Raw genomic sequence first — 125,291 nt, 5'->3', positions numbered from 1 at the left:
CTTTGTCACGGAGGATTTGGTCCCGTCCAAAGGGGACAAGGGAGAAACCAGCAACGGCGCATAGGAAATGGACTCAAGTCGGGGGACCAAGTGCAGCCAAACTTGCCCCAAGGGAACTCCCTACGGGTATCAGACCAGGGGATAAAAGAGGAAAAGCAGAGTTGTATCGCCACTCCTTTTAAAAAAATATATAACAGCCTCATGGACATTAATTCCCATACCATACAATTCTCCCATTTAAAGTACACCATTCAATGATTTCTAGTATATTCACACAGCTGTACAGAATGAATTTTAGAACATTTCATCACCCCAAAAAGAAACTCTTTCTCATTAGCAGTCATTCCCCATCCCCTGCCCTCCACTCCCACCTCTGCCAGCTCTTGGCAACCACCAATCTACTTTGTCTCCCACGATTTGCCTATTCTGGACATTTCACATAAATGGAATCATACACTATTTGACTTTTGTGACTGGCTTCTTTCACTTGCCGTAATGCTTTCAAGGTTCACTTCATTGCTTTTTATTGCTGAATAATATTCCATTGTAAGAATATACAACAATTTGTTTTTCCATTCATCCATTGATGGACCTTTGGATTGTTTCCACTTTTTTGCTGTTACAAATAATGCTGCTATGGACATTCTCCGCTCCCTTTTATCCACAAATTCACAATCTCATAGCAGGGAAATAAGAAGGAAGCAAAGCAGGTGAGAGAAGTAGCTCTTGAAGGACATCTCTCTAGCCAGAAGAGAGAATAGCACAACAGTAGCTGCGCATGATATTCGCACAAATTTTCACAACACGTAAAGCACTGTCATACATTCCCTCTCGTGTAATCCTCCCCTCAAGCCTAGGGATGAGGGAGGTATCCTTTTTATTGCCATTTTAAAGATAAGATCATAAAGAATAAGGAAGTTTGGGTAACTTGCCAAAAGTCACCCAGCCAAGAACTGAGCCAGAATTAAGTTCTACCTTCTTTGTACTGCAGATCTTCACACACAAAACGGGCTTTATTCTTCTCTTACATACTCAGACTTGGCTTCCAGGAAGCGTAGTCCAAGGGAAAAAAAATGAGGAAGAAGAAAGAAAGAAAAAGAGATTTGGCATTATTTATGGAGAAAGCAGCAATTAGGCCAACAAATAGTTGTTACTGTCTGCATTTTAAAAATTTGTACTTAAGGCTCAGAAAGATTAAATATCTTATAAGGCACAGAGCTAGTGAGCCAGCCATTGCCCAGTTAAAGGCAGCTAGGTGATTCCCAAACACAGGCTAGGTCACCTTGCTTTCCTCCTAACATCTAACCAAGAGCAGTAACATGGCTCTTCAGATGGAAGGAAGGGTAACTTTGGAGGGGGCACTGCAGGTGAGGGTGGGCCTGGGTGAAGAAGATGCCGTCCACAGCATGGGGTGTGGAAGGGGATAAGAGAACGTGCGAGTCTGAAGATGCAGAGACAGCTACGAAGAGAAGACCAGGAGGAAAAAAACAGAGGACGTGGGGAGAGTCCAGCTGAAAGGCTGGCCAAGTTCCCAGCTTGTCCCGTGGCCAGGAATGTTTCATCCAAACCCTTGCGGTCACTTGACAAACAATGTGAACAGATGTTCTGAGTGGGATGGTGTGGGAAAGATATCAACCAGGGACAGAGCTAGAGAATCCATCCAGCTTCTTATCACCTGTCCGGCCCCAACCAAAGAGCACAGTCCTGCACCACGGGAAAGGGATCCTCCCAGGAGCCGGAGGGCAAAGATCTCCATGGGGGGAGACGAGGCCAAGCAGGCCAGGTGAGCACAGGAGACGGGCACGGACACAGCTCGCCTCCCAGGTGGAGATTCCAGGGCAAAGTCCTTCTTACCTGGGAGTAGGGATCACAGCGTGAACAGCAGGGGTGCGGGCATGCCGGAGGTCTGGAACCAGCCGGGTGTCTCATGGCTCTGGATCTTGATTCATTGCTCCAAGACCTTGCCAACTTTATCTGGTTTCCTTGGGCCCGTGACTTGTAGAATTCAGCACACAGCAGGCAAAACACTGTCAGAAAAATTCAGTTAGAAAATCTCTCTAAGGTTAGGAAGCAGACCCAAGCTAGTCCCAGGCTCCTCAAAAGTCTGAGCCATCTATAAGATCCACTTCTGGAAAATGAAAGGCTATCTTTAGATCTCCTCCTGCATCAGAGCACCAGGGATTACTGGGCACCAGGATACAGAACGAGGCAAGCACTTATCAGTACGTTCATCTCAGTGGAAAAAAATACAATATTTATTGGCGCCTACCAGATAGGTGGCCAGGTCCCAGATAGATGCTTTCCCTGTCACATTTTCTCTTCACAAAAACCTGTAGGATAGGAATACTTATATCCATTTCACAGGATGAAAGAGTAGAGCTCAGAGAGGTTAACCAGCTCGCTTGAGGTCACACAGTTAATATGTGGCAGAGCAGGAACGTGAGGCTAAGATCATCTGACTCCAAAGCCCATGACCTTTCTGTTATTTCATGTTACCACTTTTTTCTTAGATTCATTTTTTCTGTTTCTGACAAGCTGCCACTTATTCCCATTCTTCCTTCAGTGATTTTTCTAGCACTCCCAAAATCATTTGTGTGTATGTGTGCATATATAACATGTATGCATCTAGGTTCGTGCTCATACATATTTGTGAGAATACATATCTGTTTACATATATTCACATGTATGCCTCCTTGCTTTTAGGTATGTGTGTTCTGTTGCCTTCAGAGAAGGGTACAAGTGCCGATACTTTTAACTTCCTTGAGGCTGTGTAAAAGTCTGTCCTGAGATGGTTGATGGCACCTATTGTGTGTCAGCTACTGAGCAGAGAATTTGGCTCCTGTGACCAGGGTTATTTCCCCACTGCAGGCATCTTCTGAGGACCTGGTCCTGGGATGGGGCTTTCCTAAGTGTCCCTGAACTGGACGCTCAGGCTTAAGATTCTCAAAAACAGAATTTTCAACAAGTAAGAGGAGATCAGAGAATTCTGGCCCAAACCTAGAACCAGCAAAAGGCAAATGCTGGTCCACTTTGGAATGGTTCTACCTGCTTTCCAAAGTCCTCTCATATTTATTTTCATCGTGACAAACCTTTCAGAGCCAGCAATCGTCAACTCCATTTCACATAAAGGGATTAAAACTCCAGCAATCTTGCTTGGATATGACGCTCCTGACTTCTGCACCACCATTAGCTGTGTGGTCTTGGGCAGGTCCCTTAAGCACTCCACCCTTCTACTCATCTTTATTTGTTTATTTATTTTTGGCCTGCATGGTGCGGCTTGCGAAATCTTAGTTTCCCAACCAGGGATCGAACCTGGGCCCACAGCAGTGAAAGTGCAGAGTCCTTACCCCTGGACCACCAGAGAATTCCCCTATCTCCTCGTCGTTAAAACAGAAGTGCTCCATAGGGTTGCTCTAAACATTGGCTGTGTTAAGATATGTAAACTCTTAGAACAGAGCGCGGCACGTGCCAAGCTCACGATAAATGTTGGCAATATACCCTCTCAGTCCCAGTGTCCACTGGAGGCGCCCAACAACTCTGCAGCCCACAGAGCTTCAAGCCCTGGCTCCCCGCTTCTCAAGACAATCCATCTACTAGTAGTCGGTCCAGGCGGCTCCTTCTGAAGGCTTTTTGTTCACACAAGCGAGTGTGCACTATGATCTTAGCCGCGTCTCATTTCAACAGTTGATCGTTGAATATTCAAGGCAATCCTGCCTTGAATATGAACTTTCAATGCCTCCTCAGTGTGTCTGTGTACTGGGATTAGGTCCCTGAAACCACAGACTCTGGAGCCAGATGGCGTGTCTTCAAATCGCAGCTCTGCCACTTATAGGCTATGTGACCATGGTCACATCACTCTACCTTTTTGTGCCTTAGCTCTCTCATCTGTAAAATAAGGATAATAATGGTGCTCATAGGGTCATTGTGAGGATCAAATGAGTTAACTTACGTAAAGTTCTAAAAACAGCTCTTGGATGGGACTTCCCTGATGGTCCAGTGAGTAAGACTCCATGCTCCCAGTGCAGGAGGCCTGGGTTCCATCCCTGGTCTGGGAACTAGATCCCGCATGCATGCCGCGACTAAGGAGTCTGCATGCCACAACCAAGATCCCGAGTGCGGCAACTAAGACCCAATAAAACCAAAAAAAAAAAAAAAACTCCAAAAACAAAAAACCAGCTCCTGGTGTATTAAAGTCTATATTAGTATTATCATCATGACTCATTTTAACTACAGATTTTTTAAAATTTTAATTACGGTAAAATACATATAGCATAACATTTATCATTATTACTATTTAAAAAAATTTTATTGAAATATAGTTGATGCACAATATTACATAAGTTATAGGTATACCATATATAATTCACAATTTATAGTTATTATAAAATATTGGCTATATTCCCTGCATTGTACAATATATCCTTATAGCTTATTTTAAACATAATAGTTTGTACCTCTTAATCCCCTACCCTTATATTGCCCCTCCCCCTTTCCCTTCATCATCATCATTTTTTTGTTTATTTGTTTTTTGGGGGTTTTTTTGTTGTTGTTTGTTTTTTTACATCTTTGTTGGAGTATAATCGATTTACAATATTGTGTTAGTTTCTGCTGTATAACAAAGTGAATCAGCTATATGTATACATATATCCCCATATCCCCTCCCTCTTGCATCTCCCTCCCACCCCCCCCATCCCACCCCTCTAGGTGGTCACAAAGCATAGAGCTGATCTCCCTGTGCTATGCGGCTGCTTCCCACTAGCTATCTATTCTACGTTTGGTAGTGTATATATGTCCATGCCACTCTCTCACTTCGTCCCAGCTTACCCTTGCCCCTCCCTGTGTCAAGTCCATTCTCTACATCTGCATCTTTATTCCTGTCCTGCCCCTAGGTTCTTCAGAACCTTTTTTTTTTTTTTTAGATTCCATATATATGTGTTAGCATACAGTATTTTTCTCTTTCTGACTTACTTCACTCTGTATGACAGATTCTAGGTCCATCCACCTCACTACAAATAACTCAATTTCATTCCTTTTTTATGGCTGAGTAATATTCCATTGTATATATGTACCACATCTTCTTTATCCATGCATCTGTCAATGGACATTTAGGTTGCTTCCATGTCCTGACTATTGTAAATAGAGCTGCAATGAACATTGTGGTGCACGACTCTTTTTGAATTTTGGTTTTCTCAGGGTATATGCCCAGTAGTGGGATTGCTGGGTCCTATAGTAATTCTATTTTTAGTGTTTTAAGGAACCTCCATAGTGGTCTCCATAGTTGCTGTATCAATTTACATTCCCACCAACAGTGCAGGAGGGTTCCCTTTTCTCCACACCCTCTCCAGCATTTATCATCATCATCATTTTTAAGTGTACAGTTCGGTGGCATTAAGTACAAACATCACCACCATCCCTCCACGGAACATCTTCCATCTTGAAAAATTCAAACTTGGTACCCATTAAACAACAGCTCATTTCCCCTCCTCCCAGGCCCTAGAAACCATTGTGCTACTTTCTGTCTCTGTGAGTTTGACTACTCTAGGTACCTCATGTAAGTGGAATCATACAGTATTTGTTCTTTTGTAACTGGCTTATTTCCCTTAGCATTAATGTCTTCAAGGTGCATTCATGTTGTAGCCTGTGTCAGAATTTCCTTCCTTTTTTAAGCTGTACAATATTGTATGTATATACCACATTGTGTTTATACATTCACCCATCCATGGACACTTGGATTGCTTCCATCTTTTGGCTGTTGTGAATAATGCTGCTATGAACATGGGTGTACAATATCTCACTGAGTCCCTGCTTTCAATTCTTCTGGGTATATACCCAGAAGTGGAATTGCTGGATCATGTCATAATTCTGTGTTTAATTTTTTGAGGAACTGCCATACTGTTTTCCGTAGCAGCTGTACCATTTTACATTCCCACTAACAGCGTTCAAGGGTTCCAATTTCTCTACGTTCTCCCAAACACTTGTTATTTTCTGGAATTTTTTGTTTGTCTGTTTTGTTTTGTTTTCATAGTAGCCATCCTGATGGGTGAGAGACGGTATCTCACTGTGGTTTTGATTTGCATTGTCCTAATGATTAGCGATGCTGGGCATCTTTTCATGTGCTTATTGGCCATTTGTACATCTTCTTTGCAGAAATGTCTATTCAAGCCCTTTGCCCATTTTAAAATCAGGTTGTTTGTTTTCTTGTTGTTGAGTTTTCATCATGATTCCTAAGCACTGACCCCTGTAATTTATATTATTTGGAGCTTGGTATCATTCAGAAAATAAAAATTGCTCATTTTCCAAATGGCTTACAAGGAAAAAACCAACTGAAAATTGCTGACAGAAAATAAAAGGAAAGGCCGAGCTATTGAATTCAGTGCCTTTTCTTCTTTGTACTTGTATAAACCCTGAGACACAAGGGCATTAGCATGAAATAGTGTTTGCTACCAGAATAAAAACACTTCCTGCTGCTGAATAATTGTCTGGGGAATTTTATATGAATGGCCAGTACTCCGAGGGAATTAATACAGATCTTGAGACATAAAGACCATTAGTAATAATATGAACTGATAAGACTGACAAAATTCAACTCAAAAGGTCAGTAATTGGAAATTATAAAAGCTACCGCATCACCAAGTCAAAAGTGTATAAAAAAAGATGCAAGACCTGTGTGTGTGCAAGACAGATTTTATATGTTTGTGTGATGTTACGTGTATTGTGTAAGAAAGAAAGAATATATGTGTAAGTGTTAAAAAATTCAGGTAATGTAATTTAATTCTATTCAAAAGAAGAATAATTGGGCAATTCAAGAATTGGGATTCTGTTTGGTCCTTTGTTACCTAGACTAATTATTTAAGCATTTCTCCCTTGATATAGATCCTGAACATATGAAAATGTCACTGCATTTCATGGCAGAAAACCAAATTCACTAAATATCATCTCCCGTGCAAAGTGTCCTCTGAAAGCAGAGCTAACACACACAACTAATATGTTTCTTAGTTTTTCTAATTAGACTGGAAAGTCTGGGGTCAGAAATCATGCTTTGGGGTTCTTTTATTTTCCTCCACATTGCCTAGCAATGATCATACACATTATATATAATATGAGCATGACTGTGGTTAGCTACTAGACTAAGCACTCTGTATAAAACTCTAACAGCCCTGCAGGATAGATATCATTATGCCCATTTGACAGATAAGAAAATTGAGGTTCAGTAAATTTAAATGTGTGATACTAGTATTGTGGATATGTTTTAAAAGAAGAACAGCATCCTTATTCTTCAGAGATATATACTAAAATATTCACCAGTGAAATTATATGACGTTGCGGATTTGCTCCAAAATAATACAAGATGGTAGAGCTAGATGAGGCTAAAGGTGAAACAATATTTGCTGTGAGTTGATAATTGTTGAAGCTGGTTGATGTGTGTGTTCATGGTCTATTATATGATTTGTTATTCTATTTTTTCATGTTTTTTCTATTTTTTTTTTTTTATGATGAATGGAAAGAAAAGACTTCCTACTACCACATCGTGCTCTACAGAGCTTAACAGGTATATGGTAATGAAGCGAATGCCTTTGCCATTGTTGTGCCTCACCATGGATATTAGCAGGACTTCCGTCGTTAGGAGTCCCCCGCAAAGTCACACATACTTCTACAGGTTTGTTTTTTTGAAATGACTCATCAGACTACAAGGCCCTTCAATATTGTAAGCTTGTTGATGACCCACATAATTACTGTTCCTGGCATGGAACCTCGTGGTTAGTAGGTACTTGGTGAATGTCGAATGGATGGAGGCATCACATGGGCATGGGGAAGGCTGAAATGATGCAGAACACCTGGCACACACGCCTATCATATTGCCTAATGGGAGCATCCCAAGCTCTCCTCCAGGGATCCCTCTTTGAACCGCCAGCACACATCGCTCCCCACAACTTCAAACTGCTCCATCACTCTCCTGTTATTATTATCTTTGCCATTATTTAACACACATTCCCTCACTCAGGTGTGCATGTTTGGTCTTCCCAGCTAGATCATGAGCTCCCTGGGGGATGGGAACAATGTTCCTCCGACCTCTGTAGCCTCCAGGCCGATCATGGAACCTGACACAGGGTGTGCAGGCAAACATTGCACGTCGTGGCAGCGACAGAGGTGCACAGCTCACCTTCACCTTCAAGAGAACCTGCTGCAGGAGCATGGTTGACTGACAGCCTCTAGGTGCGCCCCTTTGGACCACTGCACATTCCCACCAAGGCCACACCTCCCCCAGGCTGCTGCCGGCTAGCGGCTGGACACAACGGGGGCCCTAGAGCCAGTCCTTTCCTGCCCCCTGGGGCATTCCTCCCTCAGTCCAGCAGAGATGTTCCAGAGCTGCACTGTGGTCTGAGGCTCTTCCTAATGCTCCCTTCCCTCTCTCCTTTCACAGGATCCAGATCCGCATCCTGGTCAAAGGCCTGCCTACTTCTGCTCACTCCCCCTTTATCCTTCGGAAGCATTACCCCCGATAAATCTCGTCCACATCTACTCCTTTAACACCTGTTCCTCCGAGGACCCCAACAATTAAAGTGCCCGAGCTCCACTAACACCCAGGGACTTCCATACTTCCTTACACATGAAAAAGATGCTACTGACCTCCCAGTTTACATTGGAAGCAATGTAAATACATTAAATAAATTCTGCACCGCACTAAGCTGTTCTCTTCTATGCTGAAGCCACAAGTTGCAGTAGAGTCAATCAGCGCCACCTATTCAGTTACATATGACCATTGTGACCTTGAGCAAAGCGCTTTCCTTCATGGTGCCTCATTTTCTTTATTCTTTAAATGAGGCTAAAAAGATCTTCCTTATGTTGAAATAAATTTCTAGGCCCAAGATGGAGACACTCCTGTCTGGGGTGTCATGGTCAGCAAACTGAATCTTAGATAATCTTCATTTCCCTGTAAATGCTCTGCTTGTATAACCACTCACCCAATCCCCAAGCACCAAGCCACCTCTGGGCTCTATACTTATTTCCTTTTCCCTTATTAAGGAAGGTCATCAATGGGCAGAGGATGGGAGGGGAAGGAAAAGGGATTTGCAGAGCACAGGAATTAGAACCCAGAGGCTGAAGGGGAGTGGGGAGCCGTTTCCCACTGGAAATATAAAAGGAGGCTTGGAAGAGATGTGGAGAAGGATCACCAGGCCTGGCATAAAAAAGCCACGTTGCACCCTGAACCCGTATGACCTTGGGCACGCCACTCTCCCTCCCTTGAGCGTTTCCATAAAAGGCAGTAGGTAGCCTCAATGACCTCCAAATCCCTTTATGTGCAGATATCCATGAGCCTTTCTAACCCAGCCAGCATCTTCTTCCTTTACTTCTTGTGGACCCTCTCCTGATGCCTCTATAAAAAATGACTTAACGGTGTTTCCATAAATGTGGTCTCTGCATAAAGGAGAGTCCGTTAAACACGAACTTTTACTTCTTAAGGACAATTAGTTTGGGGGATGAAGGAGCATAACAGAATTTATGTTCTGTTCTGTTCTCTGTTCTGTTCTTTCCAACTAAGCCCTGAGGCCTCTCTCCTGCTTTACCCTCCCCCTGGCACCTCGCCTTCCTGGATCCCAGCCATTGGCTGTCCTTGTTCTTCTCTTGCTCAATTGATTCACCTAATGGGCTGTGAGGCCAAAGCCCCTTCGTCTCCTACAGTCACCAAGTGGCCTTGGCTTTTAGCCCTCTGGCTTCCCACCAGGGAGAAGCCAACAAGACTAACCTCTCCAGTGATTTCTTCCTTGTGCTGGTCCCCATGGCAGAAGAAGATGGATTGAGCCAGGCAAACAAGACATGAACTGAAGATACTCATTGAACAGTTGGCTCTCATCCTGCTGCTGCAAGTGGACAGGCAAAGGTCAAAGTTCCCACCCCCACCCCCAATCATTGCCCAATGACACACCAAGGACAGCTACATGGTGACTTTTGGAACCACAAACAGTTCGGATCAATTTGTTCTGAAGACTTATTGGGCAACCACACTACCCTCTTCCCTCTTTGTCTGCCTTGCCGTGAGGCTCCCTGCTGACCCACCGCCTGCTCAGACAGGCAAGAACACCAGACCCTCAATTACAAGAGACCATATGACCAAGCATAGCTCAACTAATTGACCACCGCCCATTTGTTATCAGGAGAAGACATGAGCAGTGCCATAGCTGCTTCACTACTCATTTCCAGATCTTTTCAAACAAAACCTTTCTTTCAAAAGGTTAATCTTACCACTGGACTGAGATATATTGCTGGTGACAATAATTAAATGATGGATGATGGGCAGCTGGAAATATTCCTTAAACAAAAGAGTACAGTAAGGTCATTTTAACCACTCTGCTTAGCATTTTAAAAAACAAACATCGTTTTGTGTTCGTGCATTCTGTAAAGACATCTAAATCAATAGTCTCAGCAATTCTTACACATTCTGTAACCAAGAAATCAGAGAATTAAAATCAGACAATCAAACCACCCATTTATTGAGTGCCTACCTTTCACAAAGCACTGTGCTATGGGTTGGTACACAGAAATATACAGCTCAGCTCTTGACTTGGGATGGTAAGTTGGTCACTGAAGGGAGTTTGAAGACAGAAAAATTACAAACCTACATAAAAATAATTGAGTGAAGATAGCCAGATGTTATGAACTCCCACTGAAATGAACATCTGAAATAGGTACCTTCCTGGATTAAGCATATTATTGTGAACATGGCCCCACCAAGTTCGAATATGAGAGTTGGTAATTTTGCATGGAGCATGGAGAGATAAAGGGCAGACTTGTATAATGCTGGATTTTATACACATCTCAAATCAGTTAGGAGAGCAATCACAGATAGTAAGAGTAAAACCCACAAATAGTGGTTTAAACAAGTATGGAGCATATTTTTCTCACTCCAGTTCAGAGCTAGAGAAGTTATCATGAAAATCATCAACAGTTTCTACTATTTTCCTGCTATACTGTCCTTTGCTTGTGGATTTTGTCCTCATATTTTCAAAATGGCTGCTGCATTCTAGGCATCACATCCACATTCCAAGACGGAAAAAGAAATGGTAGTGTAAAAAAAAAAAAAAAGAAATGGTAGTGTAAATGGCAAAAAGTCTTCTCTTTTTAAGTTATTGTCTTTTTATTTGGGAAGAGAAGGCTTTCTCAGGTAACTGCCTTTGTCCTATTGATCAGAATAAATAACATGACTACCCTCAGCAACAAGGGAAGCTGAGTATTTTTCACTTTTCAGGCTCCATAGTAGAGAAAAGCAAGGGAGAAGGTGATTTAAATGTTTCACTGGAGCTACTGCCATATTCCATCACATAATAATCATGTTATATATGAAATGTACTTGATTTTAAATGGTCATATTATGAGAGACTATTTCCCTGGCCTCACTGAATGTACAACATGGCTCAATTTTTATCCTTTTAAGAATAGCTTTTAGATATAATTATGTTTTATATATATTAGGAATATGTTTTTAAAGAATAGTTAGGTACATATTATATAGTGATTATCTCTGAATTGTGAAATTATAGATTTTTAAAATTTCTCTGTGCTATCTGGGTTTTTTTGTTCATTTCATTTTATTTTTTTAGTTCTCTATAACAAAAGTGTATTATTTTGTAATAAGAAAACAAAAACAATTTCCCTTAAATAAGAATGTTCATGATGGTTTATGACATATTGTCAAATGAGAAAGCAGTATATATGACATGTTCCCAAATTTCATAAGCATATATGAGAGAAGCAAAAACCTGGAGATTTGCCTCTGAGTGCTGGGAATATAGATTGTTTTAATTTCCTTAAAATTCTGCTTTTTGGTATTTTCCAAACTTATCACAGTAAAAAATATTAGAAACAAACAGCTATCTCAGGTTAAGAAGTTCTCTGCCTGGTCCTGGAGGAAAGGCAGCCTTTGAGCATCACTGAACAGGCTTTGAGAATAAACTGCAGAAAAAAAAACAAAGCATTCACCAGAGGAACAGGCCTGGTTTGTTAAGACCAAAAAGGATACAGGAAAATGCTTCCCTCCCTCCCTGTTTCCTTTCTCCAAAAGCACTTTCTGCTGGGAAATATTAAACTCCCTTAACATCTTCAGGGGATTCTCAAGTCCAAGGCTCAGAGCCCGTCAGAGGGGTATTTGTTCCTTTCTGGTGCGTCAGCTGTGAAATGTGGCTTATTGTTTTTCAGCAAATATGGCCTCTGGAAGGGGCACTTTCCCAGCCTCCTTTCTTTCCAGGAGTGGGAGAAGCTGAGGATCAGAACAGTGGCTGATGGCTCCTTTGTCTTTCAGGTGGCCCAGTGCACATTCAAATCCAGCAACCATTTCCTTCTCTCTCTCTCTCTCCTTCTCTCTCTTTCTCTCCTTCTCTCTCTTTCTCTTTTCTTTCTTTCCACTGCTTTCTCCCAGAAAGCAAGAGGCCATCTACAATTCTGCTGAATGTGCAGAGCCAGATGCTGTAATTCCAAAGGCCTGGGAAATTAACAGTCTGGTAAAAGATGCCCCCCTACTGGATCAGTCTCAATGACAGACAGCCCATTCCTCAGGCATTCGCTCATACATTCATTCATTCATTCACTCACTCATCCATCCATTCAGCCACAGTGCCTGGTCTGGCGATACAGTGAGAACAAGACAGACAAAATATGGGAGTCTATATTTGGGGGGCATGGGGGTGGGGGAGCCAGACAATAAGAAAAAAGGAAACACAGCAAAAGAAGACACATGGTCTAAAGAACGTAAAGCAGGGTAACTTTCTAGAGAGTCATAAAGGAGCGGGATAGTCAGGAAAGGGTCTTCCAGGAGGTGACATTTGAAATGAACTTGAACAGTGGGAAGTGGGGGAACCATGAGAAGCTCAAGCATGACATAGACAGGCTACAGCAGGAGATGAGATCAGAGCCCTGGGAGCACGGGGTCTTAGAGCCTGTAGGGAAGAGGACACGTGACCATCGACAGGGTACTGGGGAGCCAGAGCGAAGGGCTGCAAGCAGCCATCCAGCTCTCAGCAACTATTTTCCAGCCCTGCTGGATGGGGAACAGAGAAGACTCCATTAGAAGTTTCTTATTTCCTAGGAGCATCCAGCCTCAGGAGACAGAAATGATGCCTAACGCAATCATGGAAGAATTCAGGGCTAGCTCTGTGGCTTGGATTCTACACAAAGGCATTTGGAGAAGGTGAGATCAGGGTGAGCAGATGCAGTCAGAGGATTTCACGGGGCGGCGGGGGTGGGGGTGGGGGGTTGGAGCTAGACATAGGCAAGGGGAAGGGTCATATCAGGTGGTGAAGGCTTAACTGCACACACACACCCCTCCTTCCATTGCAAACGCCTTCAACCATTCACAGCTCTCTTTCTCACTCGCCTTGGTCTCCAAAACCTTCTCAGACTAGCATTCCAGGCAGATGCCTCCAGTTAATCAGTTAGCACAGGAGGAGAAATCTCAGCCTAAGCCAGAGAGAGTAGATCAGGGAAACTGGGGGGAGAAAGTGCCTCCCAAATCGAGAGGCCTAAGGATCAAGTGGGAGTTCTCCAAGTGAAGATGGGAAAGATGCTGGTTCCAAACAGAAGCACAGCACATGTGAGGGATAGATGTGGGAAAGGGGGCAAGTGATTCCATGTGGCCAGGGTTATAAAGTGCAGGGGGCAGAAGGGCTGCAGAGATGAACACAGAAGGCAGTGAGAGTTATAGGAAGAATTGGGACTTTATAGGAGAGCGGTGGAGAGGCTTTGAAGAGCTTAAGCAGCTGGAGCGGGAGAGGGGGGCGGTGACCCTAGTCTAGCTCCAACCATCACTCGAGCTGCTCTGCAAACCAGGGAGGACACAGGATAGGGGGCTATTGCAGGAACTGGGAGCGCGGTGGGGTGAGGAGTTGGGTTAGGGCGGTGTCCAGGAGAATGGAGACAAGTGGGTGGCTTGGAGGCAATTTAGGACAGGGAATTGCTCAAAACTGGTGATTAGACGTGTGTAGAGAAGAAGGTCAAGGATGGAGTCTGGTTTCCTCACAAAAGTCCTCTGATCCTCCCACTGATGAGGGAGAAATGGAAACTGACAAGTCCAACTGAGCTGGGCATTCAGATGTAAAATACCCACAGGAAGCCATCGGTGCCTGAAGCTTTGCAAAAGATGTTCACATCTCTACTGAGAACTTGACACACCACATATTCAGCTGTTTCTCACTTCTGCTTTAGGTCTCAGGCAAATTGTACACAAAGGCTTTTACATCTCAGGCATCTCCTTGTAAAGGCACTGAGCAGTAGCCCAGCCTTTGAAAACCTCTTGATACTGTAATTTGCCGGTGGATGATCTTTGCAGAGGATCAGCCTAAGGCTCAGAGAGGCTGGGAATGTCATTCAAGGTCACACAGCAAGTTGGAGGTGAGTAGAGAGTTAGAACAAACCAGTCCCAATTTATTAGACCACTTGCTGCTCAGGCCCCAAACAAACCCAACATCTTAAGTTATGCTGTTGCCTGCCTTAGCACATTTAAGCAACCGTGTCAAGTGTAGAAGAAAATGACAAAGCCCTCGTCCTCTATGTGTTGTGTCAACACCTCTACTGGACCCCCTCGCACGTTATAAACAACCCTCAGGGTTTGCCCTGTAGAGATAGATGGGTGGGCAGGGATCTACAACATCTATGCATATACCAATTCCTCCAGATTCTACTTCTCCCTTCCTTGATGAGCTTTTAAAACCTAAAAGAAGGTGGAGTGGAGTATATTCAGATTCCAAAACATGACATTTGAATGGTACCTCACTCCCAGGATGGAGCTGTGAGCTGAGGTGACACCTCTGAATCTCAGCTCTCCTAGTGGCTCTTCTCAGCAGGCATCTGAGCACCTACCGCGCACGGGACTGCCATCCGTGCTGCACACTTGTTACCCGTCGCACTGCTGTTTGGGCAGGCCTCTGCACTTCATGCAGACGGGAAGAAAAAAAAATAAAGTTTTTTTAAAGTTTGCCTTTTCCGGAACTCTAGGCCCTTTGTGGCTGACCTCCTCGTGTGGGGCGTGCAAATTCAAAGGAGCTGATGAGACATCTGAAGATCTGGGGGTGGGAAGATGCAGGGGAGGAGGAAACTGGCTTCTCAGAGGCTGGGAAATCCCCACCGGGGTTGAGCCCAGAAAGCAGACAGTGACTATGACAGGCCAGACAATATAGACTTTCCCCATTCCCCACATCATTTACTCATTCATTCATTGATTCATTCATTGATTCAACAAATATTTTCACAACATCTTGCAAAGCATTCTGGGTGCTGGGGCTACACTAGCAAACTCAGCAGATCAAAATCTGTTCTCATGTAGCTGATATTATGGTGGGGAAGACACATGATGAAGAAGGACGTTAGATGTTAGGTAGTGATACAAGCTGGGGGCAAACCTAGGTCAGGGAAGGAGACAGACTGGGAGGGTGGTATGTGAGGGGGAAGAGGAGTGGTGTTGAGGCAGGCCAGGAAGTCTTCCTGCAAGAGGTGAGTTTTCATCAGAAACTAAGGGAAATGAGGGAGCTAGCCCTGCCGGTGTCTAGGAGAAGAGCATTCCAGGCAGAGAAACAGAAAATGCAAAGATCCTGGAATGGGAACGTGCTTGGAGCATTAGAGAAATGCCGAGCCGACCGTGAAGGCTGGAGTAGAGCGAGTGGGGGTGAGGATAGGAGTAGGCAGGGTGGTGATCATCCAAAGTACGAAACTGCTTCGTTTGTATGTTGAGGTCAGAACAGCCTCAACACATAGGGACAAGAGGGCCAGTAGACTTTGAGGGGACATAGGCATTATACTTGTTCACCCCCATAACACTACCAGTACGGAAAGTGAGGCTCAGGAGAGGGAAAGGAATTGTCCAAGGTCATACAGCTAGGTTGATAGAACCTGAATTTGAACCTGTGGCTATTGGATCAAGCCTCTGCTCTTCCCACTACAGTTAGCTAAAAAAGCGGGCAGTCGGGGGATGAGAACGAGAGTCAAGAACTGGGGACAATCCAACTGTCCTGTGTCAGTCTGCAGCACCTGGGTAGGTTGCAGGACTCCAGAGGAGGCGCCACCAGCTGTGTGTCCAGGCAGAGAGGATCTCAGGCAGCCTCACAGCTATCCCTCAGCCTTGCCTGGCAGGGACCCCTGCACACTGGAGGGCAGGGAAGTTTCAAGGAGAATCCCTGCTGGAAAAGGAGGTAACCCAGCTGCATCCTGCCTGATGGACTCCTATATCTGCAATCTTGGGGAATGAGGCTGTCTCAGAAGACGCCAGTGTGGGTAGGGGATGATCCTGGAGACAGATGTATTCTCAGGCTAGGAGACCCTGAATTGCGCAGATGGTTCTCAAAATAGGAATTTAACTTAGTTATAGAAAAATAAAGAAACGTACACCTCTTTCACAGCTTAGTTTTTGGATTAAGTTTCATTCCTACTGTGAGATCTCTCACCAATTACTCATTCATATGTCTCATATATATTTATCCAACAGTTTTTGTGGCAGGCACTGTTCTAGGTGTTAGGAGTACTACAGTGAACAAAAGAGACAATCAAAAAGTAGTAGATACATGGTACATCCATACAATAAAATGTTATTTGGTAATAAAAAGAAATCAAATACTGATACATGCTACAACTTAGATGAACCTTGAAAATATTATACAGAGTAAAAGAAGCCAAACACAAAAGACCACAAATGATTCTGTTTCTATGAATTGTCCAGAAAAGGCAAATCCGTGGAGATAGAAAATAGATTAGTGGTTGTCAGGGGTTGGGGGGCGGGGATGTTTGGGAGAAGGAAGTAAGGACTGCTAATGGATAAGGGATTTTTTTGTGTGATGATGAAAATCTTCTAAAACTGATTGTGGTGATGGCTGAACAGCTCTGTAAATTTACTAAAAACCATCGATTTGTACACTTCAAATGGGTGAATTGTATGGTATGTGAATTACATCTTAAGAAAGCTGTTAAAAAAGAAATTAAAATTTAAATATTACATTTAAATTTCTAATAAAATTAATATTAATAGAAGTTGAAATAGAACATTGAAAATTAATAGAACAAGTTGCTCACTAAATGACAACTGTCATTATTTTCATGTGTTTGTTATGATGCAATTAATTAATACTTCTCCCTGTGAATCCTCCAGAATGCAAAAGAATGTGAGGCATGAACCAACCTAGCCCGAGCTCAAACTCAAACTGAGAAGGCTGCCAAAAATAAACATAGAGTGAGGATTCTCTGGGTTTTCCTTGTCCTTTTGAGTTTTCATTAGTCCAGGGAAGTGAGAGCCAGCCAGCAGGTTGGATGGAATTTCCTTAACTGGGAACTGTTGAGAAAAGTTACCTGAGCCTATTTAGGTGCTGCCCTGACTTCAAATGGTTCCCTGGAAGTAAAGCCTGAAAGAAGCACTTGGGAGCAGGTAATTTCTTGGGAAAAGATCCCAGGAAGCAGGATGAGGGACCTAGGAAAGTGAGACCAGGAGGGAGAAAGTCAGTTAAGGGTACATTATTGAGCTGGTTACCGCCTTGGGAAACGGAGTCCAGTCCCCCCAGGGACGGTATAGGATGTGAGTCTGAAGGACTGGAGACTGAGGCATTTATCTGTCAGCCACTCTCCTCTTGGTCGAGGGTTTCTCCAGCGACACTAAGGGCCTCCGGCTCCAGGCTATACCTACACGTGGGCTGAGCAGGCTTCCTCAGCTTCAGAGAAAGCCCTGACACTGGCAATGGGCAAAGAACTCTCCACCACCACCGCCTGAAGCTGGGGGGCCGGGCAAGGAGTTGTGACGTGGGGCACAAAAAGAGGTTGCTTCATGGTGCAAGGGACCCTGGGTGCTCAGTCTAGAAAGGATACAGGTGTGAGGAAGTGGGGGGCGGGGGCCTGCCGTAGCTAGGTGGGCATCCTCTGAACATGACCAAGCCACTGTGGAAAGGGAGAGGGCCTTGTTCTAGACTCTCCCCAGGCATTGACTCATTCTTTGCCTGCAGCTGATCGGAGAGATGCTGTTACGTTTCAGGAGAGGAGACGGCTGGGAGAAATTAAATAAGTTGCCCAAACTGACCCTGGGAAGGTAAAGCAAGGCTGGAATTCAAACCTAGGACTCCACCTGATCACAAAAGCTCATCTAATGTTTCTCTAACTTCTTTGATGATAACACATTATGAAATATATTTTACGTAAGGACTCAGGTCACGCTCAACACACACATATACTGTATAACTGAAAGTTTCACAGCCTCTCTTCCTATGGACAATGCCTCTGATGTCTGATCCTATTCCATTTTATTTTTAAAATGCCAGTTGCAGCCACCAAATTGATTTCACAATTCACTGCTGTGCCACAGCCCATGGTTTGGAAAGAACATTGGATTACTTATTTATCTGATTACTTATCAGACACTTACACTGAATCCCACCCAAGCCACTCCCTCATTCCTAATAATTATCATATTATTTTGGGGTATCCCTCTCCCTCAATCTTGGCCAGTTCCTGGTTCAATGTTCTTAAAACTGGGTAAGTTTTCTTCAGAGCACCAACCTCAGTTTGTACTTAACCACATCCATTTGTGTGGTTATTGGATTCATGTCTGTCTTCCATGGACTGCAAGGTCCACTCTTGACCGAGTCTACTTGGGCTCACATGTCTTCTAGCACAACAGAGTGTCTAATATACAGCAGGTGCTTGGTATTTGTTTAATGACTTTATTGTCGTAAGAACCATCTGTTTGGGGCCACTACTCCCCGGTGTATTCTAGAACTCCTTTCCTCTTCACAGTAACCCCGTGAGTGGACAGGCCTGGGAGTCAGCTGCTTGGGTTCAAGCCCTGCCTCCAAATACTTCAAGTTGTGTGATCTTCAGCAAGTTTCCTATCTGCAAAAGAGAGATGATAATGGCCCACCTCAAGGAATTAGTGTGAGGATTAATTGATAAAATCTTAATGAATGACAGCAAAAAAAGCTAGTTTACCGTAAAAAGCCCTCACAGGAAATATAATCAAATGAGGCTGGTGTTATGGGTTGAAGTGTGTTGTCCCCACCCCCCGGCAACGATATGTTGAAGTTCTAACAATTTCTGGTACATTAAGATGAGACCTTATTAGGAAATAGGGGTGTTGCAGATGTAATTAGTTAAGATGAGGTCCTACTCGAGTAGGGTGGGCTATTAATCCAATATGACTGGTGTCCTATTGCAAGACAGCCACGTGAAGACAGAGACACAGGGAGAACACCATGTGACAACAAAGGCAGAGATCTGAGTGGGGCAACTGCAAGCCAGGGAATGCCAAGGACCTCTGGCAAACCACCAGAAGCCAGGAAGAAGCGAACTCGTATTCCCCTACAGGTGTCACAGGGAGCGTGGCTCTGCTGACATCTTGATTATGGAATTCTAGCCTCCAGAACTGGAAGACAATAAAGTTCTGTTGTTTAAAGCCAAAAAAGAAAAAGAAAAAGAAAAGGAAAGGAGAGAAAAAAAAAAAAAGAAAATTCAAAGAACAATAGTCATTATTATCATCTTTCTGCAGATGAGGGCAAAGCAGCATCCTTCAGGCCCAAGTGAATTAACTAATATTTATCCTAAGAACAGGGCTGCCTCCTGCGCTAGACCTTTTGCATATTTCAGTAAAGCCTTTGTCCCTGACCCTGACCCGGAACAAGAACGATTTCCCCTAGTGATTTTCTCCTCTCGGTGCTTAGCCTTACACAATCTCGTATTGCAGCTATTTCTTTACTTTTCTTATCGCTTCAGCTTCATGGTGAGCGCTTCAGAGTTGTGCTGTATTTACCTTGAATGTTAAAAGCACACATCACATATTTGTTAACTAAAACTGCATTGGGTGATATGTTTAAAATACAGTCAGTATCAGACCATCTCTCCCACCCCAGCTGCTGTCACTCTGGTCCAGCCCTAAGTCCCTGCCATGCTCTGGCCCCTGGTACCAACCACTCTGACCTCATGTCCTATGACTTCTCGCTAACTCACTGATCCAGCCACACTGGCCTCTGTGCTAGTCCTCCGTCTCCCAGGAAGGCTCCTGTCTCTAGAACTTTGTGCTTCCTCTTCCCTCTGGCCAAAACAACTCCTCCCCAAGTCACAGCTGTGGCTCATTCTCCGGCCTCCTGCAAGTCTTTGTTCAAATGTCCCTTTCTCAGTGAGGCCTACTCTGAAATCCCCATCTCCAGAACTTCCTGTCACCTTCTCCTTATCACTATTATATATTTTACTTAGTCATTTATGATCCTCTCCCTCCATTAGGAAGGTCTACAGAAGAGCTTAGCAAGAGTAAGTGTAGGTGCTCCATAAACATGTGCTGAAGGAATAATCAGTGTGTCTCGTCCACAGCTCACTGTATCTATACTGCATTTTACTGCTCTGACTATCAGTTCCAAGTTTCACTCAAGGTCTGAGACCAGACAGCATCTTTCAAAACTAATAATGTTCAAGCAGCAAAGTGTAGTTGTAGTAAAGCATTCTTAGCTCATGTGAATGCCAAGGGTCCCAGAGCCAACCTGACCTGCTTACACAAGACCCAGAAAGACAAGTTATGGACATAAAAGCAACCTGTCAAGTGTTACCGACAATCATCTCAGCAATGCTGAAACGTCTAATATGTTTTCAGTGAATCCCTGAGCTTCTCACTTGAGTGATGCTCTCAAAAGAGATTTTTCTCTCCAGGCTTTTCCTTTCCTAGTCAGACACACAGGCACACACAGAAGTATGGAATAATGGGCCAATGGAGCAAGGCTGGATTCAGGGCCCAGAGGGTTAAATTCTAGTCCAGCCCCCTCTGCTCTGCAGCCATGAGTTTGGGCAAGTCCCCTACAGGCTCTGAACCTCAACTTACAAAAGAGAATCTAACCTAGATCATCTCCATATGCTCCTTTCTAGCTCTGAAACGTTAGTGTTCTGTGAAATGCTAAGTCTTTGTAAAGAGGATGCCAGAAAGATCCAGGATTGCATCTTCTCTCCTCTTGCACTTGACCTGTCTTTGATCTCCATTTTTTCCCTCTGAACAAACCATCTTCTGTTACACTCAAGGGCAATCCTGATTACAAGTTTCTTGAAAGGGTCTCCTGAGCTTCAGTTGGATCATCTCCGAAATGCAATAAGCATGCTGACCTCGGGATGAAATAAGCTCATGTACACAGAGCACCTCCCTCAGTGCCTGGCATAGAGCAGGCTCTGGGCAAACATGCATTCTCTCCCTTTCAAGGCCCCTCGTGTTTCTGTTTTGATGAGCCCAAGGAAAGAGAATACACCAAATCATTAGCCCCAGGCTCCATCTGATCTCTTTTTCCACCTTCTCTTCAGAGACGACAAACCAGGTGACCTTGCCTTGGTCCCTACTCTTCCTCCCGGGCTCAATGAGATCATCATGGTGTCAACAGGCATTTTTGTGGATCACTCACAATGGCTTGATTTTTTGCAACATGTAATCTCTCACTTAATCTTCACAACAGCTCTGTGAGACACATATCATATCCCCATTTTACAGATGAGGAAACTGAGGAACAGGCGTTAAGTAGCTACTCACAAGCTGGTGAGTGAGGGGACTGGGACTGAACTTCCAGTTTCCAGATGCCCTGCTCCTTCCTCTTTCTCAAAGCTGTCCGGTGAAATGGGTTGGAAGGAATGAGTGGCTGCCTGGGAAGCTGGGCAGACATGACAACTTGGGGGAGTTGACAAGGGGCCACGTCAGAAGAGCTAACATCACCCTGGCCCCTGACTTACTAGGGGGTGAAAACTAACACACCTTAACCTGTTAGGCAGCCAATATATACTGTATTATGTCTTATTTCTAATTTTTTCAGTAACCTTATGAGGAAATGGGGGCTCAGAGAAATTAAGGAACTGGCCTGAGGACACCCAGGCAGTGACTGGTAGAGTCAGGATTCCTACCCAGGTCCCCCGGCTCCGTGATCCCCACCCCCACTCTGCAGTTATTTCCAGTAATATTGGATGTTGGGCCCTAGGGGTGACATTTAACAGCCACGTTATCTGAGTACTTACCCTGCATGGAACCCTGCTCTGAGTCTCCATCGCAGGAACTGCAGAGATTTGGCCTCAGCAGAGATCTGGCCTCAGCTTCCCCTCCTCTCACCTGAGCCCACCAGGCACGCTCCCCGCTCATCAGCTGTCCCACTCACCAGACCTTGAAATGGCTATGTTTCGGTATCCCTGTCCGTACTTCCTAGGAGACAAAGGACTCCTCGGGGGCAGAGACTGTGTGGGGTATGTCTTTGTGCCCCCATGGTACTTGGCATGAAGCCTTTCTCTTAAAGCTTGAAAATGAATGGCTTTCCTCTTGGTGCCATGGGAATTGTAATGAGAAACATATTTTACTTCATTACCAGATCGTGCCTGTCAATCCTGAAATGAAGTGGGCTGAGAAATTCATGGTTAAACGGTAACTACCCAGGTTATGAGTGACTCGAGAACAGAAACTGTCTGATTCAAGGTTGAGCCCTTAGATCAAGGGCTCTTCACCTGGGGTCTATGACCTCAATGCGCAGACTTCAGCAGGTCCAATAACCCTCTAAAAATGTCTGTAAATATTTTTGAGGATGTTCATTTGTCTGCCACAAGGACAGCTTTCATCAGATTCCTAAAGTGGGTGAAGACCCCCTCCCTAAGTACACAGTAGATGTTCAGTCATACGTCTAAAAATTATTTAATGAGCACTTCCTCAATAACCATTTGCTACGTGGATTAATGGCTTAAGGAAGAAACATGTGCAAAGTGCAGACCTTTAAGGTTGGGTCTGTTTATTTCACTGGTCTTAGGTAAAGCCTTTGGGGTTCTCTGAGGTGGCCAAATTCTTCTTCTCAGTTAAAGTATCTCGTAAGACAACACTCACAGGCCAAATCTTAAAAGTGGCAATGTTAAACAAGTTTTGGGCTAGAAAATGGGAAACCTGAATTCTGATTAAAGTTGTTACTAATCAGTCAGAGTAGTCGCAGGTAAGTCCCCCAGAGCAAGGTGGTTTGTGACAGTTCTTAACCTGTATTCTGCCACAACCAAATGACAGATGACTTTCCCATTGGAAAACAGGTGTGTGTTTTTTTTAATGCATAGGAAAGTAAAATATGACAATAATTCTTAAACACCCTGCATGTATTAACAGCATGTTCCAGAACATTCTTCATGACACCACACACCTGCAACCCTCCATGCCCCTATATTCCTCACCCACTTCTGTCCTTCCTTTCATTTCTACCCAAGAAAGCATATGAGCAGGTGAGTGACAGAACTTCCTCCCAATTTAATTTAAAAGTTAACTGTTTCCAGACATGGGCACTCTGATAAATGTGTTACAAACTCCTATGACATACCTCCAGGAAGATGGTGAGCATGGAGCTAAAGAACCACAACATGGGTGGAGAGATACCCGGCTTTCCAGTCAAGTCAGTTGGAGAGAAAACCTCAGCTCTGCTTATGGGCTACGTGACTTTAGGAAGTTCAATGACTTCTCTGAGCCTCCATTTTTTCATCTGAAAAGTGGAGATGGTACCCCTTCCTCACAGGGTTGTGAAGATTAACAAGGCGTGGTGTGGAAAGGACTATGTAGTCCTGTGCTCAGCCCCTGGTAATGAATTTTAGTGCCTGTCTCCTCCTAATTTCCCTCTCTGGACCTCAGCTTCGTGGTCATCAGGATGAGAAGTTTAAATTAGGTCTATGTCAGAAGGACCTATTTTGGCCTCCCTCACTTCCTGCCTCTAGCATGGCTCCCGACTACTTTGGGAGGGAATCCTTACTAAAATGGAGAAAAGAGACAGAAATCCTATCAGCAAAATAATGCATCAAAGATTTGCTATATAAAAATTGTCCAATATTGTTAAGTGAAACTTCTTTGCGGGTATTTCTCTCTGAAGGATAGGAAAGGTCTGTCTTCATCTCTCTAACAATCGCAAAGGGAACACTGAAGCGAGTGGCCTGTCCAGGCCTTCTACACCCTACAGGTAGAATTTAGTAGCTCCAAACCCTTGTTTCTCATATTGAGGGACCAGTATCCTTGCAGGAATATGGCAGGAGCTAGGGACACCCAAAGGCACAGGGCAAGCAACTCATCCTTCCCAAGACACCAGTTTTATTCTCATTTATTTTTTTAACTTTAATTTTTATTTTCCCTGCTAAGTTTTTAAAGCGGCAACATAAAACCTTATTTTTGCTTTTATTAAAACACACACAGACATATTACAGCGTCACAAAATTTTTACGGATGTTTAAGACCAGGAAGGAGGCATAATCCATTTACATACGCTACTGTAAGGGAGAAAATTTGAGAAACACAGGACAGAATGATCTCCCTAAAATCTCAGGTGGTCGTGTATCTGTGTCAGCTCCAAGCCTGCCTCAGACTGTCAGAGCTTACCAAAAACAAATAAATTCATTAAAATATAAAGCTGGTGGCAGGGGTGGGGAGTGGGAGTGAGGGTAGGGGCCGATTCAAGTTTACCTTGAAAAGAATTAGCTCCAAAAGCAAGCAAGGCAGGGACAGCTGACAAACTAAGTGCTCCCTGGCACCGGGTTGCAGGGCTGCAGGATCCTGTGAGAACATTTCCATTTTGTGTCCAGGATGATAGGCTTTCATGGACATCCCACGGACTGAGGCGGGTGCCCTTATAATGTTGAAGGCAGATAGGGAATATGTCCATCACTCTTACGGTGTGTGAAGGGAAACTCAGAACCTATAAATACTCCCATGGAAAGAAAGCTCACAAATCAACTAAGCCTCAAGGGTGACAAAATTCTTAACATTTCTGGGCACTGCTTACATTTTGAGAGCAATTCATTTCATTGTATAAAATTGGGGAAGTACAGGAAAGCACAAACCAGAAGTAAACATCACCCATAATCCCTGTTTTAGTCAGTTTGGGCTGCTATAACACAATACCAGAGACTGGGTAGGTTTTAAATGACAGAAACTTATTTCTAACAGTTGGGGAGTCTGGGAAGTCGAAGATCAAGGCACTAGCAGATTCGATATCAGGTGATGGGCGACTTCCTGGTTCATAGAAGGCCGTCTTGCTGTGTCCTCCCATGGTGGAAGGGGGAGAGGTCTCTGGGCACTAATCCCATTCATGAGGGCTAAACCCCCATGACCCAATCACCTCCCAAAGGGCCCATCTCCTAATACCATCACATTGGTGGGGTTAGGATTTCAACATATGAATTTTAGGAGGACACAAACATTCAGTCCATAACAGTTTCTTCTCCCAGAGATAATAACTGTTAGCACATACACATACACACACATGCACATACACATACACACACATGCACACACACATACACCTATATGTTTATGTATTAATATAATCTAAATTTGGGATTAGCATATACACATACACACACACATGCACACACACATACACCTATATGTTTATGTATTAATATAGTCTAAATTTGGGATCATACTATACCTAATGTTTTGTAACCTATTTTTTCACTAAACATTAAATTATGAGCATTTTTCCATGTAATTATTCCGCCTTCTCAAAGGTCTCCAGAAATATCCAGCCATAGTCTGCTTTCAGAAAAAAAGGTTTGTTTTTATTTCTAACTAGTAAGAGAAAGAGACTCTTCTCTCAGATATTTTCAAACCCCTGAAATTTACCATCCCAGGGAGGGCACCACCTTCCTTGAGGCCCCAGGGCTTTACCAAGATGGTGCCTCAGGGAAGTGACATTCGTAAGAGATGAGAAGGCGGCACGCTCAACATCCAGTGGAGCTTTCCCGGAGGACAGACAGCACCCCAGTTGCTGAACCAACTCAGCATTCCCCTGCATCTTTCAACCACTCGCAACCTTCCTGAAAATGTGGAAGCAGCCAGCGTAGAGGAGGCTCTGAAACCAGCCAAGAGGAAATGCTCACCCTGTCCCATCAGCCCTGCGTCCATGCCACCTCCACCCTCTACTGCTTTTACAAATCTGATAAAAATCGCATTTTCCTTCCTTCCAGTTGCTCATGTTTTCTTCTAACACAGGAGGCTGTTTCAGAAGTTGGAAAATGGCCACTCTTACCCCGAAGCTACCCTGCCCTCCCACCCATCCCTGAAAAGAGCTCTTCTGTTTGAAGCCAATGCAGACCTTTCTCTATTTTGGCCTTGAGACAGAGGGGAGGGGGGTGGCCAAAGTGGGACAAGGGAACAGGCCAAGCCTGTGAGCTTTTCCCTCAGGACCCTCCCTTTAACCCACCACTTTTGAAGGTTAAAAGGGGGCTTTTTGAAAGGCAGAAGAAAGCGACAAAAAGCCTCTTGGAACAATGCTTTGACTGTTACCAGATCCCTCTAATAGTAGTGGGACAGGAGCCAGGTGATGCCAGAATGGAATGTTCCATATGTTCTCACACATTCCCCCACCCCAAAGTGTATCCATTTGCAAGAAAAAAAGAAAAACACCCAAAAGTATTATTGTTCACCACACTTCCTGGTCCTCAGCCCCCCAAACCTAGGCAGATAGGATAGGCTTGCAGAAAACCAGATTGTTTCTCACGCAAAACACTGCAGGGGGAATAAAGACGCAGATGTAGAGAATGGACTTGAGGACACGGGGAGGCGGAAGGGTAAGCTGGGACGAAGTGAGAGAGTGGCATGGACATATATACACTACCAAATGTAAAATAGATAGCTAGTGGGAAGCAGCCGCATAGCACAGGGAGATCAGCTTGGTGCTTTGTGACCACCTAGAGGGGTGGGATAGGGAGAGTGGGAGGGAGGGAGACGTAAGAGGGAGGAGATATGGGGATATATGTATATGTATAGCTGATTCACTTTGTTATACAGCAGAGACTAACACACCAGTGTAAAGCAATTATACTCCAATAAAGATGTTAAAAAAAAAAAACAACACTGCAGGGCTTTGTTGTTGTTGTTTATGCTTGCTTTACCACAGACTACTCAATAGGTAGACTTTTTTTTTAACATCTTTACACAAGCAACCTTGCCCATAGCTCTGGGTTCCCAACTCCTGTGTCAGCCCTGCCCCCAGCACCAGCAGGGGCCTTCCCCTTTTGACTCTCAGGCCAAGAGTTGTCAAAAAAGGGTTAGTTCTCTTTAGTTCCTTTCAGCACAGCCAAAACACATGGCATTTTCACTTAAAAAGAAAACGAATAAAAACCTTTGGGGGACTTCCCTGGTGGTCCAGTGGGTAAGTCTCCACGCTCCCAATGCAGGGGGCCCGGGTTCAATCCCCAGTCGGGGAACTAGATACCACATGCATGCCACAACTAAGAGTCCGTGTGCTGCAACTAAAGATCCCACATGCCACAACGAAGATCCTGCATGCTGCAACTAAGACCCAGAGCAGCCAAAATAAATAAATATATTTTTAATGTTTTTTAAAAAAAAAAAACTTTGGAATCCTAAGGAAAAACAAAAAAGAAAGAATTACAAAAAATGCAGAGTAACTGTCATCACATTCTATAGTAAAATGTTCTGTCTCCATAGAGGTCATGAAATGCTTTGCTGACAACAAAATACACTCACTCACCCAAGGATACAAATGTGTGTCATGCATTTCGCTACTTCCAATTCAATGCTCTTAGTAGACATCGCTAATCAATAACAACATTTTATCCAAATGTTGAGCCCACTAATCTGAGAATCTTTGTCAACACAGCTTTCTAGACAGCCAGTACCAATCAGTCTGTACCAATCAATCAATCAATCTTTATGCACAGGCATAAAGATAAAGCTTATCTGCCATCTCTGCTTTTGCCAAGAGGGCTGAAAAGAACAAGGAAACACCTTGTCCAGTTTCTTCCCTTTTAGTTCCATTTGTCTTTTGACCAAGAAAAGCCTCCAGTCATCATCTTGATTTCTTGTTGCCCAGGACATGGTATAACAGTCACTTTCAATGAATGTCCAGTGCCTCTCTCACTGAAGTACAACCTTTTCCATTGTTACAACAGACCATGGAACCTGGGGCCCTTCATTAGGTCTCTTTCTAGGCTGGACAAATCTTGTCCACACCGGGCACCACCCTGGAGTCCTCTCTGTTTCCACATTCCCCATCTCATCCCTCACGGTCTGCCCACATAAGTGCTGATGGGCCTCAACCAGAATGGGGAGATTTAGGCTTTCACCAGATCACAACCCAGACATCCCCTCCAACTCTGCAACGTCATGTTCTAGGCAGCACGTTCATGTGTTGAGTAGTGCTTTAGAAGACTTCCTGAGTGTGTCTTAATTATTTTTAAATTATTATTGTTTCATTTAAAGCAGGAATTGCAAACACAAATGCCTACAGAGTCCAGACATGGAATATGAATGCGAGAAGCAGAGGCAAGTGGAAGCACAGGTACAGACTCTCAGTGAGTGGCAGGGACTGTGACAGCTGGAGAGTCTGTGACCTGTCAACAGGGGCCAGGAGCTTCTCTGCAACCACAGCTACCACCGTGCACAAACGTGGGCACGGTATTGCAAGCGTATCATTCTTCAAGTTAAGTTAAAAGGTAGGTTGTTATGTAAAATCTCCTCGTTTTAAAAATGTTGGCTCAGGGCTTCCCTGGTGGCGCAGTGGTTGAGAATCTGCCTGCCAATGCAGGGAACATGGGTTCGAGCCCTGGTCTGGGAAGATCCCACATGCCGCGGAGCAACTGGGCCCGTGAGCCACAATTACTGAGCCTGCGCGTCTGGAGCCTGTGCTCTGCAACAAGAGAGGCCGCGATAGTGAGAGGCCCGTGCACCACAATGAAGAGTGGCCCCCGCTCGCCACAACTAGAGAAAGCCCTCGCACAGAAACGAAGACCCAACACAGCCATAAATAAATAAATAAATAAATAAAAGTTACTTAAAAAAAAAAAAATAGAGGATACCTAGTAAAATTTGAAAAAAAAAAAAAATGTTGGCTCAAATTCATAATGCCCTGTGAGAGCCAAACAAGTCATGTCACCTGCTGGTTGAATCAGCCAACGGCCTGCCTGTTCATAACCTCTGATCTAAGGGAATGCTCTTTTGTTAACAGTTACAGATTAGGTAAACAGTGGGAAGTGACCCTGAAAAGAAAATAGGGAAGCCACTAGCAGCAGAGTGGAAGCACTTGAACAAGAGTTGGGAGGTGTTAGTCAAGGGCACACAGTGGTGAGACTGTGATTAATCTACTAAGAGGGATGGAGGAAAAGGAAATAAAACCAGAAGCATAAATTAAGGGCAGTCATGGAGGGATCCAAATATTGATATCTGGGGACTTGATGTGATCCTGGAGATTAACAAGGAGCCATGTTTGAGCAAGAGAGTGACTGACACTTTCCTGCAGAAAGATTTTAGAAAATCTGGCCATCCCTAGAATCTCTTTTTCTGAAGGATGAAACTGCCTCCCTCCCTTCAATTAAACCAGTAGACTGTAATCAGAGGAAAGCAATGGAGGCCACAGTCCTTTCTGTGATACAGGGACACCTGAAACTCAAGCCCAAACTTGCTGGCTTGACTTTGCTCTTTTTCCCTAAAGCCACTTTCTTGTCATTCTCTCACTTGCAATGTGTAAGCCGCCTCTACAGGGCCACCTAGGAGTTACTTAATATGGGCTCCAAAAGGCCTGAGACAATGGGAGATGACGCTATCTGCTCCCTCGAAACCACAAATGTAGAAAAACAGGGATCGCCCAGGAGGATAATGGTTTCAATGTGTTCAGAAAAGGAGGCCCTGGCGTGAAGTCATGAGCTTGAGTGATGGGAGGAGAGAATTCTGATTCCACGCAGGATAAGCTCAAGAGCACAGGGGGGAGGTCACCATTTGCATTTTGCCAGTGACCGTTTGACAAGGAACCTCGACTGGGCCCTGATGAGAGATTCCAGCGTGTAGTTTACAGTCACGGTGCTGTTATCCCCACCTCAACCCCTTTCACCAGCTGGAAAATAATGACTTGTGCTGTGGGTTCCCCCTCCCTGGATGGCAATGAGGCTAAGTGAGGTGATTCTTCGAGGCTCCAATTCTCCCAACTCCGTCTGGGAGAAGATGAGAAACAGAATCTTGAACTGCCCCTCCTACTCAATGGCGTGGGGATCAGGGCACCCTTGACAGTCACAGTGGAATATCTGAGGTTGAAACTGTTCACAAGTGATCCTGAAAGTCCAAGACATGGAGTCATTTGTTCTTTCTGGTCACGTGAATTGGAGTTTCAAGTCGTGGGGGACTAGGTTATGGGATCTGATTCCATAGTTAGTGGTGGAGGCCCGTCAACAGGCCACAGTACAATGCAGTTGCTGTCACGTGTGTACTAGTTCATGCAAAGCAGTAGAAAGTAACCCTGAACAGATAGTCAACTGCTGCTGAAATAGAGAGAGAAGTTTTATTGGGGAAATCGTACTCTACACAAGTATTACCAAAATAGGGATTCAAGAAGGTCCTGAGATCCATCCCTAAAGATCATCAAGGTTCTACTATGGTAGAGTCAGAAATAAGGATGAGCGGGATACCAAAATTTCATAAACAGTAGGCTCTCAATGATGTTTTTAAAATGCATGGTTTAAAAACAGTAACAACAACAACAAAAGGAAGAAAATAGCGAATAGTCTAGGGGTTGCCTCAAGGGGATGGAATTATGCATTTTTCTCTGTTTCTTTAATATTTTATGAACTTTCTAGATATTCTGCAAAGAGCAAGTATTACTTCTGTAGAAAGAACAAATAAAAAAAGAAACCAAAGGGGAGGGAGAATGAGGGTAAGAAACATGAAAGAAGAGGATGGTAGAGGATGGTAAGAGCCATGTCTTAACCTAAACTAATCTAACCTTAACCTTAACTTAACCGAGGCGTGCAAGCTCCAGCTCAGAGTCACCGCTCAAGCCTTATCTCCACTAGCATATTCAGTAAATCGTAGTCAGCACAACAGTCTAGGCTTTCCTCAAGATAAAAACACCACCAGACACAAGGCCAACTTCACTGTTAGAAGTGGTGATCTCAGGACTTTCCTGGTGTCACAGTGGTTAAGAATCCACCTGCCAATGCAGGGGACACAGGTTCGAGCCCTGGTCCAGGAAGATCCCACATGCCGCGGAGCAACTAAGCCTGTGCGCCACAACTGCTGAGCCTGTGCTCTAGAGCCTGCGAGCCACAACTACTGAAGCCCATGTACCACAACTACTGAAGCCCGTGTGCCTAGAGCCCGTGCTCCGCAACAAGAGAAGCCATCGCAATAAGAAACCCGCGCACCGCAGCCAGCGAAGAGTAGCCCCCCCTCAACGCAATTAGAGATAACCCACATGCAGCAACAAAGACCCAACGCAGCCATAAATAAATAAATAAATAAATAAAAAAGGAGTGGTGATCTCTGCAGTGTCTTGCACTTGTGTGTGATCTTATAGTTTTGAAAATGCTTTTACAACCTCCACTTACCTGTCTGTCTCTCTGCTTAGTAGCAAGAGATGTTTTATATATATATATATTTTTTTTTACATAATCTTTATATGTAATTATATAATTTGATATACAAATTCTAACTTTTCTAAATATTTTTGAATGCCTCTCCTCTGTCCCTCATCACAACCTTGTAAGGAGCTTGGTGGAAATGAACGACCAGAGAAATGGAGCCATTTACCCAAGGTTGCACAGTGAGTTCAGGGCAGAACCAAACTGACAGCGGGGAGGGGGTTGGAGAAATCTAAGGCTTCCCAAGCCCAAGGGCAGACCACGTTGTGCTGTGGTTATCTCGGAGTGTGCACAGAGCCGCAAATGGATTTCCTATCAATTTTAACCATCTTTTAAGCCCACTGGGAGAATAGATTTCCACAGCTTTTTAATCCAACTGTAAGAGAACAGAGTTGGTTTCAAACCCAAAACTAAAGCTGTGTAAATAGTCTGAGGTAACTAGTGAAGGTCACAGTGCGCAAAGGTCAGGGCCGGAAACCACAGAACTATTCAGCATTTGCAATACTTGAAAAAAATTGCAGGCCTGACCATGCAACTGTCCAGATTGCTCAAATTCAACTTACTGGGCTACTCTTTTGTTTTGCATTGTTTTCAAAAGAAAAAAATATATATCATTGCACTACATTCTCCCATAAAATATCTCACAGTTGGGGAAATATTCAGTGACCACAAAGATCACTAAATCAGTTGGCTCTGTAAAGACAGCTGATGATGATAAAAGCAAGTGGGAAGGAAACCAGAAAGACAGCTCACAGGGGTCCCAGTCCTGCAGATGAAAGTTTGTAGGGGGTTGGCCTAAATTTCTCCTGTAAGTTCTAAGCCTGCCTGTTCTTCTGCTTTGACCCGATTTCCCAGCCAATAAGGAGATGTGGGGCTGACAAGACAGAAGTGGTGGATAAATGGTCCCCTAGGATGAGATTTAAAAGCAAACTTAGTGTCAGAAAGACTGGGCTGGGGGCCAGAAGTACCTTGAGACTTGAAGCTCCCAGACTGTTGAGGGCAATGGTGTGGGCAGTGTGAAAAAAGGGGCCCTCAGCTCCACATACATGGGGAGTGTCTGAGTCTATCCAGCAGAAGCCCCAAGGGCTTGGAAGAAAGATGTCCTTTAAATGAAGGGAACAGAACTCCATAAAAGAATGTGCCAGAGAAAATTGCCCTCCTACAGGGACTTGGAGAAATGGTGATAAGATGATAGCAATACTGCCATTTATTGAACACTTACTGGGTGCCCAGTGCTTTATCTGCCTTCTCTCATTTCGTCCTTACAACACTCCTTGGAGGCAGGTGTTGGGATTACCGCCTTTTTCCAAATGAGGGAAGCGGGGGAAAGAGAGGTTAAGAAACTGATCTGCAGACACATAGCTGGTCTCTCTCATTTTTGTGCCCTGGCTCTAACCACCACACACACCTTCCTACCACCATGCCCCCTCCCCATCACTACTGAAACAGTGACATCACGCTCAGGTACCAAGGCTGGGATGCTTTCTCCCAGTCCAGATGAGACTCAGACAGCAATCATTGCATTTTATGTCATCATCTAACAAAAAGTCAATTAGCTGAATTCTGGACACCAGACAGTGGAAATTCAGCGACAGATAATCCAGAGACGGGTCCCTGCCCTCCCAGCACTTCCAGTGTAGTGGGAGACACAAGCATTCAACAAGAAATAATGATGGGATTGTGAAAGCAAATAGCTGATAGTTTCAAAGTGCTTAGGAAATGATGATGCAAGGGATTTTTTTTTTTCCCAAGCCCTTTCGAATTCCCAAGACCCTTTCTGGGAGTCAGTGAGTGAAAACCATTTTTGTAACAATACTAAGGCATTAAGTGCCTTTTTCACTGAGCTGGCATTTGCACTAATAGTGCAAAAACAATGGTGGGTAAAACTGCTGGTGTCTCAGCAAAAATCAAGGCAGGGGCTTCCCTGGTGGCGCGGTGGTTGAGAATCTGCCTGCTAATTCAGGGGACACGGGTTCGAGCCCTGGTCTGGGAAGATCCCACATGCCGCGGAGCAACTAGGCCTGTGAGCCACAACTACTGAGCCTGCGCGTCTGGAGCCTGTGCCCCGCAACAAGAGAGGCCGTGATAGTGAGAGGCCCGTGCACTGCGATGAAGAGTGGCCCCCCACTTGCCACAACTAGAGAAAGCCCTCGCACAGAAATGAAGACCCAACACAGTCAAAAATATATATATATAAATAAATAAATAAATAAAAGATTACTATTAGGAAAAAAAAAAGAATCAAGGCAGTAGCACTGAAAGTCTTTGTAATTGTCAATGCAGTACACTCCCAGCTTTGAAAAAAGCCATTTTCACTAAAGAATATCCTTGATGAAGCAGTAAAAATTATTAATTTATGTAAATCCCAACCCTTGAGTACATAACTTTTCAATATTAAATTAATATTGCACATAACAGAACGGGAAGCATGCATAAAACACTTCTGCTACATACCAAAGTGTAATGATTGTCTTGAGAAAAAGCACTCAGAAGGTTGTTTAAACTAAGCGATAAACTAGCCACTTTTTCAGGGAAGAGCACTTTTACTTGAATGAACAATTAGCAGACAAACTGTGGTTATTCAGACTTGGATCTTTGGCAGCCATTTTGTCTAAAACAAACTAAGTGAGCTTGTCACTACAAGAAAATAACTGATGGTATTTGTTGCCAATGATAAAAGCTGAACTTCTGCTAGAAAAGTAGAATTTCCAAAATCTGCTATCCACCACCATGATCTTAACAGCTTCTCAATACTCACTGAATTTTCGGAAGAGATGTTGGTGATCTTAATAAATGTGATATTTTAAATACTTATAATGAACATGTCAACCTTTGGAAAATCTGCAAAACTCAATGAACTAGTATTTTCTAAAAGACGAATGCAAAATGTTATAAATCATGCAAAGGTAAAAGATTTATTAAAGTGTAAGATAGACCAATGAATTTAGTGTTGCAGAGTACAAAAGTTTCATTGATAGGTTTCAGATTCCGTGTCGCTACTAACTTGTAAGAAATGACCATTTGTTGAGTTTTGGTGTTATATCAGAAAAGAATTTCCATAATTATCTAAAGAGTCTATTAAAACACTCTTCTCTTTTCTAACTATAAATCTGTATGAAGTCAGATTTTCTTCTTATACATGAACCAAAACAACATATCACAAAAGATTGAATGCAAAAGTAGATATGAGAATGCAGCTTTCTTCTATGAAGCTAGATATTAAAGAGATTTGTGACAATCTGAAACAGCACTGCTATGAAATTGTTTTCTTTTGGAAACTATAGTTATTTTTCATTTAAAAATACGCTATTTAGGCTAACATTTAATGTTTGTATTATTATGTTTAAATAAATTTTTAAATATTTTTAAAATTTCTCAGCTTTAATTTCTAATATGTTTAAATACTAATGGACAAAACCCACAAAACCAAAGCTCTTCAACAGTTTTTAAGAGCATAAAGGAATCCTGACTGAAAGTTTTGAGAACTGATGACTTCGATCTCTGTGCTCAATAATAAGATTATTAAAGAGACGAATAACCACTTGAATACTTAGGTATTGCCATTCCAAGGCTTCTGTGTGTTTTGTTCATTTTTCCTATTTTATTCATATAATAAATATTTATTAGCCACCAGATATGATCATTATTAGCTAGTACTTCTGTTAATAAGACCTACAGAACTTTTTTTTGAGTTTCTTTTTATTTTATTTATACAGCAGGTTCTTATTAGTTATCTGTTTTATACAAATTAGTGTATATATGTCAATCCCAATCTCCCAGTTCATCCCACCCTGCCCCCCCAGCTTTCCCCACTTGGTGTCCGTCCATACGTTTGTTCTCTACATCTGTAAGACCTACAGAACTTTTTACTTTCCTTTTCATTTTATAAATTGAATTGAATTAATAAGCACTTGAGTTAATGCAGACCCCAGAGCCCCACAGCATGGGGTCATAGCTAGGCTTTCATTATTAGCTGTGAGATGCAGGCAATATTCTTAACCTCTCTGTGTCTCAATAGCCTCACTTGTACGTTGGAGATAACCGTGCATACCCACCTCACAGGGCTGTTGCAAAGAATAAATTTGTCAACACATGAAAAGTGTTTATAATAGTGCTAACATCGTAAATGTGGCATAACTATCAGCTGGAATCATATTACATGTAGCTTACTGACTATCATTGTCATTCAACTTTGAAAAATCCCTTTCAACAACATGTTTACTTTGAAGATAAGGAAGCTAATCATTAAAGGGCCTGTTTGAACGTTCTGGACATAACAATCTGAACCATTTATAAACCTCTTCCGAAGGAAAGGGAAGCCAAAATTCTCTTATGCCTGATCACCGTACTTTAACCAATTTGAACTTGACTGTCTAATCTCAGCTGATTGGACCAGGGATCGGTCGCTCTCTAGGCTGGTTTGCAACCACTGAGATAGCTGGCTTGGCAAAAGAGCTCCACCAGTAAGGTACTAGCTGACCAATCATATCTTCTCCTGGGATTGACCAGGAATCTACAGAGGGGCTCAGCAAGCGGTGGAGTCGGTGGGCAGATTGTGTGTCCTGGGTACCAGAAAGAGATGCAGTAGCATTGTGCTAAGATTGACTGTGCTGGCCAGTTAGTCACCAGAACCCTTTCCAGGTCTGATAGCCACTGAAACATCCAGCCCAGGTCCCCAAGTTCTTCTGTCCCCACAAGGCCAGAGCTCACCACCCTGCACTCTGAGGCCTGAGGCTTGCCTGCTTTGGGTCAGAAGGCCTGGCCGCTCTGAAATGTGTAAAGTCTTTCTACTGAATCCTGTTCCCATTATCTCTGCAGGGTCTGCTCTTTAGATTTCAGCAGTGGAGGATCGAAAAGGGAGAATAAACCCTTTTCTGTTTGTCTGTTTGATGTTTTTTCCCACACGGTCCTCTGCCATCAAAGAAACCATCACACTGTCTGCAGTTCTTCTGCTGGGCCAGAGCCCAGGAGGTGGCAGCCAGTGGGCACTTCTAATGCAACTGGGATTGACAGGCATAACCTTACAATGTTGCCAAAGGAAGCAGAGGTGGGAGGAGGGGATGCAGGAGGGGCAGAGAATCTCAGCATTGCATCTATTTCCTGGACAGTAGTACAGAAAAATAGAGAGGATTGGGGGACCTCAGCGTATTTATAATCCACATCAACCGTTTCAATCTTCAATATGAACAACTGAGATTTTTCAGTCTTATGTAAGATATCCTTAATCACTGAAACATCCCATTTATCAACTACGTTGTTGCCTTAAATCCTTTCCTTATAGAAAATCTGCTGCCACCGTTGTGCATCAACTAGTTCTTCCAGATACATCACTGGGTTCATTAAGCAGAGCCCCTACACAGGCTCAGGAACCTTCTGTGACTCTTTCCCTGCACACAACCAGTGTAAAGGCTGGTATTCATAGAGTATGTACAGAGGAATGGATTCAAGAACGGTGTGTCGTGTCCAAAGGTGATTTCTTCTCTTGCTCTCTCTCTGCCAAAGACAGAGGCTTAAGTGGCTAAACCTGAAGGTTTTCGGGGAGTAAGATACCCAACCCTTCCTAGAATGAGATCAGGAAAGAACTTACTCTTTAACAACCCAGAATCAATGTTTCTGAAAACAGCCTTCTCTAAGGCTTACCCCTAGAGTGTTAGGACAGTCTAAGACCCAGTGCACACTCTCAGATTGCTTCCAGATAATTCTCTAATCGGGGGCCTTGAACCCAGTCCAAGGCCTTTGCTTTGTATTAGGGAGTCAGTTAACAAATATTTACTGAGCATTTATTAAAGATTTCAGGTCATGAATTGATAAGGTTGGAGATGTCTTTTAAGGAGATTGATCTGTCAGTAATTTGCCTGATTGACTGACATCAAGCTGAACACAGCTGACGCTATTCTAGCAGTTAAGTTAGGATGTTGTGAGGCATGAATAAGAATGGTGACAGGGGAAATAGAGAACAATGTAATAGTAGAATAAATCAGGTTAATAAGCAAATATAGTGTGGTAGCTGTCAAACCAGACAATGGTGGGTCACATTCAAGCACCTGCACTTACCCCAGCAAGTGACTTAATCTTCCCAGGTTTCAGTTTTCTTATCTGTAAAATGAGAATAATAAAATCCACTTAGATCAATAGATTGATAGATGATAGAAAAATAGATTGATCGATCGATAGATAGATAGATAGATAGATAAATAGATAGATAGATAGTCAGGCAGACAGGTATACACAAGCACACACACTCTTCCCAAAGGTAGCTCTATATATTTGACTGCTATCTGTTCACCAAAACCCATTTTCTCTTCTCCCTGGGCAGACAGCTGGAGTTAAATGTTGCCACATGACTGAGTTCTAGTCAATGAACTGTAAGTAGGAATGATGTGTACTCTTTCCAGGCCTGGCCTTTTCAGCTTCCCCACTGGAGATCCTCCATACTCATTCTCCATCTGTTGGCTCAATACAGAGACGTCTGAGGACCCAGAGAACAGAGCCATGAGGCACAAGAAGCCCAGTTCCGTGGATAATCATGGGAAGACTGCCGACCAGCTGGGATGACTGTTGGAAACGTCACATGAGTGAGAAGTGAATTTCTATCATATTAAACCACTAAGATTTGGGGCTTTATATCTATCTTTCTATTCTTGCACAGAACCTGACATCATAATCCTTTAATAAATGATCATTATGACTTTATTTTGTTGTTTTAATACAAAGACCTACAAGTTCTCATTTTTTTTTTTTTATTAATTAATTTATTTATTTTTGGCTGTGTTGGGCCTTCGTTTCTGCGCGAGGGCTTTCTCCAGTTGCGGCAAGTGGGGGCCACTCTTCATCGCGGTGCGCGGGCCTCTCACTATCGCGGTCTCTCTTGTTGCGGAGCACAGGCTCCAGACGCGCAGGCTCAGTAGTTGTGGCTCACGGGCCTAGTTGCTCCGCGGCATGTGGGACCCTCCCGGACTAGGGCTCGAACCCGTGTCCTCTGCATTGGCAGGCAGATTCCCAACCACTGCGCCACCAGGGAAGCCCAACAAGTTCTCATTTTAAGAAGACAAGACAAATACAGCAGCACACGCTAGAAGCCATATACGTGATGCAGAGAACAGAAGTTCAAACAGTTCAAAGTCCCCAGGAGTTAGGAAATCTGAGACAGCCTCACGCAGCAGGTAGCGTTGAGTTTGTCTTTGAAGACTGGGTATGAATTGTCTGGATAATGGAGACTGCATTCATTCACCAACATTTTTTAAAAAATCAACAAAAAATTCCCCATAATCCAATATCTACCCCCGTAGTCCATAAACACTTCAGCTCTTACCCAATATTTCTCTATTGCTCATGTCTGCTGCCAATGTTGTCCAGTGTGGTCTGGCCCTGGTTACCGTGTCAGCCATCTGCAACCTTCTGAAATCACCTAACTTCCACTTTCCATCCCCAAAGCTCTGACCCAAGAAAGGAAGGACATGCAGCTTCAGAATTTTTGATACCCTTCCCCTTGGGTCCATAAGAGCCTTGAGTTTGTGGCTTTAAGAAAATCACTTGTCAATGAAACTATAAGTATGTGTGTACCTTGCTCCAGCCTTTTGCTTTGCTCCCTGCAGCTATTGATCAATAAATCCATTTTCATGACCATTTCCCTCTGGCTGTACAAGCAAAAAGCTTCATTTCAGAAATCAAAAAACTGATCAATCCAACGAAAGGGTTTTGTTTTAATCAAAAGATCAATCAATCCAATGAAAGGTTTTCTTTTTTAATCATTACCATACACAGAAAGTTTGCAACATAAACTTATTGCTCTAATTTCCCTCTACAAATATGAATTATAGATGATATGATGGGGATTCTGCCATGATTTATAAGTTGCTTTCATCAAAACTATTGCCCTTTAGCCTTTTTCTTTTTTTTTTTTTGGCCGCACTGCCCGGCTGGCAAGATCTTTGTCCCCCAGCTGGGAATCGAACCCGTGCCCTCTGCAATGGAAGTGCAGAGTCCTAACCACCAGACCACCAGGGAATTCCCCTGCCCTTTAGTCTTTAAAACTAGTTGGAGTGCCTATTTTATATGAATAGTAGAAACTACCTTTGTAATTTCCCAAGTTACTTCAACTTTCCCCAAATGTTTAACACAGACATTTTAATTCTCTAGGTTCAGAAATGCACAATGTATTCACTGAGATGTGAATTAGACTTAAAAGTGTCACACGTCATTCTGCCAGTTTATTGAACAAATGGGACCCACAGGTGCAGTGTCAGAGAAAACAGAAAAAAATGGGACTACTCAGCACTTAGTACATGAGATCATTTAAAATTCATGTAATCTCACTGTCAAGCATGCATTTTGCAGGAGGGTGCTAATGGAGCTGCAGGGTTTTGAAACACTTCCTCCCCCATCTCAGGATGCTGTTTTTTCTTAGAGGAAAGGGAAAACATGGGCAGGCACATGCACTACTGTTATACAGAAACCCCTCTGATGCAGCATGGAAATGGCCTTCTCTTCAGAAACACTTAAACAATGGTGCCTGCAGGTGCTGCTGTAATCAGAACAGGTACTGAGAACTAGTACTGACTGTAAAGAGCTGGCTGAAGGAAAATCAGAGATGCACATTTTCAGGGCTTCAGGAGGAGTTTGATCAGGTCTCTATATGCTAACTAGCCATAATCTAATTGACTTCACGTAGAAATCCAGGATAATACCCTTCAGCAGAGGCTAGTGTTTGAGGGCAGTTGCTTTGCAGTTTGAAAAGTCCTTTGGCTTCTTCCAAAGGACAACTTTGTGTCATTCTTTCATTCAGTAAATGCTTTCTAAATCAACTATGCGCTAGGTACTGTGCTGGGAGCTAGGAATTTAATGCTAAGCAAACACCCAGTTGTAACCCTTGCCTTGATGCAGCTTTCATTCTAGTAAAGGAGGTTTCATTCAAAAAAGTGAAGTCACACTATGATAAATGCTGTGTAGGAGAAGTATATCAGCTCTGAGGGTATAATTCTGTCCTAGAAGCAATGCAGTTGCTTATACCACAGATAACAAATGGGTTTCAACTCATATGCTAATTCCAATTGATTAATAGTGTCTCTTTGAAGTATGGTGTTGAGAATGCTTCTGAGGTCTTGTCTGGCATGCATGCAGAAGGGGGAAGTGGTAGTACATGTGCCATGTACCTGATGTACCTGGTATCCATCTAGAGCATGTAGGCATTTGAGAACAAAGTGACATGTGGTTACAGTTGCACAGTCATCTAGCAATAGTGCACAAGATCATTATATAGGTTCTTTTCTTCTGCTGCTTCTTCCTTCTACCCATCTCTGGCTATCTGAGAACTGGACTGGGCCAGTATCTCTACACTAAACCATCACAGACGTAAAGGAAAATGAAACTCACTCCACCTCTGTCACAATTACAAAGGTATCAGGCTTGGTTAGACTTTGGCTGGGAATGAGGAAGAAGCTCACTGGGTAAGAGAATGGCTCCCCTTGAAGTTCCTGGAAAGAAAAATCAGTCCACCGAAACAGACATGGGTCCCAGAGAGTAAATCTGTGAATTAGTTTTAGTTTCTACAGATCTATGGGACAATTACTCTAATCTGAATTAAAAATCTATAACCAAAGTGACACTAATTTGCCAAACAGGAAAAGAAAACCCAGAATGGCATTATCCACCAAGGATGGAAATGCTCATAATATGAAAGGCCAAGCAAGAGGAAATGTGCTTCGAGTCAAACAGGAAAACTTGCTTGGGTGTCTGGGAAAAGAACTTTAAAATAAAAAGTATGTGATGATTGGTGAATGTATCATCTCCACCTTATATCAGAGCCTCCTTAAGTGCCATACCCCCTTCCTAGAATATTCTGTCCCTACACACACACACAAGCGTGCATATACAGATGCACACATCCCTTCAGCACCCAGCCCAACTCCTCATCCTTCAGGTCCCATCTTAAGTCTCTTCAAAGAGATTTCCTTGACCAGGCTGTCTAAATTAGATGCCTCTTCTCTGTCCCATTATTCTTTATTTTTAAAGCCTATTTGTGTTCTTCCTCAATATCCTTACACTTACCCCAAGTAGGAGATGATAGATTAGACAGATAGATAGATAGATAGATAGATAGATAGATAGATAGAGATATGTATATTTTCATATATGTGTATTTGATTACTACCTGGTACCTTACAGACACTCATTACATATTTGGTGAATGAATGGATGAGTAAATGAATGAAAGAATAAGTGGACAATACTCTGGGAAGTTTTAAGAACAGAACAAATTATTCACCTTCAATGTTTTATACCAGCAGTGAGATTCCTAATCTTGATCTGAGGATGAGCTATTTTTAATTCTTCAGTCCTATGATTGGAGGAGGAGAGGAGGGTGGGGAGAAGACAGGAAAGGGAGGGGCTGATGGGTCCTACTCTTCAGAAAAAGAGGGCAAGTCTTTATCCCCTGCTCAGAGATTAGCCAGATAAGCCTGGAAAGGCCAGTGTGTATGCCTGGGGCACTCTGGGAACTCGTGGCCTCAGGGTCTGTGGAGGGATGGAGGAGGTGGAGCTTCTTGCTCTGAATTGCAAATGCACTCTCAGAAGAGGGTCTTTTCTCACTTCTCAGTTCTCCTTTATGAAGTGCATTTTCCATGAGGGGAACACCACTTTCTCTGGAGAACTGGGAGGAGTCGGCCATTGAATCCTGCAAGGGAACACCCACTCATCTGCAAACTGGCAAACAGGGTCTCCCACAAAGTAGAAGAAGGCTTGATTCAGAGCTTAAAGGAAACAATGGAGTTCATTTAACAAAGCCAATGTTTAATGAACTCGAAACAGTGCGCTTTAAAAAATAATTTAATAAAGCAGCCTTTTAAATTTTAATGCATGCTTACTAGCTTGATTTTCAGACTACCATCTGTTACCTCAGGAAGAGTTTACTGGTTTGTCTATCATCATGATTCATCACCTATATGATTCCTGAGCTATGAATGACAACGTTGATTGGAATTCTGCAAATGGCAACCCTTTTGCATCTGGGCCAGCTTTCACAAACCGTGCAAGACCTTCGAATAGAACTGGTACCTTCTATTGCCTGGCAATTCACAAAAGAAAGATACAAGGAGAGACAAACTCATTTTTCAGATGAGTTTGCCATAAAACCCTATTTATCGGCCTCTTTCAAGATCCTGTTATTTTAAAAATCTTCCCATCAGTTTTATTTGTGTTTTACGGAGATGTAGCCATGGGCCTCAGTTGGAGACATCGCTTTTGGGTCGTTTCCCAGAGGCACCCCTCCTACCCTACCATCTCAGGAAGGGAGAGGAGTGGTGAAAAGCAGAAAGGGGATGGGGTGGGGCAGTGAAATCGTGGGTAATTACCAAGAAAAAAATAGAAGCCTCCTACTTTTTATCAGAGCTAGTATCAAATACTGTTTGGCCCAAGTACATTTTGTCCCATTCTGTTTCTTATGCAAATTACACATCTAGAGACTAGCCTGCCACAAAAGTTGACTCGCTTCCCCAGCTTTATTCAACTTGCCTTTGAAAGGAGTATCATGTACCTGATTGTTAGCTGGGTAACAATCAGAGAAATTGTAGGCAAGATCTTATCATTATCGGGCTTCTTTAGAAATCAAAAGCACCTGCTCTTTGTGAAGATGGGCTTCTAAAGAGAGAAATATTCCCATTAGAAAATGCCCCGAGTTCAAATAGGAACACGATTAACATGTCCTCCCAGCCTGAGGGTACCAACCTTAGACCAATAAACTAGGGAACATTTATTGAGCACTTACTGTGTGCAAGGTCCTTGCAACAGCCATAGGAGATGGGAAGTCTGATTATACAGATTTGGAAACTGAAGGCTTGGAAAGGTCAAGTGACTTGCCCAAGATCCCACAATTGGAAATGTGACAGAGCCACAACCTCTAATTCCAGAACCTGTGCTCTTAATTACCTATGATGTAATTCAGCACTGATGACATTAATGTATACTATCTAGTGACAACCCCCTCCTAATAGGCTCCCCTCTTTGGATTTTCCAAGCAGAACTGAGCATAAAACAAGTCTTCCCTGAGGTTCTGCTCCTATAGAAGAAAATAAGCTACTCTATGCAAACCAATTTACACTTCATTTAATACTCCTAGTAACATTATATCATAGATATGATCACATCCTTTCAGGAAAGGAGGAAATTAAGGCTCACAGAAGCTAAGTAACTTGCCCAAGAGTACACAGCTAGTAAGGGGTAGAGGTGGGCTTTTGATTCCCAGGCCAACTTCAGTATCTATCTGCCTGGCACCTTGTAGGCATCCATCAGACATTTCCACTGGGAGAGAGGGAAGGCCTTTAGCTCCCCTGCAACCCTTTTCATGAGTGAACTCTGCCCTTCCAGGTCAGAGTCAAGATGATCCTACTGACCCCCCTGGGCCAAGGTTGGCTGAAAAGAAGGACGTATTTGAAGATGGGTGAAAAGAATCTTCTTGAAATAGAAACAAGTATCCTCATATACATGGAAGACCAATGCTGAATTATCAGTGATGCATAACATTTGTGTCAAATCAGAGAGGCCATCCTTATGAAATTAGGCTGTATGAGGCCTCTGTGACTCGACTTACCTGTTTCTTCCTCTGTCAAGCATGTCGACTCTCCCTTTTCCCTCCTCCCCATCCTACGTTCCCGGTACAGATTTCTATGACTCCGTGCATCCCGCACCCACCCACCCAGTTCCTAGTTCTGCTGATTTGCCTGTGTCTTCCCAGGGCCTTGTCCCCAGTATACTGTAGGGACTTAATATATATTTAAAAAAATGGACGGAGGAAGAAGCTCAGAGTTCGTGCTAAGCCCTAGGAAAGAGAAACTCAGACGTCATGCATGCTTGTGAGATTCAAGCGCCATTTTTGCTCAGGAAGTAATGCCTCTAATGAGTTGTGGAGACCAGTATAAACGTGCTGACATTTCCAGGTCACACTAAACTTGATCCTAGCATTAAAAAAATTAATGTGTTTCCTCTTCTTCCCCTCTCCAGCCCATTTGGTCTTTATCTATAAAATATATTCATGTGTGTTATACAATATAGATATGTCTCATGTAGCGTGAATCTACAATGGGCACTTCATGGTACTTCCGAGGAAAAGAAAAACAACTCAGGGACACATACATGTTGCCAGAAATTGTTAGTTGTCTCTTCGTGCGAGCTGTTTCTTTACCTAGCACTTTACAGTTTACAAGAGCCTTCACATCATTGCTCTCCCACCCCGTGAGGTGAGTTCAGGGCTGTGGCTTCCATTTACAGAGAAAGAAACTGAGTCACAGAAATCTTTTGTGGCTTGCCATATGGCTATTTCCTTAGTTCTTAGGTATCATCATTGTAAGGCATGCCATTGATTTAACAATAGGTTTTGAGGATATAAGGAAACTCTACCATACTGTGTATACATATTGCTTATAAGACGCATCCCAGCGTCTCTGAGACATTAAATTATATGCACTTGGAGGGAGAGACGTGTATCTTAAAACTAAGAAAATGTGGTCAGTAGTGGCACAATGACTTAACATGGCATTCTAACTCTGAGTCACTGTGTACAATTTACCTTCTCAGATACATTATAAACTCCCTCAAGCAGGGCATTTTTCTACACTTTTTACATGTCTCTCAAAAAGCTTAATGTAGTGGCTTCTGTACAAAATGCTCTCAGTTGGTTGATAAAAGAGTCCGTTTCCTCTAAAAACAAAACCTAAAAGGAACCCTTATTTTTCATTCTTAAATTTCTGGGTACTAAAAATTCCCAGGGAATATATTTGGAAACTTCCCAGGAGCCGCATTTTATCTGTTGTTTTTGGTGGGATCTTGTTTGGTGACTAAGAATTGAATCATAAGATTGCCTCTCTGAGAAAGACAAATACCATATGATACCACTTATATGTGGAATCCAAAATATGATACAAATTATTTACAAAACAGAAACAGACTCACAGACATAGAAAATAAACTTGTGCTTCCTGAAGGGAAAAGGGGGTGTAGGGGGGATAAATTAGGAGTTTGGGATTAACAGATACACACTACTACATATAAAATAGGTAAACAACAAGATCCTACTGTCTGGCACAGGGAACTATATTCAATAATAAACCATAATGGAAAATAATATGAAAAAGAATACATATATATATGTACATATATATATATATATACATAAAACTGAATCATTTTGCTGTACACCAGAAACTAACACAACATTGTAAATCAACTATACTTCCATAACAAACAAAAATTTTTTTAAAGAAAGATTGCCTTTCTAAGTTCCTTCTCCCAATATCACCGCTCTGGGAGACTAACAAAACTTTAGAAACCTAGGGGGTCTACAATCAAAAGTTGTATTTCCATATGAAGTTTTGATGAACTTCAAGATGAAACTCTAGAAGTTCGGAGTTTATTAGAAGATATTAGAGAAAAAAATCTTTAACATGTTTGCATGAACATAAACAGCCTATTTTTTTTGTTTAATATCCAGTGTACCACTGCTGAACTTAAGTCTTCCTAAATTCAGTTTAGATAGCCTGCATATAAAAATAAGAAAGCAAGAAATAAACCAAAGAAAGCAAGATGTAAAAGAAGAAAATTGTCACCTGTAACCATGCAACCATGCAAATTGTAACCTGTAACCTCCAATCAGAGTTATTTTTGTATGAGGAGGAAAAAATTCAACTTTTTATTCCACCCCTGGTTTAAAAAGTAGTTTTAAAAAAAAAAGGTTCTCCAACTCTGTGAAGTAAAAGAAATTAGCCTCAAGTGGCCGTAACTGAGCTTCCCATCGGATTCTTGTGCAAGGTTGCCTTTTATTCCCCCCCCACGGTGGATAATGCATGTTCATTGTGATTTATCTGGAGCCGGTTTCTTTTACACCCTCGGCGTATATAAAGTCCAGCTAGGACTGGGAACAGAGATTTGGGGAGCATCTGAGAGGCAGTCTGCAGTCGGAGAGAATGAAACAGTCGGGAACACGAGCAGCCGCGTGTGAAATTGACACTCTCTGTGGTATGAGCCCCATGTTTGCCTCGCAATGCAGACGAAGAGCCCTTAGAAACGGGACGCATGATCCGTCTCCTCTGTATGTGCTGCCTTGTGCTCACCCTTGATTTTAATTTCTCGCTCGTGTTTCTGACCTAGAATGATCGAGGCTCGGGCCCTGACAGGACCGTGAACGTTCGGCCAGCTTGATTTGGCCACCTGGCAAGAGCAATGGTGATGAGGGCCTTCGTCCTGTTGGCTGTCTTTGCAGAAGCCTCTGCGAGATCTTGCACTCCAAATAAAGCAGGTATGCTCTGGTGCTAGCCCATTTTCCTGGAAAGGAACTTTTCCTGACACTTCCCTTCGCAGAGTTCATAGCCCTGGGCTTCTATTGTTAGGAAAATGCGATACTGTAGCCAAGTAGAAGCACTTAAGCACCCCAACGCCCATCCGGTTTTTCCCACAGAAAGTACAAATCTATTGGGTAAAGTTACACTTTTTAAAAATTAGAGGCTGCTAAATAGATGAACAAATAGAGATAAAATCTTCACATTTTCTTCCCATTTTCTGTTTGACTACTACTTTTCTGTCCTGTGTCATAAATTACTGTTTCATAGCATTGTGCATAAATGGACATTTTAAATTTTATATGCTCATTTCATGGGATTTTCATATACATATGAAACCAGATTGAATGGATTGGAAATATATATATATTTTTTGGAAATATAAATATATATATGAAAATACATTTAATCTGGTTTCAAAAATACATTCCTTAATATAGGTTAAAGCTTAAAAGTGGACCAATTTTGAATACGTATTAAGAATAATGCAGATATTACACAGAGGTTTCAAAAACTGTAAAAGTGGAACTTCAGTGACTGAAGTTGGGGGAAAACTTTCATCACAGCTCATGAAGAATAGTGGGGAAAGTATTTTTAACTAACTGCTTTGCATGCTCAGCTGTAACAGGAGCCCACCATATGTAGATATTACCAGATCTGATTTCAGACCATGTCTTTCCTCTTTCCAGATGTCATTCTTGTGTTTTGTTATCCAAAAACAATCATCACCAAAATCCCAGAGTGTCCCTATGGATGGGAAGTGCACCAGCTGGCGCTTGGTGGGCTGTGTTACAATGGGGTCCACGAAGGAGGTTACTATCAATTTGTAATCCCAGATTTGTCACCTAAAAACAAGTCCTATTGTGGAACCCAGTCCGAGGTAAGACCAGGCCACACGTGGAGGAGTTGCTAAGAGGAGGCAACTGGGCCCAAGAATGAGACATCTTCTGTCCACCCTTAAAAAGATTCAGAATTCACCACTTTCTTTTGAAGAGTCAGTCCCAACTCCCAAATTTCCTGAGATATTAGTGTTATTTAAATTCTTTTCTTCTGTCTAGTTTAGGTGACTCTTTGGATTTAAATTTTGTTCTCCTAATTCACTGCCTGAGCAGCTAAGCCACCTTCCGTGAGTAGAACAAAGTACATTTCCCACCTCCACCTCACTTGGAGCTCTGAACACATGCTCATGGCTGCCATCCTTCCTGAGTTGGATGGGTGAGCCATCCTCTGCCCGAGACTTGGAAGTGGTGACAAAGGGGTGCATGTGGAAGGCATCTTAGGGACTTCCCTGGTGGTCCAGTGGTTAAGACTCTGTGCTTCCACTGCAGGGGGCACGGGTTCAATCCCTGGTCGGGGAACTAAGATCCCACATGCCACGCGCCATGGCCAAAAAAATAAAAAGATAATGGAAGCCATCTTAAAGGAGTGACCAAAGTATAACACAACCCATAATTGGGTCTTGTGAAGTACCCAGGACAGGTAATCAGAATTAAAAGGAACCACAGACATCCTCTTGCCAAGTATCCTTATGGGATGGAGGAGAAATCTGAGACCTCCCAGCAAAGCCACTAGTTCGGGGCCACAGAACCAGTAGTGATATAGTCATGAAGGGATCCTAGGTCTTCTGACACTCTGGCTGACATCTAGAACTCCTACGGCCTTGACTGAAGGAGATGGCACATCTATCGGGTCTCAGCTCCTGGGGCTACCTCCTCTTCCTAAAGGTCCCACAAGGATTCAGGGATTTAGGGAGAAGAGTCATGGGCATGATTAATAAAAACATCATGTCTTTGAATATCCTGGTAAAATGAACTAGAAATCATCTGTGCAGTCTTAGGCAGATCACTTCTCAAGTGAATGTTCAAGATCCCTTTTAACTCTAATATGCGGTGATTTTAAAGTCCAACAAGTCAGAGGAAAGAATCTCAGAAATAGTGCTCATGATTGGAAGAAGGAAAGAGCAAAGAACCAGGCAGTTATGTTCTAGAGATGGGAGGTGGGTGAAGGTGTCACATAAGATTACTTGGACAGGGGAAAGTAAATTAAAAGTTGATGTTGGGAGATAGAGGTTCCTGAGCCAGTCCATTTCGGTCAGAAGCCCAATGGGTATATGGATTTTTTTTAAGTGTACAACATTCAACTTAGATTATTATAAACAATCTTGGACTTCCCTGGTGGCACAGTGGTTAAGAATCCGCCTGCCAATGCAGGGGACGGGTTCGAGCCCTGGTCTGGGAAGATCCCACATGCCGCGGAGCAACTAAGCCCATGCGCCACAACTACTGAGCCCGCGCGCCTAGAGCCCTTGCTCCACAACAAGAGAAACCACCACAATGAGAAGCCTGCTCCCACTCGCCGCAACTAGAGAAAGCCCGCATGCAGCAACGAAGACCCAACACAGACAAAAATAAATACATAAAATAAATAAATTTATAAAAAAAAAAAAAAAACAATCTTGAACAGACTTAAGATCTCTTTACAAAAATTATCAGCTCACCGACAAACAAGAGTGGGTGCTATATCAATGGCAGACATTCATGCCTCCCCATTAGGCTTTTTTCTGAACCATCTTCAATCATTTATCCAAGAGGCCTCATTCACGTCATGGGGGTACAGGGCCACCCTAACCGCCTTCTTTCTTTCTACAGTACAAGCCCCCCATCTACCACTTCTACAGCCACATTGTTTCCAACGACAGCACCGTGATCGTAAAGAACCAGCCTGTGAACTACTCTTTTTCCTGCACTTACCACTCCACCTACTTGGTGAACCAGGCTGCCTTTGACCAGAGGTAAGCTGCTCCGCGAGCGGAGGGCTGGCTGCCTTGCGTGTGTTCTGCAGCCCCTGTCAACCAGGCATGTTTCAGTCCTTATGCAAAATTCTCTCCCCTTTTCAGAGTGGCCACTGTTCATGTGAAGAACGGGAGCATGGGCACATTTGAAAGCCAGTTGTCTCTCAACTTCTACACTGTAAGTGGTCTCCAGGTCTCCACTGCTACCCTGGGGCCTTTCTAGGAGATGATGGGATGCTTCCTCAGCATTTGTTCTCCTCTAAGCTGTATGCAGACCCCCATTCTTGAATTTGAATTGAGACGTAAGCTTTGGTCTAGCTTTAAGCCTCTTTAAAGACTAGATGCAGCAGACATTCAGATTCATAGACTGGAGGGAAGAAAGGAAAGGTGCCACGGAGAAAAAAGGGCAATCTTCCCATTTCACAGATGAGAAAATTGAGATAAGAGAAATCAAAGGTCAATCGGCAGTAAAGACAGCCAAGGTCTAATGCTTAATCAAGATTACTTTCCACTACAACCCCCTCCAGAGATTCATATTTAGGGTCCAGCTCTTGTTAAAACATTGGCACAGAGTAGTGAGATTCCTACCTGGGACAGGGCTAAGGGGAGAGGTTGGGGTTGGCTGCTGCCGCCTAGTTTTTTGGTCTCCAAAGCCCTTTACTTAGTGGGCCTCCACTTTGTCTAATTTGGGCATGCTGCCTACGTTGACATCAAAGCTAAAGGCACTAAGAATAAAATGCTCCAGAGAAACTGAATATGCAATGGCCATTAGCCCAGCTGGCCTCCTGTTTAGATGGGGTGCTCTGTTTTTCAGACCCGCAGCTTCCAGTGAGGGGACATGCACATAGGAGATGGCCCAGCTGGCTAAAGGAAAATGCAGGCAGAAATAGAAACCTTTACTTCCAACATTAGAACTGGAAGATAGCCTTAGAGGCCACCATGTACAACCCATTCATTTCGCAAAGGAAACAACTATATTACCTGGAACTCCACTGACCTTGAACTCTTTCAACTTGCTTTACCAGCTCCCTGGAAGCTATTAATCTTGCTGAACTTAGAAGGTGAGAGCTAGAAGGGATCCTAGAATAACCTAGTCCATTTTACAGCTGAGGATCTGAAACCCAGTGAGGAAATGATCTGTCCAAGATCCCACAGCTGGTCCAGAGCAGTACCCAGTCTGGAACAAGGTCCCCTAACATTGGTCTCCAAGGCAAACTTACTATGCTGGGAATGAAGCTTAAGTTTCATGACCCCTCACTTCCACAGGCCCTTTTCAAGGCCCTGTGTCTAATTTTGTATTCAAAGTTTTGATTCTTTTAATTAAAGAGGGCTCTCTAAATAAGCTTCAAGGTCCCACAAAACCTAGATCTGCCCCAGGCTACACACCACTAGTGGTTAAGTCCTGAGAAAAGGAAATTCCATACAATCCCTTGACCTATAATCAGGGGGGTTAAAACAGCGTGGATCACCAGGGTGATGAAAGGATGGCAAAACCACTGTAGTAACTGATGAAGGTTATCCAGAGAGGAAAATAAGCTTCACACATTGACAACAGACTCAGGGGACATCCTGATGACAGGCTGTCTTTACTACTGAGTCCCTGTCTGGAAATACATGATTGTTGCTTTAACCAGATAAAATTATAGATATGACCCTATGAAGGTTTTACAACAGTTGGAAATGGAGAGGCACCACGATTGTCAAAAGTCATCATCCACCATCAGTTATGTGGAGCTAAGTTTCAGACAGAAATATCAAATCTTATAACTTTCTTAAGAAAAAACAAAAATTAGGAAGCATGTCCTCAGCATCACCCAGGCCATCCTCTGGGCTAGACAGACTGCTTCCTTGAACTGTTAGAAATGAGGCTAAGGCCTTCCCTAGGGCCCACCAAGACCCTTACAGGACAAAAAAACCTTGGCAACGAGGGGGCTCTGAGGTTATAACCGAGACTTTGGTACTGATTAACATTCCCACAATGGGCTCGGTTTCCTGTGCCTTACCCATGAGGTTGGTATTTTTCTTCTCCTCCCTTCTTCTGCTTTGAGGGCATTCTTGTGTGTTTCTGAAGCAACAGCTGCTAGCTGCATATATTTCCATCAAATTACCAGAGACCGAGCTGTGCCCTGCATGGCACAATAGAATCAATGCTCTGCTAGTTGCTTAGGATTCTGAGAGCTCCAAATGCCAGGCTCCAAAACCACCAGTTCTACTCAGCACGCTTCCTCTCTTCTCTCTCTACCCCCTTCCACTCAATTCTGCCAACGGTCCGTGGTTGGTATTCTTGGTAAAGTTATCTTGACTCCCAATCCGAAATAAAGGAAGGTAGTCAACTTGTAGAAGTAGCCTAGCATTGTGGTTAAGAAAATAGGCCTTGACATCAGACCACTGGTTTGAAGCCTGTTTCCGCCATTTACTAGTTGTGTGACCTCGGACAAGTTAGTTAACCTCTCTGGGCCTCCGCCTCTGCATTTGTTAAGTGGGGATAATAATAGCACTTATCTGAGAGGTTTGTTATGAGGGTTAAATGAAATAATCCTTATAAAACCCTTTGCACAGCGCCTGGCACAAAGTAAATGCCTGAGGAAGTAGTCATTCTCACAATTGTGAACTTTGACCTTGTTTAAAGTGGAAACTGAGAAATCCTAGCACCAGCACTGTTACCTTTATAGGGTTGAACATCAATGTCAGAGTGGGATTAGGTTGACTTCTATTCAATCAAAATGGTATTGACTATTCCTTTTAGTTAGACAGAAACAAATGCCAAAGCTTGGGATGGAACGAAGGCAAGCAATAGAGACCAAAATCATAGACTTCCGGAGTCAGAACAAACCTCAGAGGTGATTAATCTTGACCTTCCACCCAATGCCCAAAACCCTTCTGCAAGGCTGCTGAAGGATGGGTTCCCCACCTCTTCCAAGGGCAATGGCAAGTTGGACCTTCTCACGTTAGGTCAGCATGTGAAATCTGATGTCATGAAATCTGACATTCCGAACTCTGGCCCACTGGTCCTGGTTCTGTCCTCTGAAACGATACTACACGTTACTGATGGTCCTTCAACTAGCTCAAGCTTGTCTTTCCCAAACTAAACATCATCCCATTCTTGGTGGTCCATTCATCATCCTAGTGACTCTTTTCTCTGTATGATTTCCTGGGTTAATGCCCCTATTAAAAGGCAGAGCCCAGAATTTGCCAAAATAAACTGTCCAGGTACTAAAGGGTGAAGCTATCTGGACATAGGTCCCTAATTTTCATGTTACAAAGAAAGTAGGGGGAAGTCACACTGAGTATTGCCTCACTGTCAGGTGAGAAGTGGAAAAACTGACCCTTAAAAGCGTTTTGCTTCAGAAATTGAATTAAGGGTGCAGATTCTGTGCTCCACTATGTAACATAATCAGGAAGCTTCCCCTGCAAGTGGAGGTATTATTCCAATATTCCAATTCTTGGTTCCCGGGAGATGGAGCCAGGAGAAGCACCTCTGGCTACACCGGGGACAGCAGTCTATGATTTTGGTCTCTATATAGCGCAGTCTCCTGGACATACATGTGATGTCCTCATCCCTTCTAAGATGGCACCAGCATCCTAGGAGGTACAGCCTCTCTGGTCCCGGCGGGTCTCACTTTGGTCTCATGTACCTGTGCCTTTGGGTTGTTCCTCCCCCCTTCCATCCCGATTCATCTGCTCCCGTCAGACCCAGCTGCTCAGTCTGACAGATCATAACGCCCAGTGTCAATTTCCTTCCAAAGAATGCCAAGTTCTCCGTTAAGAAAGAAGCGCCTTTTATCCTGGAGACCTCCGAAATTGGTTCAGATCTGTTTGCAGGAGTAGAAGCCAAAGGGTTAAGCATTAGGTAAGTGTGTGTTCTTAATGTTTGTATTTATAAATACAAAGAAGAGAAAAACAGACAAACAAAAACAGCCCAGAGGCTTTTTAATCACCCAAAGTTTCTAGGCATACAACTCCCTAGCTCACAGTGATGCGTTTTGCTTCATTTCCAGGTTTAAAGTGGTTGTGAACAGCTGTTGGGCCACACCTTCGGCTGATTTCATGTATCCCTTGCAGTGGCAGCTGATCAACAAGGGGTAGGTACGGCTCTCTAGACCGCAGGGCTGAGAGGTGGGGCTAGGTAGATCCAGGGCTGCTCTGGCTTGGGACAGCTTGGAAGGAAGAGGTGGAGCCTGTTAGGGTCACATCAGTGACTTCCTCTGTGCTTCCAGACAGTACTGATACCAGGAATCACTTACATAGTGCTTTCTAGGTACCAGGTTCTGTTCTGAGAGCTTTATCATATATTAACTCATTTGCCTTACAACAGGTAGGTATTATTACTATCATCCCCATTTTCCAGATGAGAAAACTGAGGCACAGGAGGGGTTAAGTAATATCACATAGTTAGTGTATGTGTGTGTTTATGGGGAGGTGGGCAGGTTGGGTTCACATCCAATCATTATGGGGAAGTGGGCAGGTTGGGTTCAAATCCAATCAATCTGACATCAGAACCCTGATGAGAACTAACTTAGATATCCATGTAAAAAGCTTAGTACATAGTACCTAGCTGGTATTCAATCAATTTTAATAATATCATTGTTTTTATTTACTAATAATTTCATAGGTAATGGGGAGTTCTTAAAATTTGGAGTAGAGGACTAAAGTAATGGGATTATAGTATAGAAATGTGGTTCTGGAAATCACACATAGGGTGGTTAGAAACAGAACATGGGAGGTAGGAAGACCAGATTAGAGGCTGTGGCAGGTCTAGAGCCAAAGGTGATAAGACCTGAATCAAGGTTGTAGCCAAGTGAATGGAAAGAAGGTCATCCAACGTCACCCAAGGGAGGGAGAAGCAATAAAAATTTAGCAACCAATTGGATATGGTAGAGGGAAGGACAGGGTACAATGTCTGAGGAACATGTGGCAAAGAATGCTTTCTGCTGTTGCACCGAGAATTGTGAAGATGAGAAAGTGTTTGTCGTAGGCTCCTAGGGAAGAGGGGTTCTGGATAAGGGAGTTTGGATTCTCCTTGAGTTCAGGGATGACATATTGACCTTGAGATGACAATTGTCTAGAAGCACTTAGAATTGTAACTTTGGAAAACAAAGGAGAGGATGAGTTAGACTAGAGGTGCAGGCGTCATCCACACAACAAACAGTAAACACAGAAGAGGCCATTCCCCAAACCAAAGCAGACCAGTTACACTGGACCCATCAGGGCTGAGTAAACACTGCCGCCAGGGACAAAGATGATAAGATAACAAAGGTGAAGCCACTTTGGATCTTTATCTATTTTTATTTAACAAACACTTATACAGCCCTTACAACATACCAGGCATTACTCTAGGTAGGTGCTTTACTAATACTAATTTATTTCAATTTCACTACACTTCCTATAGAGTAGGTAATATAACAATCACTATTTTATAGATGAGGAACCTGAGGCACAGATAAGTTCAGAAACTTACCCAGAGTCTAAGCTAGTAAAGGGATGGATGATCTGGGCAGCGTTATCTCTTGATAACACAAGGTAGGACAGGCCAGCAAGGCCCACACCCAAGCAACCCACCTTCCTGCAGAGATGGGAGCTTAGTTTGGGTCCTTATTTCACATCTGTCCTTGAATGATTCATTTAGGTTCTGTTGATGATGGTGCAAATCAAATGACCTCAGGGAGATTCTGAAATAAACTACTGACCTACAGGGACCCTGAAATTACCAAGAGGCATTGGGAACCTCTCTCAAACAATAGCCACACAAGGGCAAAGGCTTCTGCCACACCACGGAATCATCTCCTCAGATAATTCTAGTGTCCCTGCTCACCTAGTGGATGTGTAATATGGCAGAAAAGGGAATGCATGTGACTTTGGGGTAGTCGCTACAAGCGGTCCTCAAACCCTAGTGTGCACAGGAATTCCTTTGGGTATCTGCTACACATGCAGACACGTTGTAAACCTACAACATCAGAAGGTCCCTGGGTGAACCCTGGGACTCTGCATTTAAGCACAGCTAAATTAAAGACACCCTGACCTAGTTGCAAATACTGCCTAACTGAAATGGCCCCTTGAGGTTGGAGATAATTGCACGAAGACCAGTGCCAAAGGGGAGAATTAGAAAGGCCACTCCCATAACCTCCCAGATGGTTTTGGCTCACACCAGGCCCTTTGGAAGGAAAAGCCAGTTTTCAAGAATGCCTGGAGAGATTAGAATAGGAATTTTGATCTCAGGTGGGGAAGTGATGATGGTGTGAAAGCCTCCCCGTGGGTGTTCCACAATCCCGAGATACCTGTCACGGAGGGACAGGTGCCACAGCCAGAGACAAGAGGCAGCAGTGCCAGGGCATCTAAGCCTGCCTGTTACTTGCCTCCTTCCTGCCGCCAGCAAAGCTCTGCTTTACATTGTTCCCACTGTCTGACACCATACCTGGACACTCCAGCAGCCAGAAGCTATTTTAAGGACTTAGTCTTGAGTTCGTACAAGGGTCTCCGGTTTAATGACCAAATGATCCTTCAAGAGTCTTGTTTCACAGCTCAGAAGATGCCCCTAGCTCCTGTCACTGCTCAGAGGCCACCACCAACAGATCCCAGCTTCTGGCCCTGGTCCAGATATAAGGTGCAGTTTTCACGGCTCGTTTCACTCACTCTCAGAGTTAACACCCCCTCCGTCCTACCTCTAATTTGGCCCCTAATGTCTGATTCTGGTGGACTGGGATGGGGGAGGGTCCCCCATGAAGTTTCCCTGGGGCGGCTGCACTGCTCCCTAGTGTGTGTGTTGAGTTGGAAGGACGATAGAGTCAGAGAGACACGCCAGGCGGGGCATGAACTTCAGGTTCCACTGCGGTGCTGTCCACTGGTCTTAAGCTTTTGAACCCAGAGACCTTTGTTCCGAAGAGGACAGGCTCTGGTGCTCATCGTCACCTGCATACAGGCCCTCACACTCTGTGGGTCTCGCTGTGCATTCCCCAGAACCACTGTGTCTGTTCCCAAGCTGGCTGAATGTCTGGCACTTAAGTAGGGAATCCATATGTGTTTGGTTAATGAAAAATTACTGTGCTTAAACCAGGCTTTCTCAATCTCGACACTGTTGACTTTTGGGGCTGGATCATTCTTTGTTATGGGGTCTGTCCTGTTCCCTGTAGGGCATTCTGCAGCATCCCTGGTCTCTACCCTCTAGGTGTCAGGGGTATCTTCCCCCCAGTCATGACAACCACATGCCAAATTTCCCCTGGGGGGCAAAATGGCCCCCAGGTGAGAACAATTGGTTTCGACAAATGCCCATCTATGTCATTATTTTTTCTTTTACTGCAGTTGTACATTTGGGACTTTGAAACTTCCCAAATATTACATTCTCATTATAGAAAATTTAAAAAAAAAAACATAAAGGTGAAAGAAGAAAACAAAAACTGTCTATAATAGCCAGTGTTAACATTTAAATGGTATCCTTCCAGCCATTTTTTTCCGTGCTCATGTTAAAAATATCTTTACAAAGGTAATTATATAATAGAATAGATATAGCACCGCTTAAATAGTACAATGTAAATTCAAATTCCCAGTGGCAAAACCCCACAATACACACACAGCAATATGTTGGGTGTGACCTGGGCGTAGGTGGCTGTGAGAGCACTTTGGGAAATGCCGTTCCCAGCACCACCATCTTTATTTTGGACATATGCTGGGAGTCTTTACGTATCCCAGTCCTCTGGAGGACGTTGTCTGGGGGATTTCATTTCTTGGGAACAGAGGTGTGGTGACTTCCAGATGTGTGGCTTCTCGTAAGTTGCTCCACCCTTGCTGTACTCTATCTGTAGAATGGGGATGGTCACAGCCATCTCATAGCTCCTCCAACTGACCCCAAAGAAATGAGGATAAGTGAGGTGCTGCCACAGTGCTTCAGAAGGATAACGTGCTGTGTAAAAGCCCAGGGGAGGCCGTGCGTGACTTTGCCTCAGGCGCCCTTGCTGGAGTTCATGAGATGACCTTGTCTCTCCCCCTTCCCTCCCCCGACCCCGTGTGCTCCAGCTGCCCTACGGATGAAACAGTCCTCGTGCATGAGAATGGGAAAGACCACAGGGCAACCTTCCAATTCAATGCTTTCCGGTTCCAGAACATCCCCAAATTGTCCAAGGTGTGGTTACACTGTGAGACTTTCATCTGTGACAGTGAGAAGCTCTCCTGCCCAGTGGTGAGCCATCCTTCCCGGAATGAGACTATTACCTGAGGCTGTGAGGGTGACGGGACGGTATTTGAGAAGCTGTATTTTTCCCTGGGAAATTGTCAACAGACCAGCGTAGATGTGTGTGAGGACATACTGGAGAAAGGCTGCTGAGGGTAGGGCAGACGTTCCAGGCGTGTCTGCCCCCGCCACGAACAAGCTACATGGTCTGGCCCAGGTCACTTAACCCCAGAGCCTGGTTTTCTCCTCTTTAAAGATAGAGTGGTGATGAGTAATGGCGGCCCTTCTCTTTTCAGAGAGCAATGTTAGGGAAAATGAAAGAAACAACAGACATGGAGATGCTTTGAAAAAGTTAACAGGACAAGGGAGATTCAAAATTCAGCTGGTAGCAATAGGCTCTGGATGGAAGTCGAAGGTAGGTATTTTTAGCTCTTGACTTACCAGCCTGAACGTCCATCTCGGAGACTTAAGATGGACGAGAGAGATGTTGCAGGAATTCGTGACATGAGGTCACAGCTGTTCCGACCACGTGAGAGGAAGGGCTCAGCTTCCCAGACATGTTTAGTAGCTCATGCAGGACGGTCAGCTTCCCCTCCACCTCCTCCACCAAGAAGTTGCTGCAGGATCAATCAACACGCGTAATGAATTCAGGTGGAAGACGATTTTCCATTGCGACCAGGTGAGAACCTGGTCCTTAGAGCAGTGGTTCCAAAGTGTGGTCCACACTGTTTCAGCATCACCTGGGAACTTGTTAGGGATGCAAATTCTCAGCCCCCCACCCCAACCCCTGGCCCCAGACCACCTGATTCAGACACCCTGGGCGGACCCAGCAATCTGTGTTTTAACAAGCTCTTCAAGGGGCGCGCATGTTTGAGAACCACTGCCTTGAAGATCTAAAAGTGTTAAATTCCAAACTGTTACCTCCTCCAGTCTATTTGGACCGGAGACCTCAGTGAGGAAGGACACAGTGTTTCTGAGGAGGGTACCTGCTCGCATTGCCTATAGTAACCAACAGAAATAAGATGATAATCTCTATTTCTGTTGATTCATTGGGCCAGACAGTGGTCACTTATGAGCAAAAACAGAGAAAGGGAAGGGAGTAGAGAAACATTTAACTGTTCATGAAAGGATTATTATTGGCACTACATTTTAAAAAGAAAATGAACCAGAACACATTTTGCGGGTATCCACGTCTCAAATCACAGAGATGAGAGTAACTATGGGAAAAAGCCTTACTTCTCATCAAAAGAAACGGAGTCAGTTCCTCCCACACGCAATGTGGATTTGTTCCAGCTTGAAGAGTTAAGGCCGGAAAGATTTCTTCCTTTTCTCAAGTTGGAGAAGCAATGACATACATCTCTCTGGGTTATAAAAACAATAAGGGAACTAATGTCTGAGGCCTGGGGAATTTTGACTCCATCAACTTTGTGACTTCTTAAAAAAAAATCTCTTTTCTCTCCTCTGTTTGTTTCTCATCCCACCTCTCCCCTCGGCTTCTCCTGGGTCTCCAGACTTGTGACAAACGAAAACGCCTCCTCCGGGACCAGACTGGGGGCGTCCTGGTCGTCGAGCTCTCCCTCCGTAGTAAGCTTCTCTGTTTTCCAAATGGTTGCCCTCAAGCTGGGCTGCGTCCACAGGCACGGCCGGTTTGAGCATTTTAACTGAATTGCCAAACCAGTTGTGCCTGTAGACACAACCTTTACCTGCAACGCATCTCCTCACCTGGGGGGTGGGTAACTCACGCCCGATCAAGGAGGTTTGTTAACTACCCTGAAAAGTTCGGCCTGTGGCCTCAATTCCAATGCCCCCCAGGGACTAGGAAGTGCTGAGCTTCCAGGCACAGTGTGCAGGTGATAATGATAATAGAAAATGAAACGTACTGGGGCATCCAGGGCATGTCAACAAAACTAGTAAAGGAGCTGGGTGGGCCCTGGGGTTTCAGAAATAAAGGAGACCCACACGGGCCCTGTCCTCAAGAATGTACCATCCAGCAAGGAGGGAGATGCTGAATGCTAAGGGAAAGGGAGATTACTGTTAGTGGGGGTGGAAGAGGTAGGGTCTATGGGAATAGATGCGTAGGCAGCTCAGCATAGTCAGGCTTAGGGAGGACCTCTGCGAGTCATCTTTAAGTCTGACCTCAAGAGTGCTGTGACATCGAGGCGGGGCAAGGCCTGGGAGCTTTAGAGGACAGTCACCCAACTCTGGTCAGGAGCCCAACCCCATCTGCTGCCTGATTTTGTATGACCTGTAAGCTAAGGGCAGTTTTTCCTTTTTATGTGGTTGAAAAAAATCAAAGGAAACAATATTTCATAACACACAAAAATTATATGAAATTCAAATTTCATCGTATATACAGAAAGTTTTATTGGAACATAGCCACACTGGTTCATTTAGGGCTTGTCTCCAGCTACTTTCGACAGCATCAAGTAGTTGCAATAGAGAACAAGTGGCCTGCGCAGCTGAAAAAGTTTACTATCACCCGCCCTTTTCAGAAAGTTTACCAACCCCTGCCATAGAGAGCCGAGATGAAAATGGTGTGAGATGAAGCCTTTGTCAGCCCTGCAAGAAACTTTGTGCTAAAGACAATGGGGAGCGGGTTGGTTTCATCAGGGGAGAATCCAGTCAGGTTTGTGTTTTAGGAACACAGCTCTGAGACTTCTCCCTCTGTGATCTTTTCTTAAACCTTCTGTATTCTCTTTCTTTCCTCACTACAGGCAGGGGATCCTCCGGTCTCTATAGCTTCTCAGGTAAGGAAAAGAGACAGCTCTGGGCAATGCTTTTAACAGGCAGATGTGTGTTTTAAAAGAGGCTTACCTTTGGCCCCAGCAAAGCCTTTACCTGAATGAGGCGGAGGGGGATTGGAGGTCGAAAGGTCTCTCTCCAACCAGCCCCTGAGCTCTGAAGGGAGGGAGGGGCTGGGGGCAAGCTGGGTGAAGCAGAGCTGGCTCCCCCACCCCCCTACCAAGTCTAAGCAAAGACATCACCAGGTGGTTCCTCTTGGGTTTCTGTGTTCAGAAAACGTGATTTTCAATGATCTGTTCATTCAGCAAATATTTCTGAGTCCGTTCTATGACCCTGCCCCTCATGAACTGAGTGACCTTGGGCCATGACCCCACTCCTGCATTCCCCAGTTTCCTCTATGAAATTGGGTTAATAATTGCCCATATCATACACAGAAGTTGTTGTGTGGATTAACTATTACAACTAAGAGCACTAAACAATGCCCAGAAAGCAACAAACATCCAGTAGAGATTAGCCATAATTACTGACTCTGTACCAGGCACTTTTCTAGGTGGTGCGACTGCTGCAGTGAACAAGGCAGGCAAGGCTCCTGCCCTTCCTAATATGCATGAAGTATGGTGGGTGGGGCTGAATAATGATTTAGACAGCAGCCCGGGAAGCATCTTAGAGGAAGATGCATTTCAGCTAAGACCCAAGATCTCAACAAATGATGCGAGAAGATGGGTAAGGCAGTTCTATTTATAAACAAACTCACAGATGTAGGATTTGCTCTCACAATTACAGGAAATCATGCAAACCAACTGTTTGAGACTCTCAGATGCACCATCTGGAGTCTACAGTGAAACGCACCGTCACTGTATTATCGAAGTTCGGGTTCCCATCTGTCAGAGGTCCCTATCCTAGGCGTATCTGTTGGGTTCTTTGTACTGATGAAAGTGAGCTATGCAAACCCCAGAGGATGAACAAAACTGACTATGTACCAAATGTGCAGAGTTTTATGAAAACCTACTTAACGTCCTTGAGTTGACTCAGTTATGTTGAGTTGACTCTTTTGTCGAGTTCTCCTTGCTCCTTGTCGAACTGTCTCCTTTCCTGTCTGGTCCACAGATGTTCTCTATCACCTCATCGTGTTGCTGGGGATTTGTGCTGTGTTCTAAGGGAGAGCCAGGCAGGCAGCTGCAGCTCCTCCACCCAAGACCATCTCCTCTGTCAATGACAAACTCACATTTAGTGTGCTGCCAAAAAGAACAAACAGAAGACCGTATTGTTGGGGAGCAGAGAACAGCGCTTTGCCAAATATGTGTTCCAGTGATTTTCGTGAATTTCAGTGATTGTTTTTCTTCGGTGCCCCACTTCCTCTTGTGACTTCCTGTGGCTCTTAGATTCTGCCATCCCTCCCCTGCAGCCGGCGGAGGAGTCTCCTTTCCCCATAGTCAAGTCGAGACTGCAGCGGACTCCTTTGAAAGCTATTCTAATTTTAAAAGACTAGCACACCCAACCAAGCGCAGCTGAGCATTTTGAGGAGAAGGTAGGGCATAAGCACAAAGTCAGTGCTGAGGACAGAATGCACAGGAACAACCAACTTTGCCGGAGGAGCCTTTGTCATTGAGGCTGTGCAATTCCTATCTAAAGACCAGGGCTGAGCCACCAGGTGGGGGTTCTAATCTTTCAAATGATGATGTGGGAATCAGAGTAGAAAACATTCGTTTGCTCAAACCTGAATAATATAAAGGAAAATGATTCTTGAGAGCCCCCAGTGAGTGCTAACCCAACTGGTGTTTTATTATAAGTTTTCTTAAATATGTATAAACATTATATAGGCGTACACTCCTTATTTTTATAGCTGATATATACGTCTAAGATCGAAAGAATATTACAAATTGAATAGGACTCAAGCTACAAAAAGAGTAAAACTCACATTAGCATTCATTGACCATGATAATGTGGCATTGCCTAAATGAAACTGCTGCTTGTAACAGGCTTCAGAGGGACTGCCACGACAGGTTCTCTGCAGCTTGGCGACCCCATCCTTCTCGTGATGCCCAAGGCTCTCACTATTTCTATTTGCTCTGCTAAGAAATCTTCATTTGTAGAGAATGGTCTGACCTCATTTAGGCTTTACTTCAACATTCAAGCCCATATCTTTTTTTGTCTCAGTAACCTACGACCATTCGAATGGAACCAACAAAAAATCGGAAACACAAATGCAAATAAAATGAAGACAAATGGCCAGTGAAATCACGTGGTTTCTCATGCTGAGAGCACTGCCACCCCAGTGATCCAGAATATGTTGAGAGTAATGATTTACACGGTCAAGCAAACAAAAACGGAAAGAAGCGGTCCTGGTAGAGAATTGGCAGATCCCTGAAAATGCACTGAGGACCCCGGTTTGAGGCTAGAAGCTGAGATGTGCTAGGAAAAGCCTGAGCTTTAAATTCTGTTCTTTGTCTTGTATAGACTCAATTAGCGGGCTTATCATTGGAAAACACGTCAGTTTGTATCTCTGTATTTAATGTATTTGAGAAGTTTTGAGATCTGTAGTTTGATGGTTCTTTTACAACTGTGTTAATGAACTCAGAAATTAAGCTAGTTCTCAAATCTCTGGAGACACAGAGTGCATGTTTAGCAATAGGCTAGATTAAAATGACTCGTAGCTGAAACTGGTCTCAAAGCTGGTGCTCCAACCAGTTTGGGATCTCTTCTTCCTATAAATTCAGAATTTTTGTAGTCAGGAAGGACAGAAGACGTATTTCATTGGTTCTAGTCAAAAACTCTTAAATAGCATACTCACAGCCATAATCATAAATCCTTGGCTGTCAGAGTAAAACAAAGTTGTGTTAGTTTTGTTTTGTTTTATCATAATGTTAATGATCTTGTATCTCTTGGTGGTGCTATGGAATAAATAAAATGCCTTAAAATAAATAACCTATGACGATAGCTTACAGTGTAAATATATCATGTTGGTAGCCAATTCTTCAACCCTCCCACTGGTTTCTACAACTAGAGCTTCTTAAATTCACATATATTTCACAGGTTTTCAATCATTTTATCCTACAATTGCATTTCAAAAATTCCAGTATTGTGTTCCTCGGCAAGGAGGCAGAGCCATTTTGTATGATTAATGTCTGGGGGAAAAGTTTTTGTGGTCATCCCTGTCTCTAAGGCCCTCATGTCTGTCACCAGCAACGGCATGTGCTTCAACTCAAAGTTAACAGCCCCATGATGTTTGGTTGCATGTTTCATGTCTCACAACTTCTCTACTAAGGAATTAAGAGAAAGTCACTCTCCAAACAATCTCTCTTGCAAATTCCCATTAGTGCTAAACATAAAACAGACATTTAGAGAAGGAGGAAAGGGTACTTTCTCCCTTAGGTATCCTTGGTTGACATAGAAAAAAACCCTGAATATAGATTTTAGGAAAGTGCTCTTATCAAAATTCCTAATTATGAACCCTAAAGACATCTTCTCTCTGTCTCTCTCTCTCTAAACTTGAGTAATTCAAACAAAATATATAGACATGGATATATATACACACATATATACTGAGTATACACAGGCACATAAATCTCTACCAATTGATAGATACAGCTATAGCTATAGCTGTAGAGAGATAGATATAGAGAGATTGCTGTCTGTATATACTCAGTATATGTGTATATGTGCATGTATATATGTATATGTGCATACATGTGTATGTATATATGCACATGTGTGTGTGAATGTTTATATGTAGGCACATGTGTATATATGTTCTATGTGCATGTGTGTGACTGGATGCCAGATGTTTATGTTACGATGTTTGATGAAAAAGGCAGAAGTAACAAAGTTTTTATTATATGAACATAACTGTGTAAGCATGTGGGCTAGGGCTGGAAGGGAACAAACACACACACTCCGTACAGATACAAAGATGGGATAATGATAGTTGATTGTCATATCCCACCCCATCCCTACATCTGTGTGTTATTTTCTAATTCTCTTTCAATGTAACAGTACTGGATTTCTCAGTTACTTCTGCTCTTTTGTACATACCTGTTAGTCCTCAATATGTTGCATTACTACTATGTTTCCTCTCCCCAGCTAAGCTGAGAACTAAAGATCATAGAAAGTTTCATATTTTCTTGTGTCCCCCAATGTGGTACCTGGCACAGAGTAAGTACTCAATAAATGCTCTTTGAATTAATGAAATGTTCATAAAGATGCATGGATGGATGGATGGATGGATAGATGGATAGGTCGGTGGGAACTGGCCAATCTCTCTAAGAGACCCCATAGCAGAAGTTGCCTTGTTCCCTTTCATAATGGAACAAAGTGCTTAGCACCCAGAAGCCCTGATCCCAAACAAGGGAAGAAGATATGAGGCATGAGAAGATAACTTTTGGCCTACTGTCTCCATGCTAAGGTAACTCCCCTGTCCCTTCATAAAAATGCCTCTACCTTCCCTCCTTCCGAGCATCAGTCAAAAGCTCTCAATCCTTGGGACTTCCCTGGTGGTCCAGCGGTTAAGAATCCGCCTGCCAATGCAGGGGACATGGGTTCGAGCCCTGGTCTGGGAAGATTCCACATGCCATGGAGCAACTAAGCCCATGCGCCACAACTACTGAGCCTGCGCTCTAGAGCCCGTGAGCCACAACTACTGAGCCCACATGCCACAACTACCAAAGCCCACGCACCTAGAGCTCATGCTCCGCAACAAGAGAAGCCACCGCAATGAGAAGCCCGTGCACCTCAATGAAGAGTAGCCCCCGCTCGCCACAACTAGAGAAAGCCTGCACACAGCAATGAAGACCCAATGCAGCCAAAAATAAATACATAAATAAGATGAAAATGGAATCGTGTCATAGAAAATGGAGTCTGTGAAGTTCCTAGAATTCAGCTGCCCACCTCTGGGCAGAAGAAGAGTCCTGCGGATGGATAAGAAAGAAATTAAGCAATAAATTGAGAATGGGACATGATCCATTTGGAAGCTGCAGTGCTCACAGGAAGTGAGAGCTCACGGCCAGGCCTTCCAGCCACTGACTGCAGGGGTTCTGCCTGCCTGGGACGGCCTGAACCTGCTGGATTTCAGCGATTCACCCCTCAGTTAGAGCTTTAGCCCCTGAAAACATTCCTGAGATGCCTTCTGCTGTGGGCTTCTATGTCCTTGCAGGTCGATTAGCTGATAAAGATAATAAACACTAAAGGTTAGGGAGCAGGCAGTTTGCAAAGAAAGGCAGGTCCCTGGCCCCAGGCTTCATTCTCCAGCTTTCCCCTTTCCCAGGGTGAAATTGGATTCACTGCAAATTTGCAAGCTAATGGGCTGGAAACCTCTGGCAGGGAGGCAGGCTCACTGGCCGGTCTGGGAGCGGCAGCCCTGGTCTCCCAGGAAATGAGTTCACTGTATCCAGCTCATCCGTCTCCACCTTTGCTCTAGGCCACAGGACTCCAGGGTGGACGGAGGAGGCCAGCTAGATGGCTCCCCCTACTGGGAGACTGACTCAATACCCCAGAACTACAACCCCTGAATGGGATATTTAAGACACCCATGGACTTTCCTGGGACCCCACAAACACCTTTGAAGAAAATACTCACCTCAGAAGATCTCTGGGACTTTAGCTTCATCCTCAGGAAATTCGGGGAGTGGAATAGTGAAGCCTTCTTTGCCCTTCAACCAGAAGGTTGTTTGTTCTCCTTTGCCCTGTGGGAAGCAAAGGAGAGCTGGTGAATCACGGAACAGGAGAGCTTGCCTGTCAAGTGTGGTCCCTCAGCAGACAACTCAGGTCGCCCTTACTCGCTTCCTGAGAACGTTGTTTGTAGCCAGAACTGCAACAAGGCAGGAGCTGCCTTGGTGAGGGAAAAGCTTCAGTGTAGATGAAATCGTGGTCATATCCTTGGACTTTGCTGATCAGCCTAGATGGACAGTCAGCGACGGTCTATGGGCTGAGGGCCAGTGGAGGCTAAAGTCCGTTGCAAAGAAAATCTTTTTAAAATAATAATAAAATCTACTGAGCTCTTACTATGAGTAGCGCACCAAGTGAAACACCTCACATACAGGTTCACAGCTAATCCCCACAGCCACCCTTTGAGGGCAGTATTATCACCATTCCCATTTTACAGATGATAAAACTAAGACCCCAAATGAGACAGCTAGGAACAAGTGGGACAGGATTCAAAGCTAGGTCTACACTGCTGACATCTAGAAAAATCTTCCTCCTACCTGAAGTCCGTTGATGAAATACATCATGCCAGAGCCAGACTTAGCAAACTGTGGAATTGAAGGTACCTCCTCCCTTTCACTTCTTTCCCTGGACCCTGACACCCACTCAAACTCCCAATGTCATAGTAACCGCTCACCACTCCCACTGTGAACATCTCCAAGATGCTCTTGAGAACATCTCAAGAGGAGTACCACCACCACCCCCAGAAACGGCAATGCTTATCAGAAAGAGGAGACGGTATCATGGTACGTTTCAGTGATGGACAGGGAGCCAGGATGGAAAGGAAGGCAGAGAGAAAGGGAAGAGATATTTAAATGTGTAGAGATGAGGTCCAAGTGCCCCCAAACCAATGGGCTTCCATCCCCTCCACCTGGGCACTTTAGACTCAGGAGAAGGGAAATAGAAGAATGTGGACATTATAATTCCTGGGCTTATATTTGCTGTTGCTTTTGTGGGAGACTAGACTGGGGTGTTCAAGCAGAAGCCAGGAGACCAGTGTAGCAAAGAGAAAGGAGGCATCACACAAGAGGTTGGTCTAGATTGGAGCCAAAGTCACAGATTCCATGTTTGACCATTTAAGGGAATTGTACAGTCCTCTTTGGAGGAAGATAACCTCACAGTCATGAGAGCCTCCACATGGACCTTCGTGGTCTCCACGAACCACGGCATGGAGGTTCACTCATCCCATCTAAGTTCCTCAATATCTCCTTCAGGGACCCAAATGGGGCGGGGTGGTGGGGTGGGCACGCATTTGGTCTGGTCTTACCTTGACTGGAATGCAGTCTTTTGCAAATCACATCCTCCCAACGCCAGCAGGGCGCCTGCAGTGCTGTGAGAGACCTGAATCCGGAGAGCTGCCAGAAACCAGTTTTACCCTAGTCATCACCTTGGTTGTGAATTTCATATGGATGTCAGTGGGGCAAGGGCTACTGTGGGGAGGGAATGCTACACACACGGCTCAAGTTCTTGGACCGCCAGCACCTCTCACTAAGCAAATCACAGACAACCTCTCTCACGTCTAGGACACGTGGACTTGGACCCCCAAACATCCAGGCATTGCTCAGGTGCTGCTGGGTGTCGCTCAAGCTTTAATACATTCGGTTTAGAAACAGAAGACAGAACTGGGTCCATATGCAAGTTGGTGTTCCTGATGGATGAGGGCAGCTGGGGTCCTCAGGCTCCCTGGGATAGTACCAGAGCTGCAATGTACCACTGAAAATGTCCTTTGTAACCAGAACTGCAGCTAAAGTCAGGTTTGGAGCCTACATCAGCATTTCTAACTTCATATTTTGTCCTTCAGCTCTTTACTTACAAGCTAAGAGAGACGTTTAAATCTGGATTTGAGACTCAGTTGATTAACTTAGACAACAAAGTAATCAGAGGGGAAAAGATTTTTTGTGTGTTTTTATATACTGTGGAAGATTTACAAATTCAAAAGAATGTTAACTGAAACTTTTCAAAACTTAAATCACTGAGTAATTATTTTTTCCAGCTGATAAATGTCTCAGCTGATAAATGGCATATATGTGTCTAGTAATAATCAATACAATAAAATTATTGTAATGCAAAAGAATTTGATGTCCCCGGGAGTTCCTGGCCATCGATTTCTTTGGCATCGCCAAAACTATACAGCAGGGTTGGCACATTACTACCTACAGGCCAAATCCTGCCCACCACCTGTGTTTGCAAAATAAAGTTTTATTGGAACATAAACACACCCAACATTTACATGTTGCAAATTGCTGCTTTCACACAACAACAGCAGTTACATAGTTGCAGCAGAGACTATAGCCCCCAAAGCCTAAAATATTTACTGTCTGGCCCTGTTTAGAAAAAGTTTGCCAACTCCTGCTCCTCATTTAAATGATCTTACTATATGTGTACCTGACTGTTTAGGATGGAAAGTCTTGGAAGGAGATGTCCTGTGTGTTTACATGGCTCCATCGAGAACACAGTGCAAAAACCCATCTACAAAGCTTGTGACCAGTGTTGTCTGAAGTGGATAATGATCTTATCCTCCAGATGGAAAAGAGTAGACAAAATGCAAATGGATCTTCTAAAAATACTCTCTGGTTAAAGATAGGGGACCGGAGGGGCAGCGATCGTGTGTTTGCGAAGTGCTGTAAACGATACCCACGCAAACTGCTACTTTCCATTCTGGATGCCATGTTCACAGTGTCTCCAAACAGACAGTATCTGGGCATGGTGATTCCTACCACGCCAGCTACCATGGGACCTGCAAAGGGAAGGACAGAGGGGCATGACCAGTCTGCATTTCCCAAGTGTGGGACTCCACAGTGCAAATCAGGTCAACAAAAGCAATTCAATAAATATTCGTGAAATACCCTCTGGGGGCAAAGCTTGGAAATAGACCTCAGGGTTTACAATGAGGCAAACTACAGAACCCACAGACTTTTGGTGGAAAGCAACATAATCAACTGTTATGGGTTGAATGTTTGTGTGTCCCACCCCAATTCACATGTTGAAGCTCTAACCTCAATATGATGGTATTAGGAGATGGGGCCTTTAGGTGGTAATTAGGTTTAGAGGAGGTCGTGAGAGGGAGGGCTCTTATGATGGGATCGGTGCCCTTATAAGAAGAGAAAGAGACACGAGAGCTCTCTCTCTTCCTCCACCGTGAGGACGTAGCCAGAAGGCAGCCCTCTGCAAGCTGGGAAGAGGGCTTCCCCAGAATCCACCATAGTAGAATCCTGACCTTAGGCTTTCCAGCCCCCAGAACTGTCATAAATGTGTGCTGTTTAAGCCACCCAGTCTAAGGTAGTTTGTTATAACAACCAAACTGACTAAGACAGAAATTAATGACAGTGTTATTCATGCATTGGAGATGTAAACAAAGCATCAGTGGCACAGACATGGGAGTAATTCATCCTGGTTAGGAGTCAGGTTTTATTTTAGTTAAGCTGTGGAGAATAAGTAGGAGCAGGTCTGGCTACATAATCTGCAGGGTCCAGTCTCAAATGACAATAAGGGATCTTCCATTCAAAAATTATCAAGAATTTCAAGACAGTAACAGAATGGCATTAAACCAAGTACAGGTCACTTCCGCACAAGTCACAAGCCCATGAGTTTGAAAAAAAACAGAACAGATCAAAGGGCATTTGATGCAGAGGCATGGAGGGAAAGCAGCCCAAAATAACTGTCCTGGTTTGTGGGCTCCTCCTAATTTGGGTTCAACACCTTGGAGTCTTTGTTTGTCCTTGTTGTTACCAAGCAATCTGACTAACTAGAAATACACGTGCAAAGAGAATTCAATCTTTTCTTTCCCCTGCAGATGCTACCATTTGATTTCAGGGTTCCTAAATTAAGCCTCAGACCTAGGATGTGAATTTAGAACTACCTGCTGCTGTATCTGGACCACAAGGCCACCTGCCCTTAGTGCTGTCTACCTGTGTGGAGGCCAGTCCAGAGCTTAAGCTTTTCCTCAGGCATGTGCCCAATCTGGAAGTGGATGGTGGCACTGAGGAAGTGCAAGGACATCGTGGCAATCTCGTCCACGTTTTGGGTACCATTCCGATGGGAAGTCCGCTAGACACCGTGTATGCATCTCCAATGGTTTCAACCTGAAAATAAAGCAAGGAAGTGGCCTTGTGTTCATCATGAGGGAGGCAGAGGGTGACGGCGGGGTCAGAGACAAGGCCCCTCATGACTGATCCTGTTTGAGGCCCCATCCTTTGAAGGGTCGTACTCCCTGACCTTCATTCTATCCAAGTCCCAGCATTTCCTCAAGTTCCTACTCTTGTCCTGCCTCCTACAAAGCCTTCCTTCCCTCACCCTCTTCCCCACAGTCTCTGCTTTCTTCTCTGAAATCTGAGAGTGCTGGTGATTATATTTCCCCAACCCTAGTTCAAAACCAGTTAGACAGGCAGCAATATACTGGTGGAGTAGATCTTGAAGGATCACATGGATCCATCAAGTGCAATCCATCTTATCCAAGGTGAACTGTCTTCACTCCACACAAGGGCTCTTAGATACAATTATACGTATGCTTATATTATACAAAATATGTATAAATGTATGTACCTGCCTGATCTGTCCTCTTTTTCCCCAGCCCTCCTAATAAAATCATCTTTCAGATACTTCATTCACAACAGAGAATAAATGACAAGTGTAAGCATAAAGTTACAGCCCCTTCAAGGTACATTTGCTTTTCAGCAGAATCCAAAGATGATGTGGAAAATGTGGAATTTCAGGCCTTAACCAGGCAATCAGACCACGTCTGCTTCCTGGTGACCCCAAGATTACCCAAAGCCAACAAGTACACAAGTCTAACTGCTTCTAGGCTACCTCTCCCCACCATGGGCACATCCCTTAGCAATATAAACTGACTTTAGCATTAGTTCATGCAAAACGTAGCTAAGAAGAAAACACTAAGAGGAAATCCCAGAGGAGGCTCGTCTAAGCAGCGCGGCTTCCATTTTTGTTGGCTGAATGTGATCTGCTCTTTGTGATTATCTGTACCATCCTTCCTTCTGCTCTTGAACAGAGGCAACATCTTTGGGGAACTTGGGGGGATAACCATTGAGGATGTGTTGCCAGGGGACATGATTACACTGTCCCAAGTCTTCCCGATTCCAGGACCACAGGCAGAGCCCTGCGATCACGGTCAGAGCTGGTGAACTAGTGGCTGCCCACCAGGAATGTGTGAACATGGGCACCTTAGAGTCATGATCTGGCCCCATCTGAACAGTCAGAAAACACATAAAGTGGCCTCATGATCACCACCAGTGAATGAAGCCAAATTATTATTTTGCTCTCCTCCCCTGCAAAATTCGTTTTTCACTCTAGGTGACCCTGTTTATACATCCCCAGTGTAGCACTAGGCGGGTGGTTGCTGTCTGACCTTTAGCCGTGAGTCTGGTAGTCTAAGCTTGGGGGTCTATCTTCACCTGAATTGCTAAGGATCACAGTAACAGAAGTGAGACTTAACGCCAGATCCAAAGACAATCTTTAAAGGAGAGTAAATGTGAACCTCTCTGAATGTGGAAAAAATATATTCAGGAGGGAATTGGAGGAAGACAAGAAGAAGGTCAATGCCTGTTTTAGAAATGTGTTTACTGTGAGATAAAATAATGGAAGGAAACAGAGGGAACAACTGATGATTCTTGACAAGCACCTACATCTGTGATGAATCAAGCCCTTTTCCAAGAAAACAAACAGGAATCAAATATTGAGTTTCTGCCATGAATTGAGATAGACTGCCAGCCCGAAATAGAGCCTTCCACCTGGCTGAGGTCTAGGGCTGGATTAATCCTCACTCATGCCCGGAGACAGCCTACAAGGGTCATGTGTGTCTCCACAACCCAGGAACCAGGCGTCTCACCTTATACACATCATAAGTTTTAATGATGTGATCAAGTAAACTGTACAGGTCCTTAAGGAGCTGCACAAGTTGCAGCGGGGAGCTGAGAGAACAGAGTTGTGTGAATCCAACAATGTCAGAGAAAAAGATTGTCATGGACTCAAAATGCTCTGGTTCCACGGCTCTTCCAGCTATGCGCTGTTCTCCGATGAACCTGAAACCACAGAATAGGATCGTTTTTGAACAGTATCATTCATCTTGTCTCCTATAGACGCCTACAAAGTCTCCCTGGTAGAGCTTTTTCTTCGGTGGGTTAGATTTTGGGGTAACAAAAATCCATCATCTAGAGGGATTCTTTTGACACCCATTTCTCTGCCTGCATTTTCTCTAAAGAGATATTTGAATTGGTGGGTATAAATTCAGGGAGGGGTGAGAAGCAGTTCATATAAATGCCTTTTCAAAAAGATTTTCTCCCTGAGGGAATTTCATTTGCCCCTATTGGTTATAGAATTTGATTTTAAAGACTCAGTCTGCAGATGTGGAAGCAAATGTAAACATTCATCGATCCACAAATTAACATTTCTGCTTCTATCAACCAATCTCACATTGACACATTCAAATCCCCAACCCCATTTCTTGGTCAAGACACATAAGAAGGGTGCCGGAATTTTAACAGCAGATGCTCTGCTAAGTGTTTAGAGAGCTCACAGGTGATAACAGAGCCAAAAATAAGCAAGTTTTGAATCTGAAGTTACTGGTGCCTATTGTACTGTGCAAAGCATTTGGGCAGACATAGAATCTGAATATACTGAGGGTAGTAATTAATTGGACTCCTGGAACTAGAGCGCCATCTAGTGGTCCCTTCCTCTTGCTGCATCCCCTATATTCCATCTTCTACAGACCTGCATTCTCTAATTCCTGTGGATTCCAGGGCCTTGCCTCTATCTCCCTTTACAAGGTGTACCGAATTACACACAAAATGCTTGACGCTTTTTAGAAGAGCCTAACATTCTCTTAGAAAAAGAACACAGGAAATAGTCTCTCCATGTGGGGTCTCCTTAAATAGCGATCATGTTGCTTCCTGGTTTGTCAAGGCGCCTGCTACTTTGGAATACCTGGGCAGCATTGTGGACAGAAGCTGATCCACTTTCCTCTTCTCGGCCATCAACTAGTTGGTCCTCTCTTCCACCACCTCCTCCAAGTGATTGGTGTACACTTTCAGCTTGCTCACCATACTGTCTAGTACATTCACGTGGCTTTAAAAGAACCCAGAGATTTAAGTCTTTTTCCAAGAACTTTAGGGCCACAGTGGAGCACAACATCCAAGTATACATTCCAAGACAACATGTCTCACCCTTAAGGTTTCCTACTTAAGGGTTGCCAATGGACAGCAGTGAAATGACAATGGCCAAAAGGCCGCCTGGCAGGACAGAGCCTGTCTTTAACAGCCCTGTGATCTTGAGCTGCACCCTCTGAGCCTCAGTTTCTTCATCTGGGAAATGAGGATAATAATACACACCTCACCGGGTCATTCTGTAGATTCAGGGAGATAATGAGTACTAAGGCTGTGTCTGGTGCCCAGTGGGCACTCAACAAACAGTAGCCTTCACTGCCCTCCCCATCACCCCCATTCCCAACATGCTCCATGCCGATCGTCATCGTCATGCAGAAATGTACATTTCAGGATGGGTCATTCTCTTCTTTTCAGACGGCAACACCAGATGTTTTCTTTTCAGATGACAGATGTAAGGGGCATTTCTAGATCCTATAGGCTCTTGTTTTAGAAGAGTCTTCAGAGAAATCGTTTAAGTTTCTCATCTTTTAGATGAGGAGACTGAGGCTCACATAGGAAATGGACTTCTTACCTTAACACTGGGGACCCTATTTTCTAAGTAAAAAGTATTGACTGACCTGAGACCTACTACTTAAAACTATTTTGTGGAAAATGCAGAATACAGGGCTGTTGTGTTAAGAATGTATAGTGAAATGGACAAATTAAGAGGAGATGCCTGACTCCCAGCCCGGACCTTCTATCAACTCAAGCTACGTCTAAATGGCTGTGCCTTCTTACATTCAATGGGTCAAAAGATGACACCATTTATCCTGATGTGAAGCTACTACTCAGAAAATTGTTCAAGAGGCATGAATAATTTAAATCAATAGCCTACTCTAAGGTTCATGAATAATTTTTTTCCCACAGTCCAATCCCAATGGATTAGTCATAACCCCTGGAATGTTGGTTTGAAAAAGATTCCGAGGCCACGTCAAAATTCCTTGGGAACAAGAGCCTTGATTGATAAGTGGTATCTGGAATGGACAAAGGAGGGCAACGAAAGCACTAATGTCTGATCCATTTTTGTATCATTTATGAAATAAAGGAAGAATTTTTACCACTCGACTTCAACCAGCATGTAGCACAGTGCTTTGTGTATGGTAGGCACTGAGTGAGTATATGATGAAAGAAGAAAGGGAAAGGGCTTCCCTGGTGGCGCAGTGGTTGAGAATCTGCCTGCTAATGCAGGGGACACGGTTTCGAGCCCTGGTCTGGGAAGATCCCACATGCCGCGGAGCAACTAGGCCCGTGAGCCACAACTACCGAGCCTGCGCGTCTGGAGCCTGTGCTCCGCAATAAGAGAGGCCGCAATAGTGAGAGGCCCGCGCACCGCGATGAAGAGTGGCCCCCGCTTGCTACAACTAGAGAAAGCCCTTACACAGAAACGAAGACCCAACACAGCCAAAAATAAATAAATAAGTAAATTTAAAAAAAAAAAAAAAAAGAAGAAAGGGAAGGAAGGAAGGGAGGGAGGGAGGGAGGAAAGAAGGGAAGGAGAGAGGGAGGGAGGAAAGAAGGGAAGGAGAGAGGGAGGGAGGAAGGGAAGAAGGGAGGGAGGGAGGGAGAGAGGCACACAGAAGCAATCATAGTCATATAGTTTTAAAATTCTAATGGTTAAATAATTAGGAGAAAACGTCTGCTGCACATCTAACTCGCCCTCTGGGACTGGCTTCCCATAACATTTTCTTGATGGAAGGGAAAGTGGGCCTTTTCTCTGGAGATTCATCCCAACATGCCTTCACCATGACCACCATCTTTTCATTTCCCTTCTCTTCTGACAGGGAAGGTCGAAGTGGCACTGATGCCCTGGGGTCCTTGATCCGGCTGATGATTTCTGAAATCCATTTGGGGTTTAGGTAGCTAAATGTCTGAGCTTTGTGCCATTTAGTACACTTCACTTTAAACAGACATGTTTTTAAATTTGTAAATTAAGTTTTTAAGTAAGCTGAACAGATTAGAATTTCAGAGAAATCTGAATATTTTACAAGAAATATTAGGAATCCTCCTGGAAAATGAGGACTCCTAATGTAAAACACGTAAGCACACCCTAATTAATCTGTTTTTTGATTAAGTTTTTTTCTAATAGAACTTTTCTTGAAATGAAACATATCTCCATGTGATTTCAGGAGTGTATAAGCATTTGGTATTAGAAATCCGCAAAGTATGCTTTACGCAATATGCATTCCATATAAAATGTTATGTAAAAGTTATTTTAACAAACACTAAATGTTAGCTACTATGTCCCACCTCTGTGTCCCACTTTGTAAACCTACTTTCTTTCACTTCCTCATTGGCTTCTACCGACATTTACTAAACATTCTGCTTAACCAGGTTTTGTGGAGGAAATAATATTTTGAGAACAATGTATATGTGTTTTGGTAAAAAATAACACTGTGGTGTAACAAAATGAATGAATCTTAAATGTATTACTAAGTATAAGAAGCCAGTCTGAAAAGGCTACATACTGTATGATTCTGTTTATATGGCATTCTAGAAAAGGCAAAATTATGGAGACAGAAAATAGCTCAGAGGCTGCCAGGAGTTTGGGGAGGAGAAGAAGTTGATTAGGGGAAGCACCGGGGATTTTTTTTAGGGTCATAAAATTATTCTGCACGATATTGCACTGGTGGATCATGGCACTACATATTTGCCAAAAGCCATAGGACTTTACAGCACAAAGAGTGAACCTTAAAGAATGCAAATTAAAAAAAATATAAGTTGGGAGACTGGACAACTGCAAGACAGAATGCAGACTGTGACAAAAGAATCTGTTTTACAAATGTGTGACCTAATCTCATCGAAGGGGATGGGGGTAAAGTGCCTACGTAAGTAACTTCTGAAACAACTAGAGACGGTGAGACTACAGTCAAAAGGAACTACTCAAAACCACTATACTCCAGTTGGTAGAATCGCCTCTCAGGGGGGTACAGGTGAAGAACCCTGAAACTACTGTACGCAAATACTGGGATTGAACAAATAAGTAAATGGGTGGCAGATGGTGGGAGCCAGGGTTCTCGCTGTTGGAAAGGGAGGTTATGGATAAGTGATGGGCAGAGACTAAAGTAAATGAACCATGTGATAACGACATTGGAGATGTCACTATGAACCCATGTTTAGCTTAATACAGATACAGATGGGTAGATAGAGATATGAATGTGTGTATACATATGGCTTAGTATATACACACCTATTATCTTGCTCTGTCCATGAGGGGGGGCTAGAAGCAACAGCAGCCCAGCAGCAACAAGCGCATCTAGTGTCCAGGTGTTCATTCTCCAATACAGGAGCCAGGGCTTCTTAAGCAGCTGATTCTAGTATTGGAGCAGGGAAAATACAAGATGAGGCTAAAGCATCTTATACTACCAGAAACTAAGGAAGCACAAAACAAAACACTGCAATGGGTGTATGTCAAAGTACCCAGAAGCCAACTGAAATTAAATGGTCCAAGATAAAACAATTTGAGCTACAAAATAAATAAAGAAGTATTAGATTATAACTCAAAATATAAAATAGCTATATAATATAATAAATTATATATAAATATCATAAATGAAATATAATAGGTAATTGAATGGATAAATAAATGGGAGAGAATGGACAAACCTGTAGAAATAAATTCCAAATAACTTATGTAGATATTTCTCCATTCAAGGTGGTGGAGCAAACACCCCCATCCTTAGGTGAAGATTTCACATCGTGACCTCTTTCTTATGAGGACAGTATAGGAAGAGGGGAAATCAAGTCTCAAACGTTAGTGGGCATCAGAATCACCTGGGGAGCTAATTAAAACACAGACCCTGGGCCCACGCCTCACCCCACCCCCACCCCCAGTTTGCAGTTCAGAAGGTCTGCAGTAAGGCCTGAAATTTGATTGTCTAACAGGTTCCCAGATGATCTGCTCCTACTGGGCCAGGGACCACGCTAGGCCAGTGCTTTGCAGACTGGGGATCTTCAACATCACCTGGGATCTTGATAGAAAAGCAGATTCTCAGGCCTGACCCCAGTTCTACTGAGTCAGGAGCCCTGAGGATGGGACCCAGCAATTCTGTTTTAACAAGCCCTCCAGGTGATTCTGTTGCCCACTAAAACGTTTGAGAACCATTGGTCTAGTGTGCGCAGAGAATCCGTACTGTTTCCAGCACCAGGATTGTTGGCAGGGGTGTATGAGAAGTTAATGGAAGGGTGTGTTTCTCCATAAATTAGGTGCACATTGTACTCTTCCTGGTTGTGGTCCTGTGTACCCATCGTCCCCTGTGACCAGCTCTCATTTACCCTGGTGAGCAGAGGACTACACTGAGGGGGAAATATACTGACGGTCCACAGCGTTCCCACCCTTTCCCCACCCCAGCTGGCACAATCATATGGCAGCCGAGCTTAGCAAGTGTAGGTGGGCTCCTGCCTGGGTTCAGTGGAGGGAAAATCTGTCTCGCTGCTGGGTTCCAAATTCAGATGCCCCTGGGTTTGAGATTAACCTTTTAGGATGAGTCTCACGTCTGCTTCATCTAGCCACAAATTAGAATCAGAATCTGCTTTCAAAGCAACTAGCACACTCAGAAAGCCTCCTGACTTGAAAAAATCTCCAGGGAATGCATGATGATCGAAAGATGAGACTTGGGATAGGCCACTGGGGATGGGCTAGAAATGGTAGGCAAGGCAATAAAGAAGAAATAACAGGAAAAAAATCAAGAGAGAAAGGTGGGCTGGGTTTACATAGAGACACACACACACACACACACACACACACACACACACACACACACACACACACACACACACACACACACACACACACCTCTCCTCTCTCCAAGATAGTGGTTCTCAACCTGAACTGCATGTTAGAATCACCTGGGAAACTTTAAAAACCCGGATGCCCAGGCCATATCCCAAACCAGTGACATCAGATTCTCTTGAGTCTGAAATCCAGGCCTCAGCAGTTTTTAAAGTTTCCCAGGAAATTCCAATGTGCAGCCAAAGCGGAAAATAAAAGTGCCAGGGGGTTACACCTGCTATACATTTTCTTATCAATTTTGATCAAATTTTGCTTCACCTCCCATTGCTTTTGCCCTTAATTCCCTCATGGAATGTGTTGAGACAACCTGGCCAAAAAACCAAAAACACCAAACCTGAATATATCCTTTGTAAGTAGAAAATTGGACACCATTTATCAACAATTTTAAATATGTTTAAAATACATTTACCTCTTCAATTTCATGAACAGAAATCTATCCTGAAGAAACATTCACACATGCCCACAAAGATACAAGACTGCTCATCGCAGTAATTTGGAACTGCAAAAAATGGAAAACAGTCACAAAAATGTCTCTCAATCGATAATATATGACATAGCCTTACAATGACAAATTTTGTAGTCCTTAAGAAGGAATGAGGCAAATTTACATATACGAATATGAGGTAAGAGATGCCCAGAGAGAGGGCACAGCATGTGCAAAGGCTCTGGGGTGGGAGTGTGTCTGGCACTTTGGAGGCACATAGAGGTGGCCAGTGTGACTGAGAGGAGCAAGGCATGGGAGGCAGGATTAGAAGGGTGCAGTGGGCTGAATGGTCCCCAAAGAGATATGTCCATGTCCTAATCTGCAGCATCTGTGAATGTGACCTTATTTGAAAAAAAGGGTCTTTGCAAATATAATTATCTCAGGTTGAGGAGATCTTCTTGGGTTATCTGGGTGGGTCCTAATCCAAGGACAAGTGTCCTCATGGGAGACATACAGAAGAGATCTATACAGAGAAGGCAGCAATGTGAAGATGGTTCTACATAGACCTACATGGCCACAAACCCAGGGACGCTGGGGCAGCAACCTTGGAAGAGGCAAAGACTGGATCTTCCCTAGAGCTTCTAGAGGGAGCGCAGACCTGCCGAACCTTGATTTTGGACTTCTAGCCTCTAGAACTGTGAGAGAATAAATTTCTGTTGTTTCAAGCCAGCAGGCTTGGGGTCGTTTGTTACGGCAGCCCTAGGACACTAACATAAGTCATAGAGGCTCCATCAGAGGCCTCCAGTGATCTTCCAGGCTATTGTAAGGACTTAGTTTTCACTCCCCAAATGGGAAGTCAAGGGAGGATTTTGAGTAGAGAAGTGACACAATCTGACTCATTTTCTAACAGAATTGCTCTGGCTGCTCTTATTGAATAAATTATATAGTTCTGAGTTTCTTGATTTTTTTTTTTGGTAACCAAACTGCAATATGTCTTCTAATTCTTTAAAAAATATATACGAATGTTAAAAATAAAAAATAAGAATGGAATAGATTCTAAATTAATAAACATTTAACAAAACAACAAAAACAAGCACTTAAAAGCTAGCCCGAATGACCAAAGCCGGCCAAGGAGTCTCTCCCAGCTTTATCCTCTGGTGCCAGGTTTTGATCATCAAAATGTTCGTGGTCCTGGTGGTGGATCATCTCCCTCATCAGGATGGCAAAGCTGTAAACGTCTCCCTTCAGGGTACCCGACGGGGGCACCTCTGGGAGCCGTCCAGCAGAGCTCTGCAAAGCCGAGGATGTCAAACGTCAGAGCTGCCAGGCGGAACTGGAAAAGCCGCTCCTTTTTTCTCAGGGAAGCACAGGAGCAGTGAAAGCCTCCAGCCCCTGAGAAGTCAGCCCTGATGGTTCTAGACTTTCTCCATATTCACACACTTGGGGGTCCGTGTGTGTGAATACGGAGGAAATAATCAAAATGATTCTGCACTAACATGTTAGCAGCAGTTAACTCACAACTGTGCAATTACAGGTGGCTTTCCTTTTCCTTTTCCCTTTCTGTATTGCCTACAGTAAAAAATAATTTAACAATTCATAGAACATAAAACTAACCACTTGAAAGCGAACAATCCAGTGGCCTTTAGTACACTGGCAATGTTGTACAACCACCACCTCTACCTAGTTCCAAAACATTTCTAACACCCCAAAGTAAAACCTTGAGCCCATTAAGCAGTTTATCCCCATTTCCCCCACCACCCATCTCCTGCCAACCACTAATCTGCATTCTGTCTCTACAGATGTATGTATTCTGGATATTTTATAAACCTACATTTCTTTGGCAGTGAGGTTTATAGGTTTATATCATTATAGGTTATAATCATGAAAAGAAAATATATTGGGGGATGGGGAGATAGAAGTGGCTGTTAGCAGGTTTTCAAAATTTCCCCCTTTTGCCTTTCTCTGCAAGATACCGTCCTGCCCCCATATTATAGAAACCTCCCATGTGCACACAGCAAAGCTGCTGGGAGTGTGCTGCTTCAGAGACAGGCAGTCAAGGTGGAGGCCACTGGGCTCAGCCGGGCCCAGGACAGTGCAAGGTGAGACTCAGGAGTGTTCAGTAACTTGGACAAGTAGGAAGAGTCGAAGAGTCGTAGAGTCTCAATTCACGCACATGTGAAGGAGGGTTGGACTCCGGGCGGTGGGTCTGATCTTGAGATGCCCATCAGAATCACTTGAGAGGCTTTTAGAAAACAATACGAGACCAAGGGGGGAAAACTGCGGTGGGGTGGGGATAGTGATGTGCTGAATCGGGCGATTGGGATTGACATGTATACACTGATGTGTATTAAATTAATGACTAATAAGAATCTGCAGTATAAAAAAACAAACAAACAAGTAAACAACAAAGAGAAAACAATACGAGGACTTCCCTGGTGGTCCGGTGGCTAAGACTCCACGCTCCCAATGCAGGGGGCCCGGGTTCGATCCCTGGTCAGGGAACTAGATCCCACATGCACGCCGCAACTAAGAGCTTGCATGCCTCAACTGAGAGTCCGCATGCTGCAACTAAGACCCAGTGCTGCCAAATAAATAAGCAAACAAACAAACAAATACATAAATAAAATACAGATGCCCAGACCCCTTCTTCATAAATTCTGATTCAGTTGGCATGGGGTGGGACCCAGCCCCTTGCATATTTTTTTAAAGCTTCTCAAGTGATACCGGAGCGCGGAGAGGTTGGAGAACTACTGAGCTCATCATCTGTAAGGTGCCTGGCAGGTCGTGCCTTCTCCGCTGAGAACACAGGATGAAGACGCGAGGAGACACAGAGGACTGAAGAGAAGGGCAGTGACTCACTTCAGGTCACCCAGCTAAGCCAGGGTGAGAGCTAGGCTCCTAACTCAGACATCCCACCATGGACTCATGCCACTTGTGGGGATTATTTTTTTCTCATCTCCTTGGGTGACCAGAATAACCACATACCATCAGCCCCAGAGGAAGGCCCACCTGCAGGTACCCATGCACGTGAGCATCGGAAAGCAGAGGTGGGATAAGGTGCCCTTTACCCCTCTCCTGACAGCTAGTGGGTGCAAGATCTGCCACCGGTTACCCGAGCGGTCCGTCGTTCTCTCGTTATATGTTCTGTACGTCCGGCCATATCTGAGTTCCCACAGCCCAAATCCTGACAGCGTCACCTGCATCCGTCTGTCCACCAGGCAGTTGGAAGGCTTCAGGTTGCCAAGGGATCCCAGTGGGCTCCTGTGGAGGAACAGCAAGCCCTGAAGAGTGGAAATGAGCAAATGAATCAGAGCAGGTGCCAGCAGACGCTGCTGGAGGAAACAGAGACACAGAGGCAGATGGACAGAAACAGACAGACAGACCCATGGCGGGAGACATGCCCATCTTCACGTTCATTTGTTCAAGAGCCACTAACACAGCCCCTCGCCCAGGGGGTCACCCTGGGCAGGAACACCCAAAAAGGAGAAAACTATTTCTGGCCCCTCCACGTGGAGCCACAAAGGCAAGGCCAGCTTAAAATAAATGTAGCCTCGTGGTCAGACTCCTGGGTTCAAATCCCAGCTCTACCACACAGTAGAGGGCAAGTTACTTTTCCCTGTAAGCCTCACGCTTCTTGTCAAAATGGAGATGACGATAATCCCTCTCAGGGTGGCTGTGGAGATTAAATGTAATAATACATGCGAACCACCAGACGTGGTGCCTGACACAAAGTAAAGACTGCTACAAATTATAATGAAAAATTTGTATGAATATAATAAAGGATACCAACAATCTAGAAACAACACTATGCAATTAAAAATATTATTTTATTACCTACATATTGTGGATTATATTCTATTACTGTCTACATATAATGGTTCTATAATAATAGAATATTATATTTATTACATGCACTTAAGGGTCCTGTTTGAGCACTTCACAGGGAGAGGCAATGAAATGAGGAACATTGAAAAATTCTCATGTCATTCACTGTGTTCTTAAGAGGTTATGTCAATTATTTGTATGCAGTCATGAAGCACTATTATTTATAAAGAGGACAGAACAAACTCTAGAGTCAGAAGACATGTTCAAGTCTAGACCTTACCAGTCTCTTCAAACAAATCACCTGGGGGCCTCGATTTCACCATCCGTGAAATGGGTCTGCCTTAGACGCCTGCTACTTGAAAGACGTCCCAGGGACCAGCAGAATCACCTGGGAGCTTGGCAGAAATGCAGAATCTCAGGCGCTGCCCAGACCTACTGGATCAGACCGTGCATTTTAACCCGATCCCCAGGAGATGCGTGTGCGTATTAGTCTGAGAAGACCTGTCCTTGTCAATTTGTTCCCAGCCTTGGCTGCACATTAAAATCACCTGGGGAGCTTAAAAAGACTATATCAATGCTAGGGCCCAGATATAAGAACCTATACTAGCTGCAGATTACCTCTCACACAAAACAAGCCTGCGTGCAGAGGTGAGTGATCAGAATGGAGGAAGAGGGCTTAATCTGAAGGCTGGCTGAGGGAGCTCCGTCCTCAAGGCAGCGATGATTCTTATTTAGCAAGGAGATGAGGGCAGGGGGGTGGGGATCTCTCACAATGAAGGAACTCAGCGTTTTAAACTGCTCCCAGGGAGTGCGGACAGAGCTGGGAGACAAACCCAGGTCCAGTCGCCTTTGAAGCCCAGCCACTTCTAAACCACTAGTTTTACTCTTTCTGGTGCCCTGGGTGGCTGTAAGAGAAAGGTGGAGGAGGAAGAGGGTAGGTAAAAGCATACCTATTCTTCTGGCACCATTGCCAGGTTAAATGAATCACAAGTCCAGCTTGAGTCACACAGTGTGCTTACGAGAAGTCACCGGCCCTCGGTGCCCAACAAGGAGGAATGTGAGGAGGGCCCCTGAATGGACTATTGCACCCAGGGACTGGGTCCTTGGGCCTCCTGGGCACCAGCTCTGGGACTCACCTCTTCCTCCAGCAGTGACGACAGGCTGAATCACTGTCAGCTTTAGCAAGAACCCTGAGCTAATATTGCATTAGAAATACAGGCTAATACAGAAAGCAATAAGGAAACATTCAGGACAGTGGGTGCACCACACCCACCTCAGCCCCTACAAAATCAGGAGGCCGTGTTCCTTTATCAATCTGCTTATTTGTTTTTTGAGATGACAAAGCTGAATCACATTTTGGAAACACAACTCACTTAACCAGACAGGAAGGGCCTGGGTGGGGCTCCCTCTGGAATGTTTCCAGCGAGGTTCCAACAGGCTGAGAGGTCTGGTCTTGAAATCTGGGGAGACCTGTGTCCAAGCCAGAGTTCTCTCTGACCTCACGGAGACCTTTCCATTCCACAGGACTCTCCCTGACACACACGACTGTCCCTGCCCTTGCTAGTGCCAGGCCCACCCCCGGCATGAGACATTCTACATTCTGGTCGCTGCTGACCACCCCTGACATCCAGGTATATTAGCGGAGCTCCTTCCATTAGGACAAAAATAACATGTTTCGGGATGCTTGGAATCCTAGGAATAGAGTCCTCTCCAAGAGATGGCACACATCTCTTTGTTTTGCTCTATTATATTTTTCTATCTTGATGGAAATGTCTGACTTTATGTATTCTGTTGTCTGAGAACAAATAGAACCATGAGAGGCTCACCATTGACGTGTCAGGTTTCCTACACTTTTGGCAGTTCTATTACCTACGTGTCTGAAGCTACATTTATTTTCCTGCTGGAAAGTTGAGGCTGGTCCACAGGGCTCCTACCTCTGGATCCCATATCTGTGCTCTCTGGTACTTCCAGGGAGGAAAGAATTCAGCTTTGGGAGACAGACTGGCTGCAAGTCCCAATCAGCCTCTTACCAGGTGGGCTGGTTACTTCACCTCACTAAGCCTCTTTTTTTCCCCCTTTTGAAAAGGGAGTAAGAATTCATACTATTAATATTGGAGTTAAGGATAAATTAACAACGGAGTTAATTGCTAATTATCAAGAGCACTGTCCAATAGAAGTACAATGTAAGCACATGTGTAATGTTTAATTTTTAGTTCAACAGGTGAAATTACTTTTAATAATATATTTTATATAACCCAATGTATTAAAAATCTTATTTCAACATGTAATCAACACGAAAGTATTAGTGAGATATTTTACATTCCTTTCTTTTTTAATCTTCAAAAGCTGTCATGGATTTTATACTTATAGCACATCTCAATTTGGACTAGCCACAGGGTCAGTGTTCAGTAGTCACATGTGGCTGGTGGTACCATATTTGGACAGTGCAGGCTTATCCCGTAAGATTGTTGGGGGAATAAATAAGAAAGTGTGTGGGTTTTAGTACTAGAAATTGGGTTATCTGGGATAATAGTAATACTCTACTCCTGCTAACACTAACAATTAACATTTACTAGATACCTGTTATGGCGTAGACATGGTGCTAAGCAATTTACATACCTTAGTCCTCACAACAACCCTATGAGGCAGGTACTATTATTATCTTTATTTTATATACAGGGACACTAGGGGTCAGAGTAGTTAAGGTCACCTGGTCAGTACATGGCAGAGCCAGGGTTTAAATCCCCAATACAACTTGCATGCCAAACTGTCCTTCATCCTCTTAATCTATCAAGACTTCTCTCACTTAGAAACAAAAGCCCCTCCCTAACACAAGACGAGTATTATACTCTCCAAAGCTCCTTCCCAAGCTGGCCCCACTGGGTTCAACTCCTTGGGGACAGGACAGTAAGACTTATTCCTCTGTGCCCACCATGCCTAGAATCGGGTTTGACCCAATTAGGTGCTGAATCAACATACATCTGCTATTTTGAAAAGTCTGTGGCATCTCAGAATCTCCCTGCTACCTCGTATAGAGGAGGTTCTGATCAAATAGATATCGGGACAGGAATTGTTCTTGTGATTGGTATGTGATGGCCAGAAGCGCAATCTGACCCACAGAGCTTGGCCCAGTGCCCGGGTTCGCTTCAAAGTCACCCATGCCAGAGCTCCAAAATGCTGTAGGGACTCTTCTCTTACTCTTAGTCCCCTTTCAGGGAAGGTTGGCATTGCAACTTCCTTACAGGATCCCAGAATGTGTACACTCCATTTCAGGAGACAGCGAGCCTACCAAAGCAAGGTGTCAAGCTGTCCTCTGTCCTGGCGTGGAGTGGAGGATAGATTCAGTGACCTAGAATAGCTGATGACCACCAGGGAGATTTTCCCTTTCAAAGTGTCATTCACACCCACCCCAGCATTTCTCCAGAGAATCCTTCGAGTCAATTCTTTTTTTTTTTTTCTTTATTGGAGTATAATTGCTTTACAATGGTGTGTTAGTTTCTGCTGTATAACAAAGTGAATCAGCTATACATATACATATATCCCCATATCTCCTCCCTCTTGCATCTCCCACCCTCCCTATCCCACCCCTCTAGGTGGTCACAGAGCACCGAGCTGATCTCCCTGTGCTATGCAGCTGCTTCCCACTAGCTATCTGTTTTACATTTGGTAGTGTATATATGTCCATGCCACTCTCTCACTTCGTCCCAGCTTACCTTTCCCACTCCCTGTGTCCTCAAGTCCATTCTCTATGTCTGCGTCTTTATTCCTGTCCTGCCCCTAGGTTCTTCAGAATCAATTCTTTTTTTTTTTTTTTAAGATTCCATATATATGAGTTAGCATACAGTATTTGCTAACACATATATATGGAGTCAATTCTTCTTGAAAGCCAAATGCCTCCACTGAAAAGGCTAAATCTACTAGTCATTCACACCATGGTGAGAACTTAATAGCTTTCTCTTTACATCCAATATAAATGATGCCAACTGTTTTGATTGGGTGGGAGACAGATCACCAGAGACTAGAGCACTTCCTTGGGCTTGGTGGGAAGGGAGGGAAAGTGGGTGAGGGGAAAGAGAAAGGAGCTCAGAGGAGGAGAGGATGCCAATCAGATCCTCCTATTTTATAACCATTCCACTGCCACTTAAATAATTTGGTACGTACACTTCATGACTTTTTAATTTATTTTTCTCTAGCTTAATTTTAAGCCATTCAAAGATGGAAACAAGTCCTTGTCTTCATATGAAAGTGCCCAGAGTACGACAAACCGTTAACAGACGCTCAATAAAGTTTTACTGAAATAATGAGCGGTGGCCCACGGAAACCAGTCACAGAGAGGTTTCTGTTTGTTTACCTCTCCTGGTAACAATACACTGGCTTCCCACTAAGGCCTAGGAAGTCAAAGCTTAACAGGGCCATTAAGACTCAGCTCCTTACACACAAAGAGCAATCAAATTCTTGAGGAAGAAAACTCCTTCGATGTTAATCAGGCCAACCTCATCCATTAAACCTACGTGGAGGCTGAGTAATAATAATAATAACAACAACAATAGCTAAAATATATTTGGTACTTATTTTGGCTCAGATACTTTCTAGCCCTTTGTGTATATTAATTTACTTTATTCTCACAACAAAATGTAAGGTAGCTCTATTATTATCCCTATTTCACACATGGGAAATGAGCCGGGTGGGCCATGTCAGTGTGGACCAGCATTCGGAGGATGCTCTCCTCAGCCTGGGCTAAACTCCAGCTGCTCTCTCTAAGCTCACCGCATCTGCCGTTACCATCAGCGGGGAAGTAACTTGCCACAGTCATTCAAGGCGTCACTGGCCCTAAAACCTAGGAGGGCAGAGTTTACATTTCACCCATGTATCCCTCACAGCACCCAGGCAGGGTCTTGCCCATAGGAGTCTGTCAGTTGATGGATGGGAATGTTGATTGATGGATGGACTGTTGATTGACAGATGACAACCAGCCTTGTCCTGCTGCCATGTGTCAGAGTGAGTGACTTCCCCACCAGGACCCATTCCCAGGTCATTAGCTTGGTCCCCTCAAGAACACTAATAGGGGCTTCCCTGGTGGTGCAGAGGTTGAGAATCTGCCCGCCAATGCAGGGGACACGGTTTCGAGCCCTGGTCTGGGAAGATCCCACATGCCGCGGAGCAACTAGGCCCGTGAGCCACAACTACTGAGCCTGCGCGTCTGGAGCCTGTGCCCCGCAACAAGAGAGGCCGCGATAGTGAGAGGCCCGCGCACCGCGATGAAGAGTGGCCCCCGCTCGCCGCAACTAGAGAAAGCCCTCGCACGAAACGAAGACCCAACACAGCCAAACCAAAAATAAATAAATAAATAAATAAATAAATAAACAAACAAACAAATAAATAAATCCTTCCCTCTAAAAAAAAAAGAAACACTAATAGCATTTGTCTTTACACAGGTTTATGTGATACGTTGACTCTGTCATATGCAAATGAGAGCTTGAATATCCAATCAATTTCATTGCCTGAGTTCCTCAAAACATCCTAGAAATCACAATTACTTGAAACATCACCAGTGACTCAACCAGAAGCACAGTGATCTTCGCGGGTTCAGTGGATTTGATTCTAAGGCTTTGGATGCTGTTGAGCAGAAATGATACAACCTGAGGCAGAGAACTCTACATCTAGTAACCGGAACTCTGCTTGGAAGAAACCGTAACCTGACTCAATATTGAGAAAGTTACGCAGTCTTGAGTTTTACAGCTACTTCCTTGTTCCTGACATAACGCTTGTGGTCACATACCACGGGAAAGATGGGCCCAGGAACACAATTCAGACGTAGCTATGACATCTTAGGAGATGAAACCAAGCTCAGACAATTTCCCAGAACAAAGAGACCAGACACTTGGCAACTGCGCTGCTAATTTAATTCCCTACAGGCAGCCCAGCAAGATAATTCAGGTCTTGAAATTAAACCAGAGAGGAACTGTTCTTGGACGAAGGGGCAAAAGCATTGATAAGCTTCTTTATTAGCTGCCGCTAATCAAACCTGAGATAAGATTTACTATTTTACTTACCTTAAGGCTTCCTCTTTTGCAATATTGGGTGACAATGCAGATGTTGGGTGATTCTGTGCAGATACCAAAGATGGGAACAATGTTTTCATGCCTTAATTCATACATCTGAAAATAATAATGGTAATAATAGCTTATGATTATAATGTGTCTTCTGCCCTAGGGACAATGCTGTGTGCTTTACACACTTTCAGCTATTTTTCACAAAGACCCTGTGAGATAAGAACTCTGACTGCTCCCATTTTACAGATGAGGAAACTGATGCTCAAAAGATAAAATGTGTTAAAGATCATACAACTTAATAGTGGCAGAGCTGGGAGGTAAATCCAGACAGTCTGCCTCCAGCAAATAAACCAGAGGAATGATTAAAATCCCCCAAAGTAACGGGGATTAACTGAAGTGGACCCCATGAACCTGACTCCCCTGCAAGGACCAGCTTCAAGGGAGACAGATACAGACACAAAGAATGAAGAGGCAGAATTAAGGCCAGGAAGAATTAAAGGCAAAGAACAGGCTAGGAGAGCTCCCAGGATGCAGGTGCCTGGGTCAGGCATAAGGGTCTGAGGTCTAAAGTCTGGGCTCTTGGGGGGTGGGGGTCATGGGCCAAGTTAAGGGAAGCAGCTTCCCACCATTGCCCTTTGGGGTGAAGGCCACCCGCACCCCAGGTGGGAACAGGGAGCTGGCAGAGGCAAGGCAGAGGGCAGCAAGGCTTTGCCTCCTCCCAGGGCTGGGGGCCTCACCAGCCGGATTTCCTGAAGCACAGACAGCTTCCTGACCCAGGCTTGCACTTGGTCACCAACATCACAGATGGCCACATGGTTTCCCTGGAACCGGAGACAAAGCGGAATGTTCTTAACCCAGGCTGATCGAGAAAAAGCTACGCTCAGAAAGAGCTAGGAAGGGGGGCAGGAAGACTGGCAAGAAATCCACCTACAGAAGGGATCGTTGAGCTCCTCCCTGCCCAAATCAGCCCTCGGGTGGCCCCGTGCTGTGTCCAGGAGCCGAGCTAGCTGCTCAACACAGGAGACCTAATTTAACAGGCAGCACAGCCCTGCAAGGGGGGGTGGGATGTGATTAGCCCATTTCCAGATGGGATCCCTGAGGTTAGGGAACTAGTTCAAGGTCACACATCTGTAGGTAGTACAGCCAGAATTTGAACATCTGCATGCAGCCACTCTGCCCTCAGAATTACCCAGTAAAGCCCTACTGGGGCATAAAAGAGCTCTTCGCCCTGCTGGTTCTCAACAAAGGAGCTGAAGTCCCCAGAAATCATCACACTAGATGAGTTACTGTTGTTCCCTCTCGACACAGGTGTGCCTCTCCGGGATGGCTGCGGAACAGGACACGTTTCAGCTGCTCTCAGTAGGACGACCAAGTACTGATGAGACTATGCCTCTTATAGATGAGGAAAATTAGCACCAAGGTTAATAGCAGTTAGTAAATGAGAGTCAGGACTCAAATCCTGACTTCTCTAACCCGAAGTGTGAGTGCTGAACTGCTACCCACACCACTCTTGTGTCTGTGCCAACATCACAATGTCGTGGTTAAGACTCTGGGGTCAGGCTGCCCAAATTCAAGTGCTGGCTTTGGCCCTTAACTAGATGTGTGACCTGATGACACAGTCATTTTCCTCAATGAGCATCTAAGGAGGTGAACTCTCTGTGTAACACCCCCAGTGCCTCCCCAGCACCTAGAAAATATATTTTAAACAGAGGACCCCTGTTTTTCTAGAAGAGTCTTACTCGGAACCCTAATGTAGAAAACAAGAGCTCAAAGCAGAGCTGCTGTAGTTGAAGAGGAAGAGGAAGGCTCAGGATTCCTCCCCACCTCTACCTCATTCTATCATTCACCCAAGGCCAGACCAGTGAGCTCCAGAATCCCCAGGGACACTTGAAAAATAATTTACAAATGAACCCCAATCTCCTGGTCATAGCATGTTGAAGCCTCCTTGACTTGGTACCTGCTAAGTCACCTTTTTTTCTTGAAAGTCACAATTCATTTATTCAATGAATAGTATATGCAAGGATACCAATAAAAGGAAACATACTATAAACTACAATTTTGAAAATAAAGCCAATATAACAGGAACAAAATACACATAACATGAGATGAATGTTTGCTTTTGACCCATCATGCTTTCCTTACTTTTATAATTAACCTAAATGTCTTTAGAACAAACCTGTATGCCTTGGTCTAACTTGAGCGCTCTCTAACAAGCAACAACATTCTAGAACACTTTTCTTTTGCTTTGAGATATTTAAGATTCACACATTTGTTCAAAAACATAAATTCTGATTCATTGGTTAATCTGCATATCTTGTTATTCTCTGAATATCATGAGTAACATGTATTCCTGAACAAGTACTATATGAAATTCTAAAATTCTTGATCTTTGATGTAAAATTTATTTCAGTTGTGGGTTTTTAATCACTTGAGATGAAAACAAAATTCACCCCCTCCCTCCACCTCCCCCCAGGAACAAAGAGCTCTTATTACAGTATAGAAACTTGGGTCTATCTTTCTATTCTAAAGAACAATTCTTACTAACCTTTCTGGGAAGGCAGTAGGTACTCCAGAATAATCAATATATGCTTGCAAAGATTACATCAACAACAAAAACAAAACAAAAAAGGAAAGAAAGAAAAGAGACTTCAAAACTTCAAGCTTAAGATATGCATAAAAGATAGTCATGGCTATATTTTCTGGAATTATGTAACTGTTATATACTTATCAAATAATGTCATGCTTATTAAATGCGTGCCCAGCTTCGCAGCCCTGAGAAGCCCTCAGCATACCCTGCGTTACTTCTCTCCTGGTCACCACTAGCAAACCCACTCTCCCCAGATGTCACCTCTTCTCTGAAGCCTTCATGATGCTGTGACATTCAATCCCTCTACCTGCGGGGTTTCTGCCTCAGCTTGTAGACACCTCCCAGAGTGCTTACTTCCCTCGGAAGGCATCCATTTGTGGCGTGCCTTGCACTCTGCTTGACCTGCAGTAGATGGGCAACACGTGTGTGTTGAGCAAATGAATTATATTGTCTTAGTTATCAGTAGTTTAAAGGAGTTAATGTGGTTTTGAAAATAACTAAATGCTCCCCAGGAGACAGCTTTAATATTTGAGCAGGATGTATGGGTTCTTCCACCCACCAGGGAACAGAGCTGAAGGGAACTTTAGAAGCCATCTGATCATTTTCAAGTATTCAGGAACTGAGGCTCGGAAATGATGTTCCCAGCAAAAAAGTGGTAGCTCTAGAACCAGAACTCAGGGCCTAAGACTCTCCATTAAGAGCTCACTTTATAAATGAGTCAGCCTCTGCCCTTGCAAGCTCCTAGATCAGGTCCCTTCCATGAATCACCAGCAGTGAGCAGGAAGGTGGATGTCTGGGCCAGGCGTGGCCTCACCTTGTTCTGGGACAGCATGGTGATGTCATCATAATTGATTTGCTACCAAAGATCTTTATTTTGCCTCTGCAGTTTCCCCCTCTGTATCCTTAAAATCAGACCTATGACGACAGCTCCCAGGTTGGTAATCAGGAGGGTTACGGTGAAAATCACAGCAGTCACACCTGGAGGGCATATCGTTACTCAGGCCCACCTAAGAGCAGAAGTGAGCACGTCAGGGCCCCATCCCGGCCCTGCCAAACAGATGGCTCAAAAGCTGCCCAGGCACGGGTCCAAGTTAGGGCACACAGCGTCCACTCAGACCTGTCTTTTCCAGGAATCCTATTGGGCCCCAAGTGCGTGGTCTTCCCACACCTCTCTGGTTCCCACGGCAACTGCAGTCACCTCCTCCTTATATAGAAACTTCCCTTGTAGAGAAAAAAAGGAGGACTTCCAAGACCATCACCACCTTTCATTCAACATTTACTATGTGCTCTCCTTACACTTGTCCTCAGTTATGATCCACCTCGTTCCAGGCCTGGGCTCCTAACCTCCAGGAAACACTCCCTTGTCCAGACTCCACCTCCGTAGAAATGGAATTCCTGAGACTCAAGTCTCAGGAGCCAGGTTTCCCCAGGGCAGAGGTTCTCAACAGGGGAGGCCATGACGTTGCCTCCCCAGGGGATACTTGGCAATGTCTGGAGACATTTGGGGCTGTTAGAGCTAGAGGGTGCTGCTGGCATCTAGTGGGTGGGGTGGAGGCCAGGGGTGCTGCTAGGCCTCCTACAAGGCACGGGACAGCCCCTTACACACAAAGATGACCCCGTCCTAAACATCAATGCTGTTGCCACTGCTGAGAAGCCCTGTTGTAAAGAGTCCTTTCCTGCTGCCTTCTCCAGGCGGCCACACTGATCTGCAAAAGCAGGCTCAGTTTCACAGAGCTCATTGGAAAATCCACAGCCACGTCTGTCTTCAGGAAGGGAACCGTGGAGAAATTCCCCATGGGTGTTAAAAAAAAAGAAGACAATGAAAGGTCAGTGCCAACTTGATTTATTCAACTTGTCTCTACCTCAGGTATAGCAGGGGCAACTGAAATACACATGTCATTTGCAAAAGGCAGGCCTTGGTCTCTTCATTCAAACATCTGCTGACCCATCCAGTTTTCCCACCTCACCAAGATTCTTCAAACCTAGCCTTCTGGAAATATAATTCATGAGAGAGCAATATCTTTTTGCTAGGTAGAATAACTGACTCGACCTTTTGATTTAAACCATGTCACTTCTGATTTAAAAGATGAAGTGTCAATTCTCAGATGTTACTGAAGTTTTCTCCAGTGTTTGATACAGACAAATCTTGTTACAGAGCATCTTGACACTTCACAGACCAAAACGTCACCCCTGCCTGGAGAATGCCTGTTCCTACAATACAGAGAACCTAGCTGGCCATGGTTGTTTTATTTCTTGGGCCAACCCATCTGGGGACATTAAAATTCCATAAGAGTAGGGCAGAGAAAAGTGTCAAATCAAATCTGAATTGTGGGTGATGGCAGTGGGGGGCAAGTAGAAATTGAATTAAGTTTTATGTTCTTATGTAGTTGCTCATTGATTTATAGCTGAGAGAACAGAAACAGAGATTTTTTTTCCCCCAGGAATTTCTGGATACTGTGAGCCCAGGACAGCATCCAGGTCCTGGAGTCCACCTGGCTGTCTGGATGAGTCGGTTTCACTGACTGTGAACCTGAACCTGACCCTGTAGGAGGTGCTGTGCTCCATCATCGCCCAGGGCCAGGGCCTCTCCCTGAGACACTGGGGCTGTGGGACCTGCCCAGCTGGAGCATCAGAGGAGGCCCAGGCCCACATGGAGGTGCAGGTAGGGATGCCGTGTTATAAATGGAACCTGAAGTGGCTGAGCCACACCCACAGTCAAGGGCAAGACCACGTTGAAGGCCCAAAGTCGATCTTTATGAGTTCAGAGAGCAGCAGACAACTTGATTATAGGAGCTGGATCCCCAGCTGGCCTCCCAGCAGGACCACCGGCCCTTCCTCTCCTCCCAGGCCTCTTCCTGTAGCATGAGCTAAACTTGGGAAAGGCCCTGCCATACCTGATGACTTCCTGATAGCTGTCATAATGACGAAAAGGAAGAAAGAGGGACCCGTTTGGGGATTTCTGTAGGGCATAGACCCGGTAATCCATGCGCCTTTCTCCCTGGAAGTCCACAAACACAGGGCCGGTGATTCCTGGAAAGAGAGGCACTTGCACACAGTAAAGGGAACAGAGAGGAGCTTGGGGCTCAAAGTGCCAGCCTGCTGAGTCATATCAGAGGAATGGCCTCCCCAGCAGCTGCTGAAAGCCACCCATGAGTTTTTTGCCCTTTCAGGGAATCTAAGATGCAGTCAAGAAGGAGAGTGGAAAAGAAAGAAGAGAGTTCAGAGGTGGTACCCTGGTGGGACTCAAGGGCCACTTGGTTCTGTTAGGCCTACGCTGGGGAGGACCATCCAGCATTAAAAAAAAAAAAAAAAAGTTAAGCAGTTTCCAACGAATTTCACATAAAACCCAAGAATTATGCTTCCCAAACAATCAGATATGACCAATGGAGGCCAAATGACATGGCAGCGGTTGGCTGAGGCTGGGGACACTGCCTCCTCCCAGCCCCTACCATCCTATTCCCCCCACGTTCTCCACGCTGCCAGACCCTGGGGCACGCACGAGTTTGCAAGCCTTGTTCTCAGCATGGCCCTTCCTTCCCGGTTTTGCTTTGTGCTCAGGCATTGCGCTCAGACCTGGTCCAGGTGCATTCCTTGTTCTTGCTTAGGACATGCCTTGCCCCCCACACAAAGGACACATCAGAGATCCCAGAGGAGTAAAATACAGCAGTTCCACATCCCAAACTAGGACCCAAGGTCTGACCTAGAACTTACGATTTGTTCCCACTGGGGACAGGACACAACATTAACATTCATAAGCTTCTGCTATGTGCCCAGCACTGAGGGCGGTAGTGATTTCACACATCTAGTCCCGGTTGACCCCACAGAGGAGGCACCATGATCCACTCCTAATAAGCAAGCAGGGCTTGGAGGCACAGACCCGCTGGAGTTTCCAGAGCCAGGAAGACACAGGTCTGTTGTGCCCCAAGTGCGTGGTCTTCCCACAGCCCTCGCTGCCTTGCTGTGCCCACTTGCTGGCATCCTGAATGTGGGGCTTGAGCACGGCTCCCTCCCAAGGTCTGTACAGGGAAAGGGCTGCAGCAAATACAATAACCAGGGCTGAACCAGGAAATAAATTGATCTGACAGAGGGGATTAAACTGCGAGCAGGAAGACAGACCCCTCCCACTTCCTCCCCTTTTTTAAAGCAAAGGCTTCAGGGTCAGGAAGAAAAGAAGAAAGGGAAGCAAGTTAATATTTCCACTTGGAAAAGGTGTGGATGGGGTCATTGTGAACTGAATCTATGAATGCCCCAAAGAGCAGGACTTGGCTGCCTTTTGAAAATTTAGGATGAAGTTTAAGTCTTAATTTATTAAGGGAATGATAAGCCAAAGACAATATAAATAGCTGCCATTTAATGAGCACATATTATGTGCCAAACACTTCATATATTGGATTGGCCAAAATGTTCATTTGGTTTTGTCCGTAAGATGACTCTAGTAGCATTTAGTTGTCTTTAACTTCATTCAAAACAATTTTGTTAGATTGTATGTGACAGCTGTCATATCAGCGTTCATTTAGAAAAAGACATCAAAATTGGTGAATTTTTGTGTAGCCATTTGCATATTGAAGATGGAAAAAAACCCAACATTTTTGGCATATTATGCTTTATTATTTCAAGAAAGGTAAAAACACAACTGAAACATAAAAAAAAAGATTTGTGCAGTGTATGGAGAAGGAGCTGTGACTGATCAAACATGTCAAAAGTGGTTTGTGAAGTTTTGTGCTGGAGGGACTTCCCCGGTGGCGCAGTGGTTAAGAACCCACCTGCCAATGCAGGGGACACGGCTTCGAACCCTGGTCCGGGAAGTTCCCACATGCCATGGAACAACTAAGCCCACACGCCACAACTACTGAGTCTGCGCTCTAGAGCCCGTGAGCCAAAACTACTGAGCCCATGCACCTAGAGCCCATGCTCCACAACAAGAGAAGACACCGCAATGAGAAGCCCGCGCACCACAACAAAGAGTAGTCCCCGCTCTCCGCAACTAGAGAAAGCCCGCGCTCAGCAACGAAAACCCAACACAGTCCAAAATAAATAAATAAATAAATTATTTAAAAAAAAAAAAAGAGTTTCGTGCTGGAGCTTTCTCTCTGGACGATAGTCAACGGTGGGGTAGACCAGCTGAAGTTGATAGAGATCAAATCGAGACGTTAAATCAATGTTATACCACGCGGGAGATAGCCAACATACTCAGAATATCCCAATCAAGCACTGAAAATCATTTGCACCAGCTTGGTTATGTTAATCACTTTGATGTGTGGGTTCCACGTAAGTTAAGCAAAAAAAACTTCTTGACCGTATTTCCGCATGCAATTCTCTACTTAAACGTAATGAAAACGTTCCATTTATAAAACAAATTGTGACAGGTGATGAAAAGTGGATACTGTACAGTAATGTGGAAAGGAAGATATCGTGGGGCAAGTGAAATAAACCACCACCAATCACACCAAAGGCCAATCTTCACCCAAAGAAGGTGATGTTGTGTATATGGTGAGATTGGGAGTCCATTATCATGAGCTCCTTCCGGAAAACCAAATGATTAATTCCAACAAGTACTGCTCCCAATTAGACCAGCTGAAAGCGGCACTCGACAAAAAGCGTCCAGAATTAGTCAACAGGAAACACATAATCTTCCATCAAGATAACACAAGACCATTTGTTTATTTGATGACCAGGCAAAAACTGTTACAGCTTGCCTGGGAAGTTCTGATTCATCCACTGTATTCACCAGACATTGCACCTTTGGATTTCCATTTATTTCGGTCTTTACAAAATTCTCTTAATGGAAAAAATTTCAATTCCCTGGAAGACTGTAAAAGCACCTGGAACAGTTCTTTGCTCAAAAAAATTAAAAGTTTTGGGAAGATAGAATTATGAAGTTGCCTGAAAAATGGTAGAAGGTAGTGGAACAAAAGGGTAAATACATTGTTCAGTAAAGTTCTTGGTGAAAATGAAAAATGTGTCGTTTATTTTTACTTAAAAACCGAAGGCACATTTTGGCCAACCCAATATTTTAATTACTCCTCGGTGTTACACAGCAGTAAAGAACATGAGCCCTGGAGATAAAAACAGGCCTTATTTTGAATTCTGGCTCCACCATCTCGTAACTTTGTGACCACGGGCAAGTATGTAACTTTTCTACCCTGGGGTTACTCACCTGTGTAGTATATTATGGATGGTAATAGCACTACCTCATGGGTGGTGTGAGGATTAAATGAAATAGTGCACAGAAGCTCTTGGCACCCAGCTTGATATAAGGTAAGCCCTCAATAGATGCTGATTATTATTATTAGATATGGCAGTATGTATTATGTCTGTCTCACAAAATAGAAAGCTGGAGTAGAGCAAGATGACAGCCATTGGCCAGCTCCCAGGGTGATTTCAAAACAGTTCACTTCCAAGCCTATCCTCACACCTGCAAGGAAAGTAAAAGAGGATTGGCTCCATCTTTAGAGGCTGATGGTCATGATTCAGACAGGCACCGCATCAGAGAGGATGCAGGTTGAGGAGGATCAAGGGAGTGATACCAGGAGGAGGGTCCCACCCTCTTGAGTTTTATTCTTGATGGGTTCAGTTTGAAAGGAGCTGTGGGAGAGACTTTTCAGGGGTGGGAAGGGACCCCAGAGGCCCCCCACCTGGTCTGGGCAGCCTTCTGGACACAGCAGAAAGAGCAGACGGTGGCCGCTGGGAGCTTTAACCTCAACAACGCTTCCCAGAAGGCCGGAATCGCCGTGAGAAAGCGGAATTCTGTAATCACACGCCCAGCAACTCCAAGCCCCACGGACTCAGCTGGCCTGAGTTTGGCAAACCTGCCACAGTCAAGCCACTTACCCTGCAAAGCAGTCCGATTGGAGCCTTTCAGAGTGATGACGAGCTGCCGCCCATCCCAGAAATCCCTTCTGGCCGTTATCATCTCCTTCACGGTCTCAGCATACAGCAGGACTGCATCGTGAAAGTAGGCAGAGTAAGGGCTCACCTTGGATGAGGGAAGCAAAGGCAGGGTAGAAAAAGGCCCATGGTGGTGCTGAACTCTCTTAGCTTTTACTTGTCTGTGAAGCGTTTGATTTCTCCGTCAATAAAAATTAATTAATTTTTAAAAAGATTAAAAAAAAAAAAAAGCCCATGGCCTGCTACGTCACAGTCTGGGCTCAGTTAGAAGCAAGCTTTCTCCATCCTCTTAACAGTGTAACAGAGCACACGTTCTCCATTATTCCACAGAGAAAGGAAGACCCTCCACGTATCCTGGCCTGTGCTGGTATACCTACGTATCACAACTGCACTTTTCCTCTTTAGGCCTTGTTTTCTCAATTAGATTGCATGATCTTTCGGATTGAGAACAGCTTTTTAGGCCATAGGCAGGAGGGAATATGGTTTAATTGAAAGAGGGTGGATCTTGGAGTCAGGTTGGCCCTGGTACTTACTGTGAGACTTGGGGTAAGTTCCAGAACCTCTCTGAATCTCTCTGAATCTCGGTTCATTCATTTATAAAATGCGGATAAAGCCACTATTGTGGTGAGTATAAGGATCGTTAAATGAGGCAGAATAGGTATAGTATCTATTGTACTAACTGGCACATAGCAGGTCTTCAATACTTCATTTAGTCAACAAAAATGCATGTGCCTACTAGGTGCTCGGCACTGTTCTTCCCATAGAACCAGGTACAGAGCTGACACTTAGGAGATGACTCCCCAAATATTCATTGATCCACCATCTTTCCTTGTGTGTTGGGATCCACAATCGGCTGCCTCATTCCAAATGGAACCCTGTTCATCAGTAGCTTCTCATCGCCTTCAGGCTCAGCTTGGCTCTGCTCTGGCAGGAGCTCCAGATCTGGCCAATGGTCTACTTAATCAGACACTTTGCCCCATCATCCCACACATACTGGAACTACCACTGGCTGATAGTCTCTCTCCTGGCTGCCTTCTCAGAACATCTGCTTGCCTTGACCTGCCCTAGCTCCACATCTCTGACTACTCCATTCTGGTTCCTGGTCACGGCATCCTGCTGGGAAAGGAGACTGTCATGGTCTGAGCGCCCACTGGTATCTGTTCTGCTACTTCCATGTACTATGTCATTAGATACTCAAAACCACAGTCTGGAAGGCAGATGTCATTATCAGTCCCATTTTTGGGTGAAGAGACTGAGGTGTAGGGAGGTTAAACAATTCACCTCAAAGCCCCGTAGTTAGTAAATAGCAGAATTAGGATGGAAGCCCAGGACTCTGACTCCAAAGGCTACCCAATCACCCATCGAGTAACCTCTGTCCTCCGCGTGGACCTGGGGTGCCGATTTCACAAGATCTCATCGGGCCACTGTTTGTTTGGGGCTGTGGAAGATGAAGAAGTGTGTGTTTGTGCATGTGTGTGCGTGTATGTGTGTGCACGTGTGCGTGTGCGTGTGTGTGTGTGTGTTAGGAGCCTGGGGAGTGGAGGAAGAAGAAGGGGAGTAAGAGGGAAAATGTAAAGGCCAAACACAGATATTCTCAAGGAAGGGAGGAGGGACCTGTGTAGGAAGACCGCCATCAGACCTGCTCCAGCATGTGGAGGGGGCCGTGGAAGGGCGGCCTCCACAGCCTTCGGTGGACCTGCTCTCGGAAGCCTTCATCTCCAGGGCCTTCTCGGGAGGAGCTGAGGGCTGTGAGAATCACTGACTTGTAGACTGAGGGAAAGTGCCTCACCTTCTGATTTGTCAATACCTCCTTCCAAAAACTGTCCTGAAAAATAATGAAATAAATGTAGCCGTTCTGTAGGAAATACCCTAAGCAATAGTCAACATCAACTTTATTTATTTTTGGCTGCATTGGGTCTTCGTTGCCGCGCGTGGGCTTGCTCTAGTTGCCACGAGCGGGGGCTACTCCTCGTTGCTGTGCACGGGCTTCTCATTGCGGTGGCTTCTCTTGTTGCGGAGCACGGGCTCTAGGCCCGCGGGCTTCAGTAGTTGTGGCGCGTGGGCTTAGTTGCTCCGCGGCATGTGGGATCTTCCTGGACCAGGGATCGAACCCATGACCCCTGCAATGGCAGGCAGATTCTTAACCACTGCGCCACCAGGGAAGTCCCCAACATCAAATGTGAATTTTTATTCTAAACCTCGGAAACACAATGACTCTGGAAAACTTTGCCACGCAAAGTCTATGTTTTCTAGTTAGCTTCGAAGCAGTGGGCAGGAAGCCAAAAAATCAATCAATAAATAAGAAAAGATTACTTGGGGCATCGAGCAACTAATATGCAGAAAGCTTACTTTTAACAATGGGCGGCAAAAACTTGAAAAACTTACAATTGTCGATTCTCATATTTCTGCTTGTAGCTTAAGTGGTTTGTTATTATCATTATTACCTACATTATTATTATTATTATTATGAAAGCAACACCCACTCATTGTGTGTATATATGTGAAAGACGGTAAGATCTTCCCCAATTTCCCTACTGCTCCTTCTTGTCTCCTCTGAGAGGTATCCGAATGTTCTAGACGTGTACAGAGGTGTGTGTGAGCGTATGTGCATTTTTACATAAATAGTATCATGCTATAATGGTATTCTGCAACTTGATTTTTGTCAACTTCAGCCTATATTGGGAACACTTTTAGGGAATGGATTTATGCTATTCTTTTTTTAAAGCAGCATGAATTCACTTGCATGGACGTCGTGTGGTCTATTTTTAGTCCTATATTCTTTCTGCACTTCCAGCCAATTGGAATTTGATTATCAAGGTTTGGGGAGAACGTGACGAGGGGGTTGGCAGGACTTCCCTGCTGATCCGGAGACTTGGTGCACCCTCTCCCCTTCTCGTCTGTCTGCAGGCAGAGGTGAGAGGACAAGTGAAGAGAAAGGGGTGGACGGCAATGAAAAGGGAAGGTAGGGCGAGGTTCTGGAAAGCTTGGCTTACGATTAGAATTCCAACTGGCTGCCCAGCGAAACCTGAGACACTTTTGGCAATCTGAAATGCTTAATGATAAAAAGATAAAAGAAACCTGGAGCATTATTATGCATCTTCCTGTACTCCGTGTCGCCCCCTTTCAACTTCTTATGATCATATAAAACAAGCTCATTTTAGAAAGATAAAACTGCTGGAAAAATTACACAGTGTGTCCATGGCTAAATATCAATACAAGGGGCTTTATTTTAGAAGCCTGTTGGTGTAGTGTGGTGGTTAAATGTACAGACACTGAGGCCAGCCCACCTGGTTTGACTACTAGGTCTCCCTCATACTAGTCGTGTGGCCTTGGTTAAGTTATTTCACCTCTCAGGACCTTGGTTTTCTCATCTGTAAAATGAGGAAGATGAAAGTGTCTCCCCTTAGGGTGGTGTGAGCTGAAATGAGTGCTGGTTTATCAGGCGCTCACCGGGGGGCCTGGCACTTAGTACACACTCCGCAAGGCAGAGCTGTTGGGGTCAAGGGCTCAGTCCCAGAGTCCAAAAGACTAGCTTAGGAGGTCCAAGATCTTGGATAAGTTACCCTATTTCTCTAAGCCTCAGTTTTTTCATCTGCGAGTTGGAATGCTAATAATCTGTACCTTATAAGGTTGTTGGAAATATTGAATGTAATGACGCATGTAAACAATTCATGGACTCTCTATCTGCCTCACGGGGCTGTTGGGAAAATCTAGTGCACAGATGCAGGTATAATGTATAACTCGGTACTCATGGGAGGTACGTGGTACATGTCAGCCATCCCTATCGTTACCAAAAGAACCAAACCACCTACAGATTGCCTCATTAGACCAGCGTGTTGGTTTCTCCAGGCCATTGTTGGGGCTCAAACACAGGTGGCCATGGAAGAAAAGAAAGTGAGAGCCACCGAGTTTGAGAGCCTTTGGGGAGGTCTCAGCCACCCGGGAGGAATGACGGTTCTTCCTCAGCTGGTGTTTGCTGATGTAGACTACAGAGGACCAGGCTCCAGAACCAGCAGCCTGGTTCAAGGCCCGGGTCCCCGTCCCAGGAACTGTGCAAACGAACTCTGGGTAGGTTCTTTCAATTCAGTCTCAGTCTCTTGATCTTAAGTTGAGGACACAAGAGTAGCTGCCTCCTAGGGTTGAGTATTCAGTGAGCTAATGCATCTGGCGCATAGCAAGTGCTGCATGCTTGTTACCTCTTTCTGCGGGAGCCGTTGACGACTCATCAGTACCCACCTCCAGCTGCTGCAAAATGATAAAGACGAATTCTCCTGTGTGGAGTCCCAGGTTCTCTGCAGCCGGCAGGATAAGTTTTGCATCTTCTGAGCTGCAGATTAAGATAAGAACTGTAAGAGAAGACAGTCAGCCAGTTGCACATGTGTACACACACACACACACACACACACACAGATACACACGTTTTAAAGTCTAGCCTAAAACCACTAGAAATGAGACATGAACTTTGTCTTTCCTTGAGCATGCTTTAGGAAATAGGAAGGTCTGAACTGTTCCCAGAGCATGTCCTTCTTTAACCATGCCGGTAGCATACAAACTGGCAGCTTTCGTCTTGTGGAACTAAAGTCTTCGCTGCAGCTCTCTCCCAAAGCACAAATCGAAAAAGTTTGAGACCACTTCTGTGCTCTAGTTTCTTCGTTTATTTGCCTCAGAACAATAGATCTGGCTTGTGACTCATCATCAGGTAGGTTGCGCTGACGGAGGACCTAGAACCAGGAGCATTTAGACCGTCTGAGATGGGATGGGGGGAAAAGGAGTAGGCCAAGGTATTTTTCTTCCATCCAAACACATCAGCATGCTTTTTGAAGGAACAAAAATGAAATACTGATTTATTGTTATGTATTTATTTTTAAATTGGAGCATGCTTATTTTGGTTCAGAATTTTTCTTTTTAATTGAGGTATAATTGATTTACAATGTTGTGTTAGTTTCAGGTGTACAGCAAAGTGATTCAGATATAGATATACATCTATATATACATATATATATACACACACACACATATATATATTCTTTTTCAGATTCTTTTCCCTTATAGGTTGTTAAAAATATTGAGTATAGTTCTCTGTGCTACAGAATAGGTCCTTGTTGGTTATCTATTTTAGTGATTTATTTATTTATTTTTAATAAATTTATTTATTTATTTATTTTATTTCGGCTGCGTTGGGTCTTCGTTGCTGCTCTGGGGCTTTTCTCTAGTTGCGGTGAGCGGGGGCTACTCTTCGTTGTGGTGCGGGGGCTTCTCACTGAGGTGGCTTCTCTTGTTGCGGAGCAGGGGCTCTAGGCGCACGAGCTCAGTAGTTGTGGCTCGTGGGCTCTACAGTGCAGGCTCAGTAGTTGTGGCGCATGGGCTTTGTTGCTCCGTGGCATGTGGGATCTTCCCGGACCAGGGCTTGAACCTGTGTCCCCTGCATTGGCAGGTGGGTTCTTAACTGCTGTGCCACCAGGGAAGTCCTTAGTGACTTATTTTTTAAATGAGTTAAATTTTAATCTATTTACCTGAGCTCCAGCTAGGTGCCAGGCAATGCGCTAAGCATAGGATACAACAGTGAGCAAAACAGAAGGTCCTTGTTCTCAGGGAGCTGACATTAAGACAGACAATATACAATTGAAGAGATTAGAGAGATCGTTCAAGATTCTAATGAATGAAGGCGGAAAAGAATGCTGTGATACTAATGTGGGGAGGGGGAATCGCTCCATGTCAAGTAGTTGGGAAAGGCCCCTCAGAGGAGATGGGATGGACTCTGGGCTGATTCAGGAAGGATGAGGGCAAGCTACCTATGGAAAGAGCACTGGTGGGATGAGGTGGGATTGCAGTGGAACTCCAGGCCAAGGGATACCAAGTCCCAAAGTCCCAAAGCCAGAAGGAGCTTGGTTTATTGGAAGAAGAGAAAGGAGTCAGCTACTAATTCCTGCTAGAAAGTAGAGCCTTAGAGGCACCACCACAACAATATTCACTATGGTGTGTTGATCAGTTACTCTGTCCAGCACTTTACAGGCATGATCTTATTTAATCCTCACCGTTCTATGAGGTAGGTAAGATGATTGTCTTTGTTTTACAGATAAGGTACCTGAGGCACAGAGAGGTTAAGCTGCTTGCTCAAGAGCACACAGCTAGAAAGTGTCAGAGGCGGGTTTCAAACCTAGGGATGTCTGTCTCCAGAGCCCATTCTCTGAACGAACACCCAAGTCCAAGACCCAGCCCACCTAGCAGGTGCTTCCAGAAATTACTCTGTACATCATAACACTATAGCATCGAGGATTTCACTCTAGACAAAAAAAAGTTTTTGTTGGTTGGTAATGCTTTTATGTATCCTTAATTTTATACTCTGTTTTCATCTGCTTTTTACACTCATAGAAAAATGAAAAATTCTTAGGTTTTTTTTCAATCATTTTTTTCTATTTGCCCCTCTAAACATAAGCAACAGAAGATTCTTTCCTACTTACCCCTGGAAATCAATGACAGGCTCCTAAGATTCTCTTGAAGGAAGGCTGGATTGTTGTTGGTGTATTTCATGCTGAAATGGGATTTGAGTTCATTCCCTACAACCCTCCACAACTCATCCACTCCATCCCAGGAGGAAGTCCCAGAGTGACCTCCAAACATCCCAATGTGTTTCCAGCCCAGGTACTGGAGGCTTTTCTGGAGCACATCACCGACTCTGTGCATGCGTGGCACAAGTTTCACATAGGTGTCATACAAGAAGTTGTTCTCCAGTTTTGCTGTTTGTCCAACAAAGTCAAACATGGGGAAGCCAGCAAACCAATAACCTTGAAAGTAACCAAAGGGATATCTTTCCATAATTGAGTTTTGCTACACTCCAACCCCACTGTAAAATACCTGCATCAACTTTGGATTCAGTGAGTCTATGGGTCATACTGCCCCTCTCTTTTGGAATATTGATGATAATGTCTTGGTTCCAACTTAAGGACGCAAAACCTCAGAGCACAAGAGTAACAATAGCCAGCATTTATTGAGTGATTACTATGTGCCAAGAACTCGACTAAGAGCTTACATATATTATCTCAATTCTTACATTTTCTACCAGGTAGGTATTATCATCTCATCTTAGAGATGAAAACATGGGGGCACAGAAATGTATTAATAAGTTCCAAAACTAGCAAATAGTGGAGCAGGCTTGGAATTCAGGTAATGTGGTCACAGAGCGCACACTCATAGGTACTACTCACTTTTTTTTAATTTCGTCCTTACTCATTTTCCACTAGGAGCCTACTATTTACAGGGAACTTCAGAGACCTTCCTCTTAAAAAGATCTTGTGATCAACTATTACAGGAGTTAAGACGTGTAAAAACAGCTGTAGAGTTAAATATGCCCTTCAATATTTATAGACAATAGATTTAGAGGAGCTTAGAGAAGTAAGAAATTCCTTCTGATTTGGGAATTAGAGATGTGAACGATGAGGGTAGAGGGATAAAGAAAGGCTCCGTGGCATTTGAGCTTGACTTTGAAGAATGGGTAGGCTTTGTTAATCAAATGGGGAATGTGTCAAATGGGGAATTCTAGGAGACGCTAAGATGCAAATTCAAATGTAAACTTAACTCTACAGCATCCACTAATGTATTTTTGAACGTGAGAACTGTGCTGCCCCATCTATTCAGCCTTTGCATCTATACCTCTCAGAGCACAAGATACCCAAAGACGTCAACAAAGCTAACCTCATTAGCTAAACAAATACAAATCATTCACATCTCTCATTTTCTTGCCTTAGCTTACGGCAATCTGTCATACTTCATCCTTTCCCTCTTTCTTTCCCTTCACTGAATAATTTATTATACATGCCAAAGGGAAACCTACACAAACAGATGTTATTTTTCTATTTAAAGCCAAGCATTCAATTTCTTCTTAATTTTTCTGAGCCACGTGGCTGGCAATGTTAGAGTGAATAATGAGTCCATATCCAACAGCACCAAGGCCAAACAATCAACAAGTTTGTTAGTGAACATCAAGTTAGTGAGTGAACTAACAATTATTGATTTGAGAGGCTTTCTTTAAAGAGAGTATTAATTGTTCTAATTGCATGGTCTTATTACATCTCAAAGAAATGGTACCCAAGACTTATACAGTTATTATTTATAATAATGTCATCCAAGTCAAGAGATTATTCAAGTCTATACCATCATCTTTAAGACCACCCTTTCCAATGGAAGCTCAGAGTTTCTTAGAAGGCTGTATACTCTACCTCTGCTGCTTCTGGGCATGCTGGTCCAAACAGGGCAGAAATTTCTTCTTTCTGGACCTGGTTGATGAAAAGAGCAAGAGACTCCTTGGCGCTGCAGGTTGAGTTGGCGTAAGTAAACTCCCAGCTGAGATTTCCGAAGTCTGCCAGCTCAGAGTTGACCTTGTCTATGGCAGTCTGGAGTCCGGCACCCAGCCTTTGCACATTGAATGGATGGGAGATGTTCCAGGGGGCCTGGAACCCCCCGGTGAGTTTAGCAGCCTCAAGCCACGTCACCAGGACACTGACAAAGGGCATCAGAACTAAGGTTGGGTGGCCAGCTTGGCATTCAACCCCCAAACAGAGCCCAGATCCGAGTGGGGCCTCAGCACCTGTCCTGGGAGCCATGGATGGAGTCAAACACCTGTATCACTGCAGAACCCTGAGAGGCTTAGCCTCCTGACCACTTGTGCCCGGAGCTTAAATGATAGTGCGCAGTTCCCTGAGGACCACAGCTTGCTTTCTCTTCAGTGCTGTTAATTAACCGAACCCTTCCCTTTCCAGAGTCTGTCCTAACACATCTAGAAGCAGAAGTCTTGTGGAAGGAGGCTGGGACAGGGAGCCGGCAAGGCCCTGGTAATTGATCCAGTGGCACCACTGTCAAACTCCATGGTCCTTGGCAAGCCACGTAACCCCCACTCCCTCTCCATCCCCCAGATCCCTCTCCACTAGTAAAATAAGAATCATGGGAACCACTCAAGTGTAGACAGGTGGCCTAGGCTGGAATTCTGACTCCATCACATATCAGTGGTGTAACCTAGGACATGTTACTTTCCCTCTCTATGGCTTCATCTCCAGATCCATAAAATGGGGATAAAATTTAACGGGATCTTCCCCAATGTGATATGGTAAAGATGAAAAGAGATCATACAAGTCTGGTGCTTGGTACAACATCTGGGCAAAGGGAGGCACTTCGTCAGTGTTAGATGTTAGATGATGCTGGTGATGGGGATGATGATAATGATGATGATGGGGTGATTGATGATGTTGATAGTGTAATAATGGTTATTATTATCACCTGCCAATTCCATCTTATAAGAAATTTTTCTACAATGAGTGAGCTAATGGTTATGAAAGGGTTTACTCACAACTGGCACAATCTGTGTCCCTCACCCTGGTCTAGGGTGCCATGGAAAGGTTACTGATGGATGAATACTAATCCTCCATCTGCATAGGTCAGGGCAAGGAGCTGGGGGCAGTTCTTCGTTGAAGAATTACATATGAAGTATTACATAGGTAATACTTCACATGTAAAGTATCACTTTGTATGAAGTATTACAGGGATGGCAAGACCCTTGGGAAGCCATTGTTGTCCCCAGGTAAGATGACCCCGCCATCAGCCAGGCAAATGCACATCAGTATAGAGAATTCAACTCTGACTACCATGAACTTTCTTTTGGACCCTGGCAGGGGAGGGGCTGGCATCTCCCGCTCATCCACTCATCTCAGGATCATGTTTTTTTTTTTTGGCCACGCCGTGTGGCATGCAGGATCTTAGTTCCCAGACCAGGAATTGAACCCATGCCCCCTGCATTGGGAGTGCAGAGTCTTAACCACTGGACCACTGGGGAAGTCCAGGATCATGTCTTTTAACACAGAAGACTTGCTGTGGTTCTCAAAGCTTGATCTAAGGACCATCTACATCAGTCTCTTCTGATGGTTAAAAAGACAGATTCCAGGGCTCCACTCCAGACCCTATGAACCAGAATGTCTTGGGTTTACTCTGGAAATCTGCATTTAACAGACCCTCACATATCCCTAAGTACACTAAAGTTTGAGAAGCTCTGAGACAGTCTGCAGCTAGAGAGGGAAGGAATTGCCAATAACTATTCACTACTCAATTTCCTTCAGTAGCAAATTCCCAGAATGGGATTACGGAGCTTTAGCTCTGACCTGCCTCAGAAGGGCATTTCAAAACTGCTGGATTAGAGGGGTTGCTTTTCTCCAAACCAAATTCATCGTCGCTTCTTCTTCACTGAACTTCAGAGTCTCTCTCTCCTCTGCTAGGACAGCTTAGTGTCAATTTGCAAAGTCATAAAGACTAAAGTCTAAATTCTTTAAAGTCTGAGTCTAAGGACTCCCTTGCTCTAATCACAGGCAGAACTCCATGGATCTTTTTGGCTCAGATGCTTACCAGATGTAAGTAGCCTTGGGCGAGTCAGTTAAATCTGTGCCTTAGTCTCCTCAGCTTCAGAAAGAGCTTAATAATGTCCCTCTCAGAAGGATGTTGTAAAGATATTGTGAGATGACATAATTACTTAGCACAGTACCCTACACTTAGTAGGAACTCCGTAAAGAAGTACTCCAAATGGGTGTGTCATTGCATAAGTTGGGGTCTCAACACTAGGATTGTGAGAACAATATTTCTGATACACTCTGTGTCCCCCCTCTCCCCCTCCCATATACAAACTTCTTAAAACTTGTATTCCTACTCTGGATAATTTGAGATTCTTTGTGTGTACAGATTGCCTTTCCCTGAGAACCTTTGAGGCCGGATGACTGTGTGTGTTCCTCTTTGGAGCCTCAGATCCAGTACAGTGTTGGGCCAGTAAGCATGCAAATTCATACTAATCATAACAAGTATTTTTTTGTATTGTAAGTGCTTATAAGTGAGCATGGTCAAAACCAGAAGAAAATGCCAATGATGTTCAGTGTCGGTGGGAATTTAAGAAATAGACATACACTGCTGGTAGGAGTGTTGATTGACAGCAGTTTTCCCATATGCACCCAAAAGCCTTAAGAATATATATGCACCTTTGACTCAGAAATTCCAATTTGGGGCATTTATGATAAGATTTAACCACAATATTTTTTTTTATTTTTTTCAAAAATTAGGCACAACCCCCATGTTCAATAGTAGGGGCCTGGATGAGTAACATGGAGTAAATCCATGTGACTGAGGAGGGCAGTCATTAAAAATGATATATTAAATGTGCACTTACTGACTTGGAAAAATAGTCACAATTATTAAGAGAGGAGGCACGCTTTAAAACGACATGAATAGTATTCCATTGTTTGTTGTTTTTTTAAAAAGCACATAAAGTTGCATAACAAATATTATACACACCAAACGAATAAAAACTCTGGGTGATAGGAGTTATGGGTGTTTTTTCTTCTCTGCTTAATTTTCATATTTTTATCTTCATGTCTTTGCAATAAGGAAGAAAAGTGAAAGTTTTAATTGAAAATAAACCCTACAGACTTATATTTGCAGAGTGAAATCACAGGGAGTTAAACTCACGCTGTCTGAATTCCTGGGTCAGGAGCACTTCACGTTGGTCTGGACCCTCACACTTCTACGCACTTGGCTTATTCTCTGCTGAACTCAGCCCCTTCCATGTCTCCACTGCCCTCAGAGGGAGAGGGAGACAGAGATGCGTTGGTCCAGGTAATGGTGATCATCGTCTGGAAACCATTGCCATGATAACAGCCCCACCCACTTTGTACGAAGTGCTTGATTGGCTGGAGTGGCAAGCCCTGAGGTTAAAACCAGGGAGATTGGTAGGGACTGTGGCTGCTGGAGGGGGCACACTGTTCTCCACTTTGCTTCCCCAGCCCTGCTCTCTTCTAGGAGAGTCTTATGCCTGAAAGTTACCCGTGGTGGTAGATGGGGGAGGCCATGTTGTTTTATCCCACGATGCTTTGGAACAAAAGTAATCTGTGCTTGGCCCCCAGAGATGCAGAGCTTGGTTCCCTGTTAGCATTTTGATTCCTAGATACGTTATCCCATCTCTGTTTCCTGAAAAGATTATTACAGAGGGAGGATTCTCTTTTTCTAATTTATAGTTTCCTCACTGCTGACCAGCTGGGCCATAAATCAGATATAGGGCCAGCTGTTCAGCATACAAAATCAGATAAGATTAGCTGTATCCAGGGTGATGGGACTAGCTTTTTTCTACCTGTCCTTCCTCCCCTCCCACTTGCCCCTCCCTCCCTTCAATTTGTAAATCTGTGGCCTGATCACATTTAGAGAAAACGGAAAGGTTTGAAATGATGTGGGTTGGAACTTCTCCAGAAGGTGAGAAACAGAAACAGGTGTTTGGCTCACTTGGAATACAATAAAGTCAGGCTGGAGTTTCCCACCTGGAGGGAAAGACCAAGGGAGAGACAGCCATCACCTCTGCCCTCACACTTTCTCACACCTCACGGTGTGTTCTGGGAAGAGGCAACACCCTCAGGCTTCCAGAGTCTATAAGACTGGATCTGAGCCTCCGTTTTCTGATCTGTGAAGTGGGCTGAGGGAATGGCAGAGGGCTGAGACTTCTGACCTTACCAGCTTCTTGCCCTAAAACCCTAGGACCCTGGTGGATTCATAACTACCCAAGTACTCCATGCTCGGTGATGGCTGCAGTTTCTTTCCAGGTCTTGCTTACAGGTTCCTAAAGGGAGCATTCCTGAAGGTCTAGCATACCTTGTACCAACCATCCTACAAGTAAGCACAAGTCAAAAGTGGCTATTACCTACCAGGATATGAACTTCAAACTTCCCTGTTGTGTTCTCAGCACTTGTCAATAGTTGTGATGCAGTCAAGTAAAAAGAATCTCCTGGTAAGTAAATGTCTAAAGAGCCGTAGGAGAGTGGAGTAAAGGTTGAACTTGCATGAAGGGGAGATTGTGTTTCTTAGATCTGCAACAAAAGGCAATTCCTTGAATCCAAATCCACCCCTTTAGGTAACTGTGCACAGACTACTCCCAGAAAGCTGAGGATGGGGCACTGGCCTTGGCTTTCTGATGAGGACATGCTGATTGTTTCTGAAAAGGTTGATGTGAGAGAGGAGAATCCTCCCTCCTGGGGACACTGCCTGTCTCATCTGTACTTCAAACTCTTGCTATTCGTCCTGAGCTACTGAAATAGACTCTTCCTCTGGCCTGTAATGCGTTGCTCTTTCTCATGCCCATTTTTACCAGGAATGGGTTTTTGATGCCTGAGTAGTTGCTGTTGACAACCTGGAGCTTCTAATCAATACTTTCAAGTTTTCTTCTGGCTACAGATCTAATCGGAAGTTTAGCAGACTGATCCAGCCTAAATGCCAGATTTCCGATCTGAAGATTTATTCTGTGTTTTTTGATCCTGCCTCCCAGATTACTGTCCCCAACCCCTAATTAGCCTTAGCATGAAGAGCAAAACCTTCCAGAAACTAGTAGGGAGGAGGGGCAGCTGTCTGCTCAGTAATCAAGATACTAAATGTTTAGCAGTGATGGAATGACTTTCCAAGCTACTTTCCATAAAATGTTAAGTGTTCCAAGAACACCTTTGTTGTCACAGTGTCCCAAACACTGAGCAAATAAAGAATGCGTCCTTGCCTTAATGCATCTTCCTCTGGTGATTATACACTTTTGACCCATAAAAATGATACGCTTCTCCATCCAAGCCAGTAGGGGGCCTGGGTAGCACCAGGCTTGTCATCTGGGTGGCGTATCTCTGGTGCGTAGCCATCTAAAGCCAGGCAGGATGTCCCTCTGGCTCCTCCACCCTTTTCAGCTTCTGGTCTGCAGAGACCAGTACCCCTCCCACTTCCTGGCGTTTCCGCTCTGCTCCTGTTAAAAGCTCCCAAGTTGCTCCCTAGCCAGGCACTCAGTGATGTTCCCCCATGTTGCGAGCCCAGGGAACCAAGGCTGCAAAGCAGAGGACGATGTTCTTAAAGGCTTGGCAAGGGGGGAGGTGTGAGCGTGGCTCCCCCAAAGTACTGATGCTCCTGTCTGAGATTTCTCCCACACTCCCCTGTAAGAGGCAGTGTAGCAGAAGGGTGGGGAGCACGGGTTTGGAATGAGACTTGAGCTGGCTGGGCCAAGTTTTGTACTATCTGAACCTCAGTTTCTTCATTTTTAATTACCCTGATGAGCTCATGAGAGGATTAGATGAAGGAACAGATGTTGAACACACAGCGTAGTGCCTGGCCCGGAACAACGGTCAGTGAATAGTAGCGGTTCTATAATAAGGAACTATTGCTTCCGTCAAGATCATGACCTCTGTTGCATGGATGTATGTAAACCCAAAGGAACAAACTGCTGCTGCTACAGAACCCAGAGAAGCAGGTCAAAGATCTCATTGTCTTCAAGTTCACCCAGAGCAGGTATAACATGCTGACACTGGGTAACACCACCTTTCACCTGTGTCCTATAGGCATTAAGACAGAGGATCTTTGGTCTAAATCAGTGTTGTCCATGAAAAATAGAGTGTGAGCCACTTAGGTAATGTTAAAAATTCCCAGCAGACAGATTTGAAGATTAAAAGAAACAACTAGAATTATTTAGCTAGTTTATCTGAAATATTATCATTTCAACATATAATCCATATTTTAAAAATTGAGAGTTTATGTTATTTTCTTCGTACTAAGTCTCCAAAATTTGGCATGTGTTTTGTACTTAAACACATCTTAGTGCAGACTTTCTTCATTTCAAGTGCTCAGTTGCCACGTGTAGCTACTGGTCACAGTATTGGACAGCGTACGTCTAAATCTTTGCTCTGAGCTACGCTTCTAACCAGCTGGGAAATAGTGATGTTTCCTATGGGGTTGTTGAAAGTTCTGGGAATTTAGAGCTGCCGCCTCTCTGAGGACCTTCACACTTTCCATCTGATTCTTAAATGCTCTTGGGATGCTCTTGCTGATAAAGGTGCAAGTTGCCTGTGTCACTGCGTTCCAACCTCGTTGACATCGTGACCCTGAGAATAACAGTATTTATATGACACACTGAATCCCCTAGGTGGGGCTGGCCGTGAGCACACCCAGCCCTGTGAGGGCTGAGGCATCAGTATCTCTTGGCCCACCAGTGTCCCATGGCTCGCCAGTTGGGAAGCTCAGGTCCAAGCCTGTAAGGCAATCTGCTCTATGAGTGTTATCTGGGGGAGGGGAAGCACAGGGGGAGTATCTGGGGTTGAGGGAAGCTGTTTATTGCAATCTGTGCAAACACCATTCTTGTCAATCAAGTGCTCATGCTTAAGTAACACTTCCTTCCCACAAAGAATGAGTAAGTGGCCTCAAGAGCTCAGGTGCCCAAGCTGTTACTGTCAGCGACCCGAGTTGAGCAAAACAAGCTGCTCCAGACACTGAGCTGTGGGGTCAGCTTGTCCCGTGTGGCTAACACTGGGGCCCAGAATAGCACAGCGGCCACTCCCAGCACAGCAGACAACAGAGCAGAAAGAGCTGGGGATCGTACAGCTGAAAGATGTGGTACACTGCCCCCCCAGGCCGCCTTCAACTGCGGGAAGCAAGGCTCTGTGCGGGAAGTGAGCTCAGCATCAGGAAGGATGTCCAGGCAGGTGGGAAGCCCTTCTGAGGAGGGGAAAGGGAGCTGTTGTTCCACCCTGGGCATCAGGTTCCCAGGGCTGGCATTGGGCTCTCTTTCCTCCAGGGCAATGGCTCTTAATTCTCTTTGAGAGACCAATCAGAGTTCCCAAGAGAAATATATAAACACACAGGGTTTATATATTGCATGCGGTTCATGGGGTGAGTCATCCTTAATCATAGACGTGTACTTGGGCTCTGGACTCAGGATGACCTGAGCTCAAAATCCACCTCTAAGACTCTGCCACCTGTTGGCCACGTGCCTTGGGCAAGTAAACTTGACCTCTCTCAGCCTTTCCTCTTCTGCAAAATGACAATAACTTCTTCATAGGGCTGCTGTGAGGTTAAATGTGGTATTGCAGATAGCTCAGTGCAGTGGGGCCACATGGGAAGTGCTCGACGATATTCACGATCATCTCGAAGGCCTTCAGAATGGAGCTGACCTGGGAACCTAAGATCGCTCCTCGGTAAGGTGTACTTTGAGCGCCATTAGCCTTTTGAAACATCAGATAACCAAGGAAAGGGTGGGTATGGAATTCAGATAATCGGAATGGTCGGTTAGGGCATCTTGTTAAGAGTTTAGGGAACTTTGCCCCTTTCTTTTCACATCTCAGTGGAAGGCTAAACTTCAAAGTCAGCTCTGCCATGTGGGAAGCTAAAGGTCAGTCCATCACAGCTTTCATTTTGCCCACTTTGTGCCATCACACCCTCTGCCCTGCTGTACAGCTGACTCTAGGGAGGGACATGGCATTCTGATTCATCACTACTGAGTCAACATGAATAGATTCAGCCTATAGCTCTAGGACTCTGCTTCTCTTTCTTCTTGGGCCATGTTGCCTGGCTTCTAAAGACTTGGATTAGCAGTCAAAACAGCCTCAGATCCTTCCTAAATAAGTGTTCACTGGACCCCACACGTCCCAGCTACTCCACACACCTTGTGCCGCCCCTTCTCATCTCCGGCTTCCTTCTTTGCCCTCCCTCGGAATGCCTACAGTGAGCATTGTTGAGTAGCTAGTCCATAATCTGAATCCAATGAAGTATGCTAAAGCAGATGAGCCAGAGGTACAAGATGAATTATCTGGATTCTGAGGGCAGAGATTTTACTAAAAGGAGAAATTCCACTTTCCCCTAGAGGGACTTCATGAAGGTTCAGTGATGTCTGGAATCTGGAAACACCCCAAAGACCTTTGAATAATATTTGGTTCCCTGACTGATTCACACCTCCCAACCTGCTCTAAAATCTGCCTTGCCACCAATTCTGCTCCCGAATAAAGGTATCCTTTTCAGGAACAAGCTGCGAATCACCTGGCTTTGCAAATTGGCCTGAAATTATTTTTTTTTAAATGCTTGCCCTCACCGTCATCATCATCTTCTTAGGAAGGTAACGTACCTGCTCTGAGCCTCCATCTTTTCACCCGTACGAATCATAACTACCTGGAAGATTTACTGTGAGGGCCAAACGAAGTCCTTGTCACGGAGCCTGGCTCCTGGCAGCCACTGAAGGTGTTAAAGGTGTTGTCCCCACTTATACCTCGCAGGTTTGTTGAGAGTTAGTTTGGAGGTGTTTTATAAGGTGGGAGGAGCTGAACAAATGCACAGTGGCGTTATGTAACGTTGGCCTACTGAGCAGGTCTTGCTTTCCCTGCTTTCAAAACTAGGGGAAACCTGGTTCCTGCTTCCAAAGAGCTGCCAGCCCTATGGTGAGAGGTCTCTTGGCTGTTTCCAGGCTGTGTTACAGAACTCTGGAGTGTTGGCTTCTGGTCTTCTCGAACTGTTGTAAATGAGATGTGTGGTTCCTTCTTTATTTATTTATTTATTTATTTATTTATTTTTATATTTATTTTTGGCTGTGTTGGGTCTTCGTTTCTGTGCGAGGGCTTTCTCTAGTTGCGTCAAGCGGGGGCCACTCTTCATCGCGGTGCGCGGGCCTCTCACTATCACGGCCTCTCTTGTTGCGGAGCACAGGCTCCAGACGCGCAGGCTCAGTAGTTGTGGCTCACGGGCCTAGTCGCTCCGCAGCATGTGGGATCTTCCCAGACCAGGGCTCGAACCCGTGTCCCCTGCATTGGCAGGCAGATTCTCAACCACTGCGCCACCAGGGAAGCCCGATGTGTGGTTCCTTTCTCCCTACGAAAGGGGAAGGAGTGAAGGAGTGTATATTGCTCCCCCTGACCAGAGCAGAGAGTATGTGTGTCAGAACTGCAGCTGTTGGGTCAGGCACCTCACCTCAGGCACCTCACCTGTGAATGACATAAAACAATGAAGGTTTGCACTTTTTAGAGGCCATGGGATGCCTGGACAGGAAAGGAATTTGGTTTTTATTGATTTCTCAATGCATATGGCTGTGGGAAGGCAGGGAGAAGCAGAGGGTGTTGCAAAGCCTTATCGAACATGTGTTTTTTTGAAGGGAGATGTTATAGGAAACCATGGTTGATCAGGAGACAGTGTGGCCTGCTAGGGCACTGGAGGCCTGGGTTCTGGACTTCCCTCTCCTACTAAGTTGATGCCTCACCCTAGCTGGCTGCTTCACCTTTTGGGGTTTCAGATGCCCTTGAGAATAAAGTTAAGGTTATTAGATCAGGTGATGCCCCCTCCACACCCGCACTCATACCCACATGGGTCGTCTAGCTGGGATGCTGTCAGCACTGACTTACACTTACCTAAAGGAGAAGAGTGAGTGGCAATAACTCCTGCTGTTGTCAAAGCACCCTCCCCGGGTCTTGGCCCTCTCGTTGGTCTTGAGCAACACCTCTCTTCTAGAACACATCATGAGTTCCACTCTGTGTTAAGTTGTCCTCCCAACGGCAGGATCACCAGAGCCAAAACGACCCCATGCAGAGTTCCTTTGAACAGTTCAGTAGTTGAGCCCGTGGAAGGCAGGGTGGTTGCTTGGAGCAGTGGGGGTCCAAGAGTGTCCCCAAACCAGCAGCCTCCACATCAACTGGAATTGTGAGAAATGCAGATTCTCAGGCCCTGACCCAGGCCCACTGAATCAGAAATTCCAGCATAGGCCCAGCAATCAGTATATAACAAGCTCTCCAGGGGACTGTCATGCTCACTGGAGTTTGGGAACAACTGGCTTGGAGCATCTTGCTCTCTGGCTAGTGTGGCATCAGCACGTGTTCAGTGGGTTGCTACTTAACACAAGTTGACATTAATCTAATCAAGTGGGACCTCAGCCCCCAGTTCCCATTGAACTGTATCTTCTTTAGCCACCTCTTAGAAGCCTTTTCTCTCTGGTCCTACAGTAGGACTAGGGCTCCATGGCAAGAAGTGAGCTTACAGAGTCAATGCACCTACGACCTGGATAAGAATCTGGCCAAATAAGACCTCTATGTCAGTGAGGTAGCCACTCCTCCAGACAGAGTCAGCAGGAAGTGGTATTGGTTTCTGATTTTGATATTGGCCGCCCGACCAAATGCAGTGAGAAGAAACCTGATGCAGCACTTCCACGAATTTCTGCAGGCCTGATACTCAGAAAGCGTTCAAGTCTGCTAGTGGTGAAATGAACACTTAGCAACAAAGCAACACCATATGGGGGCAGAGGCACTGTGGTGGTTGTCTGCGGGCCTGGGTCAGGTCTCACCTTGACTACTAACTGACTGCATGATTCAGAGTGATTTCTTTCACCTGAAAAGGCCTCATTGGCCTCACCTATAAAATAGAGATCACAAATGATCTCCAGAGCCGCTTGCATCTCCATCCAGCATTTTTGTTTAGTGACGATGCCTTGCAGTCTTAAAGATTTGGGGCTCGAGGATGGTGACTAGCGACTTAAAATGGAAAGACAGAGGAGGATAGGCTGGACCATGACGCAACAGCAGCCCTGCTTCTTCCAGAGCTCGCTGAGCCGTGGGTGGTGTAGGCTGTATGCATGACTCTGCATTCTAAATCCGACCCGGCTATGCCTGTCCTTCTGTCTAGATTCTAGAGTGATTTGCCTTATTTGATTGTGTTGGAGACATTGTAATTCTGTAGGGGTCACTGGCCCCTTCTAGAAGAAGGCTCATCTCTAAAATGCAGGCCTCTGCTTATCTGAATCTTAAAGTTATAGCTGAGCCAGTTAGAGTGGTGTCTCATTTTTCTCTCCCCCCTAAACTCAAGGAGCACTTTTTTCCTCTTCCTGTCACAGTCTCAAGGATTCCGCCCAAAAAGCAGGTGCAAAGCCCTGTCTAACCCCTCTGGTTTCCCTGAGGTATGGGCTTTATACAATGTTTTGCTTGTTAAACGTTAGCTTTCTGAGCTGAGGACTCTCTCTCTCTCTCTCTCTTTTTTTCTTCCTCTAAAGCCCGTTGCATAACAGTCTCCTGTTTTAAACTTTTGCCAAATCCTACACTTCTCACTGTCGGAGGTTACCACAAGTGTTTGAACAGGTAACTTCTACCTTTGAACTTCTATTGCAACAGGTTCAAAGGTTCCAGGAGAGCTGGTTAGCCACTCTCATTGGCTTCAGGTGTGGTCCCGACTCAGGCGCTGAGGAAAGGCATCATCACTGAAGGAAACGTCCGGACTCAGGAGCTGAATGTGGTGCTGAACGAGTACAGCCAGCTGTGAGGGACGCGTTTCCTGGACCCCGGAAGTGAGAGTATCCTTACAAGGTAAGCTGCAATAATGCTACCTGCTCTATAGCTTATATGTTTATGGGAGAGCAGAGATAGGGGTGGTTGGGGAGAAGGCAGTGGGACGTGTGTCTATTCTCAGCCTAAGGCTCTTTCACAACATGAAATAACATTTGGTTGAGTAGTAATCTCAGCTGACTTGCGTGGGAGGCAAAGAAAAAAATCAACTGAAATGGGGGTGGAGACATGGAAGGGGCTCCGAATGCTGGCAGGAGATGGACTTGGAAGAGAGAGTTGTTAATTTCACCAAATGCAAATAAAACAGACTTAAAAGCTTTAAAGGTTATAGCCAAAGCCAGGATGTGGGTCTCCTTCATCTTCCATTTAGAAATGTCTGTATCAATGTGATTAGAAAGGCCATCCATCAGCTGCTGCTGACAGCCCTTCCCATTTGGAAGGGAGCAGGGAAGGGAATTCTTAACAGACTTTCTATCCCATGCTGGGGTCCGTACAAGATATGTGATGTGCGTTACCTCATTGGCTCGTTTTCTCCTGTAAGGTAGGTGGTGTAGTTCCCATATAACAGATGAATAATGAGCCTCTGGGCTGTTAAACAGCGCAGCCTGGGCTGCATAGCTAGGAGGAGGTGGGGCAGGAATTTGAGTCCTGATCAGTATGTGACTACAGCCTGCTGCATGATGCAGAATTCTTGGGGGCTGTGAAAACCTTCCATCATTCCCTCAAATCTTGGGGGTGTCCCTCATGCATGTAGGACTGAACAGGAATGCACCTCTAGATGCTAGAGCTTTAGAATGACCCAGACTCTTCTGTACTTGAGCATTTGATCCTGGAGGAAACCATCTTCTCCTGGCCCTAAGCTCTTTGTCAGGTTGGTAGAAGAAGACAGCACCCAGGGAAGAGCCCAGTAGCATTAGAATGACTGAGGCTTGACACCCACTCTGCCATCCTCTGCCATCCTCTGCTCTCCGCTGAAGGGAGCTGCCCCTGTGGGAGGTGAGCTTGGAAACTAAGCAAAGCCAAGTGTTCCTCCAGCCATGAGATGAACCTGAAGATGGAAAGGCAGAGGGGGCACCCTCATCTTCCCATACTTCATCATTCTCCCATGTCTAAAGTGGGCTCCTGTGAGGCCAAGGGACCAGCTCTTATGTCCCCTGAGATTGGGGCACAGCTCACTTTGGTTTTTATGGTTGGAGGCTTTTAGGCCCTCCTCTGTGTAGAGAAGGAATCCTAATCTAACTCTAGTAAAGAGCTGAGCTCATGCTGGATTTACCTCAGCCTTCTTAAAGGAACCAAGGCTGGGGAAAGTGCTGCTTAATTCTGGGGTGTCTGAGAGGTGGTGAGGAGGGGTGGGGGCAGGAAGGGGCCGGAGAACTTGTTCTTTCTGCCTTCAAATCTGAGAATGGAAGCTCCCATGCCCTTCTGTGGCCACAGCTGTGGGTGAATCCAGTGAGACTACTGCAGGTCCCGATGCCCTGTAGACCAATCCCCAAGACTCTTTCAGGGCATCTGCACATTCAAAGCAATTTTTATAATAATACCAAGAAGTAATTTGTCTTTTCCACTGTCGTTGTCTCACGAGTATACAGTGGAGTTTTCCAGAGGCTCCAAGAGGCAGGATCAATCTGACAGCTAATGGCATGTGTGCTTGTGGATTCCTGATTTTAAAATTTCCCAGTTGTAATCTGGGAGGTGAGGGAGACAGCAGAATACATTTTTAATTAAAAATATGAGGTACGAAAAGGATGTGTCGGAGGAAAGGAACAGATCTCCGTGGCTGTCCCTGTCGTTCCTGACGTGCTTGTTTTCTTGGCTTTATCAGCACTGCTTCGGGGACTGAGGCAGGCTCACTGGGGACTGGAGAGTGGGTGGTGACACAGTGCGCAGCTGGCCGGCAATGCTGGCCAGGCCAGGCTGGCCTCCAGGTGTCCCCACAGTCTTGGGAAGGATGCGAGGGCTAAGGTGCCCTGTGGCTGGACCTCCCTCTCCTGGGAACCCAAGGAGGGGGGTCTCACCTCTCTGACACTGGTGGTCTGCAGGGGGCACCTCAGTCATCGCCGTCTGGTTTTTGGTCTTGGTTTAGCGGTAGTCAGACAAACAGGGAGAGCGTGAGTTGCGTGGATGCAGTCTGGCTTCTGTGTCAGCCCTTAGGGACTGATGGTAAAGGCTTTGAAACGGAGCCAGGACAGCTTTAGCAGCCTTTCTCCTTCTGGTCAGAACGCTTCCACTTTCAGTTGTGAAAGAAAAACCAGGAAGTGAAGTCCCTGAGCACGTTAGAAGCTGGCCATGGCCTGACTCCTGACACGGGGCAGCTCAGACAGGGGCCTGACGGCTCAGACGTCTCAGAACCGGGGACCCTCGGCCTGCAGAGATGTTCTGAAGCCTCCGTGACTCTGGAGGAACCGGGGGGTGAGGGGAGAGGGCAGAGACTCATGCCACGAGGAACTCAGAGCCAGGAGGCCCCATTCCCTGGAAGCACCAAGAGATGCGGCCCCCTCGCAGGGTAAGGGGGCAGCTGGAGGGGGTATTCAGTAAGGGGTCTCGTGGGTATGGGGCAGAAGCCCAGGTGGCATCCTGACCCCCAGCTCTGGCGAATCTGCAGCTTGCTGTGTCACAGGCACATGTCAGTGCTCACTTGCTTCCTGGTCTCTAAGGAACTTCTTTAAACCCTCCTCATCAGGAGCATGGAGGAGAAGGAGGAGTGTGGAGGAGTCCTTTCTCCTGCCGCTCTTGGGGAAGGGGAACCACAACCCAGGCCCCTTTCTGTGAGCCTGAGCCTCTGCCTGTAGCTCGCCTGTGCTGCACCGGGGGTTGTCCTCAATTTTCCTGATGGATTTTCAGTCCTTCTGAAGGGAAGAGCTGCCCGATGCGTGACTAATGGAATGGTTGCTGGATGAAGTTGGATCTGTTTTAAGGAGTAGGGCCACAAGTTGAATCTAAGATGAACTTGACCTTCAAGGAGTGAGTGTTGGAAAGGGACTCCATAGTTGGGGCTTACTACCTTCTGTGGGTATCCATCTTTTTGGTGATTTGAAAAGTAGGATTGGATCTATAGCTCCAGTTTGTAGGTAATTGGTATTCTCTAACAGAGGCAGTCTTAAAAAATAATAGAATTAAATTAAACTAAATTTAATTTAATTTAAAAATAAAAGATTGGTTCAGTTGAAAAAAAAAGGAATAATTGGTTTTGGTGATCCCTCCCTCTGTATTCCAGCGTGAGAGTTACTTTATGGTTGTCCCCTCCAATGGACAAGTATTTGAGGTGAATACAGAATAGTCTTGGAAGAGATTTGGTATAAAATCTTGTAGGCATCACTTGTACGCTTGGCACAATAAAAGGGACAAAAACTGAAATAAGAGTCACAAATACTTATAGAAGAGGCAGGCAATAGAGCTAAGTAAAGTAGGTGATATGTAATAAGATGCAGGTGAGAGGCAAAATGCAAGGCAGGCGCACCCAGGTAAACATACTCCAACTTAACGGGTTTTTTTCAAACATTATCCAGACCAAACAGAATGCTTCAGCCGAGCATTTGTTGAGGTCTTGACCTGAAATAGTCTTTTCTCCCAACTTTTATTCTAACTCTCTGGGGGCAATGACACCTAAAATAATATCAGTGTATCATTGAGTGCCTAGGCCCTAAACCTGCAGTGGGGGCCACAGATGCTAGAGGGAGGCTGTGGGTCCAGGAAGGAGAAAGGAAGGGAACTAAGGGGGAGGGGGAAGAGGAAGCCAGTTACGCACCAGCTCATAGTGGGTACTCTGACATTTCATTAAGATAGTATTAGGAGATGGGTGGTTGAGAGGTGAAGCCACCTTCCCAAGATCACAAAGCAGCCAGCTGTCAACTGGAACAGAAGCTGCAGTTGGTGTGATGTTAAAAACTGTGTTCCATCCACTCCTGTGTAGAGTTAACCTCTCTCTGGACTTCCTAGAAATTTTCATTTTTAAAAAGATTCTTATGTATGGTGACCTGGGCAGATATTGACTTCATATATTTATTAGAGACTTTTCAGGTTGACATTTTTCTAGAATGTAAATATTACAGCTACCATTCTTTGAATATTTACTGTGGGTGCAGTGCTGTGCTTACTGTTTTTTTTGTTTTGTTTTAACTTATTTATTTAACTTATTTATTTTTGGCTGCGTTGGGCCCTCGTTGCTGCGTGTGGGCTTCCTCTAGTTGCAGCAAGCGGGGGCTACTCTTTGTCGTGGTGTGCGGGCTTCTCATTGCAATGGCTTCTCATGGCGGAGCATGGGCTCTAGGCGCACGGGCTTCAGTAGTTGTGGCTCATGGGCTCAGTAGTTGTGGCGCACGGACTTAGTTGCTCCGTGGTATGTGGGATCTTCCTGGGCCAGGGCCCCAACCCGCATCCCCTGCATTGGTAGGCGGATTCTTAACCACTGCACCTCCAGCGAAGCCCCTGTGCTTACTTATTTATGGGGCTTTTATCTTTTGATCTTCAAAACAGTCCTATGAGGTAGGTATGTTTTTTTGTAGACAGGGGAGCCAAGACTTAGAAATAAACTGGACACAGTATGAAGAGATTGGAGCTGGCATTTGAACTCTGGCTCATTTAGTTCTGAAGGCAAACTCTGCCTCCATTTCTGATGAGTCTAGTTTAGTGCATGGACCAAAGAATTAGAAACTGGGAGAAACTTTTTCCTTGCAAATCCTCCCACTTTCAAATCCATAGAAATGGAAAGCAGTTCGATCCTTGGTTGCTAGGGATTGGGAGGAAATAGGAATGGGGAGTAACTGCTTAATGGTTACAGGATTTCCTTTGGGGTTGATGAAAGTGTTTTGAAACTAGATAGAGGTGGTGGTTGCACAACATTGTGAATGTACCAAATGCCGCTGAATTGTTCACTTTAAAGTGGTTAATTTTACGATACGTGAATTGCACCTCAAAAAAAAAAACCCCTCCCACCTCTAGGCAGGTGAATTCCTAAACCAGGATTTGGCGATATTTTTAGAAATCAGGAAGGAGGTTTCTGTTTCTGTCTGTCTCATATGCCTGGCCAGCAGATGAACTGACCCTCACTTGGAGTGTGACCTCAGGTGACTCGTGTCCGGAGGCACCCTATGAGGGTGACATGTCCCCAGCAGCCCTGAGGTCAGCCGTCGCTGCTCTCGCCGCACTCTGCTATAAACACATCCCGGTCTGTTTCTCCCCCATGTGACCATGCACCATGAGATCAGAAATGTACTCTCTTGTTCTTCCCCTGGCACAGAGGCTGGTATTTTCAGGCTCTTAATTCATGTCATTAGAATAAATACGAGTTTTGGAGTTTGGAAAGTCAGGCAGCCCTTGTACTGCTGTGCCGAGGCCCTGGTACCCACCCTCTGTGGGGAAGCTTGTTGTAGATCTCTGGGTCTCCACGGGTCACTCTACTCTAAGAGTTGTGAGGTTGTGAATGGCTTGTGGGAGGATGCAGGGGTGCGGTAGGGTTGAGGGAGATGGCGGGGTCAGAGCTCAGAGGTGGACCATGTGGTCCCCAACTAGAAATCCTCTGTTTAAATAGAAATGAGGAGTTGTTAAGACCTTTGTATGTAAGTCGAAGGGCAGTTATACTACAAAGATCATGACCATCTCTTCTCTTTGGGGACATCTCAAAATAGAACATCTGATATTGACAAGGAGTTAGAAACTGACTTAAGTGGAAGAGGGAAAAAGAGAGCTCATCTTCACTGAGGGCTTCCTATGTGCTGGACAGCATACTGGAAAGTCTACCCATGGTATCCCTTTTAAGTAGAGATAATTACCTACCCCTTCTGGTGTGCAGTGGAGGGAAAATGATGCTCAGTGACATTAAGTAACTGTCCCAGGGCCACATATCTGGTAAGTGGTAGTGCTGTTGCTCTGGTACCTAGAAAGGCAATGGCCTTAAATGTTTGCCACTGGAAATGAGACTATTGGGAATAAAGCTGCTTGTTTGCACACTAATCTGGTGACCTCTGACCACTTGCCCGACAAGGTAGCGAGTGGGCTGTTTCTGCAGAGACCTCTTTCACAGCCTCCTGCATCAGCCTGTCTTTATCCTGGCCTGCGTGACGGGGTGCTAGCACTTTGTCCAGCCTATCTTTATACAGGCTCTTATCAACTCCAGTGGATGGTACTGGTTCTCCTGACCTCAGCATTCTCATAATTCACTTGGTCAGCAATAGGCTTGGGAGGCCTTTGGGAATGTTTACTGAGACAAGAATTTCCTCAGGGTAGAGCTGCTGGACTATGGCTTGTTGGAAGCACAGTAGTAGATCAAGGTTGACTAAGTCGATCTAAGATCCAGTGGGATTTGTCACTGCCTGTCACCAGCCTATGAGTGGCTCAGCAACTATCCTATGTGATCTTCATGGACTGAGTTAAGAGGATTTTGGCATTTGGCTTAATGAAGGCTTACCTGATAAATCCCACCCACCCCACCAAGGCCTGGCATCCCAAGGCTCTCTGGTGTTTGTGAACCAAATGACTCCAGTGGTGTAGTGTCTATACCAGGCCCCAGACACTGTCTTACTCAGCCCTTTGGAGACTTTGTCTTTTTTCCCTTTCAACTAAAGGTGGATCCTCTATCTCCATCAGACATGTCTCTTCACCATTTCCCTTCACGCTTGTCCCACTTTGGTGCCTGTAACCCTGCTGCACCTCTCACCCCACATCCGGGTATTCCTCTTCCTCTCTTCTACTTAGGTTTATCCAACCTAATATGGTGACTGCTCTCTCCATGGAAAAGAAGATGGAGAGACACAGACAACAATGGAGAAAGATAGTTTGGTGACAGTGACCCTGGTTGGAATCATAGTTGGGGTCTTACCAGCCATTGGCCTCCTTGGTGGGGTGGTCATCCTTGATTGACCCTGGACATAAGACTATTGTCAATAAAGCCAGGGGATCAAGGACCACATATCCTTGAGGGTCTACAGCCACCTCCACCTACTCCAGTCTACACTGGCCTCTCCCTTCTTCATATTCATTAGCTTATCTTGCACACTGAATCCTTGTATAAGTGATTTTTAAAAAATTTTTGTTTAATTAATTTATTTTATTTATTTATTTTTGGCTGCATTGGGTCTTCATTGCTGTGCGCGGGCTTTCTCTGGTTGTGGCGAGTGGGGGCTACTCTTTTGTTGCGGTGCGCGGGCTTCTCTTTGCGGTGGCTTCTCTTGGTGCGGAGCACGGGCTCTAGGCGCCGCGGGCTTCAGTAGTTGTGGCACGTGGGCTCAGTAGTTGTGGCACACGGGCTTAGTTGCTCCGCGGCATGTGGGATCTTCCCGGCCCAGGGCTCGAACCTGTGTCCCCTGCATTGGCAGGCGGATTCCTAACCACTGCGCCACCAGGGAAGCCCTGTATAAGTGATTTTAGTGTTCGATGGACCCATAAGTCCCCAGAGGGCAGGAGCTGTG

General features: G+C 44.7%; 3 protein-coding genes across 6 annotated transcripts in view; 2 read left to right on the top strand and 1 right to left on the bottom strand.

The window, feature by feature from the left end:
* Window positions 1-37,552: 37,552 nt before the first annotated feature.
* TECTB (tectorin beta) lies at window positions 37,553-64,920 on the top strand. Of its 3 annotated transcripts, none has more exons than XM_082423340.1 (11): window positions 37,553-46,344; window positions 46,477-46,624; window positions 47,354-47,544; window positions 49,313-49,455; window positions 49,561-49,633; window positions 53,202-53,305; window positions 53,454-53,537; window positions 57,463-57,625; window positions 59,128-59,200; window positions 60,331-60,363; window positions 62,516-64,920. In XM_082423340.1, the coding sequence occupies exons 2-11, from the start codon at window positions 46,549-46,551 to the stop codon at window positions 62,575-62,577; spliced, it is 1,002 nt and encodes a 333-aa protein (XP_082279466.1). In that variant the 5' UTR covers window positions 37,553-46,344; window positions 46,477-46,548; the 3' UTR covers window positions 62,578-64,920. The 3 variants fall into 3 exon arrangements, with proteins under 3 accessions (XP_082279466.1, XP_082279467.1, XP_082279465.1); XM_082423341.1 differs by lacking the exon at window positions 62,516-64,920 and adding an exon at window positions 61,466-61,605; XM_082423339.1 differs by lacking the exon at window positions 57,463-57,625 and having other exon boundaries at window positions 61,466-64,919.
* Window positions 64,921-65,386: 466 nt separating this feature from the next.
* On the bottom strand, window positions 65,387-106,656 carry LOC309642922 (guanylate cyclase 2G-like). The gene is given in 23 exon segments (XM_082424985.1): window positions 65,387-66,035; window positions 67,322-67,333; window positions 67,336-67,409; window positions 68,693-68,791; window positions 69,963-70,091; window positions 70,094-70,136; window positions 71,897-72,089; window positions 72,991-73,043; window positions 73,047-73,131; window positions 74,865-75,042; window positions 79,573-79,737; window positions 81,414-81,702; window positions 87,695-87,766; window positions 88,300-88,455; window positions 89,037-89,120; window positions 89,504-89,626; window positions 93,657-93,995; window positions 97,506-97,949; window positions 98,828-98,887; window positions 99,414-99,599; window positions 102,011-102,133; window positions 104,231-104,602; window positions 105,979-106,656. Coding segments are annotated over 23 exon segments (3,780 nt in total). The 5' UTR covers window positions 106,375-106,656; the 3' UTR covers window positions 65,387-65,930.
* An 11,127-nt stretch (window positions 106,657-117,783) lies between these two features.
* ACSL5 (acyl-CoA synthetase long chain family member 5) overlaps window positions 117,784-125,291 on the top strand; it is a 45,432-nt gene continuing 37,924 nt past the window's right edge. The window contains exon 1 of one of the 2 annotated variants that reach the window (XM_082423278.1): window positions 117,784-117,909. The gene's annotated coding sequence lies outside the window, so the exon portion shown is untranslated. Of the gene's footprint in view, window positions 117,910-120,071; window positions 120,392-125,291 lie in introns of those variants that run through there. The other variant, XM_082423277.1, reaches the window with a different exon arrangement.

This window comes from Balaenoptera physalus (assembly GCF_965194825.1).
Source record: "Balaenoptera physalus genome assembly, chromosome: 14".
NCBI classification, from domain to species: domain Eukaryota; kingdom Metazoa; phylum Chordata; class Mammalia; order Artiodactyla; family Balaenopteridae; genus Balaenoptera; species Balaenoptera physalus.
The sequence above is the reverse complement of the archived record's forward strand: the minus strand, read 5'-3'. Positions and strand labels throughout refer to the sequence as shown.

Excerpts from the sequence above, each read along its gene's own strand:
- TECTB (XM_082423339.1), top strand. The coding sequence starts at position 46,549 with ATGGTGATGAGGGCCTTCGTCCTGTTGGCTGTCTTTGCAGAAGCCTCT. Across the intron at positions 46,625-47,353 it reads TTGCACTCCAAATAAAGCAG|ATGTCATTCTTGTGTTTTGT; the intron begins GTATGCTCTGGT and ends TCCTCTTTCCAG. Across the intron at positions 53,538-59,127 it reads TGGCAGCTGATCAACAAGGG|ACTTGTGACAAACGAAAACG; the intron begins GTAGGTACGGCT and ends CTGGGTCTCCAG.